Here is a 115,503-nt window from a genome sequence, read left to right as displayed (position 1 = left end):
ATTTTTTATTTATACTTGTAGTAGGTCCGTGGTGTACATTTATTCTAAGTAGTGTATTATAATAATATCGTATTGCCTTTATATTGCATGTTTTTACTATAAATACATTTCCTGATGTTTCAGAGTTTGGAGGCTTTGGCTCTGTGCGGCAAGATCGAGATAGAAATCAAGATCAACCATGAGGGAGAGGTGAACCGTGCCCGCTACATGCCCCAGAACCCCTGCATCATCGCCACGAAGACCCCCACCTCAGACGTGCTGGTGTTTGACTACACCAAGCATCCCTCCCAGCCAGGTACATAGATCAAACACGGGACAAGGCACTGCTGAAGGTCACGTGTGGTTGACGACCTTATGGAGGGGGGTGGAGTAATTGTACCTTTTTTTATTTTTATTTTTTACAACTAGTGAAAAGTATTGAAAAATACTTAATGCATTATATTCTCCTCAAAAGCTTCTGGAGAGTGTCGTCCTGATCTGCGTCTCAGAGGCCATCAGAAAGAAGGCTATGGTCTGTCCTGGAATCCAAATCTGTCCGGCTCGCTCCTTAGTGCCTCAGATGACCATGTAAGCAAAAGTTATTGCTTCCCATATTTTGGGAGTTTTATTTCATCTGTAAAAAAAAAAAATTGTGCAAATACTTATAACTATAAACCCATGATGCATATAAGAAATGTGCAAATGTGTTATTTTTTTAATCTCTCATCATTCCTTAATCTTCAGACAATCTGTCTGTGGGACATAAGTGCTGTGCCAAAGGAGGGCAAGATAGTGGATGCAAAGACGATCTTCACGGGTCATACCGCCGTGGTGGAGGACGTATCTTGGCACCTGCTTCACGAGTCCCTCTTTGGATCTGTAGCCGATGACCAGAGACTTATGATGTAAGAATCTCAATGAAAAGTCAAATCTAACTGTCGATTCACCTGAAAAGTTTTGTGATTTTTGCACCGTTGTCTGTTATATTATAAATACTGCAAAAGGATGACCATCATTCTGCCTCTTTTCACTTCAGTTGGGACACTCGTTCAAACAATACCTCCAAACCCAGTCACGCTGTTGATGCCCACACAGCCGAGGTCAACTGTTTGTCATTTAACCCTTACAGCGAGTTCATCCTTGCCTCCGGCTCAGCAGACAAGGTAACGCAACATTTCACCACATCTCATTTGTCACCATTCGGTTTAATTAACAGCGTGTCTTTTAACTGTGATATCATGTGCGATATACAGTGAACCCTCGTTTTCGCGGGGGTTACGTTCCAAATAGAAACCGTGATAGGTGAAATCCGTGAAGTAGTAACCTTTATTTTTTTTTTACAATTATTATACAATGAAATACTCCATAATACATTGAAACCAAAGAACAAAACCTTTTTACAGGCCCAAGCATTTGTTTAACAAATAAAAGTACTGTATAAATGTTTTTTTTACAAATAACTACTGTACTGTAAAATAATAATTTTAATCATCAATACGAACTGAAGGCTTCAAATTGCTGAGATCGGCACCGCCCCACTGCGACCCGAGTCATTGGATTAGAACGGGAGGAAATGAAAAATGATTATGAAAACAAATACAAAGTACAGTCGGACAAATAGTGACTCGTGTATTTCACTGCTCTTCTGACTGAGCCGCTGCATCCTGACTCCGCTCTGCAGCGGTTCTTTCTTCTAAAGCCGGCGGTGCAGGTGTGGTTTTGAAATTTGAAATTTGAAACTTGAAACTTGAAATTGCAAGAGAATTTGCAAACTTAAATTTGGCAAGCTGTTTTACGTACGTGTACATATTAAACCGCAACGTTATTGACAAACAGGTAGAGAAGAAGCGGAGAGACTGTTTAGCCAATCAGAATGCAGAACACGATGCACGATGCAAATCCGTGAAGCAGCGAGACCGTGGAAGGTGAACCGCGTTATAGCGAGGGGTCACTGTACATGAATACTGATGATATTGTTGCTGTTCTGTAACTACAGTGTTAAAGTGAAGAAACCAGCAGGTATATGTAATATCTCTCCTCTGCTCACAGACTGTGGCTCTTTGGGATTTGAGAAACCTGAAACTGAAGCTGCATTCCTTTGAGTCACACAAGGATGAGATCTTTCAGGTAAGATATTTATCATGAATGAAATAAGAATAGAAGGATATCTTGTCAAAACATGTTTGGTCATTTAAAAGACGGCAGAATAAACTGGATCACAGCGATGTAATAATACGTTGTAATCTGTTGAGTTTGAGATTTGTGTCTGGTTGTTTCAGGTTCAGTGGTCCCCTCATAATGAAACAATACTGGCATCCAGTGGAACAGACCGTCGCCTCAACGTCTGGGACCTCAGGTATACAATTGAACATTTTACCTCCCGTGTTATCTTGTTTATCGGCCCGTGAACGGAGCATTTCGCCCACAACTCTCAGCTTTGCTCACTTTATTCTCCTGGTCTTTTTTTTTTTTTTTTTTTAATTTAGGGGTTTTCCTCATACTAATTAAACCTGTTTAGAGAGTACAGACAAAATTTGAAGATGAGATAATGTGTTGTAGTGCTGTCATTTCTTTTATTGGAAATATGGCTTCTGAAAAACACTATTGAAGACACTTCACTTCTGAAACGCTCTCATTGGACGTTTGAAACGCGACACAATCGTGACCTAGTTGCAGCTGCCTCCAGTGGACATGTGGAGTTAGTCGAACTGTAACAATGTTCATCACCAAGTCAAACTTTGATGTCCTTTTGTAGTAAAATTGGAGAGGAGCAGTCACCAGAGGATGCTGAGGATGGCCCGCCTGAGCTACTGGTGAGTCTCATTGAAGTCTGCAGAAGTGTCTCTTATATTTCCATCACTGTCTTGTGGCGATATACAACAAAAACAGTGGCTTTTCTTCTTGTTTCTATAGTTCATCCATGGAGGCCACACAGCCAAGATCTCTGACTTTTCTTGGAACCCCAACGAGCCGTGGGTCATCTGCTCCGTGTCTGAAGACAACATCATGCAAGTCTGGCAAATGGTAAGAGATCTGTGACCACATTTGACTAAAGTATGTTAGCTATTAACAGTCAGAGATCCTCTGCCTGATATAATACAGTGGGAATTAGTTTCCCCATGTTAGAGTTACAGACAGCAGGCAAATCTGCAGTCAAGATCCCATGTTTTTTTACCTCAAAAAGAATGTGTGACTGGGGCAAGCTTTATCTGTGATGATGATATGACAAAATTCTGCAAAATATTTGATTCATTTTAAGAAATAACACATCATTTCAACAAAACGTGTGTTATAGTTTTATACGTCACTGTTTGCTTTCAAATATTCAGTAAAAAAAAACAAATATTTTTGTGGTTTGTTGTACCTCTGATGTTTTGAAATCACTTCCACACTGCTGAAGTTGTTTTCCTTTATGAAACTAATTCCTCCACCGTGGAGCCGCTTTCAGCCGTGCTTGTGGTTGCTGTGCGTAAATTGCGCATCTAACATAGGTCATACCGTTGCGCCGTGTGGAACATTATCACGTTTAAATTTGATTTAACAATCGGATATGGTACGCCCTTTTGTCAGCGCAAGCAACAATAAATTTGCGGGAAAAAGCCGTGTGATGAGAGTTTCTGACCCTCCGGCTAACCACTAAGGAGAAACTCTCAGTCAAGAACATTTTTTTCTTGAACATTTGGAGTGATTCAGTCAGGGCAGAGCGAGACAGAAGACACTAAATGGTGAGAATGGTAAGTGTACTAACCCATTTGTGTGTTTGTATTCTTCTACAATTTGTAATAGTTTTTAATATGACTAAAACGTATCTCTTTCCTGTTGAATTGAACTGTCATAAATGTGAGAAAAGCAGCTAGACCTGACGGAGTGGGTTAAATATGCCTCTTTAAGAGCTTAGTCTTTTTTCTGCTTCTGAATTTTAAAACATGTCACTCATGAAGATGTCAACAATGTGACAGTATGTGGATGAGTGACTGACACTGACTCTTCTTTTAGGCTGAGAACATCTACAATGATGAAGATCCTGAGGGTTCAACAGACCCTGAAGCCACAGCGTAACATTTACCTCATCACAAGCCGTCACCTCAGTGCTTCCACGCAGCTGCTTCTTCCATCTGCTCTACTTTACCATCGGGACACTGTACGCCGCAAGTAACTGTAAATAGCAGAAAGAGGGTAACCATGTGGAGCGCTGAAATATTCAAAGTGAGGAACGCTCCTTTCAGTAATTTACTACATGAACAATCTCATCCATGTTTTTTGCAGTGCACCTAAAATATATATTTTTGTAATCGAATTGGCTCTCCATTACACTGACACAGTTTATCACAATTCTTTTTCAATAAAAATAAAATGGTTTTCCAGAACTTGTGGTTGTGATCATACTGACAGCCCACACTAATTCACATTAATCTGCTGTTATAGTATAAATGACTCCTTCTGCACATGTTGGAAATATTTCTGGAAAAAAAATAAATGTAATCCAGCATTTGACACGCAGTCCTCAGCAGACTGACGGCTCCTGTGACTTTGCTGGAGACGTTTCTTTGAAGGCTGTGTTCCTTTTATTGCTTCAGTCTGGTCACCACCAAGCTGTTCTGGACACCGATTTCCTCACCAGCTGTTTTTTTGTGTGTTTTTTTTTTTTCAATGAAATTAGACTGAATCTGTGTTTGATATTTGTGGTGTCACTTTCCCTCACGTCAGTCATACATAAATCATCGAAATGTCGTGTAGATTAGTGGTTGAATTTGTTTCCGTGTTCAATATTTTGCATTTGTAAAGTGAGTGCATTCTTAATAAAAATGTCTTTACTCAGTCTTTTGAACTACCTCGTGTATCGTCAACATTTCCATGTAAAAGCTGTTAGCATATTATTAATAGAATCAGCATCTTGTTAATCTTGGAAGTATTTTTAAACAATCTTTAATAATCCTCGGTGAAATAGTTTGTGATACCTCATCACACATGGCCGAGACCTTTGTAAGTGTCTGCTGTGACGTCTTGGCTCTCCGTTCTCCCGAGCTTACTCTCACTCTATTACTCTGCGTCCAACTGTTTAGATCTTCAGACATGTTGCCCATATAAGTACATAAAGCCCTCTCTGCTCTTTAGAGACAGATATTAACATCACTCACACCGAATACAAGGAACACCAGGTCTTTATTCATAGCGAAAACCTTTCTACAAGCTGCAGTCTATTAAATCATTACGGACTCTTCTAAAAAAAAAAAAAAAATCTCACTCTTTATGTCGTTTTTTTTAACAACAACGTGTCTATATGTATAAAGTGCATTCATCGACCCTTTGGAGATCACTATGCTGCAGATAAGAAATAATGAATTATGTTTTCTCCTCATGGTCACACTTGTTATGGTCCTCAATGGCGGCCCTGTAAGAAAAAACAGTTCAGTTATAGTTCTTGCCTCAAAGGTTTTCAGGTGTGGTGAACACTAGATGATTAAATTACCTGTAAAGCATGAGCTGCTTGGTAAGGCTGTCTCTCATCTCTTCTATCTCTTTGGTTTTTCTCTTCTGAATCTTTAGCTCCATCTTCAGCTCTTTGCTGCTTTCCTCCAGAAAATACACCGTCTCCTGAAGGACAGTGTTTCATGCATCTAGGTGACTTATCTGGAAGCACAGTTTAGAAACAGTCTGTCATTTCTTAAGCTTCCCCGACTAACCTTGTACTGTCCAATGTCCTCTCTTCTATGTATGTAAATTAGTTTGAGTTTCTCCTCCAAGCAAGCCATCTCCAGCTTCAGCTTTTGCATCTCCTCTTTAAGAGGTCCCAGCTGGGCCTTCAGCTCTTGGGCCTGCTCTTTGGCTTTCACCTGGGCACCGACTGCTGCCTCTCTCCTCTTCAGCAACGCCAGCAAAATGGGTTCGTACCTGGAAGTGCAAACCGTTGAAGGTTAAACGGCGAAAATATTGTATCATTGGTTCTTTAGGCCTGAAAATCAGATACCAACAAATGCTCTTATGTTAAGTGTGAAAAGGTCAAAGTTACTCTCATGAATAAGTCTTCTAAAAACAGGAATTTCATGCAAAAACAGTACTAGATGTTGCGGGTACCTGTCCTCCAGTGCTTTCAGCCCACCCTGCAGATACTGCTGGATGTCCCCACACGAGTGCCTCCTGCACTCGGTCAGCTCCTCCTGAGTGTTGGAGGTCAGACTGGAGCGCTGCGCATGAAGCGCTGCTCGCAGGTCTAAGAGCTGTTGCTGCTGGGCTGACCTGAGCTGACAGCCCTCTTCTGTCAGCTGGAGCACCAGGGAGTTCAGCTTCTCCTGGAGGATGGGAGGAAAGACATTCGTATGTGGAGGTTTTCTTCGCAGTGTGACGCACAGATGAAGATTTTTCTTCTCGAGGGTCTTACCTCTTCTCTCTTGTGCAGCTCCACCTCCTGGCGCTGGTTGTTCAGAGCGGCCTGACTGTAGGCACAGTCCCTCAACATTGCAAACAGCCTCCTCTTCAGCTTCCTGAGCTCTTCTTGCAGCCCCTGTCTCTCCAGGTTCACCTTCCACATCTTCCTCTCCTCCTCTGCCCTCTCCTCCATGAGGCTCTGGATCTCCCTCTTCCTCTCCTCCCTTCTTGCCTCCTTCTCCCTCTTCAGTACGTTCATCAGCTCTGCCACTTTGCTGTCAATCTGCTCCTCACTCTTCTCTTCCTCCTCACTCATCTCCTCTCCTTCCTCTCTGCCTTTTTGCCCTCTCAGCTGCAGCACCTCCACCAGCAGCTCCTTCCTTTTCTTCTCTAACTGCTGCACCTCCTCTATGCAGTCCTCCATGTGAGACCCCAATGCCCCTAATTCATTCTCGCCAGATCCCAGATCATTTGTGTCCATCTGAAGGTCATGTCCCTCTTCAGATTCAGTGTCATCTACTTCAATCCCAGTTACATCTCCCTTTGTTTCTGTGTCTTTATTAAACATTTGTCCTGTCACTGTCCCCTCACAGTACATTTGATCCTTTTCTCTACCATCTAATTGCATTGGTGACCCTGGAAACCTGAACTGCAGATCGAGGACCTCATGATCTGTGTTGAAATTACCTTCCTGTCTTGCCACTGAGAACCTTCCCATGTTGTCACAGCCGGGCGAAGGGTTTTGTTGGCTCCCATTAGTTGATAAACCCACTGTCATTGTGTTCCCGCTGTCCTTAGAAACTTCATCTCCTTCCACATGTTGACCAGCCCATGATTCTACTTGCATTGTCTGAGGCTCCAACTTCAATGGCCTCTCTTGCTGGATTGGCACCAGTGTTGTGCCCCTGTAATGATGAGGACTCTTACTGATGTGCACATATTCTTGGCTGTCATCGGTCGCCCAGTCTTGGGGCTCAAAGTCCATGCCAGCCTCTTCCATACAGCTCTCCAGCATGGCCAACATCCCCACCAGCTGGCCTTCGTACTCCACCATGGTTTCACTCAGTTTGCTACCTGCCGAGGTGAGAGGCATATCTGTCTGTCGGGACACTTCTGCGGTCGCTCCACACCTGCTGATGCTTTGCGACTGGTCTTGTGCCGGCCGGTCCTCTATTCCAGCCCTGTCCATATGTGTGTCAATGTAGCTGGTGGAAAGATATGCTTGGTGAGGTAAACTTGTTCCTACGTAGCTTTCCATTTCAACTTCCTCTTTGGCCTGACTCGATTCGCTCAGACTGGTTTCGCTGTAACCTGGTGTGTAGTCGGAGCCAAAGGGAATACCAGTGAGGTCCTCGCAGCTCTTCAGTAACTCATCCATCTCCTGCAGGTGTGGCTTTATTGAAGCTGATTGTTTTAGTTGTTGTCCTGTGAAGGTGAGTCCAGATAGGTTTGTGCGGCGCTCTCTTTGTCCCATAAGCATTCTGTCTGGATCCCCTTCCTCTTCTTTGATGAAGAGCGGCTCGCACCCAGTTGAGGGAACGCTACCAGCCAGGTTTTCCATTGCTTTAGCCTGATTCTTCTCGCCTGTTTCGATGTAGAAGTCTTCTTTATACCCGCCTCATTCCTTGACAGAAGCACAGGAATATATTAGACCGCCTTGCTGATGCACATGCAGGCTGGTAGCTGTCGAAGTTGGCATCATGTGGCATGTCACAAATACTAAGCCTGGCCTGCATTGACAACATGTCTGCGTAAGTGTTGAGTTCATATTTTGGCCGGGCTTGTAAGTTATGCCGATGTCATTGGCACATGTGGACATGTAGAGCAGAGCAGGCACAGTTTAGCAGAGGGTATGCTACTGACAGCTGTCCCTTCAGGCTCGATGCCCGGTCACTAAAGTCACTGCCCGGCAACGGTCAGACAGACACACACCTCAGACAAGCCTACTTATGTATTCACATGGATTGCACAACACTGCTAATATCGACACATACCAACAAGTGCCAATGCACAGATTACATTAGCAAGCAGATAATCATAACATGTCATTGTGCCTGCCGACGGATGGCCATTTGCACCCTTTTCCCAGCGGGTTTATAATGCAGCTGTAATATTACCCTTTGTTGTGTTTGCCAAGACTGGCCAGAGACTCCCCGACAGTAGATTGATCAAATTGACCCAAAAGTATCATCAGACTGAGATTTGTAATGGCGAAAGTTCACGGAAGACAAGTGTGACATTCATGTGATATTCTAGCTGCTGTTCACTGACCAGAAACTCCTCCAAAAAAAAATCTAAGATACAGCTCTTGTGTTTATATGAATCTAGGTCAGTCAGTAGACAAACTGTTGAGTGACTGTACATTTTAGAAGCCAGCCAGTCCTCTCTCACTTTGACTTTGCATGGCTGACTAAAGCTCTTGGGAAGAACATGACAGTGACCAGCTGTCTGGCTGCAGGACAGGCGTTGGCACAAGGCACATTCCTTTAGAGCTCCGCCACCCAGAGAAAGCACTGGCCTACATTTTATGACCATCCTAAACATAAACGTTTCTTCTTCAGTTAAGAAATAACAACATTTAAAAAGCCCTTTCTTGATAATGGATCTATGGACGTAGTTACTTAAACCTAGGAGGTACATGGAGGATTTTTGTGAATAATTTGTGCAGATTTGAAAAGTATCAAGTACATTTATACACCAAACTATCAAACATCAACGCCAAATGTACCTGAACTTACCTGTCAGCATCTGTCCCTGTTTTCTCTGTCCTTGTGCTTTATCCTGAGGATGAATAGCTTGACCAAAGTTGTGGTTCAGACGTACAAAGCAAAGTGAGTGGCAAAGAATGAGCGGGAGCAGCGGGTGCAGATGAACTGAGATGAGGGGAGCAGGGCAGGGGGGGGGTGTAACGACAGTTGACCCAGCCTCCTCTCGCTCTAAGTCACTGTGCTGCTATGTGTGACCATGACTACCTCAGATCTGTTTAGGTTTATTAATAAACACTGGACTGTGAGAAAGAAGAGCCACAGCGGGCTGTTTAAGCCCAAGAGAGATAAAGGATTTGATCAAAATGGATCCCTAAGAAGAAGAACTGGTAGAAATATGTAGTTTATAACCAGTGAAAAAGGCATGAAAATACCTCACAATAATCTTTCTAAAGGGTCAATATGTTTCTTTGTCAGAAAACATGCATTTTCTTGAATTAGTTGACTTGATCTTCAAATATTCTGCCTTTTTTTTTTTTTTTAAGGTATCACAGTGTTTCATTTGTTGTTTCAAAAATGAGACCACCAAACTGAATGGCTTTGCAAGAAAATCAGTATTCAAACACGCACATACTGTAGCCAGCTCTTGTTCTTTACATCTGTGATACCAGTGGGATCAGAGGAGCTATAGCCAAAAGCATCTATTATGGTTGTTGAGATATGTGTGTGTGTGTGTGTGTGTGTGTGTGTGTGTGTGTGTGTGTGTGTGTGTGTGTGTGTGTGTGTGTGTGTGTGTGTGTGTGTGTGTGTGTGTGTGTGTGTGTGTGTGTGTGTGTGTGTGTGTGTGTGTGTGTGTGTGTGTGTGCGTGTGTGTTTGTGCTGAAAGAACATGGCTGCAGGATTCCACCTGTGCCGCCTCATTATCGAGTGCTCTTTAAATAGCTGCCTGTACTTTTCTGGCTACTTCCCAGCGGCAGGATTGGTTTTCACCTAAACTTCTGACCCCATCAAATTGACTGGTGGACAGGTGTTCCTGCTCTCTAGTCTGAGACAAGACAACATAGAGGGCTGCGAATGACATAAAAAAGATGAGGCAGATTTAAAGGAAAGGGAAAAAAATTCCTCGGAGATGATGAAGCGATGATGAAATGACAGAAATGGTGTTGAGAGAGACAGTTAAAAGTATATTTTCCTGGGATTTTGAGCTGCAAAGACGATGTCTTTATATTATTTTTACCCCCAAACTATGATTAAAAAAATCATTTAATCGACTCAACTCTCTTCTTTGTAATTACACTTTATCATGTATTTAAGATACATTTTATGGTGTGTATTTAATTTTGTTTTGCCTTACTTGAAATATTCCAAACCGTTCTTTAGACAGTACTGTACTAAAGGAACACCTATAACAGTTTGGCACCACTAGATGGCCTCGCAGTTTAATTTGACCTCTTAGACTAAAGGTAACATAAAAGAAAATGCAGAGTATTATATAACATTAAGAAACAGTTCCAACCTGTCAACCAATCTTTTCTGTTTGCTTTTCATGAAAACAACAATTAAATGATAGTCATGACTTGGCTCTAAATACAAAATTATCTTACTAGTAGATCTAGTTTACTTCTGTTTGTTTCATTTCATGTCAAAGTTCCTTTTAATAAACAAATTCCTGCTTTACAAAGACTAGAAAACCAGAAAGAAAATGATGGACCTAAACTGTTTAAAATGAATTTACTACAAATCCCACTTTTGTGTGTGGGATTACCCTGTTTTACTGAATTATACAGTCTTTACAGTTAACACCCTGTAAAACAGTGACAGTCATTCCTGTGAGATTCTGATTCAGTGTTTCCACGGCACGGTAATGTCCCTAGTGCTCGAGACAAGATGTCATGTTTATCTAGTTCACCCTTCTTGACCACTTCATCTCTGTGTTTTGGCAAGTCCAGGCTTTGAGGGGAGAGATGGCAATTTATATGACGTTATGTCAACGGTTTGTCTGTTTCAACACATTGTTTAGCAGTGTTGTGATGATGCACACCCACGCAGCCTCTGGGAGACTGTGAGACGCTCCCTCACTTGCTTGCAATAAAAAAAATCATCATCTTTGTCGTTCTTTTTTTTTACTCTTTTCTATCCATTTCCTTTGTAGCGGATGGAGAGATCATCAGTGTGTGTGCGTGGGTGTGGATTAGGACAAGGGGGTGCACCAAATATTTAAGGGGGTGTTGTGGTTGAGGACCCAGTGTCCCACTGAGATAGGCCATATGCTGGATTTTGATTTGGACAGGTCTGTTACTGTCTGCTCCAATCAGCAGAACATCCTGTCAGTATGTCCTCCTCCTCCTCCGTCTGTTTCTCTCCTCTAAGGTATCAGCATTCACAGAAAACTGAAATCATGAATGTTTTTTTTTTCTTCATTCTTCTGTAGTTTACTTTATTGCAGACATGTGAAACGTACATGGTTTTTGACTTTTATATTGTTCAAATTTCTTCCCTTTTCTGTCATTTGGAGCATGCAGTGCCGTATTTCTGGGCTCATAATCTGACTTTGTTAGTGGGCCACCTATGCTGATCATTATGTTGTGTATTAGTCACTCAAATCTGTTCTGGGATCAGTTAAGATAACTGGAGATCATCTTTTTTGGTATTTTTCAACACTTTTGCTGACTGGTGGACGATACACATAACAAACCTAAATTCAAAACAAAACATATGGTCCATTGTCCTGACTAAATACAAGCAGTGATAGATAGTAATTCTTTAAAGTAGCGAACATCTGAACCCGCACAAACCACCAAACAACAAAGCTCAACAAATTCTTCATTTTGAAATTTTTCTTATTTAGAAGACAATTCAGTTGTCGAGGCCATCCATCCATCCATCCATCCATCCATCCATCCATCCACCCATTCATCCATCTATCCCTTCATCTATCCAACCATCCATTCATCCACCCATCCATCCATCCATCCATCCATCCATCCATCCATCCATCCATCCATCCATCTATCCATCCATCCATCCATCCATCCATCCATCCCTTCATCCATCCATCCATCCATCCATCCATCCATCCATCCATCCCTTCATCTATCCAACCATCCATTCATCCATCCATCCCTTCATTCATTAATTCATTCATCCATCCATCCATCCATCCATCCATCCATCCATCCATCCCTTCATCCATCCATCCATCCATCCCTTCATCTATCCAACCATCCATTCATCCATCCATTCATCCATCCATCCCTTCATTCATTAATTCATTCATCCATCCATCCATCCATCCATCCCTTCATCCATCCATCCATCCATCCCTTCATTCATTAATTCATTCATCCATCCATCCATCCATCCCTTCATTCATTAATTCATCCATCCATCCATCCATCCATCCCTTCATCCATCCAACCATCCATTCATCCATCCATTCATCCATCCATCCATCCCTTCATTCATTAATTCATTCATCCATCCATCCATCCCTTCATCTATCCAACCATCCATTCATCCATCCATCCATCTATCCAACCATCCATCCATCCATCCAGCCATCCATCCAGCCATCCCTTCATCTATCCAACCATCCATTCATTCATCCATCCATCCATCCATCCATCCATCCATCCATCCATCCATTCATCCATCCATCCATCCATCCATCCATCCATCCATCCATCCATCCATCCATCCATCCATCCATCCATCCATCCCTTCATCTATCCAACCATCCATCCATCCATCCATCCATCCATCCATCCATCCATCCATCCATTCATCCATCCATCCATCCATCCATCCATCCATCCATCCCTTCATCCATCCCTTCATCCCTTCATCCATCCATCCATCATCCCTTCATCTATCCAACCATCCATCCATTCATCCATCCATCCATCCATCCATCCATCCATCCATCCATCCATCCATCCATCCATCCCTTCATTCATCCATCCATCCATCCATCCATCCATCCATCCATCCATCCATCCATCCATCCATCCATCCATTTTCTTCTGCTTACTTGGGGTCGTGTTGCGGTGACAGTTAGCCCAGACCTTCTCCCCAGCAACATTTTCCAGCTCCTCCTGCGGGATCTCAAGGTGTTCTTTGGCCAGATGAGATATATAATCCCTCCTTTGAATTCTGGGTCTGCCTCCGGGTCTCCTACCAGTTGGATGTGCCCAGGAAACCTCTCATGAAAGGTGTCTGGGAAGCATCCTAATCATATGCTTGAACCAACTTTTAACACAAAGGAGCAGTGGCTCAAACTCATTTCAGATGCTTGTATCTGGGATGTCATTCTTTCGGTCACTACCCAAAGCTCGTGACTATAGGTGAGGGTGGAAACGTAGAAGGACTAAATCAAAAGCTTCGACTTCCGGCTCAGCTCCCTCTTCACCTCTCCGATCTTCATGTACAGCCAAAATAGTAACAGTTGTTTTTTTCTGCATCCTACATGCATTGTTTCTTATAGATGCATCAGATGTGCATATGGTAATCCACACTCATGGAAACAAACATTGAATTGAATAATCCATAGACGAGCTGGGCATCAGTGGGAACACCTTTAAATGGTGACAGGCCCCAAAACTTTGGAAAAAGTTATCAGCATTTATTTATGAAATGACGTATGCTTTCAAAAATGTATAAGGCTAACACTGCTCTTATGTGGTTTATGGGGAACTGCCTGTAATGATACGGTCTCATGCCAACAAAAGGGATTTTAGCAGGTGTCAAAAATGGCATTGTGGCATTTCCCAAATTAGCCCTGTAGTGTCAATGTGATTTCTGCTTTGTCTGACCTGTAAAGAGATTGTAGATAATTACTGCGATGTGTTTCGATATGGTTACATAAGTTGCCATAGGGTAAATCTGTTTATTTTATTTACTGTGTGGCAAGGAAAAGTCAATTGAGCATGAGCGGATGTCATTTTAATCACAATCATACTTTATTATCTCACTTTCACGCCTGGAAGTTTCCCAGAACATCCACATACTGTTACGTCGGTAGTAAGCTGCCTTGCTCAAAGGCACCGTGACAAGCGTTTAATGAGCCAGAGTAGAACATTTTGTCGGCTGGTGTGTAGATTGTACCGGCTGCCATCTCATCACAAGCTTCTGACTTCTGTTCTCTCACTTCGGTCTTTGTTGTTCCCGGCCGTCTGTCATGTCGTGCATCATACATTATTGTCTCACGACTGCTAAGTGTGTTTTAATGACAGTGACCTCATCTTTTGTTTACTTTGAGGAGAGTGCTTCTACTACACGATTGTCAGCAGCCATCTTCTTACTGTCATCAGCCACCCAGTGTTTGCACCAGTTGGCTTTTCATGGTCTTAAGGGATCACTGAAGTAGGTGGTCTTGTGTCCTTCTTCAGTGTGTTTTTCCACTATTCTGGATTAAGCATGTTTCCTCTATTTAAAGATGACAGACATGCTTACCTTTAAAAAGACACAGAGGATATCCAGCTTGTTCCCACATTCCTTTGATTAACTTAAAAATCTTTTCAAAGTCACCTACTACTCTTTAAAATACAAACTGTAAGTTTCCAGCAGTTTTAGTCTGTTTTGAAAATAACCAGCATTTAAAAGCATTGGAGCAGTGCCCAGATTTTCACTATTGCATCAACCTTTCATCATTTTGTTCAGTGTATCTTCTTGATGCTGTTGCACAAGCGCAACTAGTTCCCATGAAGGAACACTGCAGATGAAGACAGCTGATATGGAGAGATGAGACGAGCTGACAGAGATGAGATCACCCATGTTCAGTTAGTGAGGATCATACGGTGGTTTCAGTCATTGGTGATAGGCTTTATGAACAGAATCAGCAGTCAACAATTAGATTACTACACAAAGTTTGATGTTGATCTGATCTTTTAGTATTTAGATTTAAATAGAGAATTTGAGTAGTTAGTAGAGTGTTGAGGCTGTTTGTGTTCATGCAAAACTGTGCGTACCAGCTTGCATGTAAGGTTTGTTGTTGGTCGGTAGAATTTCTCCCAGCAAGGTAATTCATTTGAAGTAGTTTTGGAAAAAACAATTCTTACCAAAAATGAAATAAAATCATCATCTGCCAACTGGGGTAGATATTTCTTCTAACTTAATGAAACAGCTTTGAATTGATTTGTATCAGCAATGACTGCAGAGTCAGTGTTGCAAGAGCCAGATGTGTTGTTCACTTGTTTTAGAGAATGTTTCTGCAGTTTGTCACCACACTGACAGTGTAGGCGCAGACAAAGAAGTGTCAGTCTGTTGATCAATCGGGGGATCCACCGTCTTGGTCCATACTACCCTGGCTCTGCCCTCATGTTGCTCACATGTTCAGTTTTTTCACTGATAATCTGGGAACCCTGTTCACAAGAATGTCCGTTCAGCGACTTGGCAAGGGGTGGACCGATCAGTGACCGTTGGGGGATAAGTGTGATGATACTGAAGTCAAGTGTTTCTTTCAAAATGTAGTTCCAATAATGGTGGCGGTGGTTGTAGAGCAAGATGAAGCAATGCTAACAGTTGTAGCAATGCTTGCCTGGACAATGCTTAAAATTCAATTTAAAAACATCTATAATGTTCATTTACCAACATGGTTTTGCAGTCACATTTGGGAAGGGTATTTGTTGTTTACAGCTTGGTGAGTTTTCACGCACAACTAACAACATATTGTGGTCAGTGGTTAAAGGTTGCTTAAATAGTTTCGAACTTAACTCGAGAGTGGTTAGGATGCAACAACTGTAGACAGTCCCTAATGGAGCTGGCCAGACTGTGTGAAATATCTCAACATCTACTGGATGGCTTGTTAAAAAATTTTGTATGGAAATTCATGACAATGTACCGTCTGACTTTGATGATCCCCTGACTCGAATTTGTGGTTTTGGTGAAAAAAAAATCGAATTAAGTCTGGAAAATATTTGATCAAATACCTGCATAACTAAAGACATTCCCATTGGCTTCAGTCGTACTTTGATTTTAGTGCCAATTGCTATTACTGTACCGAACTACATACTAGTCATGTCACCACAGTAGAGGCACACTTAGCTCTTACTGGTGCTACTTTTAGCACAACTATATATCATAAATTCTCCAAGAGGACTCTGTTCAGCTGAAGCTCGCCTCTAAATCCAAACATAAACTGCTTAGATGTAAAGTCAGTGTTGTTAGTGCTATGACTTGCATGAGTATATTTGCATTCCTTAAAGAAATTGCAGTTTGATATTTTAAGTCATTTGATGGAGTAAATGATAGTTTGAAGTACTGCAGTAAATACTGAGATGTCCTCTTATAACGAAGTAAGTTGTTTGACATTTAACGTTTATGACAGTTAACAAATATATTTATTACACTCCCAAAGTCCATAGACTTGGACTTCACAAATATGCTCTTAATCCCTGTTGTTTTGTGTAATGTTTACACTCGATAGAATCACCGTTGTGTTTTTGAATCTTAATTTGAGGCTGTGCGAGTGCCAGTTTTGTTATTTTAATAAAGAATTGACAGAGGTCACCTCAGGTTTCCTGGTGGTGACGTCAGTGCCCCGTTTGAACGACCCCCTCGTGAGAGTGAAAACAGACAGATAGTTCAAATGGAAGGAGGGAGAGACAAAGAAAGATAGAATGAGGGATAGTTGGATGGGATGGATGGAAAGTTGTAGCCTGTTTTTGTCCGGCCCCAAACAACCCAGCAGCGACCACACCCTCAGGAATTCTTGCTTCAAAAATATTTCGTGTCATGTTTTTAAAGGAGCAGTTCTCCCTTATACTAAGTTTTCTTTCTCCATTTCACTTAATGGCTACATACTGTGGGCAATACAGTATGTATATGGATGTGTAATGATGTTAATGCAACCAGAGATTGAATAAAATGTTCTTTTTAGTTGTTTTTTTTAAATGATATTTTGGTGAAGAAGTACACACAATGCTGATTAAACTTATCACAGCCAAACAAATCTCTCTGTATTTCACAGTATATGGAGTTTTCAAATCTGGTGTCTGGTGAGACATTTGCGTGCTGGTTGGATGAACACTCGCATGGCTCCACCAGGCTTTTGCTCACAGCTTCAGTTTTCTTAAATCTCATTACAGTCTGGAAACGCGGCTCCATTAACATTCGCTCAGCCACTCTGAAGGGCGGATAAGTCAGCGACCACTGTCGGTGGGTAAAAACAATAACTTACACATTTTTCAAATGTAGTTGCAGCAGTGGTAGGGTCTTGTATACCAATTAGTTAAAGCTGCTCCAACAGTGTTCAAATGAACCCAATGGTGACGCCCAGTAGGATGCAACAACAGTAAACGATTCTCTATGGAGCGTACTCAGACCCATATCTTTACAATGTGAATTTTGGTCTGATAACACCAAGCTCGATGAATACATACCGACCTACATACTAGTCACTGGCAGAGCATGCCCACCAGAGACATACGCTGGCGAAGCTGGCTAACTACTGGTTTAGCAAAATGCTAACTTAAATGGGCATAAAATAAATGTTATCAAAAGTGAAATGTATTATTTTGTGTGGGTGTGACATTTCATCCTCCGTTTTCCAGCTGCAGCAGATGTGAAGGATTAAGTTACAGCAGAGTCTATAATATAACCCCATGTTGACTGTTTTTGTAATTACTCTCACTGGCAGAACAAAAGTTCTCCACTGCTGGTTAAAAATAGCAAAACATGCCATCAGCTGACTTCTTTACCTCCGTAGCTAAAAGGAAAATGAAAGAATTACAGACTGTGGTCTGGAACAGCTATAAAAAGGTATCTCATATTTAGCCCTAATTTTAGTGTCATTTTTACTTGAGGAAACATGTAACTCTGTGTTTGTATCTTTGTGTGTATGAATTGCCGTCCAGATGGCTACACAGCCAGCGTGCTTTGGCTCTGACTGCTCCCAGATTCTTAGAAATACTTGATTGTCCACCAAGAAAACAGTTTGACTCTGAACGTCACACACACAGGGATTTGTATGCTTGTTCTGACTGTTTTACTATTTCACATTTTAGTAAAAACACAACATTAACTGTAGCTGGTCATGTACCATTTATAACATTTATAGTTCTTTTTATCTAATTTATGTTTGTGTATGTGGGTCCAAGAAAGGTTAAGTCAACCTGAACGAGCCATCTTCAACTCGTACAGGACAAACGCACTCACTGATGGGCCAGTAAAGTTTGATGAACGGCTTACGGGTCACAAAGCTGATGTATGACAGGGTTACACACACTTATGGAATTTCTACCCACCTCCTCCTCTTCTGTAGATAACATCAGACACCAGAAAAATCTTTCGAACACTGATCAAACCTAAAAGTTCAGTTTCTCTAGTTTCATAAAAATGTGTGCTACAAAGCAACAGCTGTCATCTCACTAACAAGGAAATGGTTAAGAAGAGGTATAGTGACAGCAGTTAACATAGTTTACAATACAGCAATCCATACTGCACTATTTATGGGTAGTTTGTGTCATTTGTCTGCCTGACATGTGAACTTCCTAAAAATATATTACACACTTGTTCTTCAAAATGAGAGTGTAGTAAATTTAGAACTTGCTGTTTCACAGATATTGCCTTGTTTTAGTATATAACTTACAACTTGTAAGAAAATGACCCTCCTTCAGCCTGACTGTCTCTGTCAGCTGGCTCTCGGACAAAGTTGTTCCCTGGAGACACAGTAAAGCAGATAACAACCAACTCTTACAGCTTCATTTTCAGTAGGTTCAACCCTTTTTTCTTCATTTTCCTCTCCTCATCATATCGCTTGATGCATGACTCAACAATATTTAATCTACTTTCTCCTTTTTTCTTATGAAGGCAATGAAATGGACACCGCCCTCGCCCTCGCCCTCCTACAAAATAAAATGTGTTCTTTTTGTGTTTGCATAAGAGAGAGGTCAGAGGAATGTGGTAGGGACAGTGAGGGACTACGTCCAGGAGGAAGAGCAGCAACATGCCTGGAAAACTCTACTGCAAAGGGGTCGGAGAATTTTTTTATTTTTATTTATTTATTTTTTTTTACCTCCTCCTTTGTCTTTTTCTTTACAGTTATTCATTTTTGAACTACCTTGGTTCATACTTTAGTTCATTCCTATCTCGGTCCCCCCTTTTTTTTTACTGCCACCAGAGACTCCAGCCTCTATTCTCGTCCTAGGCCAGTGAGACAAAGCTGTCTCTGTTGCACAGAGGAATCCCCTCTGTGTGTTTCACAGCTGAGTATCAACCTGGAACCTCTCTCCGTTCTCTGAAACTATTATTACATGCCATAATTTTCTCTCTGGCCTCGTTTCTTTTTCCCTCTTACCTCCCTTTCCACCCCTCCCATCCTCTCAGCCAGTTTATGTTATAAATAACAGACTGCAGAATGTATTTTTGCTCTTTTGTTGGAGCTTTTGACGATTCGTCAGTTCTTAGAAATGCATTGCTAGACGATAAGCGTGCATTCATGCGTTAGATTAGTGCAGTTTAGACATATTTTGGTGTGTTTTTTATTGTAGTTACAGTGCTGTGAGCTTTTGTTTGAGAAGGGGACAGACAGAAGCAGTCGGCGCAGAAAGAATGCGTCTGTCGCCGGACAATAGCAGGTTGGGAATGATAATGCTGGTCTGAGAGAGCTGGGCTTATCCCCACCGGCAGTATGGATTTCCTGCCTGCAGCCTCCTTTCAGTCACATCTAACTCACACACATGCACACAGGTCACTGACAGAAAGTTCTTGTTGCTGTCATTACTCTGTTAGTACTGTCTGATCATGTCAGTTTATGGTACTGTGTGGCTGGACAGTCTCAAATGTCCTTGAACAAGGTGTTGGGACGTTGTTCCTTAACTTGACTGTATCCTTGCACTCCATTATAGTGACACAAATATTATAATTGTACAATAAAAAACAATCTGAATGTAGCTTTTAGGGCTGGCATTACCTTATGATGTATAAATTCAAGCTACCCAAGTCATTTTAGAGCTATAATTTAATAGCCTATTTAGGGCTGGGTCCTATGATGGTATTTACTGCCAGACCTACAAACTCAAACTGTTTACACTGAGTTTTCTATCCTTTTACCTGAGATTGTTTGAGTTTTTCTTGAAAGTGATTTTATTTGTTGGTTCTTAGCCACGCTAGCAGTTTTACTGATATGGAGGTAGTGTTCATTAGTCTGTCTATCACGGTCCAGTCTGAAATATCTCAACAGTTATTGGTAAAAGATGGTGAACACTAACCCGGCGACTATTGCCCTCAGCTTCAGATGGTAGAGCTAGTTTCCCACTAATTATAAGTGGTTAAATCCATGGTTGCTCCTGTCAACATGGTGAAGTGTCCTTGACCGACACTTGGCACTGAACCCCAAGTTGCATCCAATGGCAGGCGAGCACCCTGCTGCCATTTGGTGTGTGAACAGGTTGTGAATGTGTTTGTGAATTGTTGAGTGGAAGCCAAAGCCCTTTGAGATAGCTAAGGTAAAAAAGGCGCTGTATAAACGCAGATCATTTCCCATTATAGTCTGGAAACCCTGTTCACATTCAGGTTTGTTCAGCTCCTATGAAGGGTGGACCAGTCAGTGACCAGTGAGGGTTGAAGTAGTTCCAGTAATGGCAGCGATGGTAATGTTGGTGTGGTCAGTACTGATTGGTTAATGGCTGCTCCAGTAGTTTCAAAATTTACATGAGGTCTGCACCCATTAAGATGCAACTACTGGAAACAATCCCCAATGGCCAGACTCATATATTTACACAGGGAATTTGTATGGTGTAATACCAGGAATAGGTGATAATGGTGTGTCTGCATGTTAGCATTATCATTGTGAAGAAGCTAACCTGCAGACATTAGCTCAAAGCATTGCAACATCTAAGTAATATGTATATACTTGTCAATTTTGTCCACTGTGTATCACCATCGCTGAGGCAATAGGCTTATTGTAGACTTTTGACAGTTTGGACTTGTTTTGGGCAGGGGTTGTGTTTTATTTGCATATAGTATTCAATATAACTCATGTATTCATATTGTTTTATCATTTCGATTTATAAAAAGGTTTGACAAAACAAAATTCTTGGCATCTACTTCAAAATCGTATTCCAAAACTTGCTCAATTGTCATATTGCCTATATACTGTACTAATATTGTACATTTCCCATACAAAAGTATTAAGATGTAATTTTTCTTTTGCAGGATTAAGGATATTGTTGAATAGAAATAACCAGCAAATGTCACTACAACAGTTACAAGGAGAGACACAAAGGGAAACAGACGAAGGGAGGATTGGTGATACATTCCCCAGTAGGCTCATAGTGTTCTGGTGGTTAATGATTTTGTACACACACACACACACACACACACACACACACACACACACACACACACACACACACACACACACACACACACACACACACACACACACACACACACACACACACACACACATTCACACAGGATCTCTACAGCTCCCTTGCAGACATACTGAGGGTGGCTGTTTTCTCTCATATTGCCATGGAAACGTTGAAACATTTCAATCTGTTGGGCATGAGTGAACTAGACTATGACTCAGACGAACCCCTCCCAACACAAGTGTACACACATACTGTACATTATGGATCCCCTCACCTCTCTCAGTCTCACACACACACAACTTGACAAAAACATCATCGCACATAGACATCATGAATTATCTCACATTAATAACACACACACACACACACACATTCCGATTTTGGAAAAGCTAATTAACTTTTAATTATTTTAGATGGGAGACAAAGGGGATCTTTCACCCGATGTAAATGTGACACAATGGACACAGTGTATTTAACAAATTCACTCCATATGTATTAATTCCCTCAAGGCTGTAGACGATCCTTACGATTTTCCATTCTGCTTTCTCATGAGATATATGTTAAGAGGCTGCTGACTCGTGCTGACAGTGTATGATCGACTTGAGGGATGATGGCTATTAAAGTCGGAACATATGGGAACCATATGTTCTATGAAATTTTTTTGTGTCTTTTTTTTTTTTAAAACCTGACTGACAGTGATACGCTTCGGTGCTGTGGCAGAAATAGCCCAAGGATCCCAACAGACAGGTAATTTGGCTGCCTCATCTCAGGAGCTAAATGAAGTCAAGGACCCACAATTCACTGCTAGACTATACATGAGGTAGACCTTATGAAAAAGACATTGAATTTAAATCACATGTGCCGTATATAAGGAATTTATTCTTACATATGCTGAATGTGTATGTGTGTGAAATTCATTTTTACCTACCAATAATAAGTAGTCTTGTTTTAGAGGATGAAGAGGCATTGTGACTGTCTTTGTTCGCTGGAAAACTGACTATAAAAAAAAATTCTGTGGTGTTGTTAAACCAGGTGCATTATATTGTTTTCTATGCTATTCTATGCTTTGCTAAAACTCCAGCAGCACTATTGTACCTGTATTTTTCATGGGGATATCCAGTCTTACCTATTCTCTTATATTTCTGTTGGATCTTTTCTTTAACTAACAAGTTGTTGGTTGTTTGTGTTACAATCTTCTGTTAAAGGGTTTACCAGAGGGAAGAGTTTGGGGGTTTTCACAGATATTAATTTCTTAATAATAGCATACATTTTCAGTCTACATTCTTTTGGTTTAGAAATTGGAATTGGAGCCCGAACAACAAATCTGCCATCCAAATTTTATCAGCTGATATTTGCCTAGCACAGATATATTGGTATCGGCGTATATGTCTGTGACACGTGGCAATATGAAAACTTTTTTTTTTTTTTTAAAGAACATAATGCAGCAAAAGAAGCTTGAGGTAAATTATAACTTGTTCTGTTTGTGTTTTTTAAGGATAATTATTCATGATTACTAAATTCCCAGTGAAGTTTACTGTTTTCATGAAGTTCAGATATCTCCATCACAAGTGTCAAAAGTTTGATATTTTAGGGCTAATTGCAAAAAAAATATTTTAATATACTATATTTGCAGTATTTTATTAAAAGAAAATTATCCAATATAGATCTTTGTTTTTTTTATCCCTAATATCAATATCAGTATCGGCCTCAAAGAGCCAGCATCAGTCAGGCTCTAATTTCAATGATCATAAAATATTGGGCTGTTCATTTAACATTGATTACACTATAAGTATAATGGAGCCCTGTGTTGCTAATGGAAAAATTGTATTGTATAGTCACACTTGTGTCTCAGTCTGTTCCCCCAAGGCTGCGACACCGTCCCCTCCTCCACCTCCAACCCCTGTCCTCCAACTTCCCCACACTCCTCCACCACATTTAAACCAGATGAGCCAGTCTCACAACACACATGCACAATTATATGTACTCCACCCACTTCTGACAAATGTCTCCCCCTATCACCCTCACCCAGCCACCCACCCAGCTACCCAGCCAGATGCAGTGATGTCAGCCTGTCTCGTTCCCCACATCAGTGCAATTTGAACCTCCGGTCAGATTTCAGTGGCAGAGGTTTCATGTTCAGGGGGAGCACAACTGAACATGACTTAAAGGTAACTGCCCCCTTGTGACTTGCCCTACCGGTCTGCCTAATTATTTGTGTGTTGCATTTAACAAGGGGTGTTGGGCTTCCACCTGGCCACACAGCGACAGGGAAGAGCCACCTCCTCTTATCTGCAAAAAACAGCTGAATTTCTTCATCTTTGCCAAGCAACCTTCCAACACCGGACGGATCAGTTGTTTCACAGGAAGCTATGTCATCAGATTTCGTTATTCAAAAAAATTAATTCCGTCTGTGTGAGAAAGCTGCACCAGAGTTATGCCAGATTTCCCGTCGGTTATAGAGTGATTTATCTGTGACTACACTGGTCTAAGGAGTGTTTTTTCTTTACTATATCTGCCACAGTGGATCATTGCCCAGGGGTTCCCCTCCTGAGGGAGTCTGGGATGTCTACACCTGATCCCCATGAAGAAGGCGGGGAGAAAAGACAAAAGGAAATCCAACTGCGGGACAAGAAACTACCCATGCAGCTCAAGTAAAAGTCTCAACACTGACACTAAAATGCTAAAGCCCCAGCTGGATGGAAGGGGAAGAGAAGCAGCCAGCGCTGGAACCGGCTAACTCCTAACAGCACTGTAAGAGGGTGGAGGAGAGGCTGGCTCTCATACAGAGGGAGGGACGTGCTGTTCAGAGAGCATGGAGCTTCATTCACCCTGCTAAACACACACAGACACACACACACACACACACACACACACACACACACACACACACACACACACACACACACACACACACACACACACACACACACACACACACACACTCACTCTGCGAGGCTGTTCTCAGGCTGAGAGAAGAGAGGGGAGCGGAGGGGAGAGGACAGCGCGCTCGCTGAGTAAGTTGTATAGTCATGTCAGGTCTGACTATTTTACAGCAGGAACTTTGTATTATTTAAGGTGACAACATGTGAAGGGAGCATATGTGTGTAGTTAACTGTTGTTTGTGTGAACGTCTTTGTGAAGTAAGAAGTATTCTTTTAAAGTTTTTTCATTTTTGGTTTTATTGAATTGAGCTTCTTTCTCTTCTCTCACTCACCTATACACTCTTTTCTGCTGATGTGAACCACATGGTACGCATGCATGCACACACACACACACACACACACACACACACACACACAGACGCTGCAGAGGTCTAGCTCTCCTCCCTGGGGCCACGGCATGCACAAAAATGAGGGAATAGAAAAGGGAGATCGGGGGCGGACAAATGACGGGAAAACTTTAGTAGGACAATGTGGGAATGCTCTTAATATTCTGTTAAAAGTCAGGCTGGTATAGTTTCTTCTTTTATTCTCTTTCTGCTTATATTTTCAATAACTTAAATTTGTAATAACTCTGCATGAGTTTGACTGATTCCAGTTAATCTAAATATTATTTTTAATCTAGCCTTTTCTTTGTGTTGTTCCTGATTTCTCACGCCTCTCTGTCCTTCCTCTGGCTTTGTTTTTCCGACTATTTTTTTATGTCTTTCCCTTTTCGCCCTCTTTCTCTCATCCTGCTGATCTCATTGTTGTCCCAGGTGGTGACAGGCAGGAAAAACAGAGATACTAAGAGAGGCCAAAGAGGGACGGCGTGGTTCATCAAACCCTGGAGAGCACGGAGGTTTCAGATCCTGTGGCGTACCTCCAACAGAGGACATACTGATCCAGGCAGAAGTACCGGGCCTTAGTGTCCAGGACCGACCTCCAGGATGTCCCGGAGGAGGTCTACAGGTGACCTGGTGCCCAGGGACATCACTGAGATCTTAGCCCGCGAGGCGAGGGCTCAGCGTGGGCAGAGGAAGCCAGGAAGCTCCTTTGGACAGGCCTTCAGCTGGTTAAAGGGGAGCCGGAGGAAGAAGAGCATTGGCAATGGGCTGAACCGCACTGGTACTGGAGGGACAGATGCCAAGCTGGGACTTCAGAACCATGACCCTACAAAAGGTGAGTAGGCCATGATGTTACACTTAACCTTCTTTAGTTGAGGTGTTCAGCTGATGCATCAATGCAGTGATAAGGCGATCAAAGAATCTTTAGTGACAAGATAATTAAACTTTTACAAATTTTAAAGCCTTAAAATTTCAATTATTTTTCACATTTACAGTATTTTTTGACCATGAAGCTTTGTTAAGATTTGAGTGTTCAATAACAAATAATGAGAGAATGTTTAAGGGTAATATTTAAGTATAAGAGACTCAGTGTCCTCTCATAAAATTCAGCAAAAATAGAATTTCTCATTTGTCAGTATTTATGAAAGTGAAAAAGGCCAATTTAAAGATCCCCTCTTGTATCTAAAATACTCTACTTTGAATGATAATTTGTGCTTGATATGGTTTTTCCTCAAAAAAGTGATACTTTTATAAAAATTATTAAAATGACATCTACTCCTTCTCCCTCATCACAAATTCCTGAAAACATTTAACATATGCAAACACACTTCATTTCTAATGTTTAACTGCTCAACACAAGATGTCTTATAATTCTCTGTTAAGTCCATTGTCAGTGTGTGAGCACTGGAGTCTTGAAGTTTCCTCATAATACTTGTACAAGTTAAATATTGGACCAGGATCAGCTTCCCAACAATTTGTAATGTCACAAATCCTGCTTATAGTCACGCCCCATAAAATCAGATTTTCAATGGGCACAGAGAAACTTTGCACTCAAATATATGTAAAAAAAACAACAGCCTTCTAGTTTTAAACTGTGCACATATATCATTCTACAGTGGAGCTCAAACATACAACTTTTGGAGCAAAAAGAACAAAGGGAGGGAAGCTTTAAGGTTAAATCTGAACCTTGTGATATCATTAATACTGCACAGATCAATATATTTGCAGTAACAATGGATCAAATGATGCTTGTCATGTTAAATTTGTTGCTTTTCGTGATGAACCCACAAAGAATTACCTCTCCATGATGCAGTTCCCTTCAACTCTATCGAGCGTTTTATGTTTTTTTCAGCTCATTGTTTTGGTTTAATGGCCTGCAACTTTTACTGTTTTCTTTCACTCTCCCCGCTCTAATGAACCCCATTTTTTAAGCAGCTAGTTGTTTTCAGAAGAAACCTCACACCTCACTGTTCGCAATTTCTACAGCACCAAATAGGAGAGCTATACATAGTAGTTTGCAATTAGGTGAACATATTGGAGCATTTACAGAACAAGAACCAGTTAAGAGCCAAATATTTCCCTCATGAGTTGGTGGAGACATAAATAGAGATAAAAGGAGCTCAAATTTACCAATTTCAGAAACACAACTTCAAAAGGATGCTAATGTTGCTCCGTGTCTGCTGAATGTTTAACTGTGCAAGTGTTACCTAAGATGTTCTCCATAACAACCTTAAAATATTGATGTTTGTGTTGTTTTTGCAGTTTGTTACACTTCCCCCAATTGGCAAAAAAAACAACCAAAAAACCACTCAAGATGTAAAAGAAACTTAAGAAAACATACAATGAATTGCTCAACATTTTGTAGGCAGGGACAGCAGCAGTTCCTGAATGAATGAAAACTTGTGTTTCCTCGTCAAGGTTAAGGTTGGTTGAGGACCAGCGTTATTTTAGCCACACTGGTTTGGTGTAATTTCATCTGTCATGACCACAGCCTGTGGGTCGTGACATGCTTCTGAGGAATGTGTTGACTTTTGGATTAAGATGGAAAGTTAAGAAAGATTTTGTTATCATCAGGACATCAGTCTGTACTTTTATAACTTGGCAAAAGTGACACACACAAAAACAGGAGTTTAATCCCCTTTTCTGTTTATTGATGCGTTTGCTTGGTCGGCAGCACAGAGATTACCCACAGTCCCCACTTCCTGTTTTTGTTCCACCTCTAAACCCATCCCTTTCTCTTCTGTCATTGTGCATGTGATACTGTAGTATCCCTTGGAAATCCAGATTCACAGTCTTTCAAACTTTTCTGGTCTGTTTCCTTTGTGGTTTTTTGTACTTGTTCTGCCTAAAAGGGACATCCATGATCCCTTATTATGCCTTACGATGTGGTCCTGTTAAGGTCTATAGAGAGCTGGGAATACTGGATGGGTAACAGACAGTGACTCCATTTGAAACCAAAGATTAACCAGTGGTAGTGCTAATAATTCCCCTGCAGAGGATGTGGTCAAAGGCTGATGTGAAGAATGTGTGGGAACCATATTCTTTTGGCATTTTGTGTCTGTGATTTTTCCATTTTAAGACTAAAGAGAACTTGTGTGAAGTACAACAAGAAGCACATAGTCATGAACACCCAACTAGGCCAGCAGTTCTGTCATTGTTTCACAGCATAATAGGTGCTGTTAATGACCAGTTACTGCTTTTGCCTTTATTTGGTGTTTTTGTCACTGTTGTTTTAGTTGGTCTGTTGACTTGAGAGGATGGAGACTGACTACAGGTGAATCCTTATACAACTGCGGATGTGTTTACTGTCAGATGAAAGTTTGATTTTGAAAGTAAAACATCTGTGACATCTAGAAGAGCAGAAATTGGAAAGTAGACAACATGACGTTTCCTGTTTTGTGTTCATGCTCAGAATATTCCAAAGCAGCTGTTTATATGAACTGCATGATGTCATCCACAGAAGATGGTTCGGCTCTTATTCTAACAAAAGGAACAATCATACCGTTTCACAAACATGAACTGCCAGTGCTTTCTGTCTCACCTGTGTTTGTGTGTGTATGAGCACATTGTTAGTTTTGGACCGTCTTGTTTTGTTTGGAACCACAGAGAAAGTGAGGAGGGCCTTTTTTTCTCCCGCCAGTAAATAATTGGCGCATTGCACCTTTATTATGTCGCCACAGCAGTTCATTCTTTCTGAACCTGCTGGGCGACTTCATCAACCTGAGGAGACAAACAATGAGTCTCTACCAAGAAAAGTTTCACACAAACACACACGCAAACACACTGTAGTTTCTGCACACGCAAGTACACACATTTCCATCCTCATTTGACATAAGACCCCCCCCCCCCCCCCCTCCATCTTACATAGCTTTAGTATGTATGATAGAGGATGTTGCACAAGTTACTTTGACCTTTTCTCCATTTACAAAATAAAAAAAGTTAATTGTCTAGAAGTTAGACGAAGCATTAGCACTTCACGATCTCTCTGCGACTAAAATTAAAATAAATAAAATTAAAATAAAAGTCTTGCAGTATGTGGACAAGATTTAATTAATTTTCCTTTTTCTTTGATGATCCACGGCACCTTCCTGTTTCCTCATGATAAACCTGCTGTCAGCATCTTTTATTATGTCCCCTACTGGTTTACTTCCATGTAGCTGTTGACTGTAATGTGCCTTTGTCGGTGGGTTTACATTGGCCGTGTCATCCCTGCATAACTGGCTCAGATCTGCTCCTCTGTGATCCAGAGCTCTGCCGTCCACCACTGACTGCCGGCTATATTTTATAGAGATTCTCCTTCTATAAAAAAGAGAAATAACAGTCTTTGATGTGCTGAATTCCTGGGAGCCGTGTATCAGAGCAGTGTGTGTGTGTGTGTGTGTGTGTGTGTGTGTGTGTGTGTGTGTGTGTGTGTGTGTGTGTGTGTGTGTGTGTGTGTGTGTCAGTGCCTGTGAGCATGCATGTGAGCGTGCGTGGCAGCCTGGATGCCAGATTGGGCCTAGAGTTATGCGATGTAGAGGAGAGATTACAACGAATCACAAAGCCCTATTCAGCCTTGAGAGGACTCTTAGGGAACACTCTCTCAATGCTTTTTTAATTAGAGCGACTTCTCAGCGCACGCACACACACACACACACACACACACACACACACACACACACACACACACACACACACACACACACACACACACACACACACACACACACACACACACACACACACCTCTCACTCCCTCTCACAGGTTCTTGCAGTTTCTCAGTGTATTCATTACTGCATATTACTGTTTTTGATTTTTCTCTCAGATTGCATAACACCCTCTATTCAGCACCACTGTGGGTGTGTTGGTCACCACTGCTTATTATTGTGTAATCAGCGTGTGTTTACAGTCGTGAGTGGACGTCTGCAGCGCTGCATGCGAGGGTGTGCGACCGAGTGCTACCCTGTATCAGAGGGTATCTTCTGTTTGCGTGTGTGTGTGTCAGCAGCATATTGCCGGGCTTAGGGCGGCGCCAAGCCAGCGCCAACATTCATTACATCACCTCCACACACACAAACACACACACAAGGGTGTACAGAGCCCCCCGCAACTACCTGCTTTGTCCAGCGCAGCCCATCTTTGGCTTTGAGCAGTGAGGTCATTCTGCACAATCCCTAGGATTCCACATGTGTATGTGTAGTCATTGTTTTCTGCATCAGTAAAGCCGTGTGTGTGTGTGTGTGTGTGTGTGTGTGTGTGTGTGTGTGTGTGTGTGTGTGTGTGTGTGTGTGTGTGTGTGTGTGTGTGTGTGTGTGTGTGTGTGTGTGTATGAGAACGCTTTTTACTGTCACAAGTGAAGGCCTTGTAAATCTGTTTGTAATGGATCCCATTCTTTGCTTGGTTTTCTCTATCTGCATGGGTTTGTGTAGGTCTGAGAGTGTGTGTGCGGCTGCCACATCACAAAACACAGTCTGGGTGTGTAGATTCACAAACTACAACGTAGATTACAGACCAAAGCAGAGTAATTGAAGAGCAAACATCTCATTACATAGAGAACATTGTATACAGCCTCTGCTTTATTACAGGCCACAACTCAGGGCCACTTTAATCCAGCGTGACAGGATGGAGGCGGTGAGTGGAGGGCGAAGGGAGGAGTGTGAAAGTTTAATGCAACCCCGCCACGTCCCCTGCGAACATCAGCTCGCAGGTAATTTCACCTGGGTAAGCAGATACCTGCAGCCCTCATCCATCACCGCGGACCTACAGCCACGTCTGTGAGGTAAACGTCTCCCGGGCAACGGCATTGTGAGGAGCATGTCGCCGTGGCAGCAATACCGCGAGGCAACAATAGGGTCTTGACTGTGATGTCGGAATGAAACATTAATCGTCTTTCAGGTCACGTTTAATGTGAGGATATATGGAGGAGTAGCGCGCAGAGGTGAACTGCAGCAGAGCGGCAGAGTAAACAGACAACATATAAATAAGAGTCTCAACATCCCACTGTTTATGTTTATCAGGTTTACTGTCAACTACATGATGATACATCCCAGCTCAACCCATGAGATGACCTGTGTTTGTTTGTCCCCATTACCATTTATGATAGTGTTTTATCATATTTATTGTAGCTAATAGGGCATTATATCTTATTTTAGTCATTTTTAATGCATTTCCATAAGAAATATGGTTAAAGGACACATCATTCTTTAAAAACGTCTTTATCATAGACACTTACATGTACTGTATGTAGGAAGAGGTTACTAAAATTACTCCCGCTTTTTTCCAGAGGTTCTGTTTATGGAATAAAAGATTGTTTTGTCGGACATGAAGTGTGTTTGATGTGGCAGGGAAGCATCTGGAAGACATCAACAGGGGACTGAGGGAGTGGGAGTCTATATACACAGGGATATACAACTGATTTACCCTCAAGACTCTGTGTGTGTGTGTGTGTGTGTGTGTGTGTTCCTGTTACGTAATGTGTTGTAATAGATACACCTGTTGAACGCTGTTTACCTGATCCAGCTGCGCGCTTTCTCTGTCTGACTTTTTCAGACTTTTTTTTTTCCTCTGTGAAGAGAAGAATAAATGAGATGATGAGAAAGCGACTCAGGAATCCAGTCAGTCTTCAGTAAAGTTTGCTTCCCGGCTACATCTCTTGTGGCCTCACAGACTCTGAAGCTCGGGCACTTATATTTAGCCGGCTGCAGGTTGTCCTCAGGACCTGTGTTGTCTGCATGCTTTTGCCCAACAGCAAAAGAAAAGTCACTGCAGCAGCAGCACTTTAGACTTGTAAATGTACATATGGAAATGTCACCACCGACCAGCAAAGAAACTAATTAGGGGTGCTATTAAGTAAAGAAATGCCCATCCCAGTTTCCCAGAGTCTATAAATGTAAATGTTTAAAGGCTTGATATAATTTATGTATTAGAAATGTCATATCTGAGAGGCCGTTATTGGTACATTTCCATACTCAAAAAATGATGTATGATTAAAACAATAGTAATTATCAAAATAGGTCCAGATTAATTTTCTTTTGATCGGGTTCAAAGACTAATCATCGCAAGTCTAAAATTGTTAGCTGCAGCAGTTTTAACACTTGCAGGCTGTGATCTTCAGAACTGCAGTATTTTCTTCTTATAGCTGCTGCGTGTATGTGTGTACGTTTTGAAGTAAACATCTGTCTTAACTGCTAACTTTCACAATTATGAATAACAAAGGAACAAAATCACTTCATTCAAACATTGGGTTTAAAGGCTTAAGAGATGAACCTTTTCAGGCGTTTAATCATCAGACAAGAGAGACAAGCGACATTTAGAACAGCAGAAAATATGCTAAGTTAAGCAAAGTCTTTTCATTTTGCTGGACAACAACTCAAACACACTCACGATAACAGCAGCTCTACCAAAGAGAAAAACTGCAGTTGCACCCAAGCGCTACCAACTGAGACATCATCCACTGGTTCATGAACTGTTCTGAAACCTTGAGTTTGGCATTTCATCAGTCGCCATTTTGGTATTCTGGAGCCAGAAGTGAGCATATTTGGACAAGCTGGAGAGGAGCGAGCGGTGAATCTGAGTCAATCTGACTGATAGCCGCTCTTTGAGGCCTACAATGACTTTGTGTTTCATGAGAGAAGTTGAATAGGAGTCTATGGAGCCAGAGGTTTTTGGAGCCAGCCTGTAGTGGCACTTTCTGCTTTGGCTTCACTTTGTAGACCCTGAAGCGACGTCCACTTTTATATACAGTCTATGATTGTACCACTCTTTTCTTTTCTTGCCTATAGATGGCACACATTTACATGTCTATCAACGCATCTGCTTTAGCCTGGTCCATATCTGAGACTGTTGCTCTTGTAGGTATGCGTTTCTAAAGGGAATTTTATTGGTGGGTTGAGTGCTTTGCATCACTGGTACTGTTTGTCCTGAGGGTTTTTATAGTGATAGCAGATCCTTGCCACAAGATGGGAGCACTAGGCTGATGTTAGCAGATTTAATGAATGTGAGGATTTGATTGTAAAAGGCTCAGACCAAGGTGAATAGACACGATCAAGGTCATACAGTACAGGAGAATATGTAGGGACTGCCAGTCTTTCAGTTCGCAACTTTTTTTTTAACAAATGTTCTTATTCAGGTCGTGGTCGGTGAGCTCCCTCTTCTCAGATACACACACACACACACACACACACACACACACACACACACACACACACACACACACACACACACACACACACACACACACACACACACACACAAATTTGAAAAGTGACATTCAGAAAGGTAGATTCCCTACTCCTGTTTCGAGACCCTGGTGATGGTCACCCTGACAACTGCTTTCCCTGGCAACGACATTCCTCTATACAAACATCCTTTAATGTACACACTTGCACATGCAGACAAACACACACCCACAAACTGATTCTCTCTGCTCTCCGTTGAGCTCGCTCTATCTGTCAAAACCTACAATCTCTCCCGACAATGACGCGCACTTTGATCACGCTCATATTTAAATGTATCTGGGGCATGTTTCCCCACAATGTTTTCCAGTTCGTAGGTGAAGGCAGGGTACAGAGCACACACACACACACACACACACACACACACACACACACACACACACACACACACACACACACACACTAAGTCCACTCTCACATAGCTCTATGATAGACGAGATCGTGTGCTCGTGGTACTCTACCAGTACAGATGTGCTGGGTGTGGTTCTGTTGGGACTGCATTAGGAGGCAGCATGTCTTTCTGAGCGTTTTATTGCAGATCACTTTACACTGCGCTGGGGAGCGTGAGTGATATCATACACACAGCATCTTTTCTTTTTCTCTTCCTCTCATGCAGATACGTTTTAACAGACATGCTGCAAGCGTTCATAGTTAATCCTCCTGCTCTTCAGATTCAAATCGATTCCTCCTCTTGTGAAAAAAACAGAAAAAGAGAGGGATTGTAAATTCTTTTTACAGCTCTCACTTCAACACTACTCCCCCCACCGCTCCACCAGTCAGTAAATCTGCTTTTTATTGGAGGCTTTTTATCTTCCTGCAGTTCCCTACACATCAGACGAGGGGTGGGAGAAAACGTGAGCATGGCGACGATGATGAGGAGTGTGTGGTTTCATTCTATTGCTCTTCATCGTCACTCACCCTTCCTCCTCCTCTTCCATTTTGTTCCGAACGAGGAATCTCAGTTACATGTATCTCCGTCTCTCTGACCTCGTTCGGGATGACTGCTATCGATCCATGAGCTCGTGACGTGTTGTCACTGCCTTTTAGTGACGGCAAAGGTCATGACATCATCACTCTGGGACATACCCTGACAAATCCTCATAGTATTGAGAGATTCTTCAGCACTGTCACATGCAGTATGTTCATTAATAGAGATAGAGGGACAAGGCGGAGGGAAATAGAAAGAAGGAATAAGGAAGGGGGGCTTGTACGAGGTTGTACTCATGTTGTTCCTCGTGAACTCCACATCCTCATCTCTCTTTCTCTATCTCACCCATCTGGTTCTGCATCTGTATTTCCTTTAACACATAGCTGGAATGTTCTCATCTCACAACCAGCTTTGATCTGCCTGACCGGTCAGCGGCCACAAATCCTGCCCTTTCTAGTTTTTATCTTTACCGGTGACGGCATGTGTAAATTCACAAGTGTGTTTGCGCTTTAAGGAATTTCAAAAGGTGCCAGATAGGAGAGCTGCACCTTGTCAAGACCAGTTGAATTATTAAGCATGCCATTGCTGTTTATAGTCTTCTCTATTGCTTTTATCGCGGTATATATTACCTATTTTTGTTACTCATTCCTGAGTATAAGCACCACTGATATACTGCTGTCTTCCTGTCAGCAGCTGCCTGTGTATGTATGTGTGTGTGTGTGTGTGTGTGTGTGTGTGTGTGTGTGTGTGTGTGTGTGTGTGTGTGTGTGTGTGTGTGTGTGTGTGTGTGTGTGTGTGTGTGTGTGTGTGTGTGTGTGTGTGTGTGTGTGTGTGACTGTGACAGGATTAGTCAGCTGTGCTTACAATGGTTTGCAATAGTAGCAACTGATCACTGCTCAATATAAGAGAGAATTAGGGGAGGTGCCATTATCCATGAGATAAAATCTGATGCTCTATATGATGGAGAGAAGTGTGTGTGTGTGTGTGTGTGTGTGTGTGTGTGTGTGTGTGTGTGTGTGTGTGTGTGTGTGTGTGTGTGTGTGTGTGTGTGTGTGTGTGTGTGTGTGTGTGTGTGTGTGTGTGTGTGTGTGTGTTTTCTCCCCTCTCTTACACTGACAATCCTCAGCTGTGCGAACGCTCAGCCTGGAAGCACAGCGATGTCAGAGGCAGAGAGTGGGAGGGGCACATGTGCACACAGTCACACTCACACACTTGAGCTTGTCAGTTTCGGATGTTGCCGTTCCTTCAGTGGCTGGATGTACATAACTGTCAGCTCGGAAAACAGGACCGATTTGTGTGTGATTTATTTATTTTTGCTCGCTGGATCTTCATTTATGATAGCATCATCAGAGCTGGAGCTTGTTTGCCTTGTAAGGATGGTGTCAGTGGGTCTTTAGCACAGCTCTTCCGTACTGTGGTGTGTGTGTGTGTGTGTGTGTGTGTGTGTGTGTGTGTGTGTGTGTGTGTGTGTGTGTGTGTGTGTGTGTGTGTGTGTGTGTGTGTGTGTGTGTGTGTGTGTGTGTGTGTGTGTGTGTGTGTGTGTGTGTGTGTGTGTGTGTGTCAGCAGGGCTGAATCAGCAGGAATGATTTGACCACAGAGACTCAAGAGAGCATTATTGATTTAGATCCTCATGGTGGAGAGCGAGGGACTGAAGAGGAGGAACACAGATGTAATGTCACAGGACGAGGAGATGGTAGACCCTCTTTAGGGGGCGTCAGGACTGCCCCAAAATGGGGAACAGCGTCCAGAAGAAGAAGGTCCAGACACACAGAAAGTTTTCTTCACCCCGGTCCCTGAGCCCGAGTCCCAGCCGGGAGAAACCAAAAGGCTTGTGGCTGTTTGGACGTCCAGAAAAACTGAAAACAGGTAAGAGGAGAGCAGAAAGTGTTTATGTCCAATCCTGAGCTTTGAAAAATATCTGTTCAGAAAGATAATGTTGTACAGAGTTTAAAACTGAAGTTAAGTTACGTAGTTGTCTGTGAATGCCTGTGTGTGTGTGTACATGTGAATTAGTTCCTACGGTAAGCTCTTTAGGTGCACAGTGACAATATTCCCATGCTGAGTTTACCTGAGTCAGCTTCAAGGCTTCCTGCTTATTGCACGAGTGTGCAGAAGAGGGTTGTGTGTTGGGAAAGGTCTTGTTTTTGTTGCTGTGATTTGTTTTTTCCTGCTGACAGACAACAAACAGAGGACTTCAATTTAGGACTAACACTGAATTTACCTTTTTCGCTGCTGTTTCTTAACACACACACACACACTTCCTTCCACCTTACAGCCACAGTGTGTGTGTGTGTGTGTGTGTGTGTGTGTGTGTGTGTGTGTGTGTGTGTGTGTGTGTGTGTGTGTGTGTGTGTGTGTGTGTGTGTGTGTGTGTGTGTGTGTGTGTGTGTGTGTGTGTGTGTGTGTGTGTGTGTGTGACCCTGTGGCTAACAGTGGGCATGATTTTTGGACTCAGTTGACTTGTCAGACCACTATACTTGTAGTGGAGAACTGTCCCACGCTGATCGTTGTCTGTGGTAACTGAAGTCACAAAAAACACCCGACAAACAGGTTTAATGTGAGCTCACACTGACACAGACAGATTGTCAGATAATGCTCCGCCACTGACATCATTTCTTTTCACAAGGGTGCCGTCTGCATTATCTTTTTTCTTTCATTCTAACTGTAATCAGTTTACATGTTTGGTTTCTTACTCAGCAAAAATAATATACCAAAATCAAAAGGCAGAGTCAGTGTTGAGAAGTTTATTATCCTTTACAGAAAAACATGAATTTCATATTTGCAAAAACTTGTGATCACATACACGTGATTGTGCACATGTGAAACATGTATTGTGCACATAGGAAACACGTGGTTTTGAAACATTTCCATGGTGTAATGTATGAAGCTCATGTGAAAACGTTTCCACATGTTTTCCCAATGTTATCATATGTAGCAACATGTGGTAAACATGAGTCATACATGTGGTCACGTGGAAAACATGGAAACTCAGGTGTGTTTTCTGTAAGGGATTTCAATTGTTACATTTGCTTTCCATTTAAAAAAAAAAAAATGTTGACATGTGGTATAGGAAATGATGCAAAGACTTTTTATAAGCAGATGACATCATTGTAGATATAAAATACAACCCGTCAGCTGGACCCAAACATCAGTATCAACCAGAATAGATGAATCAGATCTTAACAGACTTTTCCTGTGGTTGTGTTTTCTATTGCAGTTTGACTCTCATATGAAAGAAATGCAATTTCCTGTATTTTTCGACCGAAGGTTTGTTCATAGTTATCTTCATAGTTCAATTCAGCTTTTGAAACTGAAATTAGTCCTTGACGCCGCTGCTTTCTGTGGGAATATTTGCCCCTGCTGAGCCCTGTTTGTTAACAGAGTTATGCATCAGCTGTCAGTAAAATAACTTCTCTAATCAAAACATCACGATGGCATTTGTGTGTCTGCGTCAAACAGATGATGACTCCGTTCGCATACAAACACATGCTCGTTTTCTCCGAGGGTGGTCGATGTCTCTGTGGGCGTGTGTGATTGTCGGCTTCTCTTCTCCACCTCATTCACGGGGAGTTTATTCAGAAACTTCGGGGGGTGAATGCATTCCCGCATTCCAGACGATTTGCTCACGCATGGGCACCCAACCAGCACACAAACGCACAATTTCTCCAAGCAAAAGGAGCCCAACATGAGGCTCATGCTCCTCCTGTTTGAGGTGACTGCAGCTGCTTTTTGCTTCACAGTCGCGTAAAAATAAAACCCGACATCGGTGCATTGTAGCACATATTGTTGCACACATGTCCACGTAGGTTGGTGGGTTAAAGCCACTGTAACGGAGGCACCCACGCAGACGGTGGATGTACTCCGTGATGGAAGATGAACTCAGTGACCAGATCCTCATTATAGGCTCCTGAAATATGTGTCACCGTTGTGGTTCTGGGCTCGATCCAAACGCAGCCCTGCAACACCTGAGAGGTTGTTTATGCTCGCGACTCTGTAGCACCTCTCAGGCTGAGAGTCGACTGGATGTCACACGTAGACCAGCTGGCTTTCTCTGTATTTTTAGTCAAGGTCACACACGGGAGTGTTTCATTCTTCGTGCCATGCTTCCTACCGGCTACTGCTTGAGTATTATTGGTCACATTTTGGTAAATATTTCTGATTTTATAGTAAAAAATGTTTTCAAAAATATGACCGGACATACGTTAGAAAGTAGTTGTGTCTGCTTACGAACCAGATTTATTTTTATCTGTGCCAGTAGAAAACTCTAAATGAGCGCTTTGATGCCTTTTCACAAGGATGTCATCAGGACAGCTGCTTCAGTAGGCGAGGCTGGCGCACTATGAACTCTCTTTCCTACATTCACAGGTGGTCAGTGATACAGTAAGCGCCGTGCACACACATGTGCTGATTCATCCTTTCACTCTAAGGCCTCTTTTGAGGTTTCATAAAAAAATCATGCAATGCAGCCAATGGATCTCCAGATGTTTCATATTACTTTCTCATAACTGCAGGGAGATCCTCAGCTGGCTTTTATCACAGGGTCGCCTGTCTTCACAAAGATGAAATGTCTAACGACCCGTCTCATACACTGGTATTACTGTAAAACCTGAGATATCAGGGCACATCCTTGAGATCAAACCACTCCTCTGGCTTCTCTGCTCGCTACCCTCCTCTCTGCTTCCTCCGCTTTAATGCAGCTATCTTGACCTTGGATTGTTGGCTGGCTTGGTATTTATCTTCCAGCATGCGAACGCAGAGATATGTTTGCATGTGAGCACTGTGAGATTTGCATGGACTGCACTTTGAAAAAATGGAAAAAGAAATCTGCCTTTGTGGGCAGTAAAGGATGGAGAGGGGAAGGAAGGTGAAAAGTGATGACAGAATTAGGGAGGGAGAATAGTAAGAAGGTGACTCCAGTGAGAATATAACAGGGAGAGAGAAGAAGAGAGGGCTGTATAGCCCTACGTATAATTAGAGAACAAGGCTGCCAGCAGATTTCCCTGCCATTTTCATTACGACTGTCTGGTGCCGGGTGTGATATCCCATATTCCATTATCCTGCTGGGTTAAAGCTCGCCTAAGCCTTTTGATTTCTGTAAGCGGGGCTAAGACGCTCTCTTCGTGGTCCTCCCTTTGAAGATCCCATTTACTGTGTGCCACTGTCAAAGTCGTGGACTCCCTGCAGAGAGCTTAGACAGCCTCTCTGCTCTGTATCCCTCCCGTGCCTCGCCCCATCTCCCTCCCGTGCCTCGCCCCATCCCATCTTCCAGCACTGATCTGGTGATGTTTCACTCGGTGCATCTCGCTGGTTTCCTCTGTTTTACACGCAGAAAGGCCGATACGTGCACACACGGGCACATCTCAATGTAAGACGTATACCATGTTACCTATATTCCCTGTCTGTTCTGCTCTACTAGAAGCTGTATTTCCCAGTATGAGACATAACAATGGGAAGAAATTGAAAGACAAAGTTATTCTTCAACCAACTTCTTTTCTCTTTCTTCTCCGACAACTTGTTGTCTATGGTTTCGACTAAGGCTGAAGCCCTCCGTCTAAAAGGGAGTGAAAAGCCCTGTCTGTCATTGCTCGTCTCCTTCCTGAGATATTAGATTTTCCTCAAGGGCAGCACTACCTGCCTGTTTATATAGTTGCCATCAGTTTCTCACCTGTAACATCGTACTGTGGCCTGTTTGTAAGCTGCAAGTGTCGTCAAAATGTTTCTTTAAAAGACAACCGTCACCTTCTTCCTCTCTCTTTTCCTCGCATGCCCTTTTGCAGGAGGAACTTAAGGAGAGGACCATTTTGGCAACATACAATTGTGGTTTGTCTGGCTGTTCTGCTTCTAAATGTAGCGTGGGAAGTTTAAGCCATTGGATGTTTTCTTTTTCTTTCTTTTTTTTCAGATTGCCTTCAAGCAAAGATAATTCTTTCAGCCAGTTAGAAAAGTCTCATGCATATAAAAAAAGAAAGTGAGTGTGAAGTATTCGTTAGTTTGTGGTGTGTTGACTTGACCTAAATTGTAACTTAAGCTGCTACTAGGACAGAAATTCGGTCATTTCCAACCATTGCTGAGAGCTGTGTGGGACTCATTACACCATTGATTACAATCATGTTCTTTTAAAACGCTTTGCTCGAAGCTGGAGGCCACAGTCCTGGAAAAGACATTAAAAACAACTCCGTAATTCAATAAATATATATAGCTCTCCAGTCTCCCGTCCTTGTCCCATAAGCCCCTCCCACCAAACCACTGGCATATCCACGAGATTCAAATGCGAAGTTCAGTTTATCGCAGAAACGCTTTCACAATATTGACACATTTTATTGCTCCCTTTTTCAATCGTTTTTAGATGATTCCTTTGACCTTTTTTGAATTGCTTTGCAGTGTGGGCAGATGTAACCAGTGCCACTTTTTCTCCAGAATTTTCCACCACCAAATCAGGTTTGATTTCTGAAGGGGCGTGCATTTGTAGAACAGCCACTGGGAATATAGAGTCGAGCAAAGGTGCAGAGGTTTAGTTTTCTCTCAGATCACTTGAATCACAAAATGCTGTAAGGTTATTGTGGAAGTTTTGCCAATGATATTACAAAAATGCCTATACCAGCTTCAATTAAAGCTGAACTAGTCAAAAATTTGACATAAACAATGCATTCAATGACTTGTGTAGTTTCAGAGGAAGACTTTGTAAAGTTTTCACCCGACTGCAGTTCTCCTCAGCTTCAGAAGGCCTTTCAGCATCTTTCATAATTTTCAAACCTTCAAAATCCACTTTTGATAATGTAGCTTCAAGCGTCAGCAGTCACCAAACATCACAGACACTCACTCAAGGAGTGGCTTATGATCAAGCTAAACCAGAGCAAATTATTGGAGTTGTTTTTCATGTGGTCAGAAGCACAACATCAAAGAAATGTTGATGCTGCACTGTGTCTACTGAATGTGTAAGTCGACAGCTGGTTGTTTAAACAACAACTTTATTAGATGACATTATGTTACCTGTGCTGTCCCCACGTATCAAACAGTTTAATTAATGCAGCTTTAATTTGAAGAAATGGGATTTTAATGTAGGAGGTGTCAAGAAAAGTTGCATTATTGGACTTTTGTTTGAGTAACATTTATTTTATGTGACATGCCACCAGCCAACACTGATTATGACCATGCTGATGCTCAAATCTCCCGTAACCTGAGTGGTCTCTCGGTCTCCAGTATAAAAGGACAAAGTGTTTGTATAGCTCTGTAATGACGCTTCCTGCATTGCCACCTAAATTCGATTAAAGCATCACACTATAACGTTAAACAGCACACACACACACAAATATACATGCCGACCTCCGTGTGCGACCCTCCCATTAAAAGGTCAGTATATCAAATTGGGACATGCGTGGGATTTGATGATAATCATTTCAAAAACAAATTTATCTTTTATGCTTACGTTAGGCTTCATTTTCCAGCATCACCGTGTCCAATCTGTAATTGAAAGCTGGTGACAGTCTCAGCTGAGCATGTCCTGCAAGCTTATTGGTAAGAAAATCATATCAAACCAAAGATTAAACCTCAGTGAAATCAAGTCAGTCATTCATCAAAGGGGCCTTTATTTTTACGGCTCGTCTCAAAGTGCTTATTTAGAGTTTTCTTCTGGTGCAGATTAAATAAATCTGACAAGTGGATTTTGAAGGTTTGACTGTGGGTCAAACATAAATGCTGTGGGTCAAAAAACTAAAACAACATTTTTGGATTCATTTTACCATAAAATCAGGAAGGTTGACCAAAGTTTCACCAGTACCACAACCAAGTTATTGCTGTAATTAAAGCTGATAAAGTATTCCAAAAAAAATCTCAGATTTAAATTTCACAGATTCTGTTTTTACATTTGAATTAATAGATATTCGCTGTTGTGATGTTCAGAAATATTTATCACTGTTATCATTCTTTATAGATTTGTGACAAAACCCTGTCACTGTAAGTGTGTAGAAAATATTCATCGTGGTTAAATATAATTGAAAATGTCGATGGCTGCATCGTTCGAAATGAATCAGAAAGGACAAACAATTTATCGTGCTTTAAGAAAGCAGGGCCGAAACTCAGAATTATACAACTGTATTCAATGTCACACACTGTGTTGAAACTTTTAGTACAAAGATTCACACACAGTTTTCTACTTTAAATCTGTATTCACATGCTCACAAATGCACTTCTCTTTTGTCAAAGTCTTTGTGCAGCCTCACTATGGCTACAAATTCACAAACTGGAATCTTGTATGCAGTATTTTTTTTAAAGCTGGATGCTGTATAAATCCACAGGCTATGAAATAGTTTCTGAACTTCAATTTACGAACTCAAAATGTTTACCGACCTTCAGTTTAACCCACACAGAATCTCTTCTACACAACTACTTTGGTTTCATCTGAAGTCTTGTAATAAATGAAAAGCATCAAAATTATTTTTGTTTTGTTTTTTGCGAACGGACACTTGAAAATTGATCTACTTAAGCATACTGTATATAAAGGAAAACATAATAGCCTGTGTCTTACACTGTGGGGATTTTGCCAGCAAAACAGCCATCATTAACCTCCACCAAACGAGTTATAAAATTGAACTGTTGTCAGGAGACCTCGGACTCCTGCAGGTATCTGTGCCAAGCAGGTGGTTTTCTGTCAGCCGCAGCCTCGGCTTCTTTTTGTACTTCACCTGTTTACTCAAACATGCTGTCATTTTTTCACACCGATTTACAAGTCTCTTCAGACTGATTGAGTCAAAATGCTTTTGACTTGTTTACGAAAAGGGAGGCTTAGTTCGTTCGCCGTGCATAATGGGATTGCACTGAGGAAGAGTGAGGAGGAAGAGAGTGTTTCTGGGACGTTAATGACGGCTCACTGTTGGCAGAATGAGTTGTTGTTCTCTGTGGGCAGAAGTCGCTTGCACAAGTTAACACACGCACACGCTATACTCATTCTCTGCATATCTTTCTCACACATGCACACATTGTCACACTCATACTGCTGATGGACACTGAGGCTTTCACTCCGGGTACATTCATGTGTGTGTTTGTTACATGTGTGTTGTAGTGTGTATTGAAAACAAGCTGCATCTGTTCAAGCCTAATGTGTCTGGTGTGATTCAGATGACACACAGTCTAATGAACTTGTCAGTCTCCTCACTCACACCTCACAGCTCAGTACAACGTCAGCAGATGTTTGTTTATTTCATCTAAACTCTGCTCGTCACTTCTCAGTGGCACACTTAGCGACAGTGACAGTATAGATGATAAATATATCCACTCTGTAGCTCAGCGGCCTCAAAACTCCCACAATGGAACAATAAACGTATTTATACTTTCTGATAAGACATAGCAATGTGCTGCATTTTACTTACTTATTTATTACAATGAGTGACTCAACAGCTAACAGTGTAAGATGTCCAAAATCTCAGTTAACTACCCCCCCCAATGCACAAACCGTTAGCTGTCCAATTATATAAAAGTCGTGAATAAGTAAACGAGGTGATTTCAGACTAAGTGGCAGCCCACCATGACATCACCCATTGGTTTGTGAACTGCCATTTTGAATCATTTTGACTGTCTGCGTCTTCTTTTTTGGAGCCAGAAGTGACCTTATTTGGACACAATGCCCCGCCCACCCGCACTGGAAATCTTGTTGCACCTCAGCCATGTCAACCAAACCAGGCCCGCCGCCAAACATACCTGTCTTCGAGGCCTAATGTCTAATTAATTAAGGAATTATTTTCAGAGGGACCACCTGAACACGAGTAAGAAGGAGTGAATATTTTAATGACAGTATAATAAAACTGACTTTGTATTTCTACGGGAGAAGTTGATGCATTAAATGGGAGTCCATCAGTGCCACGCAACAACCAACAGTGACATCACCCATTGGTTTGTTAACAGCTGTGCTGAAGCCTTGAGTTCAGATTTTGGCCGTCACCATCTTGTGTTTTTTTAGAGCCAGAAGTGATCATATTTAGACGAGCTGGGGAGAAGCGAGCGGTGAATCTGACTCGATCTGATTGGGAACCGGAGGACACTAAGCCCCACCCACTGATAGCAGAAACCTGATTTCAACACAGGCCTGTCAGTCAAACAGGTCCCCAAGCATACCTCTTTTTTAAGCCTAATGTGTAATTAATAATGTGAAAACTAAGAAGGATTGACTTTTGCTAATGGCATTATAATAACTTCTGTAAAAAAAAATGATTGACCTCCGATTCCATGAGAGAAGTTGAATAGGAGTCTATGGAGTCAGAGGTTTTTTTTTAGCCAACCCCTTGCGGACCTCGATGGCATTGCACATTATGGCAGTTCCCCATTGGCCTTGGATACAGTTATAGTTTTGCTCTACATCCATTCTTCTGTCAGAGCAGTCACTGGCTGACTCTCCAGTTATAATAGAATGAGGGTCTATGTACAGCGAAGAACAAGGGACGGTTGTCTCGCGCAAAAGTCGACGTCTGGAAAAATGTACTATCTCTTTAACTTCCAGAGGCAGAGGAGCGCATGCAAATATATGAATGACATTTTGGTTAAAAGAAAAGCGAAATGCAGGTCATAGATTTTGATTCGCTAATGAGACAAAAAAGACAGTGACATTTAGATTTTGTGTCATTGCAATTGAGTAAAGGTCAAGAAGTTTGGGAATTTGAACAGCTGCCAGATGTGAAACAATTTTTTCTTTTGGAACTGACGTCTTTTTCTCAATTAGAAGTTTGATGGTGAGATGGGTCTTTATATGTGACACGATCTTGTGGTTTGTCATCCAGCAAGCAAGTTAAAGTCTCCTTCCTATCCAAGAAAAACGATTGGCATAGTTCAGTACATCCATGAAACTATTGAATTTGTACAGTAAATAAATGTTCTTTTTAATATGGACAAACTCACATAAAGCACATTTGTATGAGGTGCAGCATACATTTGGGTTGACTGGCATTTTTTGGAAAAGCTATAGAAACCTCAGGATTGCATCTGTTTTTTTTGCAGATGATGTGGTCCTGCTGGCTGCATTGAGTTGTGGCCTTCACTATAAAGTCTCATAGTCCAGCAACGAGTCAACAACAAATGCTCTGCTTAAGTCAGCAAAGGTCGAGTAAATCCAATCCAAATGCTAATGCCATTCTGAACATGAGTATATCCGGCTTTAGTGGGCGGTGTTTATACCAGAAAAAAAAGTATCTTCTTGTTATGAAGACTTGTTCTTGTTAAATAAAAGGTGCATTAATGTATGGGGTTTATTAAACATTCATATTTTCGATAATGCACTATGTTAGAGGGTTCCTTGTACAACTTACAGAACCAGTTCTCTTAAATTCTGTTTCATATCCAAGACATTTTTTTATTCAAACTGAAATATCCCTAACAGAATCAATATTGAATTGAATCGAATTGAATCGAATCAAATTGGGACCTTGTGAGTCAGGAATTGAATCGATTTGGGAAATCATTGGCAATACCCACCCCGACACCCGGGCAGGTGGATCTGCCTTCATATCTGTGGACAGACATGATAGTAATATCAATCTTCTCATTTAACCTTAAGTAAAAAATAACGTGTTGCACCTTTGTCTGATAGTAGCTCACATTACATAAGCCTGTGGCTACAGTATCCTCAGTCAGTATTTTAAATATGCATTTTTTTGCTGAGACTGTTCTGTGTTTTGTTTCATTTAAACGAGTTGATTGAACTCCCAGACTTTACTGAAAACTATATTTTTGGTCTGAAAGAGGAATCAGACTTGAGTCCGTCCGGCCCGGTCCCGTCCCGTCCTGTCCCGTCCTTTCCCATCCTGTCCTGTCCTGTGCTGTCCTGCTTGGAGATGAGTCTTTGCGGAAGCTGTAGGTCCTTCATTGCCTCATCAATCACACAGAAGGAGAGTATTCACCATTAGGGATACGTGACCTCGAATAACCTGCGGCACCTGTTCTTTGTTCAATATTTTGCCCGTGTTTCGTAGGTATATCAGGGTACGTCATCGGATTATGCGACAAAAGTAATTCAGTTTTCCAAAACATAAAACTCTTACATGTATTTTTTTTTCTGAAGTACATGTGTACATTATTATTGACTAATGCAATTTAACTCAGTGGAGGAATTTTTCTATACAGTTGAGGTTGTTTCATCAGTTTATTAGCATCTGATATTTACATAATCTTTTACACCTGTACTTGGATGTCTTGTCTCCGAGTGGTTGTGTCAGGCTGGAGGCCTTCATGTCCCTCTGAAGCCTGTATAATTTCCCAGGGTCATCCAAAGGACTCCTGTGCTAACTCCCACGTACCAATTGGCAACAAATAGATTAATTATCTTGTTTTGAGTCTTTAGATGAATGCAGTGCACATTGGGTCAACTGCGTCGCTGCTCTGAGGAACTTGTGTATCTGTGTTTACAAAGCTTTCAGTTTGCCTCACAAAAAGCTTTTAAGTGGGAACAACAAGCTGCAAAAACAGCTTGTGGTTCTTTAGGAGAAATACCCACAATCCCTTTATCAGGCCGAGAAGGAAAAAACAGGATGGAGGGAGCGAGAATGGGATAATTACAAAAACAGTGACAGTTACTATTTTTAAGCACAGCGGGTGCTGCAGCAGCTAAGTTTAGTTGTGTGTCTGTGCGCCCTCGGACAGGGTCCCCAGGTGCAATCAGTCACGTCAGCTCACGTTTACAGTCTGCTTCAGGTCAGGATTAAGAACTGCAGCAAATACAAGATCTGCCTCTGCTGATTAATGATCTGAGACACCACGGATAGGTTAGGAAGACACACAGCTCTGTCTGAACCAGCAAGGGGCCATGCTTTTCATTGGCCTTTGTAGTAGTGATGTTTTGATTAATAATTAGATGTCATTTCCAAGCCTGTATTCAGATCAGCTGTTTGACCTCTCATTTCACTTTTCACACTTGTTTTTATGTACTTCTGGTAGCTGACCAGTAGTTGCTCAAGTGTCTTGGACAATGGCTGCTTGTTGCTTGCATTCACTGATCAGTGTTCAGCAAATACTCAGTAATATCCTTCCACATTATGTCCCTACAACCACGACGTTTAGTGAAAGATTGTTTCTACTGTGAGTGAAATTTAAATTCTTAGTAAAGACTTATTTACCAACTAAAGTGACCTGGCTGAAGTGTTTTATCCTAACTAGTAGAACCAGTTTAAAGTTGCAGCTACTTGATATTTATCAAAGCTCTTTGTCTTGGCTAACTAATTAACTGTAATCCTCCATTTTTTTTTTACATAAAAGTGGACATTTGGAGTCTCCTGGCCAAAGTGCCTTAAAGTGCAGTATTACAGAGGGCCACTGGGGGCTGGCTCCAAGAAAAAACTCTGCCTCCATTACACTCCCATTCAAAAAGCACCAAATTCTCTCATAAAATACAAAGTCAGTAAATTGATGGTGTCATTTGCTAAATTCTCTCCTTCTGTTTAGTCTTTTGGTGGTCCGTCTGAAAATATTCCCATTATTAATTAGATATTAAGTGTCAAAGAGAGGCATACCTGGTTTGATTGACATGCCTGGGTTGCAGTTGGTAGTGGTATAGGTGGGCGGGGCATAGTGACCTCGGGTTCCACCCCCAGCTCGTCCAAATATGGTCACTTTTGGCTCTAGAGAACCAAGATGATAATGGCTGAAATTGCCAAACTCAAGACTTCAAAACGTCAGTTCACAAACCAATAGATGATGTCACGGTTGCCGCTTGCCATTAAGCAAGTGAAATGACAGCTCCCCTTTCTGGTTTGGCCAATTAATGGTGGAGAAATATAATATATACACATGTACTCACAAAATAATCCGGTGTTTAGAATTTGTTTTTTGTATCATACACTTTTAATGAAACAGTTTTGTTCACAATTCTACCGGGACTCATTTGTCTCTTCTTTTTTTTTTTTATCTCTTCATCTTCAGTATCAACCAGCTCTCCTCCTTTCTCGTTCCCTCCTTATCTCTCTCAGCGTCCCACCCAGAGGTAATCAGAAATTCAGGTGGTTCGTGTGTAGTGACAGTTACTGTACGCAGTGATTTATGTCCTCTCCACGCCCTGTATTCTCCCACCATCCTCTCATTTCCTCCGCACTTCTTCACCTTCCTTTGGTCTACTTCTTGGTCCCGCTGTCATCTCCTCATCATCTCCAGGCTTCCCGTTGTACAAGTTTTACATCTTGTATGTTTTACTGTTTGTGCTCCGTCTACGACTGTTAGCTCTCATCAGATAAACACAGTGACGAATGAGCCTAATCTTCAACGCGGCCAGATTATCGTCATAAAATACATGAAATATTCTACTGGATATGTGGCTGGAGGATGGAGGTTAGCCTCCATCTCTCTCTCAGGTTAATACCACACCACTCAGTGAGAGGGCGCTCATAACTCAAGTCCACCACAGCAGCCACTGAATACAAATCAGTAACAGCAACGAGCTGAATAATGACACCTATGTGTGTGTGTGTGTGTGTGTGTGTGTGTGTGTGTGTGTGTGTGTGTGTGTGTGTGTGTGTGTGTGTGTGTGTGTGTGTGTGTGTGTGTGTGTGTGTGTGTGTGTGTGTGTATTTTATTTCTCACAAATCCCATGAAAAGACCAAAACAAACAATGAATTGATCACACCAACAAAACACATCTGTGCCATAGAGTTCCTTTGTTGTCCATGAACTATATCAGCGAGCCACACTGCTACATGTTTCTTCATTAACATGAACATGGACACTTATGTATTTTGAGTCAGTTCAACACACATCGTTCAGTTGCTGTAAATATCCACTAGTTCACCAAATATGTATTCATTTGCAGCCCCCTATAAATGCATTATTGAATCCTGATTGAGTCTTTCTTAAATACCAAAGTGCAAAACTTTAAAGAAAATTAACCTTTTAAAAAAAAAAGAGTTTATGTTTGATACATTTTTTAAGGTTTTATGCTACAATGCCTTCAGGCAGTGTTCAGGACAGTTGGAAAGTGTTGAGAGACAAACTAATACATTTGATTTTGTCATTGAATTTGTTCAAATGTATCGACGTGGCTAAAAGTAAGGACAAAATGTGGAGACCACACATGACTCTTTAAAGTAAAATGTATTTATTTAAGAAAACTTCATCAATCATATGTGCAGTGTGTGATTGTGTGAACATGTACAGGTGTCAGAAAACTAAACGAAATCGACCAAAGTCAAACCAACCCAGAGGAAAGAGAGACTGACTGCTCAGGCACCTCCTCATAATCCACTCACAGCATCAGGTCATTAGGCCTATAAGGACCGTCACAAAAAACATCCTCACACACTTACAATCAGAATTGCATTGTATTATTGACGACGTTCTCATGCAGTTGAATTTCAGGTGGTAATTTTAAGAACAAAGAGAGTAATCGCCTTAAAACACTGGAAAACGAACAAAGGACAAGTCCCAAGCCTCCGTCTCAATGATCCACATCTGTGACGTTGTGTGCGTCCTGACACTGCCTCTACTTTACAACCGTAGTGATCAATATGCTTCTTTTATCTTTATTTTCTCATTTACATTTTTGACTTTACAGCCCATGTCCCTGTCACCCGGTGTCCTCCCACTTTTTTTTCCCTCATGAACCCGGCATGTGAGCACTGAACCACACACCCTGTAATACACATAAACACGGGCAGTTTTCAAGGCCAGCCGGGCATGAAGTGGAAACCCTGCAGCTCGTCACAGTCCAGTGGCCGTTACGTTCACCTGATACTGACGTGGAGGTTATGACAAAGCCGGTGCAGCCATCACTTGTTCTTCTCTCTCTTCACCCACTTCCTCCCATGTGAGGGTTGAGCTGAGGACATGAGATGAGCTCATACACGGCAATAAGTGTGCATGTGTGTGTGTGTGTGTGCATGTGTGCGTGTGCGTGCGTGTGTGCATGTGTGTGTGTGTGTGTGTTAGCGTCAGGGCCTGGGCTTGGTCAGTCCACCGGGAGTCATATTTTACACTTAGCTGCTTTTTGTCTGGCATCAATACAAACTGAGCCTGTGTATCTCAGTAAACATCCTCATCGAACGACCTGCTGTTTTTGCAGCATCATACTCGCAGTCGAAGATGATACAGCACTCTCTAGTGGAGCAAGTTCAATAGGTGTGTACAGTCCAGGGAATGATGTATGTACAGTATGTGGTATATCGGCGTCTGCTCTGGTAACACTGATATATTCTGCTTTGGTTGAATAGGTCAGTCAGTGTTGATGGGTTATTTTGTGAATGATGTGAAGTGAATTTTATATATTATATCCCAGAGTCATTTAATTCATTGAACAAGTGTGGTGGCTTTGACGAGTTGCTAACTGCAAAATGAATCTCATTAGTTTGGATTTAAAGGGGAGGTCCACTGATTTTTTACACATGAATTTCACTTTGTCATGATGATTAATATTCAGCCTGTAAAATTACATTTGTGGCTTTACTGGGAGCTTTCCAAGATTAAAGAGAAATGAACCCTGATGATGCTATCAGGGTTGTTTCGGCTTCAGACTTTGTTTAATTAAAGCGGGACCTGCGTAATGAACTGCAGGTGTGGGGTTTGAAAGAAGTGAGCTCTAATTAAAGATAGAAGGGGGAATTGTGGTTGTCAGTATTTTTTGTTTGATCTGAACTAGAGACAAAAAGTCTTGGGGTAAGAACCCAAACATTATCGTGTTTTATGTGTTTATAAGTGCAACAGTTGCTTTTTGTATGCTCCTTCTTATGAACATAATGAAAATAACTGAATCTATAGGTACAAAATGTTGCCCTCATAACATCACAGCTGCAACTAATAATTATTTTAGTTTTTTATTAATCTGCAGTGAGATTTTATTGTACTTTTTAAAGCACTTTGAGCTGCATTTCTTGTATGAAAAGTGCTATACAAATGAAGTTTATAATTATTTTTAGTAAGTTTATTATTATTGTTGATGATCTCATTCATTGTTTGACTCAAAAAATATTGAAGGATTTCCATCACTTTTCCATGGAGACGTCCTCAAATGTGTCGTTTTATCCAACTAACAACCAAAATCTATATCAAAGAATGAGAAGACAATCAAATGTATAGAGGAAGGCAGTTTAAACCACAAAAAGTTTTTGTAAGGATTTAACGATGAATCGAAATAGTTGCACTATGATTAATTGATGTTGAATTGTTTCATCTGTATGTGACACATACAGTTCAAATGTAGGTTCTTACTCATTAGTCATTCCTGGCTGGAATTCACAACATAAGATGTAAATCAGTGGAGGAGAACCGCGTGTTAGATGATTATCGTTATTTTAAATGTGGCTCCAACTAATGAAGTGTTTATGCTTTTTGGCCTTTGACATTTTAACAAGCAACTTTTGTGTCCTGCCTGAAGTCTGCTGGTTCTTCTTCAGGCTGTTTGACCCGCTAACAAGTCCAACAGTCTGCCTCTGGTGATTTATGATATTATCTTTAGAAGGCTGTAAAACAAGCTCTGGTCATCTCTTAAAAAGACACGCCAGCTGATTTAAAGCTGAAGTATTCAGACTCTCTGGAGTTGAATATTTGTGGCTGTACTTTCTTTCTTGACTTGACAAATAAAACTAGGACTGTGCTTTAGGCCGAAGTTAGCATATGTTTCTTTCCTCCTTTGTGTTGCGCTGTGTTTTTCTGCTAATGCGGTGGAATGGCATGTGCTGTCCCTCTCGCTTTCCCCTCTGCCCTCTCCCCCAGGACCAGATGGTGTCTCTTTAGGCCCTCTCATGAATATTGATATAAGGGGTCTTGGTTAACAACAGGGGGGTACGCAGGCCGAGCCAGAGACCCCCAAAAAACTGGCACAGAGTAAAGGTCTGTGTTAAAGGAGGACTGGGTGTTTGGATCTTTAGGAGCCACGTCAGTGTGAAGCAAATCTCTTTTCTCATGCACATAAGATCCTGGATGTCCCATATTGGTAAAGTGTCTTGCAGAATTTAATATGGATTAGGAGTTAATGGGTATGAATTGGTTGCCGGGGCGATGTTATCATGGATGTGAAGCACAGACATGGCATGAAATGTGGTATAAAAGAGATGGTGGCAGTAGTGGGGGGACAAATGTCAGGTTTGATGGACGGTGAAGAGATGCACAGGTTAAGCTAGAGTTAATCCTCTGGCTCAGCTCCCATGTCTAAAGCTGCCCTCCTGAAGGCCTCATCTTATTCTCACCCCGCAGCGTATCCAGCAACCCAAGCTGGTCAATCTCACCCGGGACACTGGGAGGCAGATTTCTTCACAGGACAGAAGCTTAGTGTCCCCCCTCCTGTATTTTTCCAGAGCCAGGAGTCTTGTGGTAGTCCAGTTTGAGAATGAGGGACGGCGGGCGAACGGGTGAAAGCAATTGTGTTACCACCCTCCAGCTGGTCCGGACCAGCTGTAGCCCCCCTGCCGAGCCACTTTAATAGAAATAAACATCCATTCGGAGGGCAAGTGGATCAAAGTGCTGCTTCTTCACCAGGAAAATAATTGGGGCACGCAGCGCTGGTTGTTTGTTTGGCACAGAATCAGCATTTTTAGAGGTTTTTTTTTCTTACCAGCGTTGTATTTCCTACATTCTGCACTTTGTCTGGAAACATTAGTAGGCGCACAGAAACTCATCTTCAGGCAGCCCCATTACAGATGATGAACTAAGGCCATGTCAGCTATTTATAACTCAAAATAGACCTTTGTTGGCTGTATGGCTGAGGGGCCGACAGGAAGAGAGAGGCAGAGACCGAGAGAGATGTGAAGGAGGACAGATCGGCGGAGACAAGAGGAGAGGAAGAGGGCACTGGGGAAAGTGATGCCGGGATACACAAAGAGGAGGAAACATACAGTGCATTGAAATGGTTGTTTACTGTAGCTTTCCACTGCGAGGACGCAACCTTCGCTGTCAACTGTAGCCCCTGTAGCCCTCAATTAATGAGACACAGCATCAGACAGATGCAAAATGCTAAAGGCTTCCATTAAGGGAGGAGACCATGACCAACAGAACTTAACGTACTTAAAATATATCAATGATTATCAGGTAATTTGAGCTATTATTAGAGCCAGAATTGGATTTATAAGCACATAAATAGGGAAGAAGGAATCCAGTGCAGATTTATTATAGTAGAACCTGAAGAAAGCGATTATTAATTCAATCATTTTTACCTTATTACAGTCAGTTTTCTCCTAAAAGGTAGAAATCAAAATCCGTCAGCACCGTTTTACTGTTATTCTAATGATGATTAAGTTAATATTTTACATCACAATAACTGAAACCAGTGTAAATCCAATAGCAGTTGGCTAAGTGCCCCTGTTAATAAAATTACGTTTATCTTTTACCCATTTCTCTACTAGTCACAGTTTTGTGTGTCTAGGCTCTGAAATGTATTCAAACTAATAAATTTAAGGAGGGTCTAACTGGAGGGCGTCTGTGTGCATACGACCTCACACGTGTCTGTCTATATTGGGTGAAGTGGGGGTGGTTGAGTCCTGAAAGCCAAACTTTGACAGACGTTTTGCTGGTGGGTGGGGGTTCATCATTTCACAATGGAGAGAGCCAGTGTGAGCAAAATATATGAGCGAGAGAGGAAGGGAGAGAGGAGAGCAGAGAGGGGGGAGGGGGAGGAGGGTATCAGACTCAGGGATAAGGCAGCTGGGACAGGCTGCTCTGGCTGGAAGCAGATCTTATTGTGCACTTGTCTCTCTCAAGTCACTCTGACACTCTGCAGCAGCATCTGAGGACTCTAACAAACTGCTGTCAAGCTTTTTATTCCTCTTTAGCCAAACCTCAGAGAGCCAGAGCATCCTGATCTTTGGGTTTTTCTCAGCACTGACAGGAAGAGGACTTGTTGGACTCTGCTTTGCTACATTATTTTGATCCTGTGTGTCTGCTATGGCGCTGGTGTAGGCATGGTTGTCTACTTGAGGAAGAGCATCCACTCTCTGCTGTCTGTCTTCAAGAAGAAGGGTGAGTGCTGACTCAGCGTGGAGGAATGTGACAAGCTGCAGCTTTGAATTGTGAGAAATGAACGCCGGTTTACACGACAGTAATACTCTTTAACTTTACTTTGATTTTTTTCTCTGGAGTTTACCTGTTATGTTTTTCAACCCTTCACATATCCTAAAGGTTTGTTTGATGTCATGAGGGTATGGACTTTCAACTTGTTATTGCTTTAATGAAATGATGTGAAGATAATTGCAACAACAAAAAAATGTGCACTGGTATCCTTTCTGTCTGTCTGTCTCACAAACTCAGACACACTGGCACGCCAGAATTAGTGTTGGGGGTCCTCTCTAATGAGATAAAGGGCTTTACTGACTTTTTTGACGATCGTCTTAATCAACCAAAATCCCTGAACCTTCTGCGGGGGTCCAGCTGAATCTCAGGGAGGGCTACTTCTCCAATTAATCGCAACTGGTGCTTACAGCTCCGTGTATGTGAGTAATACGTGTGATAAAATGCTGTGTAGTGGAGCTCCTTGGTCTTTCCCCCGGCAGGCCCAGGTTGAAAATGAAGAGAGATTTCCCACAGTCACACACAGGGTAGGACATTGTGTCTGGGCTGTCTCACCTGTGTGAATGTGGGAGGATGGGGGTGGGAGTGTCTGTCCCTTACACACACACACACACACACACACACACACACACACACACACACACACACACACACACACACACACACACACACACACACACACATACAGTATATTCATCCACACTTGCCCAGTCTTACCTGAGCAGGTGAGACTAGGAGCGCAGTGTTGAAAGTGACAAAGGATGGAAAGCGGACACCTCACGCTGACCCTTGCCTCGCTGAGCTTTTAGCCTCTTTGCATGGCTGAGTTCCCAAACAGTAGGTCATGCTCTCCGCATCGGACCCCTTATGCTTTACGTACTTTATGTAAAGATGTGGCTTCCTGTCTGATTCACAATTACATAGATTTGAAGAAAATCATGGTTCAATATCTGCTGTTGTAGCCATATTTGAAATATTTCTCATGTTTTTGTGGATAAAAATAATGACAGACAATATGATGATATGGTACATAGCTTGTACATCGACAACAAACACTCAAAATTTATAAGAAAAGAACACAAAACATACAAAAAAACTCACTGACAAAAATAAAAACATGAACAATTTTATAATTTTTCTAGACACTGTAACTATAGTTGCAATTATACCCCCTTAAAATAGTGTTTACATGCACATCAAAGCCACAAAAGTACATCTTTCTTAAGTCTTCACACCAAAAAAAAAAATTTTTTTAGCTAATAGTACAACATTATTCAAGAGAAGAGAGTTTCCACTTTATAAATGACCAAATATTATCGTTTGTGTAAACTTAAAGCAACAAAATGCAAAACTAGTCATCGCCTGATATCCTCCCACAAAGCAACAACCAAAATGAAAGCATTATTGGGTTGGTCCCTGCAAGTCTGCCAAGTCAGCACTGTAGTTTAGTGTCACTGTTAAGGTCATGGCAACACCTAACATTGCCAAAACTGACGTCAGTCCAAACAGTAATTATATTTTAAGTGCTTATTTTTCTATTCAGTCTCAACTTTCTTTCTTTGGCTGACCTTTGATATGGAATAAAGCCAACCTGAAGGGAGACCTCGATCCTAGTTCCCACACGGGAGGTCCAACAGCAGGTGGTCCAGTAGCATCTTTCCATGCGGGCAGTCCAGATTACCTAATCCCACCGGGGGACTAGCGAGGGAGCAAAATACTGCAGGAGATTAACCAGGCAATAGTTTAGTGCAGACGGCACGGCACGGCCAGGCTGGGCCGTCTACCCACGGGCAAACTTGTCTGACGAGATTTGGTGAGAGTGCTGCGTGAAATGTTCACCGATAAACACGCAGGCAGGTGGAGGTGCAGAGGATTCTCTCTAAAGCTGATAAAAGTTTTGGACACTGGACACCTGTTGAGTGTGTGTTGATGTCTGCAGGGAAGCACCAATGGAAAAGCGTCACAGTACAATAAAATATATGCTTCGAATGCCTTGAACAAATTGCCAAATGGGTCAATACAGAGTACAATTAATAGAAGTGTAATAAGATGCTGTTAAATGTCTACAATCCTGTTTGGAAGACTGCAGTCTTCAGGTTATAATATATTTAAAAAAATTTAAACTGCAAGCAGTGATATGCGGGCCCTCACACGCTGCACGTCGGGGATCCAGCGGGTCGGGGCCGCCGGCTCCCTGACGTGCAGCATGCGAGGGTCCGCATATTCTCGCTTGCAGTTTAATTGTTTTTCTCGATTTCGTTCCTTATTCTTAAAAAAAAATTGCTAAGTTTCTTGAGGTTTGGAGCATCGTTTGCCCTTAAACATCAACTTCCTGTGTCACCGCGAAACATCAAACTTAACTGCATCACCCTGACTATATTATATACTATATACTCTATACAAACATGAATTTTGGGTCACTTTTTGGATGACATACGATAGTATGACTTTTCTTTGAATATTTTGGACAACATACTTTGGATATTTTGGATCACTTTTTGATCACTTTTTGCAGTATGACCTTTTTCTGAACTTTTCTGAACCGACAGTCCGGTTAACTCAACAGGTAAAATATTCTGCTTCACCAAGGTTGTTATTAATGGTTCAGATTCCACCTTGGCCTGTTGATGGTGATTCAACTTTTAGTGAAGTTGAAATGTTTGGAGAAATTGAAAAAGTTTTGCATACAGGAAGATATTTAATATCACCGCAGACCCCCTTGAAAACACGTATATCTACTATTTTGTTTAATTTTGGTCGCATTTGAATGAATATTTATGAACGGTGGCGTTTTAGGTTGCAGTGAGACAAAGATTTGTCACAATGCTGTTTGACTCCTGGGAAGATAAATGGTGCAGTGGTTAGTACTGCTGCCTCAGCTAGAATGTTTGGGGTTCAATCCCCCCCATTTGTCATGACTTAAAAAAAAAAACATCAGTAATATTTTGAACAACATGCATGACTTTTGGGTCACTTTTTGGCCTCCACACCACGGGCACACCGATCGACGAAAAATGTATTATTTTGATAACTTTTAATTCCAAACATATTAAGAGTGCACGGACTCAATTTCAAGTCGGTCCAACAAAATCCCTGAGAGGAGTTCGTTAAAGTACAACGTGTGTGAATCGCCAAAAATGGCAACTAAATTAAAAATGGCGGACTTCCTGTTGAGTTGACGTAATAGTGTGTTGGAACCTTTTTGTACATCTCCACCGAATTTCGTGCATGTAGGTAAATGTAGCTGCCGGGGCATCTGTTTAGGGGGCGCTAGTGAGCCATTTGGCCACGCCCACTCGCGACTCCACGAGAATACAAAACTTATCGCCGGGAGAGACGGCTGTACCAACTTTCATGAGTTTTTGAATATGATACAGCCTCCAAAAATGCAGTTCTTTGCGGAGAAAAATAAGGAACGAAAAGAATAATAATTCCCTCGACCTTCAGTGCTCGGGCCCTAATTACATTTGTCTTCTTTGTTTTTCTCTGACTAACAGCTGGCCCGAAGGGGATTGAAGACCAGAAGAAGTTGACGGTCCACTACACGGCCTCACGGCACTACCAGGAGAATGTTTTCATTGAGGGCAGCAGGCCACAGTACCTGGAAGACCTGCACACCGAGGCTCAGGAGGGACTCAAGATACTACAGCAGGAAGGTCAGACACGTTCACTGCATCGCTGCTATGCACATGAACAACCTGGAGACCCTATCTTTTTATCTATCACTACATAGCTGGTGATTCTGTATGTACATGACTGTAGATGGAGTTTCTTACTTTGTTCATTTGGTTCCCACAGAACACAAGAACGGAGTGAACTTTCCTGACGATGAAAGCATTGCTGTAAGTGGCCCCAAAAGCTCTGTGGATAATTTTCCTCCACTTCAGACACACAAAGATTGCCATCTAACTAAACACTGTTTTGTGTGTGTGTGTGTGTGTGTGTGTGTGTGTGTGTGTGTGTGTGTGTGTGTGTGTGTGTGTGTGTGTGTGTGTGTGTGTGTGTGTGTGTGTGTGTGTGTGTGTGTGTGTGTGTGCGCGCCCCAGCAGTCCACAGAAACTCTCCGTCCAGAACAGGATGTCAGCTCCAAGGACGGAGGAGGCTCTCCGGAGTCAAGATCCACCACCGGGAATACTGATACCACAGTAACCTCTGCTGTGCTGACTAGGCCTGTGCTTACCCGCCAAGGTAATGACAGTGTGTGTGTGTGTGTGTGTGTGTGTAGAAGTGTTCGGAAAGAAAGCATCTGTATCATGTTCATCTTAGAGAAACAGGAGCCGATCATAGCGGCTGTGAAAGCAGTCTGAGTTTTGTTCCTGAGTGTACCGCCTATGACGAGTCATGACGGGTTCTTACTTAGCATGCATGTCTCATTCCCAGCTGCTCTGTGCCTCTGCAGTTATGGTGTGAAATCAAAGGAAGAGAAACTTGACACACACGCGCACACACTAATACACACACACACTCTTAAGCACAGCTGAAGCTTTTTTTTCCAGTTACTCAGAAGTTTGATGCATTTGAGGACAGTACTGCGGAAGGCAAGGCATGTTATTCTGTGTGTGTGTGCGTGTGTGCGCGCGTGTGTGTGCGTGTGTGTGTGTGTGTGTGTGTGTGTGTGTGTGTGTGTGTGTGTGTGTGTGTGTGTGTGTGTGCGTGCATGTGTGCGTGTGTGTGCGTGCACGCAGGCACTGTGATTGGTATTCTGATTGTGTTTCAAACATCCTTTTTAAAATCCTTAAGAAGTACTCTAATATACTTCCCTGCATTTCAATTCATTTCCATGCATTGCTCCAATCATTTCACCAGTTGGCTCTTCTGTGCCAAACTAAATTTTTTAGCCATGCTAGCAAGGAGGCTTCAGAGTCGATCCACACTGAAGTATCTCGACACCTATTGGACGGATTGTCATGTAATTCTGTAGAAATAATGATGAATCCCTCTGACTTTGGTAAAACAACTGACATTGTGTTTTGGACTGAAGTATCGCTGCAACTTTTCGATGGTTTTCCCTCCAATTTTGTGCACATGATATTGTCCAAAAGATAAATGGTAATAAAGTTGATCTCCTGACTTGTCATCTAGCCCCATCATCTACAGTTTTTCCTTTGTCCTACAGGTTCTACATTCAAGCCTCTGAATCCAGTAAAAAGATTAGAGAGGAGCAAGAAGAGGAGCAGGAGGACCACCATCATGGGTATTCCCAACCAGGTCCAGAAAGAGCTCGGTACGTCCACAGCATCACCATCACCATCCCGTACTGAAACAAAAACACATGTATCCTTGATAGTCATTGATAGTGATCCGCCTTCTTTACAGCTCTGCACAGAAGCTCCACCTTTCAGCCACTTGTTTCTACCCAGCACCATAATCACAGCAGGCATGTCAATGACAGCCAATCAGGTGTTGTTATAATTCCTACGGTTGATGGAGGGACTCCAGTGGCGAATAAGGAGGGAGCAAGGGTGCACCTTTCAGAGTTGGAGGTAAAAGTTTTCTCCAGATAGAATTAACTAAGTCTGAATAGTTTGAACCTACATTACAGGTTTGATATGGTTTTATCATTCAAAAATGGTCCTGTGTTCACTCCAAAGCAGACATTTAAAGATGAACAGCTGGTGAAGAAGCACCTCCAGGCAGTTTACCAAGACGAGCAGTCCTTCAACCACCAAAGCTTTGGTTCCAATCTCTGCCCCACCTCCATGCTGAGACCCAAGTCCCTGGCAGTACCCGGCATGACCACTTCCTTCTCGTTCTCTCCTTCGATGTTTAACTTCCTCCAGGAACCCCCAGTAAGAAAGGCATGGGGCTGTCAGTGAAGGATATGGCCTTAAAATTCCTTGAATCTTTGCTGTATGGCTGTCCATTCGTGACACGTCGATGTGAAATACCTATTCTTCTTCATTTCCAGGGTCCAGTGATGTCCATCTCTCCCCAGGCCACCTACTTGTCTACGATCATCCCTAATGCTGTCTTACCAGCCTCTGTTGAAGTCATTGAGATTGACCGCAGCAGCAGCCGGACTCGTGGCTTCAGTGTCAACCATGGCAGCAGTGTTCGCACTGTAAGCAAAAGCAGCCTGACATCAGGGGACTTATCTGTCAGCCCTATGTTGTCCAGAAGATCAGATGGTGACGGCTCCCAGACTCACAGTTCCCACAATGACTCTGCACCGATGCCCACATCAGCTTCGGGGTCAAACTGGAGCGAGTCGCAGTCTTCAAAGACCGCCATTTTAAACTCCTCCCCTGCATCCTCCAAGGGTAGCACACGCAGCGGTGACTCGCACAGAGGGGGTCGTAATCTGCAGGATAGTCTGGCACAGCAGTCTGGTGGGGACCGAGACCTTGTCAGTCTCCGCAGCTCAGTTAGTATGATTAGCAGCCCCAGCAGTAAAGGGGAAAAGCTTGTTACAGGACCAGGGTCTGAGGCCGGTGCTGGGGAAGATGCAAAGAACAAGCGCAACTCCGCTCGTAGTCTTTCGGTTATGAAGACCAAGCAACCCCCGGCACCTCCACAAAGAACAAACTCACTGCATGGTAATAAGATCAGGGCAAACTACAGGGTTCTCGTTGATAGCAAAGAACTCAGCGACTCTGTTTCTGGGGAAGTGACATCTACCACAGAAAATATTGCAGCAGAGGATGACACAAAGTTGCTTACTCCAAATACCAATAATATCCTCACACCTGCATCGAACTCCACTGGGTCCAGCTCTCCGGATTGTTCCTCATCTCCTTCGGGCCCCAAACAGGCTTCTTTTGGTGAGTCTGGAGGAGCAACAGATCCACCGCAAGAGTCCAGCACCTCCTACCCACAGAAAAGTCCCTCAGAGGGGGGGAAATTTGAACGGACCATGTCCCCTTCGAGCGGCTACTCAAGTCAGAGTGGCACCCCAACGCTTTCCCCAAAAGGGATCTCCCCAACCTCCCCAGACAAACACAAGAAGAAACCTGTCAAACCAGAGAGATCCGTGTCTCGTGCATCATCTTCAGCAGCTTCTCCTTCGTCCTCGCTTACCTCTTTATCATCGGGAACATCTGAGCTCGTCAATCCAGATGTTTCCACAGGTAGCCTAAGTCTGCCTCCACAGGTGTCACCACTCATTGTTGCAACACCAAATAGCAATCCGGAAAATTTGAGAGTGGAAGTCAGAGATCTGTTGAACATCCCACCACCTCCTAAAGTCAAAGCACCATGTCCTCCTCCTCCAGAAACATGGGTGCACAACAGTCACACCTTTGAGCTACTTTGTGGGCCTAATGTCAGCGATGTCGCCCACAACCCAGCACAGGTACAGGGCAGCACAAATAACCAGGCAGGAACCCAGACTGAAACCAGAAAGGAGTTACGAGTTTTAGTTGAAGACCAGACAGTGACGAGTGAACGTGTCTCAGAACTGTCAGGGAACAAAGCGAAGCCTGAGACAGTGTCAGAAACACATCCAGAAGGTGTCCACATGGAGCGGGAGGAGAGGGAATGTCCAGGTAGAGAACAAGAGAGGCCTTTGATCCAGGCCAAAGGAAAGGCAAGTGTTGACATCCAGAGACAAGAACAGAGTAATATCTCTGCAGAGAAGGACCCAGAGGGTCAAGAGACAACTCCAAGGAAAGATCCCCCTCCTGTCATGAAGAAACCCATGACAGTGCTGCACAGAGAGGAAACGATGTTAACAGAGAAGTCATTGGAGGGACAGCTGAAGGAAATGAGTCGCAGTGCCACAACGGAGGTTCATCTATCTGTTGAGGACCAAACGTCTTCAGGGAACGATGTAACAGCCTTGGCTGATAAGCGCGAGGAGGAGATGGACAGAAGCGAAGTCCCATCCATGCAGACGCTTTCAATAGAGGTGCCCAAAATGAATAAGGTCTCACCACCGCCTACCCCTCCCCCACCATACCACCCTACACCTCCTCTGTCAAGGAAACCGCCTCCCTCGTCAGTATCCATGCCACCAAACGAATTACAGCGGGTACAGGAGGAGATCCACGTTGTGGAGTCTTGCTGGCCACCTCCTCCGCCTCCTCTGGAAGGAGACCCTGTCTTCGATGGTGGGGATGAGGTCGACTTTCCTCCACCTCCCCCACCATTAATAACAGACAGCGTGCCAGATGCGGTGGACAGTTGCATCACAGAGCTGCGTACAGTACAAAGTCCAGATTTGCCCCCGGCTATTTCACAACCAGCCGTAGATGACAACAAACCAGTGGTTGTTATGCAAGTTTCAAACTCTAACACTGATGAGGAGATTTCTTGCCAACTAGTGCAGAATGTTTCATCTGTTTCAGACAGTGTCTCACCTCCACCTGTGGAATCCCCTCCCATCCCACCTACTACAAGAGCAGAGAGCCCTGTTACAGTCACGGCTGTAATGGCTCCCAGCAGTTTCCTGAAGAGAAACTCACTGAAAATTGAAGATCAGTCTGCCTGTGTGCTTCCCGTCACTCCTCAACCTTCTGCTTCAACTACTGTGCCAGTCGCACCGCCTCTACCAGCAGAGAGTTTAACCCACGGGGTTAATTTCAGAAGACAACCCAGTGTGGCATCTCGAGACGCAAGGAGCAAGGAGCTCCTCTCCCGGCACAAAAGTGCACCCATTCCCAAAGAGGATGCCAACATACCTCTCGTCACCCCCTCCCTGCTTCAGATGGTTCGCCTCAGGTCAGTCAACATGACTGAAGATCAGGTGAAAGCTCCCTCCGAGGACAAGTCCACAAACGAGGGAGCTCCAGTTCAGGACAATCTCCCGGTCTCAATCCAAGGAACTCAAAACATTCCTCAAAAGCCCATCCGCAAGTCTTTGTCACTGAAATCTCCCCCTCACACCGTAAGACCATCCTCTGTGGCAATGAGCACTCCTTCGATGCGCTTACAGGAAGCCATACGTATGAAAACGGCAGCCATGTCTTCAAGAGACGGTCTGCCCTCCAGACTGGCTGTGAGATCACCCACTTTCAGCTGCGTCAGTGAACCAGGCGCTCTGCCTCTGAAATCACCTGAAGGATGTGACATGCACAAGTCCCCGGCCTCGACCGCCAGCTTTATCTTCTCTCGGAGCACAAAAAAGGTCGTCATAGAGACTGCGTCTGCCTCGTCCCCGGAGGCGCAGGCGAGTCTGAAGCAGAGCTTGGCGGCCGAGCTCATGCAGGTGTCTGACCTCTCGAAGGCCGCTGCTTTCTCAAATGGCGGAGTGAAGTGCGACAAAGTTCCTCCGCCAGTTGCTAAGAAGCCGGCGCACGGCAGCATCGGCCCTTCGCCGAATCCTCCCAGTTGTTCGACAAAGACGGAGCTCAGCGTGGAAGGAAACGGAGCAAACGGAGGAGTACACCATATGAGTGGAGTAACAGCTAGTACAAGTAAGTGCAGTAAGCGTGATCCTGTATCATTAAATACGTGAAAATGATAGCTTTCGTGCACGAGTTCCAGTGTACTGTTGCTGAGTTTGTAAACTCTCGAAGGCTGATTGAGCATAAATCAATAACTCACGTACCGGTGTCTTGCCATGACAAAGCAGACTGTAAATCCTTGCATTACCCTGAATTTGAACAGCAGAGCAGTTTCATGTTGCGCTAATGTTTTGTGCTCCGTGTACCAGCAAAAAGAAAGTGCACACACGAGCAGCATCCTGCACCAGCACAATATAAATGCTGCTGGCTTTCCTGCAGCTTTTCTTTCCAGTCAAATGTGCAAGCATGTGCTGTAATCAACTTTAATGTGAAGCTCGTGATCATGGCGCAGTAATTCAATAACACGAGGACAGAATAGTCATTACGCGTGTTCCTGTAACTGTATTATGGCAATGCCGTAATGGCTAACCTCCTCTTGTCTTCGCCCACCAGCTACACGAGTGACAGCGGACACAATTGAAACACTGTTTTGAAAGAGCTCCCCCGGTGATTAACCGAGACCCAGACTCACGCCGGAGGAAAAAAGCGACGACTACAAGTCAAGGACTGACTGACATTACCGAGAGTCATGAAGCTCAACCATCTGAGTGTTGTTGTTTGTTAAGTCCTCTCCAAAAGCCTTAGCCTGTAATGGCCTTCCTACATATTTATGCAAAAACAAAAAAACGTGTCACTCCCAATTTCTTAAAATAGCTTTATTCTGGAGTATTTTTCTAAGGTATAGTCTGTCTCCTCTTTCAGGCCCCTCAGGGTGAAATGGTGTACATTGGCTGAACTGCTAATATTTGGCTTGTGTGAGATCGCCTCCCAGAGGTTGAATTTGGTAGTTGGTAATTGCAGCTCGGAAAAAAAAAAAAAAAAAGCATTTCTGTACAGAGGTTTATTGTCTGTTTTTTTTTTTTTGTTTTCCTGTTGTAATATATAATTCATAATTGTCATGGGGATTCACACAGAAAGGCTGACGAGAGCATCTATTACAGGACGGGACACGTCGCTAACTTGCTTAAACATCTGAGTGAAAAACTAAAATTGCCATGCTTTAGTTTCAGTCCCGCTTGTGTGGAAAAGTATTAAGAGAAAAAGGGATGCCGTAAACAAACAAGAAAGAGATGTTTCGTCAGATGCGACAGAGGCATTTTTGTAACGCTACAGATGATAAATCATAAAACAGGAAAAAAAAAAAAAAAAAAGCATCTGAATACAGCAACTGCTAAAATGTCAACTAGATGCTTTCAGGTGGTGTAGTAAACAGCAGACCAACATTTTCTGAAAAATCATTAAGGAAAACAGTAACACAAGTATCCTATTTATTTATGTGTGGTTGTTTCCACTAGTAGCACTGTCAGTCACCTTTTTTTTCCTACCAAATATGAACTATTTAAGAATCTCTTTCATCTGAAAACCACTTTCAGGGCCGTGGACGTGGTGGTCGGCCCTGGATGATTGATACACTGGAGCAGACTTTTAGTGTGAGGTCAGTGTTTTTATGAAACGTTCTGTATCTTACAACTTTGGCCCGAAGCCTTTTAATGGTGGCAGATCCAGCTCGTCACTATTTGCACAAATAAAAAATAAAAATAAAAACACTTTCCCCCCCAGCAGAATCAGTGGTAAGTGAATTATACTGACTCTTCCTAATGGGTCGAGAAAAATCTATGTTTTGGTTGATTATAAAGAATTCTGTACAGTTATTACTTCTATAAATAAAAAAAATGAAGTGTATTAAATGCTGTTTCCTGCATTCCGTTTTACAGGTTCTGTCATTCAACACACATTTTATTCCTGCAAACCACCGAATTCAGCCAGCGTTTATTTCATATTAGAGATGATGCATTATTTGATTATGACATTTAATGTCCAGACGTGGATTTTTCGGCAACATTGCTCCATATACAACCTTCTTATAGTACAAGGCATATTGATTTTTATATGCATCTGATATCATAAAACCATCCTTATTATCTAGGTTTGGCAGATGGGACCCTGCCCTGACATTTACCATGAAGGCAAACAAGAATAGTGTTCAGGAAAGTACCGAAGCATTAAGTTCCGGTTTAGAAACCCGAGATATTCTTCCAGGAATGAGCCCTAGATACCGAAATCCATTAACTGAAGAGGTCCAGTTATCTCCGATTTGCTGCACATTTGTTGTGTGAATATTCAAATGCGTTCGTCACACCGTACGGCTCCAAATAACAGAGGCAAAGTGATCAATTATTGTTTGATTAGTTACATATTTGTTGTGATTGTAGGAATTACATACAAGTAAAAGCATGAGACAGAATTCGTCCGACACATCTGAGACTTCCGGCGTCAGCGTCCCATCATTCTCCGAGAAACGTCCAGATGAAGTTTGATATTGTTGCCATGGCGATTTCTTCATGAAAGTGTTCTTGTTGTCGTGTGGCCGGCAGGAGCAGCTTCAGTGGTGTGTGTGTGTGTGTGTGTGTGTGTGTGTGTGTGTGTGTGTGTGTGTGTGTGTGTGTGTGTGTGTGTGTGTGCGTGTGTGTGCGTTTAACTGATGTTTCCGCCTTTGAGTGTTTTACATGTGATCTGTCCCAGTTTGGTCATCAGCTGCTTGTCTTTCCACTGAGCAACACACTCGTCTGAGATCTTCAGGTCGACCTGAAATTTAAAAAAAAAAAAACAGGTCCTGTATTTTAAAAGTTCTGATATTTAAGTAAAGTCATTATTACTGTGATGATTGGCTATTCAGACTAGAGATCGTACCTGTAGTTTCTCCCACACCTTCTTCTTTGGGTTGAGTTTATCGTCTGGCTTGCCCGTCTCGTATCCTTCCACAAAGACCTGTTCCCCTGGCGACGAATCCTGCGGAGGGTCCAGAGGCTCCACCCTCCTGGTCTCTCCTTCGCTGGAGATCAACCAGACACGTCAGAGGAGTCAAACGACACGGCTGACGGATACATTTGTCTTTGTGTAGAACAGAAATGACACTCACACGGAGGCACACAGCAGCATGGCCTGAGACTCGATCCCTCGCATCTTCTGGGGTTTCAGATTGCACAGCACCAACACCATCCTGTCTTGAAGGTCCTCCTGCGAAACGTAGGCGACCAGCCCGCTGACGACCGTCCTCGGCTCCGGCTCGCCAACGTCGATCTTCTCCAGGAACAGCGAGTCGGCGTCTGGATGCTGGAAAGAGAAGGAACCCGTGTAGACAAAAAAAACCCAGCTGCAGCGATAAAACGGCATCATCTCCACGCAGACGATCCAAAACAAAGATCCGATTACTTATCATTTAGATAATCAGGCCTCAGCTTATTATCACATACCTTCTCCACGCTGACGATCTTTCCCACCCTGATGTCCAGTCTGGAGGGGGCCAGCTCATCGTCCTCCCCCTCCTCCTCCAGCCTTAGCACCCTTCCCTCCTGCCTCTGATACCACACACACACACACACACACACACACACACACACACACACACACACACACACACACACACACACACACACACACACACACACACACACAGCAGTGTTAAGTCTCAGCATGAAGACGGTTCCCACTTTGTGTCAGATTAGTCATGAAGTTAAACACTGACTCTTTGAGGGGTCGGGGTAGGCCGTGTTGGTAAGTTTGCGGAGCTCAGGAGACTGAAACTTCTTTCTGATCGGCTCCAGCAGCTGATTTAGAGCAGCTTCCACTGAAGCCTTCAGGTCTCCTGGGTGGATCGTCTAAAAAAAAAAAAAAAGCGAGAGATTACCAACGGTTAGACCACAGCATGAGGAGAAAATGTTATATTTTAGCAGAGATGTACCTTAAGAGGAGCTTCTATTCTCCTTATCAACAGTTAAACTGCACTTTACCTCCTCAGAAAATTCCTTTTCCACTTCTTCAAACACAGTGTAAACTTTGTCTCCCCCCCACTTGGGGTCTCTCTTGATGCAGAACTCTGAAACACAATGATCCCAATTATCAACCCATTTTATATTCTTCTAACAAGTCGAGGAAAAGTCTGAAGCCAAAGCTACAATAGCAGATTCAAGTTTTCTACCTCCTCGTAGAGGGAAGACCACATATTTGACAAAAGAGAGGACTCCATTGTTCTGGATGTTGCCTGGCTCACAGAAAGCCTTCTTCAGCTTTTTCTTCACATCTTCTTTGGAGTCCAGGAGGTCGATCTTCGACTCCTGCAGCCACAAACCGGGAACAAAGTTATGACTGGCCATGTGTCTCCACACAAATCTGAACTTTTAATCGTTTTCTTTCCTTGACAAACAACAGTTCTGCAGCCTTACTTCTTCTGACGAGCTCATCTTAGCCCCCGTCAGTCCAGGTACCATCGGGTTCATCAGGTGGGCGCGCTTAGTGTAGCCGAGAGAGGGCAGGTACTGCAGACAAGAGTTTAACTTGAGGTTTTACGGATCCGTATTAAAACAGCTGCTGGGATGTCTGCACTTCAACACCTGAATCTTATCGCTTCTATACGGTTTAGTTGTCCATCAGCCCAAGCAAACCAACTCAAACAAATCAACTGATGTCAGAAATAAGCCAAGTGTTAGAGCCACTGCTTCACTAATCATCGAGTTGCTGAAATGATAAAGTCTACGGTGAAAATGATGTGTCAGAAAGGTGCAGTAGTTCTCCTGAACTGCCGATGAAGCTCTGTAACACATGTATTGCATTCCCTTTACGTTCGTCACAGTAAAAGCATTGTGCCAGTTCACCAGTGGAAAGCTTTTACTGGTGAAGCAGCAACTTCACACAGCTTGAAAACAAACAGTAAACCAAGGCTCATATCTTACTGTACAAACAATAAGGTATTCGAAACTGAATCTCCTGTGATGTTAACAGATTTCTCTCTCGTCTGTAGCACAGTTTAGCTGCAGCAGCGCGAGTACCCCCGGCTGGGAGGCTGCATTAGACGCACACGTCATCACAGTTCAGAGCAGCTGAGCGGCCCGTTCTGGGTTCGGGGGGGAAAAAAAACCCTGTAAAAGTGCAAAGGTGCCGGATACCTTCTCCGCCAGGGTGAAAATCTTCCTCTGGTCAACTCCTCCAAACTGGGCGTCCACTTTCAGGTACTCCTCATCCAGAGCCTGAGGACAAACACGAAAGGACATTGAAAGAGGAGCCATTTGAGATATTTTACTCCACTGCGTTGTAGCAGCGCGACGTCTCCAGCAGCTCCTCCTCCACCTGTCACAGTGTTGTTACCTGCAGTCCAGGGTACAGCAGGCCACTCAGCAGAGGATGCTCCACCTGTTTGACCACCTCAGCTCCAGCCTTCTTTGCATCGTGCTCCGTCACCATGGAGGACAGGCGGTAGACGTCCAGAGTGTACTCTCTGACCAACATGGAGACACAGAGCTGCAGTCTCAGTGTCTCCTTTCAGTGAATGTAAAGTTTAAACGGCGCATGTTAAGTAAGTGTCGGAGTGCCGTCAGCAGCACTGACCTGCTGAGCTGGTAGTCGGTTCCTTTGACAAACTTGAGTTTCTCCAGAGGCACGCCGATGCTCTCCAGCATGGCCTTGATCACCTGTTCGTAGTACTTCACTCTGAGCTCCAGCAGCTCCCACGGAGCTTTCATGTTGTCCAGGAAGGCATGCAAGTCTGCAAACAGAATTGTGACCTGAAGACAGGACGAAACAAACAAATACATATAAGCCGCTGGTAAGTAAGACAAATAAAACAAACCCACTCGGCGAGCTCTGACCCACCTCACATCCAGCCTTGAGGAAGTCTGCTATCTTGGACATGGGGACGAAGTAAGCTACATGGGGTCTGCCCGTAGTCGCCGTACCCCAGTACACCTTCAGCTCCCGCTCCTGAAGTACCTGCTTCAGCTTCTCCTCACCGAGGACCTCCTGCAATACACACAACCAGAGTCTGATGAGACGGAGCTACAACAGAGAGCTTTAGTCACTGTGAAGAAATGTTTGCATGTCCCACCTGGAGGTTCCTGCTGATGAGGTGGAACTTCTCATCTGGACTTAGCTGATCCTCCATGGCAACGGGCCCCTCTGACTAAAAAAAAAAAAAAAAAAAAAAAAAGATAAGCGCTCAGGCATCTCTTTCATTTTCCTTTTGTCTTTCGAAAAATTCACAGGAACTCGCTTCGGGTTTAACGCCGTCCTTAATGACAATAATAAGTCACCTTACAAAATGAAGGGGGCACCAAGAAATGTCAGAATGACCCCAAAAACTTTCTTTGAGGCACAGAAATGACCTCCAATATTGTAGTTTTAGCCAAAATCTTAATTCTGCAATCCTGCAGTGATGAAGCCTTTAATCTATCGATAGGCATCATACATACAAGAAGGCTATTACTAACTAAATAAAAGTGTAAAAAGATATAATGGTCTCCTGCTTCCTCTCTCACATACAGATGGAGGGCTACGCATGCACTCATAGAACCGGGGTTACATCCAATAACACACACATAAGGGTGATTGCAAACTTTTTCTTAGGAACAATATTGATATGCCTTTTTATTTACTCCTGTTGTCACAAGTTGGTGATGACTATCCTTTTTTTTTCTTTTTTAATCTCAACTCAGTTGACATAAAAACAGCAGCTTTATGCGCTGATTAGGCTTTTATTTTTGTAAGTAATAAAAACATTTTGTAAAACGCCCCCAATCTTTTCCTTCACTGACAACAGGAACATTTCTTTTTAAAAAGCTAATTTGGCTGCTTCCCAACAATTTCTTCTTCTCACCGAAACCTTCGTAACTTGTGACGTTTTTTTTTTTTTTTATTATTAAGACGAAAACATTATAATAAATTGTAAATGTCTCTTATTGTCTGAAGGCCGATTCCCCTTCAGACCGTGAGTCAGCCTGAGGAAGATGACGCGGAGCGGAGTAGGAAATTACAAAATAGAAAACAAGACCGCGAATATGTTCCTCCGTATGTCAAGAATATTACGATTTATTCGACTTCAAAATGAAGAGCGAGCTACTTTACTTCGATTCACGCCATGAATGAACACGCCAGCGTGGGCTGCGTGGCTAGTTAGCAGCGAAACCATGTGGCGGCTAACAGCTGACGGGACTGTTTAGCCGCGTCAGCTCGAGGATAATATATATATATATTTTTTTTTTTTCGTTTAATCTCACCCATCGGTGCACCTAAAAGCCTCGGTGCACATCCCGCTGACCCACCTTTCAAACCCGTCCTCTTCTTACGCAGAGAAGCGGCTGAGAGACCGGCCAGCAGCGACGGACCCGTCGGCGTGTTGCGTCAGCGGCACGGCACCTCCAGGGAAAGCAATCGAGTGCCGAGCGAAGTAAACTGGAGGTGCAACTTCAGATTTTCTTTTCCAGGGAAGTAAAATGTTTACTGAGATCAACACGTTTTCTACATGCAGCCGGTAATTATGATCTGCTTGATTTGAGTGTGTCCCAAAAAGTTGGGACGCTGTGTGAGAATGTAAATAGAAACGGACTGCAGTGATTTGCACATCCCATAAACCCATATTTAATTGCAAACAGACCGAAGACAACATATCAAATGTTGAAACGGAGAAATTGTATTGTTTTATGACTGTTTTATGTAAAACAGATCCCCAAAAAAGTTGGGACGGGCAACAAAAGACTGGAAAAGTTGTGTAAAGATTAATAAAAAAAAAAATAATAATAATTTAAAACACCTGGTCGAACATTTCGCAACTAATTAGGATAATTGGCAACAGGTCGGTAACATGATTGAGTATAAAAAAAAAAAAGAAAGAAGAGTCTCAAAATCAGTTTTCAGTTTTTTTGAATTTTTCTTCAATCTTTTGATTTTGCTGAGATAGTGGATCATGTAGACGTTTACTGACATGTGAGAAGTAGAGTTGGGCAAGATGGACACAATCAAATATCACAATATTATGGACCAAATAGCTCAATATTAATATTGTACCAATATTGTGGGGATGACTGTTGGTGCTTTCACAAAACATTTACATAATGAGATTTGTGATAAGTCATAATCAGTAATGCGGGTATAATGACTTTGCGGTTAAAGGGAAATATTAGGTCAGATGATAAGTTCAGAAAAGGAGATCACTTGACTGTAATGCAGCCTTCAAAAACCAGAAATATACACGCTATGATGTTACGATATCCAAAATAGGACAATATCTGGTCTCGTATCACAATACAATAAAAAAAAATAAAGAGAAGTTTAGTGTTTCAAATCCTTCCCACAAATCAACCCAAACACTCTTCGATGAAGCTGTCAACAACTCGTGTAGTGGAGTAGAAAGCACAATATAACTCGTGTAGTGGAGTAGAAAGTACAATATAACTCAATGTAGTGGAGTAGAAAGTACAATATAACTCCTGTAGTGGAGTAGAAAGTACAATATAACTCAATGTAGTGGAGTAGAAAGCACAATATAACTCGTGTAGTGGAGTAGAAAGTACAATATAACTCGTGTAGTGGAGTAGAAAGTACAATATAACTCAATGTAGTGGAGTAGAAAGTACAATATAACTCAATGTAGTGGAGTAGAAAGTACAATATAACTCGTGTAGTGGAGTAGAAAGTACAATATAACTCAATGTAGTGGAGTAGAAAGTACAATATAACTCGTGTAGTGGAGTAGAAAGTACAATATAACTCAATGTAGTGGAGTAGAAAGTACAATATAACTCGTGTAGTGGAGTAGAAAGTACAATATAACTCAATGTAGTGGAGTAGAAAGTACAATATAACTCGTGTAGTGGAGTAGAAAGTACAATATAACTCGTGTAGTGGAGTAGAAAGTACAATATAACTCAATGTAGTGGAGTAGAAAGTACAATATAACTCGTGTAGTGGAGTAGAAAGCACAATATAACTCGTGTAGTGGAGTAGAAAGTACAATATAACTCCTGTAGTGGAGTAGAAAGCACAATATAACTCGTGTAGTGGAGTAGAAAGTACAATATAACTCAATGTAGTGGAGTAGAAAGTACAATATAACTCGTGGAGTAAAAAGTACAATATAACTCAATGTAGTGGAGTAGAAAGTACAATATAACTCGTGGAGTAAAAAGTACAATATAACTCAATGTAGTGGAGTAGAAAGTACAATATAACTCAATGTAGTGGAGTAGAAAGTACAATATAACTCAATGTAGTGGAGTAGAAAGTACAATATAACTCGTGTAGTGGAGTAGAAAGTACAATATAACTCGTGTAGTGGAGTAGAAAGTACAATATGTCCCTTTAAAAGTAGTGAGATCAATAAATACAAGAGAAAACACAGATGTAGAGCAGAAGTAACTTAAAATCGGACTGAACTGCAGTACTTGTGTAAAGGTATAAAGTATTTATTTACAGATTGAACACGTGCTGACAGAGTTCATGACGTTCAAACATCGTCTCGGTCATCACAGGCTCGAGACCGCGGGACACCGAGAAAGAGAACAGCTGGTTCCGGTTTTACGAGTCGCTGTCAGGGTGTGTGTGTGTGTGTGTGTGGGTGGAGGTGGGGGGGGTCCCGTATCAGAGTCACAAGTCGGCCTCCAGCCGGGGCAGCACCGGGAGGATGAGGTTCCCAAACGAGGAGTCCTGAGTGATGAAGAAGCCGCACGAGTGCACGTGCGCGTGCTGCAGCGCGGCCTTCTGCTGCGCGGCGATGTGCTGCTGCTCCGCGCTGTCCCTCGTCTCCTTGACGCTGGCCCTGGACGACAGCGGGATGGTTGCCCCGGGGCTCTGCATCAGCCGCCTCTTCTCCTTGTCCAGCTCCGCCAGGATGGCCACCCGGGTCTTGTTCTGAAAGCCTGGTTGTCCCGGCGGGGTAGCAGCCATGTTAGCTCAGGCAGCCGGCGAGCGCGGCTTTCCGCAAGTCCATGAGGAAGACGCACGTTTAGCCGTCAGCGGTGCTTGTTTACGGGATGTATTTGTTCAGGTATCGTCAACGTTGAGGACACCTGACGGACACCGAAGATGTCCCGCCACCAGGATTGAGTCAAACAATCTGGGTCCCTTTAGCTCGCTGTTATTAGCAAACAGAAATAAAGCACTTCCGGCTGGAGAGTTGGTCCTTCAAAATAAAAGTGCACCGAATCATATAACCATTACAAAATGTTTCATCAACCCCAAACAATCAAAGTTCAGTTGTATTTATTTATTTAAACTTTTGGTTAATGTTTAAAAAGCATCCATCGGACGATGACGTAAGAGACTACAATATAAATGTAATATCAGGATCAATTAAGTTGGTATTATAACTGTTGTGGCCGTTATAACTTTAATGCAATGTAAAACTAGAAATGCATATTTACAGCAACTTTAAGCTTTTTTTCCTGCTTGTAAATATTCTTTGAAGACCCCAACACTAGATGGCATCAGTTCACTGTGGAGCCTTTACAAACTGGATCTAATCAGAATAATCTGACAGCTGGATTGGTAAATGGTGTATCATAGATGAGTTTTGCTCATTATTTTTGCTAATATTGAAGTGTTAAGTTACAGTACATATTGGTCATTTTAATTTGATATTGTTTCTTCATGAGCTAATTTAATGTTACTGTTGTTTTGGTAGTTTGCAGGTCCTGCTTCGGCTAGTTTAGCATGTTTCAAAGGCAGGGTTTACAAGAAGCTACTCAAATATTACAATATATATCAATAACTGTCCTCTTGGCATTTGATTCTGGCTAAATGACGATGGTGTATCGAGCAAAGACAATTGAATCTCTTCACTTTTATCCAGGTTTAAATTGACAAGTTTACGCGATAAAGTTGTTTAAAGCAAAGAGAAGTGTTGACAAGGCGTTCACAGTACACATCAATTAGTATTTATTAATGTCTTCATCCATCGCAGAATTTCTTTTCTTAAATAACCACAGTACAGTGTACATAGATTTATCTCACTTGCAGCCACAAATATCAAAGATATTTACAGGTTTACATATACACTATATACATATGCACAGGAGGCATGTACACAAGGCTTCTGTGTGTCCCTGTGGGATTAAAGCTCACACATTTGGCTACAGCCTCAGAGTCGTGAGGGAAGTTCACCAACAAGTCCGTGCAACACGGACAGCATAAAATAAGAGGAGATTTACAGGATGTACAATTATTACAATAATATTACAACAACAATTATTGTGTGGGTTTGTGAGTGAAAATGACACCGTGTTGGCACGTCCTCTACTTGGGATATGAAGGAGGGGAAAGAAACAAACAACAAAATAAAATGAATCAAACAATTTCACGTTGGCAACTCAGTTGTGAGAAACAACATGTCAAAGATGTAACGGTATGTATAACATATGACACTACATATATATTTCCATATCAACAGATATGAAATATGTCAATCCTCATTTTTATGCAGGGATTAAGATGATCACAAAGCATCCTGGTTTCTTCAGTGAACAGGCATATATACAAAGAAAAAAAAATAAACGGCCCAAAAACACACTACAAGTTCACTTCTCCATCTTTTTTGCCCCACAAAATGATGTGCTTCCCTTTTATTTTTTAAATGCATATAGAGCAAAGACGGTAGCGATGGCGACATGCATTAAAAGGCGCGTAAATGTTTTAAAATCTGACTCCCACCCCTTTTCCCTCATGTCGAAACTCCCCGTTCAGTTGGAACAACCTTTACAGGCCTGAACTAGTCTTGAATACTGCAAGACGTGGGGGAAAAAAAACCCTGTAAAATCAAAACTAATATCTAAATAATGATATTGCTAAATTAGAACAGGCGAAGGAAATTTAAAGCATTTAGAGAAAAGAAACGCTTTTCCAGTTTTCAGTAGCTGTCCTATAAATAAAATGATGCAATTTCTGGATAAACGCTGTAGTGGTTTCTGTTTTATGGTGGGAACTAAAACAAGCTCTTCTGAGCACAGCTGTTACTGATCGGTCACTAGTTCCTACATCACATTTTTAACGAGTTTCTCCAACATGAACAAAAACAAAAAGCCCGTTGGGATGGGATTGAGATGGAAACAGATTGGCTGACTGGTTTCTATAAACTCTGAGGAGAAATGATCAAAACATGTTCAGAATAAACAACGTGTCAACGACTGGAGCAAGATATTTTAACCCCGAAATCGCGCTGAAATTAAGACGGTATCGCTGTTGAAGTTTCTCACAATGTTCACGTCTCTGAACTACAGAGTTGTTTTCGGCGCAGTGCTCGGGGTCATTAAATGTCTAGCGTGCTATGTACAAGGAGGGACGCTGCTCAGCTGCAGTGAGTAGCACCAGTAATGCAAACAGAAACATTCTCCCCGACACATTTCATGGTTTTTGTGCAATTTCAGCTTACAGCCACACCAACCTTTATAGAAAAAAAAAGGAAAAAACAAAGATTTTCCCACAGTAATCAAAAGTAGTATTGTTGTAAAAAGAAGTAAGGCTTTTGAGATGTGACTGAACGAAAGAAGAGTGAGGAGGAGAAAGTCACCAACGCAGAGAGAAGGACATTTGTCTCCAGCTTGGCCGAAGCACTGACACGTTTGAGTGAATCAAGTTTTGTACGTGAAGCAGCAGCAGCAGCAGCAGCAGCAGCAGGACCTGACCGAGGCCGGGGGAGGGGGGAGGGGGGCAGGGGCAGGTCCATTGGTCCCGCCCAGTGCAAAATGCCAGTTCATAGGCCGATTGGTCCGTTGATCTTCTAAAAAAAAAAATGTGCTCAGATCATGTTGGCCAGTTCTGTGGAGTCTGTTTCCGAATCGACCTCGTTGTCCCTGCAGGAGAAACGAGAAGACTTCAGTTCTGCTTCACGGATGCACACAAGACAAGCGCAGCGTCTCCGGCTGGCACAGCCTTACCTCTGTTCCTGCAGAAGTTTGCGGTTGCCTTGCCTCCTCTCCTCGTCGATCGGATACGAATACAATATGACCAGGCCGATTATGATGAGAGTGATGGGGGCGGCTGAAACCAGCAGCTTCAAGGTTAAGTCCACTGCCCGTGGCTGAGAGCAGCCTCGACTGATGTAGCCCGCAAAACTAAAATAGGAAAACAAAAACAAATATGAAACAGAAAACAGACTTGGAGGGAAAAATCCATGAAGCACTTTACAAATGTATAAATTGCAAAATTCTGGCGTTCAGATAGTCGTTCATTTTTTAGTGCAAAAAGTGAAAATGTTGATGGGAGAGGTGCTAAATTTTTTTAAAAAAGAATCGCTGATCAAAAGGCGACTGCTGTAGTCAGTCATGTGATGCACGCACAGACACACTACAGCCTTACTGTACTTAATCCAATGAAAGTGAAAGGAATTCCTTGCTTTGATGTGGGATTAAATAATTCATTCCAGTTGCATTGGGGGAAAAAAAAAAAACGTAATAATGGACCCACAAAATCGTTTAAAATAAATGTACAATGCGTTTGTGCTTACTCTAAACTGAGAGTAGAGATGCCCAGGGAGACTCCGGAGGCAAACTTGGTGAAGAAGACGTAGAAGGAATAGAAGAGAGCTTCGTGGCCCTGGGATTCAGGGTTTTGCACTTGGAAGTTATCGACAACATCAGGCAGCATGGACCTGTGGAGCACAAAACGTTGGTCAGATTTGGTCGTACATGCGCATCACTGAAGAAGAAAAACTCAAAAATTCATCCAAACGCACAGAGAGCAGGGATCTTACCAGGGCAACAGGAAGGCCGCAGCCACTCCGACGCCGGCAGCGAAGGAGACGACGTAGGTGACAATCAGGTTGCTCTTTATAGACACCACCAGGATCATGAAAGGAACCACCGACTGGAAAGAAAGGAAACGACGCATTGAAAGATTTACCCCCGAAGCAAATCTCTTCGTGGCACTTCAGGGGTTTTCGTGAAGTCTTCGGCCTTACCAAGGAGCCAGCGTAAACCGACGTCTTCTTCCCGAAGCGAGTCAGGAACCACTGCCAGAAGGGGATGGCCAGAGTGGCTGAGAGCTGAGAGGAGAAGAGAAGAAAATATTCAAAGTCTGGTTTTGACAAATCTCTACCAAGTCCCCATCAATACCCACAAAAGGCCCTTTATTACAGTTTAATGTGACGGTGCAGAGGAGGAGGCAGGATGTGTCGGTTGTCTGTTACATCACAGGAAAGAAGACGATTTTGGACGCATTCTCTAAATGCTTCACTTTCATCCTTAGTTTGAGGAACATTCGACCTCGTATCTGCCAAACACAACACGGCGTCCACGGCTCTTCCCAAAATAAATCTTGAGTTTCCACGGGAGGAAACTGTCGGACTCTACAGGAAGGGGCCAGTGGGCGCACTCAGATCAGTTTGACCTCTGACCTCTACATGTTCGAGTAAGAAATTGTGTACAGTAACTCAGTAATGAACTTCCACTTCAGGCGCGCTCGGACCACGGTGCTTCCTCAATAAGCTTTTATGCTCTAAATACACAACTGACGTTAATATTTTACATCAAAATGAAACTGAGGAGCTTCTAACGTAAACGCCGCCCTTGAAAATGATTTTCTGGAGAACAATGACGTGCACAGCATGCGTTCTGCAACGTGCCTCACGATTGCCAAAAGGACACACAAGGGTCTTTTTGTTTGCGTCTGTTTAATGAACTTCTCGCTGCTTTCTCACACAATGTTTCCGTACGTTTGATCTTTACGGTTTTCGATCTGGTAACACAACCGGTTTGAGTCTTTACGTAACGCCCGTTAGCTCGATTTGTTTAACTTGGTTCTAACATGTACTGAACGTCTCGAGATTAGCCTGACATCTCATCTAATTACCAAAAGTGAGGATTAGGATCTTTTAGGGCCGATTATGGGAGACTTCAGAAGAATAAAAAAAAAAAAATGTAATCCTTTCCATAAAGTAAAGGCTCAAAGCATGTAATCTTTTCAGCCTCACTAACCTGTACTTTCTCACCCTACAGTGTGTGTGAGTCCAGCACATCTGTGGATTAATCGGATTTAATACCTGTCGGGATCTGGGGGCCGACTTTTTTTTTTGATATGATTTTCAGCATCAGGGAGGTCGTGACATGAAAGGAGGAGCAACTGTGGCTCCTTTAGCGTCTGTGGGAATGGGATGGCATTCAGGCACACCAGTCAGAGTGGACACACATCATGGAAAGAGTCAGAGGAGACTCTGCTTTATTACCGGGAACAGAGGGGCTTGTAATTGAAGACAATTTATGTGTTCGTCTTGGGAGGGAAGCCTTTTTGTCTGCTCTCCCGACTTATTCCACACAGACGGGCGGCTCGAGGTTTCATGTGCCGAAGGGAGATGCAGCCATCGCTATGGGAACAGTGCACCTATCTGTTTGTCTGGAAACACCACTATGTGCGTGTGTGTGTGTGTGTGTGTGTGTGTGTGTGTGTGTGTGTGTGTGTGTGTGTGTGTGTGTGTGTGTGTGTGTGTGTGTGTGTGTGTGTGTGTGTGTGTGTGTGTGTGTGTGAGCGCTCACCATGATAACCAGCAGAATATTCTGGAAGTCGTTCCTGAACCCCAGCGTGGAGCTGCAGAACAGGGCAAAGTTTCCCTCCAGGAGCTGCAGGGATGAAACACAGAGACTCGCTCAGTCACATTTTACTGCCTGAACCCGCAAACACACCTTGTGGCCAACTTCACAGGTGCCAAGTAGACTCAATCAGCGAGAGACTCCAAACATTAAACAGAAGAAGAAACTTAGCAACCGAAAAGCAAACACTGTCAGGTGTCTGCGACTTCACATGAACTTATCAGGACTACAGGATCAATCAATGTGTGGGCCTGGAAACGCACCATGAAACCCAGCGAGGTAAAGAGGAAGACCATGACCAGCTTGGCGTACGGTCCGTGTCCCATCACCAGCTTGATCCCTTGGAAGAAGGAGATGGGCTCTAACCTGAGACGACAAGAATCTGGGACGAGGAGGGGGAAAGAAAATGAATAAAGACGCAAAATTACATCCCACTTGAACACATTTCTGACGTCTTCTGATGCCCCTTCCCTGGTTTTTAACTTCATTTATCATGAGCAGCTGCCTTTCAGGCCCGTCCTCCTCATGTCTTACTAGTCCCATCGCCGGTCACAAGGCTTGGAGTTTAACCAGAGCCTTGTATGCGCTCACACTGCCCGTCATACAATAGCATACAAATATCCTTATTGGACTGGAGTAGAAACGTCAATGAGGCTTTGTTACATAAAAGACATGCGATTATCTGCGGCCGATCAGGGAGCTGAACTTTTGGGACTTATTTTTGGGGGTTGTTCTTAACTGATTTTGTCTTCAAAGCGTAAATGAGGCAATTAAAGCCACTGAAGGACGAGAGCTGAAGTCTCACCTTTTTGTTCCCTCACGCCAAAGAATAAAACGACGGCACAGAGCACGTAGATCAAGCAGATGATGCCAGATGCAATCAGGTAGGCCACTTTCTGTGAAGGAGGGGTGACAGGTGAAAGAGAAAAAGTTAGCAAACAACATTTGCATTCAAAACTTGACTTAATCCTTTCTCATGCGGTGAAGTTGTTGGAATAGTGACTCATGTAATTAGAAACGTCATCGGCCGTTACCGTCAAACACGGGACTAATAAATATATTCGTTTACCGTGTGCTCCAGGGAAATCACATGCTCCGACTCGTTGAGCCCGACGGGGTCGGAGGAGTTGCTCAGGTTTGCCGCGAGGTCGGCGGGTCCCGGGAGGCAGGGGGCGTTCGCCATGCCGACGATCTGCCCCTGGATGGCGGTACCGACCACAGTGCCCAACACCTCCACCGTCATCCCTGACGACCAGACGCATCGCAAGATCAGAGGACTTCAGTTGAAGAGGTATCACGCAAGATGTCTTTGCCGTCGGGTGATTTCATTTCGAAGATGTTTTTTGTTTGTTTGTTTTTTTTCTTCTGGTGATACTCACGGTACGCAGTGGCGGAGTCTCTTTCTTTCTGCTCTGAGCTGATGAACATGGTGAGGGCCGAGTACGGCACGTGGAAGCACTGACGGGGATGAAAAAAGATGAGAAAGTCTTTCACTGTTTTGGTCACGCAGACAACTTAAAGCAAATGGTTCACATTTGGGGAAATTTGTTAAATTTACATTCTTGCCTCTGTTGAATAAGAAGACAGATATCAGAGATATAAAAAAAAAATTTACAATAAAAATGAGGCTAGCAGGTTAGCGTAAATTAGCACAAAGGCAGGAAACATTAGGAAACAGCTATCTCGGCTCTGTTCAGGAGTAACAGTCCAGTTAACTGTCCCCAACCAGGAAGTAATCATTCCTTAATAATAAGAAAAACACAAATCAGTTTTTTTTGTATGGATTACAAAGATGCAGCTCACAATTAATTTATTAGTGAGCTTTTACGGTGCGGACAGGTGGAGGCAGGCTGGTTGTTCCCCCTGTTTTCAGTGTTTATAGTAAACTAGGCTCACCTTCTCCTCACTGGAAGCTGATGCTTATTTTAGTGTCAAACTACAGGATATGATGACTTGGAAAGATTGCTACCCTACGCGAGTCACAATTAAGCAAACCTTATGATGACTTTCGCTGATGTGACTCCTATAAACCCAGTGAGGAGGTGAAAAGGGCGTAAACAGTTGTAATAGTTTGAACCTGTATTGCGTGTGTGCAACGAGAGGGTTTTTGTGTGGCACTCACAGTTTGAAGGCTCTGGAAGATGCAGTAGAATAAAAGGTACCAGATGACTTTGCCGTTCTCAAAGGGAGGAACGTACCATATGAGGAAATAGGAGAGCACAGCCAAAGGGGTCGAGAGCAGGATCCTGAAGGGGGAAGAGACAACGACGACAACAACATGAGCGGATGAAAACGGGAGTAGATTGAAGCGTGAAAACGCTCTCGCTCCGTAAACAATCACCCGTCTTTTGAGAGCTGGGGGCCTCTATGTAAAACCAATTGACTGTCATTCAACTTGTGCCAACGTTTCCTCCGCCGTGTTTCACTGGAGTTTCACAATGATCATCATTAATAGGGACACTGTGTTCCTTCTGTTCGTGTGAATGAAACGAGTTGAGCTTCAAGTCTGGCCTGATCTGAGAGTTTGGGTGAGGACACACCACTGGGAAATCTCACTAAACAGAAACAAACTTGCTGTTACGTAGAGATGGCTGCTTGAACGCCTCCTTGTTACATAAATGAGGTGATTACATTTCAATGAGAACAAAACAAAACAATGTAGAAATCCTGTGGGGAATGAGACTCTTTAGGTCACTTCCCCATCTTCCTGTGGTCAGATCAACGCTCTCCAATCAGATGTGAGCTTGTGCGTGCGGCCGCACCTCTGCTGTGGAAAAGGAAGCAGCTCACAGCATCCTGCTCGTCTGTTATCTCTCTGCAGGAATTGTTCGCACCTCATTGGATAGGATATGAAGTCATGCGTGAAGCACGCTGATCAGAAAGAAAGAGTATGCAATTGTTGCATACAGTATAACTACAGCGATGCAGCTTCCCTCCAAGCTGGTTAATATCTGATCCGAGTGCTCAGCAGCCGAACAGCTTCACTTCAGACTCACTGCTGATTAATTTAAGCCTATTTATCACCAAGCCTTGATGCGCAGTATGTGCTTTGACTGCTCTCGTGTCATTTAGGGTGCTCTCTCACACATGTGATGTGATTAACTGTACACTTGTGCGAAGCCATCGCGTGTGGGAGCGGTGGGCAAGTTAAAGCGAATGTTTTATCTCGAGGTGACAGCACACTTTAGGAATGCGCTGCTTTTAATGCCAATTTCCTGTCTGTGCTGCATGAGAGGAGCACATCAAACTAGCCATGCCACATAATTTGGCTTCAGTGAAAGTGCTTTTGATTCTATTTTCATGCAGTCATCTTACAATGCAGACGAAACGATCTCGAGTAGAAAAGCATACGTGTTATTCTGGCTGTATTTTAAATACACTTCCAAAGAAGTCCCATCTTTTTCAGTGTTTGCGGGGTTAAACCAAGACCTGCACTGTCCATGCAGGACTGCAGTGACATAACGACTGACATGATAACCCTCCTGGTATCATATTTAAATCTCTGCTGAAATAGCTGTGCTGAGGAAGAAGGAGAGGGGGGAGATGGGGGGTTTATCTAAGGACAGGAACTTATTAGATAGCAGCTGAGTCTGCTGTTGATCAAGTGGGAGAACTTGTCTTAAAGAGCTGGGGGTGATTCGTTGAGATTGGAGGGAGAAACTGTAATCAAGTTGTTCTTTACAGCTTCTCTCGCACCCAGCTCATTTCCCAAACATTTTTTGCTCGGGGCGAAGACGTCATGATTTCATGCTTAAAAAAAAAAAAAAAAAAAATCTGGAATATTACAAATGAAAATCAAGTTTTAGATAAAGTTCTTTGAAATCACTGAACCACTTGTGAGGAAATCTTCATATCTTAAATGTTATATTCTTATTAGATAAGACAGATGTCCAGCATTTGTTATTAATTTTTAAGAAACAGCCGTAAAATACACAGCTGTCACTTGTGGCTCCGCAGCAACAGTGACGCTCATTCAACTTGAACTGCAGTAACCTCCCTGGATTCCTCAGCCACTCTTTAAAAATACTGCAGGGACCTTTACAAGTCAGAGCCGACACGCCATTGGCCAAGACTGGTGGTGTGTTGTGGGCTCGACCAATGAGAGGCAAGCTCAACTCCCGTCCCCCTCCGCCCCCCTACCTAAACACAGAGCTTTTAAGATGGAGCGGCTGCGACCGCCTTTGTCGAGTTTCCTCACTGCTCCCATGCGCTCATATCTTAACGACTGAACTGAGCCTAATGGAACCGAACATTCCTCCATCCTTCCCTCCATCCTTCCCTCCATCCTTCCCTCCATCCTTCCCTCTTCCCTAGAACATCCACACCCATCTCTGACGACAAAAGGACGATACACATCTCTCCTCGGCCGAGCAGCATCCTGCCTGACCGACTTTTGCAGATTCAATCGTCAGCATCTGGATGTCGGCTGAAAAATTACACTAACGACATGCAAACCACGACCCTCAAGCACATCCGTTCAGTTGACCTTAATAATAATAATACATTTTATGAATAAGTTCATGGAAGCTTTTTTTTTTTTTTTTCTTGCTAAAAGCAAGCATAAAATGATAGATTCTTAGATTACAAAGTCATTTCAAATGTACATCTATGACACTGATGTCTGCAGTGGATGCATTTGCTCCTCCGTTGGAAAAACTATTGTCAATTTTCCTCTAAGTGACATATTTCGTTACCAGCCAGGTGCATTTTTGGCATTTTCAGGGCCTGCTGGCCACCGTCTGAACAGGATGGTAATTCCTTTGTGTCCTAAATTAATTAGCAGGTGCTCTTGTCGTATGCGCTGCACACCCGAAGGAACATTAACGTGGGAAACTAAGGAGTGGGACCACACGGCACCTTGGTGCCTGGGTCCGTCTCCCACTGGTGCATAAGCAACCTGGGAGATTATATTTTTAAAGAAGCAGGTAAATATGCGCCCAGCCCTGTGGCGCTCATTGTAAAGAGGCCTCGGAGACATTTACCTCGTCTTTCTCTCTCTCTCTCTCTCCCTCGTTCACCTGACTTTTACGCCGCTGGTCCATTTCTGTCCTAACCCTGCGATGAGGAACTGCATGTACTGAAGGGACAGTGGCTCCAAGACATCCTCTGTGCTGACAGGACACTGGCGATCACGCCTATAACTAGCACCTCGGCTGACACCCAACACCTCGTATCTGTCACGTAACAGGGTGATTTATAGCCCCTCAGATGTGGGCCAAGAGGGTCTGCAGATACTGACAATGCAAGAACCATTTTCAAAGTCATACAATATTCAAGATCGGACTCGTAAATGCGAGATAAAGCGGAGTGGGATGCTCAGGGATGGAGCGACGTGGAGGGGCGGGGAGGGGAGGGGGTGGAGAGTAGAATCTGAAAAAAGAAAAAGGGTCGATAACCTTTCCATGAAAAAGGCCTGAAGCCTCACAGGCTTCCCACTCGCTCAGCCCGGCCACCTCACACACAAAGATACTGAAAGCAAATCAAAGCACTAAGTGTAATTCTTGAATGGTGTGTTTTTATGCTTCATTTCCAAGTATCTGAGGGATTCGTTTGAACAAATAAGAGTATTATTCAGTATCCGAGAAGAAATTCCCGGAAAAACCAGACTTGGTAGCGGGCGGGGGTGATATTTGTCAATGCCATGCCAAAAGCCACGCTGTGGGAAATGTGCAAGTCTAGTGCCTGCTGGACCCCATTGTATTTGTTTAGTAAAGCAAATAAACAACAACAACAACGAAAAACAAACAGGCTTAGTGTGTTCTGGCTGCAGCGGTCCAGTTTGAACTATTGCAACTAGAAAGCATTTTTTCAGTGGGTTATTTTATGGCCTGTATGCACAGCAGCAGCTGAGGGTGGGTGAGGGAGCTTGAAAAGGACACATGCGCATGTGTGGGCAATGAGAAAGTGGTACGAGTGTAATTGCATCAGTTCGGCCAGTAGTAACCCTTCCTGGGAGATCACAGTGACAGATGCAGTCAGGGCAGTAAGCCCCGCCCCCAAACACTGACGCCTGCACAGCTGCAGTTGGAGAACATCCACCGTGACTCTTCAAGGCTGATGGGGAGCCCCCCATTAAGCATTTCTAGCAGCAAATGTGTGACAAGTGCTTGAATTATGCGAGTGGGCTTTATAAACAAGGTAACACAAACGGTTTGGCAGAGACTCCGATATTACAGCTAGAAGAGGAGACAATGACCCAGATCTACTAAAAAGCTGTAAAGGGGAGATGTAGCTGTCATACAAATCAAGCCAAACAGAGTGTAGCTCACAGATTCAGAGCTGGGAGTCAGACATACCAGGGCAGCATGCGTCCGAAGCGTGTCCACGGGCTTCGAGACACCAGGAAGCCCACTGTGGGGTCAGTTACGGCGTCCCAAGCTCGGCCGACAAACAGGATGATGGAGGCATAGAAGGGATCCAACTGTGAAAGCAGAGGACATAAAAGATAAGATCAACTGTGAATGTGAAAATACACAAGTATCAGTGCAGGGACCCAGACTGGAGGTCACAGGTCACCTGATCAAACAGCCCATGGTTATATAAACAGCAGCAGTGACGCTGTAAAACTCAACATGAAACTTACATCCAGCAATGTTTACTTTTTAAAGTGCTTTTATTGGGATGAGTCAAAGGGAAACCATTGACAAGACTTAGTAGTGAAGGTGGCTGCTGGCAGCTCAGCCGGTCGGCTGTAGGGAGAGGACACGCCGGACTGGATGCCAAACCCTGATGAATACTTGACGTCTGACTGTACAATCTGCAGCACGCTGTCACCCAATAGACTCTTAACCAACAACCTTGGAGGGCGAACAAAGCCGAACCCTGGGAAGCCTTTGACTCGCATGCTATCGCGGCTTTAACCATCAGATTAGTGTCAGAGCCCATTAAAGCGAGCCCCTCCTCGTCGGGCCACCCCCCACCCCCCACCCCTCCCCCAAACATTTTTTCTGAACAAGCCCCTGTAAATCTCGTGATACGCTGCAACCCGATCACCGAGTTAATAATGGAAACGAGAGAGAAACTTGTTTCCGGGAGCTTTGACACACACAATGTTGTGCATGTGGCTTTATGACCGAGGTGCTTCGAGGACACTGCACAGATCACATCCAGCTTCTTGTCACCAAGCCTATAAATACAACCTCGCATATATTGTGGCAGGGCAGGACAGCAAGGTGTGAGAAGGGCAGTCGTGGATGCCCACTGTGTTCCCATTCCCGAGTGGTCGTTTAAAGACAGCAGGGTTGGCTATATTTGGTTCTTGTGATATGAAAGTGACTCTAAAGGTCCGGACAGGTGCGATCGTGGAGCTCTGTGGAGATCTCGGATGACTCACCTGAGCTACGTCTAGTAGGTAGATCTGCAGGAAGAAGCCCAGCGCGCATCCCGTGATCTGGTAGGGCGCGCCGCCGATGGCGTAGCAAATCTTGTTGCACACCGACAACCTGTTCCTGTCCTCCTGGGAGATTAAACAAATACACAAGGAAAAGAACAGAGAACCACATGAATCCTGTGAAACCAGGGTTAGAGCATTTCACACAGACACCTCACATTTGTTTATATACTGTAAAGATAACACGTCACAACTAAACACTGACTTGAGACACATCAACATATTTAAAGTTAAGCTTTTGGAGAAAGTGTCCTGAATTGACTTGCAGCTGTTTGCAAACTTTTTTTAGGCTCTTGGCAGGACCAAGCCTTAGTAATTATAGGCGGGGTGAATTACAGCAGCTCGATACTGACGGGGTGAACTGCAACACAGCAGCATACAGTTTACATCCACCCCTCCTCCCCCCCAAAAAAAATTCTGTTTGAAGGATTTCATCTCGAGGCTCGCCTCTTTCTCACACGTGACGATAGCACGTTTTTCAGCGCCTCATAAAGGCATGCGGCGTATTATTAAATCGCCAAAGTCTTACGAGCCCCGAGAGTTCAGCAGGCAGAAAGCTATACCATCGTCAGGGTTTGGACAGAAGTCAGAGGCAGCGAGTGGAAAACAAGAAACCCTCGGTTCTCTAACAAGCGCTGTATTCTTCTCCATTTTCTCCACTGTGGATGTAATAATCTCCTCGACAGATAGAATCTAAACAGCTCTAATAATAGACTATGTGTGTTGATTACTGGCGCTAGGTCATGACAACGTGTGCAAAAGGCAGGGTGACAGCACCTTGGTAGCAGCCAAGGATGGGCTTAATGCCCCAAAGGCAGGACTGCCAGTTTGACGGCCCAAAAGAGAGGTTAAAACACACCCTCCTCCTGACCAATCAAAACGTTGTGTTCACTGCTGCCAACATTTTCAAGAATTTTGTTATCCCGGGTGCTGAATGAGAAAAGGTCCGCTGTCGATACCCTCAAACAAAGCTGTGTCGAGATATCATCTTATAAATTTTTTTTTTTTAAAAAGGACCTTGAAACGCAAGCAACATTTCAGGATTACTGGTGCATGCGCGTGTCACTGATACGCATGGGAAGAAAACACCCGATCTCACGTCGGACCACAACACAAAACATCCTTGTGTCTGCGAATGAATAAACCCAGCCTTGTTGATACACCCAACTAGGCCTTTGTTGAAGTGACAGCACACTGTGTGGCTGCAGTGAGAAGTCAGCACCACCAGAACTGAGAAACAATTATGAACACTATGGCCGGCATTTCTGAAGTTGGAGTACCTGTTCTTTTAGATCATGTCTCCGTGCGCTGCGATGCAAATCTACCCCTCGAGTCTCAACTCTTTTTTTTCTCTCTCTCTACTTTATTTTATTCACCTGCACCCGTTCTACCTGTATACAGGAGGTTACAAATATGTCTGCCACTCCTAGTTTCAAAAATACACCGCAGACACCGTGCAGGCTTCGCTATACAACTTCCACATGAATGTGTCAGTGTGACGGCATATTACCGTCACCGTCTTCACGGCTTTATGCCGCGTTATGTGTCTTTACTGGTAGAAGTGGAGGAGGATTATTTAGATTAGTCTGCGTATCTTACTACTGGATTAAATAAATAGGCCCAGCTGTGCTTTACATTACTTCAAAGGCTACAACTTCTGCTATCAGTGCCACTAGTAACGATACGTTGCTATCTGTAAACAGATGATGTGGGCAGGCCAGAGGATTGTCCTGAGACAGGTGGGTTTTTACACATACCTCAAAGTAGCAGAAACCTTTTTGGTTCATGCCTCATTTAAAGGATTTTAATCACTTTTAATAATTTGAAAAACTAAGAGCCAGGACAGAAATATTAAAAACTGATTTTGGATGGGTTTAAAATGATCCTGTTCCTGCTCCTTCTGTATCTGACACGTCGCCTTGGTGGGTGCTTTATGTTGCATTCAAGGCGATCGGAAATGTGGGTATTTTCTCGAGAAATACGCTCGAAACATCAAATTAAATTTGTTTTAGTAAACGAGGTGACGTTTGGCATCATATGAAAAGCTAAACACAGAAAAGTGATAGTGTCTTTTCATTACAACACACTCCTGGGTCAATGAACTTTCCTGCAGAGGCAAATCTCCTGCTAATTTAGCTACTACAATGCAAATCATTGTGTCGTTTTATTTCAGAAGTAGAAACACACCCACGTCTAATTCTACATTTGTTTCCATGGGTTTTTTTTTAACAAGTTTGTTTCAGAAATACCCTATATGTATACCGACAAGGGATGGGGAAATTCCTTTATTTCAGGGGTGGGGACTTCAGGAGACCATGAACGCATCGCTAACACACCTACACACTGATTGGAAGGATGTATCCGAGGATATCTCATGATAATAGTCGACAACACCCTGCAGTGTATTTTTTTTTTTTGAGGAGACACTCACATTTTAGTGTGAGTGCAACATTTGTATCCAATTAATTTCACCACTTTCATGAGGGATATCCAAATATGAGAAATTCCAGTGTGTGTGGCTAATGAGAGTTTCTACGCCGAAAAAAAAGATTAACTAATGAATAACCATATTTAAAAAGGCAATTATGAGACAAAACTGGCATTTTTTTTTCAGGATTTATAGTCAGTTTCATGAGGCTGGGGAATGGATGCACCGAAAAATGTCAGTATTAAACCGAAATTATGACTTAAAGCTGCTTATTGAGCCTCCCAAAGCGCCGGTTTGTATGATTTAAACTATCTGAAGGATGTCTCGTGCGGAGCAGACGAAGAAGAGAGGGAGACGCCTGGAAACAGAAATGAATGAAATGCATTATATTTATGAGAATTTAAGATTTCTATCGATTCATTTTTTTTTAAATTATTATTATTTATTTATTTTTTAGTTAGTTGGTCGGCGGCTGTCTACAAATATCACAATGAGCGTCGCGCGCGCCCGCCCGCGCGCCCTGTCTTGACTAACGTCCATGACTCACTTCCTTTAACATGTCAGTTTCTCGGCGGTGTGCTCCATTCATTAAAATGTTCTACCAACAGTCCAGTCAAAACCCGCGTCTTCCTCTTTCTTCAGTCAAGTGAAAGAATTGAAAGAAGAAGTTGAAATCATTAAATAACTCACCTTCCTCGCGAGCTTGATGCCATCCGAGCTGATCGGTTTGTTCAATAAACTGGCGTTGCAGTATTGTTCACCTCCTTCTCCCTTTGCCATCGCAGAAAAAAAATAAAATAAAAGAAGCTGGTTCCTCGGTTGAAATTGGTCCAAATAGTAATGATAATAACTGATAAAAAAAAATAAAAAAAATAACAAAAACAATCTCAAACAAGTCTTCCCGATTTAATGTATGAGAAAACACGTCTTGTAATATCGTCGTGGTTCGCAGGCTGTTTGAAAACTGAGAAGATGCGGTGGCAGCGGGGGGAGAATATAGTAATTTTAGAGCTCCCGCCCCTTTCAACGTGCCATTCACCCCATCTCTTCACCCCGCCCTCCAGCCGGCTCACAGCCAGTTGTGACGAGCGCTCACGCTGTATCCTTGTAAGATATCGCCCACATCCTCGTGGAAAATTTCGTCAGAACTATATCAAAGTCTGGCTACGTTTTTTGGTTTTAATCATCGTAGTCTGTAATAAATTAGCTGCTCCTGTATTGTCATTATATCACTGAGGACACTGGATTCATCATGTGCTTTTTTTTTCCTGGGATTTCCGGAGCAATCCTAAACAGATCACCATTTATAATAATAATAATTTTTTTAAAAAGTAAACTGGGTCTAATCTGGTTCCAGTTTTTATTCAAGTTGAATGATTTTTGGACCCCCAAAAAGAAAAGAAAGCTGTAGCCCAATATATGTAAACAGAAATACAGAAATGACCATTGAACAGTTTACAGATTAATTAAATATAAATATGCAAATTAAACATCTTGTTATGTGATAGGGGTGTAGAAAATCCTGTTCTCCTCAATATCGTAACATTTCTGGCCCAGTTGAGAATTTTTAATTAAAGAACAAATGTTATTTGATATTTTTTTCAAAGCAGTAATTTTTTTCCCCACTTTGCATACACGTATTTAAACACACTGAAACGTCCCAGTTCTTTACAAATAGCCTCAATAAAAAAAAAAACATTCAGGGTTCAAAGATGTTCTAGTAACCTATAAATTGTGATTTTATTTTTTACATTAATAAATGGAAATCTCTTACACATACAGTATCCTATCTGTACTTCTGTGCTTACTCATGTGAAGTCAAACGTTTTCACCAAAATTATATATTTTAAAAACAAAATATCAAGTATCCTGAAAAGCGTGATATAAATAAATGTATTATTTTTTAGAATATATAAGATACTCTCATATGCATATGCAAATACTTCTTTGGAAACAGATGTGTATTTTGGCAAATGTGTGTGTGTGTGTGTGTGTGTGTGTGTGTGTGTGTGTGTGTGTGTGTGTGTGTGTGTGTGTGTGTGTGTGTGTGTGTGTGTGTGTGTGTGTGTGTGTGTGTGTGTGTGTGTGTGTACTTGGTGTCTTTGTAAGGACCAGTTTTCTATTTAAAGTATCAGAGGGAGGATATTTTGACAAAGTAACAACATTTTGAAACCCCTTAAAGGGTTAGGTTAGAGGAAGGGTTGGGGTTATCCATCTAGTTGTGATGTACACGTGTGTGTGTATTTGTATTTGTTTGTTTGTTTGTGTGTGTAACTCTGGTCATATTGCAACCTTCACATGTCCTGGATACTGGTCAACTCCAACTGACCACCTTCCTCTGTATTGACCATCAGACGACCGTTTAAACGCCTCCTAATGTGGACACACATGTAGCCCGACTGCTAAATAGAAGCATCCACAAGATTCCTCATGTGTGGTAGAACAAAAAATTACTTTTCTTTTTGAGATTGCCTGCTCACATGCTCAGGGGTTTCTCAAATGTATTTATTTGCAAAATGTTTTTCTCTTCGGTCAATATGTTCCCAGTTTAACTGAGCACACATTTCATGACACCTACAGTATATATACCGTATACACACACACACACACACACACACACACGCACGCACGCACACACACTCACACACACACACACACCACCACAGGGATGAATACGCATCTGCGTGTCTGGTAGGAACCTCTGGATTACAGGAGACGTATAGACATTTGCAGTGTTTTCTTCTGGCTTTGCACATATACAGTCTTTCCACACACGTTAACGCATCGCACAGGTACGAGCGCACAAACCCGCCGTCTCCTCCATCTCCAGCACATTTGCAATACAGTTTTATCTCTTCACCTTCACCTGTTTGTTTATTCTGATACCTCTGAGAGGGACACTGCCGGCAACATTGTTAAACGTCAGATTGTTGAACCCTGACCGTACCAGCTGTAGAGTCAAGTTCAGACCATTTGCACACGTGGTATGAATGTGTACTAGGACAGATGAATTACACTGTGTCAACACACTGCAGATTAGATAAAAACGTCCTGGCCATGTTTGAAGTTGTGTTGGTAAACTCAGTCGCTTCCAAGAAAAGAAACAAACTGCACAAAAACTGTTATTCAAAGCAGAGACAATGTAAACGTTCATGATGTTGGAGGGTGTTTTCCTCTGTACTCTGCGAGAATTACACAAGTGTCACACATTACACCACAATTTCTCTACATTCTTCCAGTTGACTTCACCTCTTTGAGCTCATTTCGATATAATTAAGGGATTTGTTACAATCCCCCGGGGCAAAGATTGCAAAGTGGGGTTTGCATGCTGAAATGTGACTATTTGCTAGTAATATCTGCAAAAATATCACTTGTCTGTAAGGCTAAGAAGGAGTGAAGTTTTGAGAAATGCAAATGGTAATGTGAAAAAGAAAAAAAAAAAGAAGAGGATGTAGCTTACAGGTCTAAAAAAAAAAGGCCAATGTGAAAGTGCTATAAACTACAATACCACTGAGGGCCACTAGGGGCTCTGGCTCTATAGACTCCCATTCAACTTCTCATGAAATACAAAGTCAACTTTTTTTTTTTCCACAAATTATAATGGTATTGTTAGCTAAAGCAACTCTTTCTCTTTAGTTTTTTTGTTGTTGTTGGTCCATCTGATTATAATTCCATCATTAATTATATATTGGGCATTTTTTTTTTTGGGGTGCAGTCAGGTTTCTGTTAAAGGTGGGCGGGGCGTAGTGTCCTCAAAGATCGAGTCAGATTCGCCATTCGCTCGTGCAAATATGACCACTTCTGGCTCCAAAATAGTAAGATGATGACGACCGAAATGCCGAACTCCAGGCTTCAGAACAGCAGTTCGCAAACCAACGGGTGACGTCAGTGTCGGTTGCCGCTTGGGCAAGACTGACGAACAAAATATGCAGGAGAAAAAAATGTAAGGCATCACTGACTTCTTATTTTTAAAAGTGAAACTGTGCAACTCCTTAAAATGGCAATACCACTTCTGCATACAAATCAACATTTTTATTTTTTAGTATCTGTTTACAATCAGAATCATCTTTGTTGTTTCTGGTTCTGTTCTGGTTCATTCTATACAAGCTGGCATTTAGCAGCTGCGGCCTTACCAGGTCCACTATGACCAGCACATCATGGTGGCTAATGTTTGCTTTGAGATAACTTTAGATAAATATTACTGTGGAACAATTATCCGTTCATTGACTTTTTTCAACTTATCCAACTCATGCTGTATTTTATCATTACCATTACGCCATAATTATCTCCCTGTTTTCACACAGCTCCTGTGTTTGAAGCACTTGTATCATCGTGTTCAAAGGTTTATGTAAAAGTCAAGCATTCTGTCTTAGCACTAATGAATGCACCACTTTTTCCAGTATGGAAATCAAACTCCCTCGCACTTTATTGCAACAGGACTGTACTCTGCACCGTGCATCCTGAGAGACCTAACCCTAATCCAGCAAGGCACTTTCCCATGGATCGCCTTACCTGTCCCATTTCTTTTAGCACGGCTACTGAAAAGGCACCCAAAGTGGTTTGCGTCTCCCCCCCCACCTGAGGAACCGCCAGTGACCAATGGGTGGAACCTGGAAGAAGCATTTAAAGTGATGCCCATTTGTCTTGATGTTGTGAAAATGAGTGCAAACAGAGATGCAGGTACACTGGAACAGCTTGACCGCGGCATGGCAGCAAATCTTTTGGCAGGACTTTGTGTGTGCATGTGTGTGTTTGAGGGCAGGTGCACATGTGAGTGGTACTGTTAAAGTCACGCTGCTTGTTAATGCATCCCATTGGCACTTGTAATGACTTCATGGTGTGTATCTGTTTTGTGTGTGTGGTAGCAGGGCCTCATGACTGTGTGTGTTTGTTGCCAAACACAGTGTGTGTGAAAGCCTGAGAGTGCAAAGCAATGCAGTGAATGTAGAGGTAGTCCAGTAGGGTGAACTTTGTGTGCGTCAAGCAAGCAGCAGGGTCATTCATAGCTGCTGGTGGGATGGAAACTCAGGAGGGAGGGGAATACACACGTGTTCAAACACAAAGACATCAAACCATGCGAGGGGAGTAGCAGGGGAAAGGGGAGTCGTCATGTGCTCTGGTTTTCCCATGAAGTGGATTTCAAAGAGGACTGATTAAATGGAAAGCAGTTGTTCACTTTGTCAATATTTGTGATCTCAGTGAGACACAATTGTGTTGTTGGTTTTTCCAACATATGTGTTTAAAGTTCTGAGTTTGTGTCAGATTCCAATTTCCATTCATTTAGGTTTTCCTAACAGGACCCACATTATTTAGTAATAGAGGTAATGCACCTCTGAGCTATGAAATGTGACCTGATTTCGACAGAGCCAAGTCAGGTCAATGTGGCAGCTCTGACTTAACCCTTGTGTTGTCCTTGGGTCAAAATGACCCGTAGCTGTGTTCAACCAAGTTCTATTTTATTTTCATATTTTTTGGGATCATTGGTGACAAGGAGGCTGTGAGGGTTTCTTTAAAGAATGATGACCAATGATCCCAAAAAATACAAAAAATATAGAAATAAAATAGAACTTGGTTGAACACAGCTGCGGGTCATTTTGACCCGAGGACAACAGAAGGGTTAACATATCTTTGTGGCTGTGATCACAGTTAATCCACTGGGATATGAAGGAGATCTTACCGATGAAAATGGACAAAACCCTTCCTTGATTGTGTTTGTCTCAGCCAGTTGTGACTTGTATCAAGAAGCTCCTTTCTTTCTCCTGTCTACACCCATGCATTCCTGCTTGTAGTTTAAGTTGGCCCAATGTGCTAAAGTACACTGGTGCTGATTCTGTTGAGATATTGAAACGTAGACAGGTGTCTAATCCCTTCTTCGTGTACACTGAAGGAAACACAGGTGTACATAACATTTATGGAAAAACATGGAGTTCCTTACCATTATGTTTTATCTACAAAGTACAAAAGCATCTCTGTATTGATCAAAGCGGAAGTATAATTTAGAGCTAGTCAGATATGTAATTTGTACTAAGCGCAGTCATTTTCCGTTTCTAGGTCATATCTCGCAGTCTGAAAAAGCTCTGATACCTGGTTATCATTAAGACTAGCAGTCACATCTTGTCTCACTGCAGAGCTCACTTAGCCTGTTTAATTTCCTGCTACGAATACCACCGCAGTCACGTGAAAGGCATGAGAGGTCGTGATTGGTTCAAACATAAACGCCACATCCTGAACACACATCAGAATGTGAGGCCTTGTTGACCAAGGATTTAAAGGGACGGTTTGCTAACTTCATGCCAGGTGGCTCTATCATGTGTGTGCCTGCAGAGAGTTGAAACAAAAGGGCTGGATGGAGTCTGTTTTAACTGTATGTATCCTCAAGAGGTGATGTGATAGAAGTTTATTGACTGCAGAGACTGTGTTCAGGTGGTGATTCTTATGTACGATGTATGATGAAGTCTCAGTTTGATAGTGCTCCTGGCAGAGCATTCTGCTCTGTGTAATTGGTTCATGTTAATAAAGCTGAGGTTAAATGCTGTTATTTTAAGGGACAACAGATAAGATGAAACCTTTCATTCTTTATACAGTAACATGCACAGTTAGAGATCATCTAAATATTCTTGGATGCTGAATAAAACTCAAATATTATTTGCCTAAATGAAGACTCCCTCAATGGGGGTAGTGGTTGTGGTGGCTTTAGTTGCAAAGGATAGCTTTATATCAAGTATAATAAGAAATACAGGACCAAAGTTGTCTTCACACTCACATAGTGTGGTTTGCTCTGAGAAATTCAGGGTAAGCATAAAGTCATGGATCTAAAAGGAGTCATGGGACGTTCTTGGTGTATGTTGTTAAGTGTTTTGCATATCTGTGTTGGCTTTTCCTGCTTGCCTTTCCCCCCCATGTCAGAGTGTTATTGTAAATATAAATTTCAACAAATTATAGTGTTTAATTTTCCATGAATATATGAAAATGATATGCAGAAAAGAACTGTCAAACTATCTGTGGGTGCTAATAGTGTGCCTGCCTTTACAGCTGGAGAGAAGTTTACACTTTAACTTGTGTCGCATATTTAGTCCAATATTGTTTATTATTTTTGCAAACAGATGATGTCACATCAAGTTATTTTTAATAAACTGCAGTACATCACAGTGCTCAGCAGGTACAGTGAATATCATTTTCTTTAACTCACTGTCATGATATGGTTCTCACACTAATGAAAGTTATGGATAGGAAGGAGAAAGAAATGCACCTTCCTCTCTCTGTGAAAACATTGGTTTTATAAATGTAATATGTGCAAAGCAGCTGAAGGGAAAGTGGGTTAAAAGAATGATATTTAACAGTTTATGATTTCACTGTCATCCGTCTCTGTCATGACCCCTCTCTGGCTGCAGACACAACAACCTCCACTGATACAACACAGACGGACACACTGTTGACAGTACTGAGGTGACTGTTTCAAAGTCCACATTTATTGAAAGTGTGGCTCCTGGTGACAGAACATTGACCTCATTGTTATCAGGTTTGGACTGACCCTGATGACATCATGACTAAGTCATAGTGTTTATGTTAGCTGTCTGTCTTGGCTGTAGCTTATACAAAGACTACTGTGCGGTTGTGTCATAGATGATCACATGAAATGGGCCAGGTACATTCGCACCCCGATCAACCTCAGAACTCCTTGGATATCGGTTGGATGAGGTTTTTGACTTTGTGGGCATCGGCCATTATGATGGGTGGTCGATCGGATGAGCCGGAGGGACACGTGCTCTGAGCACTATGCTGCTGTGATTGGTTGTTTAAATGTCGATCAGCTGGGCCTTACCCCGCTCATGAAATCCTAACTTAACCCTCCCACAGTGTAACAATCAATCACAGGCAGAGCATCTCACCTGCTGATAGACAGCAAATGACAAATAGGTCCATCTGCAGATGCATAGTACTACCCAACAAGCCTAACACGACACATTCACCTCAGTTGGGGTTACTTATCTCAGGGGGTGTGTCCTGCAGCGAAGTGGATGTGTTTTGTAGTAAAGTGGGTTATCTATAAGACTGCAGATAAGGGATATCTTGTTGTTTCCACATTAGGGTTAATAACCGTTAACTGTTAACTGAGCATGCAGTTTACGCTCAGTTAACAGTTTAAAACATTTTTAAAAAAGTAAATAAGAAGTTACATCATTGCCGGACAACAGCTGATGGGTTCAGAGATTACATTTCAGCCAGCCTATTCTGCCTCTTTTTCTCTCCATGCTAACTGCAACCAAATCCACCTCACACACGAGTGATGAATACTATTCGGACTACAAACGGAAACCAGAACACTTCCAGTACCAAAAATGTCCAAATTCCTACAGATTCTACATTCAAATACAGATATCTGTTGATAGACTGCTTCGTTGTTCACGTCCCAGAAATCATATGATGCCATGCTTATCGATCTAATGTTTACTTCTTAGAACTGTTTAGTAGTGATGAAGAAGGAGAATATAAAGTATGTTAAATACTGGTAAGAGTCTTTTCACTATTTGAGTCTCACATAATTCGTATGCAAAATGTTGCAGCTTAAAAGGTAAACTGTCTAAGCCTCATAAATGTTCACAGGAAAGTTCAAAGGTCAAGAAAGGTGAGAAGTTTGAGTCTCATCCCACTCCAGCAGTGGGCAGTGAATGGAGAGTTTGTTTCTTTTCATCTTTCCTTTCTTCATAGCAAGATACACAGAGCGCTCAAGAAATCAAAACAGGATCAGGATGTTATGAAAGAACATAGGGTAATAATAAAAAGCTCACACAGGGATAATTGTGTTTTCAATGTCAACAGTGCTGTGTGTCCGCAGACAATATCTTGGTGAAATGATGCAGATATCGGAGAAGCTCCAGGGATTTCCAACACACCTCTGAGCAGAAAGAATGTGAAGAGGAGATTGGTGAGAAAGAAAAGAAGGCCATGTTGACATGCACAGACAAAATAATCCCTTACCTGCAAACACAAATGTGCTGCAGTTGACTTAGTAATAATAACAGGGAGACAACAACGGCAACACAAACATGCAGGTGAACAGATGTAGATGTGCCAGTCCCAGGTTTGTTAATTACTTGGAAAAAATTCCTCCTGCTGTACCCCACCCTATTTAATTGATCTTGAGAGCTCAGCATGAAACAACCTCAGGTATGTCGTGTTAGAGGCCTCATTAAAGTAAAGGTTTCAACATTATAATAACATCTACAAATGTGGAGAATAGAGTCTTATTTTATTTTGTTTTAACGGGTAACTTTCACTTGTTTTTCTTGTATCAACCACCTCAATCCAGTTCAGCCTGATACCACAATCAAAATTTGTTATCCTGCAATTAGATCTTAGTTCATAATATTAACTAGATCCTTTGTGGGTCTGCCTTTTTCTTTTTTTTTTTTCTTTTTTTACCAGTTTTTCTAAACCTTTGCATTAGGACATAACTGTGTTCCTAAGCTGGACATATGTTTCATCTGTGCTCATTACACTTCAATAGAAATTTATGAAGTGAGCATCACATTTTTTGTAAATCCAAATTACACTGATGTTTGATTAGAAAAAGCATATGCTAACAATTCAGAAATGGCTGTAGAAAAAGTAAACATTTTTACAGATAGTTTAATTCTCGAGTGATGACTCAGCATGTCAGAAAAACAATGATCTGAAGAGCAGTCTGGAGTTCATAAATTTGAAAAGTCAGATACTAAATGTCACTGAGCAAAGTTGAGGCGTGAACACAGGAGATTTGGGGAAATTTGTTGATTGAGAATATTAGCTTACTTGCCTATGGTTGGTTTATAATTTTGATATCACCCTGAAGTTTATTTGCTGTATGTGAAGTCACAGCTAGAGGCAAGTTAACTTAGCTTAGCATAAAGAATGGGGCAACGTGGGGAAACAGCTGGCCTGGCTCCAAAGGTAACACAATCTAACAACGGGCAGTGAAAGCTGAAGGAAATAAGAACCTCCAAAAACATCATTTGGTTTTTGTGCAGGTTAAACGAGCAAGCAAAGAGGACTGATTAAATGGGATGCAGCGAACAAGCCATGCAAGCTGTCCCCGCTGTTTTCAGTATATTTGCTAAACTAAGCTGACCTGCTGCTGGCTGCAGCTTCAGACATGAGAACCAGTGGTATCAATCTTCGAGCCCAATCTCACTCCAAAGATGACGATATTGGTCGATTCCTAAAGGGAGTTAAAACAACATATTACATTTATATGTACGAGTGGTCGTAGTAATTAGGACTAGACAAGGGGTAACAAAGTTTGTGAAGGCAGGTAGGCTGGGGATGGTCGGACAGATCAAACAGGACTTCCACCAAGGACACTGCTGTCTGCTTCCCATTTAAAACCAAAAAGTAAAATTTGACTTATTTTAACTCACGCAATGTATTTAACGTACGAACACGTAGCTAACATAACTTGTGTTGCGTCGTAACTTACATAATGAACACAAATCATGATCTTTTTCTGAAGCTAACCAGGTAGTGTTGGTGCCTAAACCTAATCATCCAGCGACCGTTTCACAGCGTTAACCATGTGTTTATTATTTTTATCATGACGAAGAAGGCCCAGTGTCACAAAAAGTCACATACTGCATGTTGTTTTGGCAGTAGACCTTTTGCTTTGTTTTGGTATGAGGACGTGTCGCAATTCTATCATTCAACTTTCAGTGAGAAAGAAAATACGTGTATTTTCTAAAATGTACAACCTGACTTCAAATCAACAGTCAAATGATCAGAAATGTGTTTCGGTCTCTCTGTTTAGCACAGAGACAGTAATCAGGGGTGGAAACAAGTGGTCTTTTATTTTTATTTTTTATTATTTCTGGTTCACAAACAAGTACACATCACAAATTCCTATGCACACGGACAGACTGCTGCAGCACACTCTGATATGAAAATGACTTCCAAACACCCACAGACTCAAACAGTCAAAGTCCAGGTGGGAGGTGGAGAATTACACTGGGGCTACTTTCTGAAATCCACTAACAATAAAATTGTTATTACTTTACCACTGATTACAGCCATCACAGGCAGTAAAATTAAGACATTACATTTATAAATAACAATTTAGTGATAACACACATCACATCAGCAACACTTGCTCTCTGTGAGGTTTCAGGCCGTCTTGTATTCATAACGGGTCCTGTGTCCGGTGCCATGTCAGAGGTCACCATGGTGTGACTGGATAATGATTTAGTCAGAGGTTGTCTCATGCTGCTGAAGGTCATTTTGACTGCTGAATACTTTCCTGTTTTAAGTCAGAATACGGACATCAGAGTGATGTCGGTCATTATCGCCACACACATTGGAGGTGAGCGAGCAGCTGAGGTTGTGTCCGGTGAGCCATCAGACACTGTGTTGGTGTCAATCCGCTGAAAAGCAGGACATTAAAACATTTAGCAACTCAGATCATGTGACACTGTACAACATGCATGGGGTGTCACGATAGGCTTCATACAGCTGACTGTGTATGGCTACGTTCTCACGAGGCGGACGGGTTTATATTTGTTTAGAATGGAAATTGTGACGTGTGCATGTCTCCCTCTGAGTGTGTGTGTGTGTGTGTGTGTGTGTGTGTGTGTGTGTGTGTGTGTGTGTGTGTGTGTGTGTGTGTGTGTGTGTGTGTGTGTGTGTGTGTGTGTGTGCGCGCACGCTCATCTACCCACTGGCATGTCTGCCTCTGTCCCTTGGGAGAAAATAGACAAGGACAGTCAAAGGAAATTGGAGTTCACAGGTTCTCTGCCAGCCGGTTGACTTATTAGCTCTGTCATCAGGTTTTAAGGTTAGGTTAGGTTAGGTAGTTACTTTATTAATCCCCGAGGGGACATTTTTTAACTGGCATCATCTCTGCTGCCTCTTCTGCATTTCTGTTATTTATGTGGCTAAGCACCTGTCGCTTAATACTGTACTTCTCAGTACTTACAGCAACATAAACAGTTCAAGCAGATCATGTACCTTTGTGGCAGTAGGCCCGGTTTGTTTCCAAATTCCCAAACACACATTTAAATCATCTCCAAAAAGGTCACGAACACAGCTTTAGATTTCTTATCTCGAGGAGTAAACCATTATCTAAAATCATTAGCTGTTATGTTAATTACGTCTCAAGAGATATTTCAGTCATTACCTTCTAATTCCTGCCCTTTATTACCTCTAAATTTCACTTCTCTAATAGTGTCTCTGAAGAGAGCCTCTGTGAAGCATGTCAGAGTGAGAGAAAGTGAAAGGTAGTATTGTTTGATCAGAAGGGCAGTTGTGGGAAGTTGTAAAATAATCTACACCTCTTTAAAATCATAAACTGTCAGCAGTGGATAGATTCTCCAGAGCTGTTTGACACCACATAAACATTTACTTTTTTATTTCCTGGAAGCCTCAAGCTGCTCCATAAATGTGGAGTCGTCCAAGAACACTGGTGACAGCAAGATGAATTTTATGACTATGTGAATTTAATAGCTCCTTACACTTCAATAGAAGTTTAACCACTGTTAAAAATCAGCCAAATATTACAGACGAATATATACACTGTTAGTGTGAACATGTAGGAACTTTTTGTCCCACTTTGCATTTTTGCCACTTTGCTGCCACCCATTGGATTGAATGTGGTATTACAGTTTTTGTAAAGCTGAGATTGACCATAGGACACCACAGGCACACAAGGGCTCAATAAATCTCTTCAGCGGTGAACTTCTCACTGTTTTGATATAAAATGTATTCAGTGGCCACATTTCATGATCTGTTTTTGTCATGGTTTTGGTCTGATTGTCTTTTGTTTTTGTTCCTTGTGTTACTCTCTCGACCCACCAGAGGTTCCCTGTGTGTCTCTCTCTGGCCCAGTCCCAGTCTGCACACTCACGGACTCATTTGAGGGGCTTTCCTGGTAAATCTGCGAGGGTGTAGGGTTTATATCATTGGGAAATTAGTGATGTATAAATGCAGTTGTCCTGACCCAACAAAATGTAAACAAACCAAGCATGGGTGGTGTAGAGAAGACACAGGTCGACTGGCGAGCTTCGTGTTTGATCAGAACACATCATTAGGACTGATGTTGGGATTGGGTGTGCCACTCCTCTTGTCTAGCCCCTGTGTCACTCTCTCTACTAATCGGTAATCCTTTGTATTTCTCTCCATGTCATTCCCTGTGTCCACCCACCAAAACTCCCCAGTTTGTTTTTCCCTAACATCAGTCTCTGGCCTACCACTCCCACCTCACCTGTTTCCTGTTTCCTAATCTGCCCCACTTGCACTCACCCATCAATCAACAATTTAGTATGTATTTCATAGAGGGTCACCACTCTTTGTATGTAACCCTGCTGGTCAGTTAGATTTGAAAAGCTTTGTTCTGATTTTTTGTGTCTCCTTTAGTTTTGTTTGAGTATAGACTCTGTTTTACTTCTGTGTTTTGTTTCACTTCCTGGACTCACAGCACTTTGTAAGAGTAGCTCTTATGTTTTCTTCCTCATTTCTCAGTGTCATGGGTTTGGGTCCTTTCTCCTGTTAAAACTGTGAGTTTTCTCACTCAAGCTCAAGCACGGCCAAAAGTCAGTCAATTTGGTTTATCTTCTCAAAATATTTTAAATATTATGCTATTTCTAAAGTTAGGTTTACAGTCAAACCTACAGTATATGCTCAACTCCAGGACTTCTGATGATTTTTTTAAAAATATATACAGTGTGTTTTAAAGTAGGACAAGCCATGCAGTCAAAGAGCTAGCTTTCATTTTATTGTAATGGAACCATGCAAGAGTTGCTTTTGAAATATGTATGAATCCTCCCCCCTTTTTAAAAAATTTTTTTTACTATGCAGATCTTTATGTCGCTAAAGAAAACTGTAAAGACTTTTCAAAAAGTAATCTTACGATAAAGAAATGTGTTGAAACAATTGTATAATGTGTATAATAATAATAATAATGATAATAATAATGGTAATAATAATAGTTATTATTGAAAGACTAAAAATCAACAACAACGCACACATGTATCAGTCACAAAACAATGTGATGGTTTTTAACTAATTGATCTTGTGTGCAGGAAAACATTTTATCCAGTAGGGTGCAGTAAAAATCTGTGTGTGTGTGTGTGTGTGTGTGTGTGTGTGTGTGTGTGTGTGTGTGTGTGTGTGTGTGTGTGTGTGTGTGTGTGTGTGTGTGTGTGTGTGTGTGTGTGTGTGTGTGTGTGTGTTATGGTGAATATTGTTTCTGTTGTTCATGTGCTGTGCAGTTATTCCAGGAACTAACTCAGGATATTTTATTTTACATGAACGGTATTGAGCAGCGAACGGACAGCCCAGAACGTCTGATCTGAAAGCAGCAGGTGAAAGGTTGGCGAGGCCCCTGGGACACTGACTTTACTGACCTATATGCCACAGACAAAGCAATTACACAACAGAACTTAGAAAGGATTCACTTTCTCTTTGTTTTTATCTCGGTGGCTCGGGGTTTGGTGGAACACCACGTGGAGTTCTCATGTACGGTGTCGATATCAACACACCTCCTCTTTTCAGAGGACCTTGAAGTTTGCACGCAGAATTCAGGGTCTCAGAGGCGTCTTTCTCCTGGTCCTTGAGTTGAAACATTGCATTTAGAGAGTAAGGGACATACCAAGGTTGCAGCACGACTCTGGTTCTTGTTATCACGATTTCAACATCATTTTTTTATACAATGACATTGCACCATTAGAACGAGCTGTTCTGATAAGTAAAAATAATTATAGCCAGTGACAAATTATGGTATTAAGATATTTTATAGATAATGTGGTGTTGCCATCAGCAACACCGTCAGTCGGCATGATGCTTTATGCAAAAGGAGGTATTTGTAATTACTAAAAAAAAAAGTTACCAGACTCATTTAATATAGTGGAATTGTAATATTTGCATGAGCAGAGAGACACTTTCCTTTCACTGTATACTGTTTACCTGGAAGAGGATGCAGGGTATCTCTGCCATCACAAATAACACATAATGTGTCCAAATTACTTTGTCAGTTGATATTTGAATCTATTAGACAGCTGCATACCAACAAACTAGAGGTAGCACAATATATAGGATGTTCATGCTTGATGCTGTTTTTGCTTCCTCTGGTGTATGGAGTACTTTCAGGTTATGATGTGCATATCAATGTAGCAGATTACTTACAGACTGTTTTAAACTAACATCAATTCACTATTCGGCCAATTTTCCTGTAAAAATACAGTGGGCCTGACTTCTTTGTGCCCCCTTCAACCCTGTTTACTGACTGTTGATTATACTTAAAAATATTACTGCACACCTGAGGGATGCTGCAGAATTGGACACTTCATGAACTGTGACTGGTCTGCTTTGTTCACTTAGTTTTTTCTTGGTATTTTGGACATTCTAGGGAATGCATGCTGAATGCCAGACAAATAAGCTCTTGTTCATTGAGCAGTAGTCCAGTTGTCTTTGCAGCCTTTGTTACACTCCTTTCGATCACAAAGTGTGAGAGAATGTTGACACGTTTACTTCAGGGACTTCTGCGGATGATTTTGTCTGTTTCCATCACTTTGCTGACCATCGACTCTTTGTGTGTCTCTTAAAACGGGCCAGGGGGAAGTATCAGATGATGTCACTGCTACCTGTCAGACCGGCTGAGTGATTGATCACCTGGGGGGCTTGGAGTGGGTGGAGAAGGAGAGGGGGATCGGATTGGAATGAGCAAGGGAGGGGCACAAGGCTGATCAATCTCCATGATTGACAGGCTCGATCTGAGGATCAGCTTCCCCGGAGGATGCTACATCACCACGGTCGGACACGAGGCATAAAAATGCAAACGGGACACACATGTACATCTACGTATTGCATTTGAAGTATAATTACAAGCACAAAAACATGCAAAAGTGCACACAGACAGGCACATGAGTGTTGCTTCTCTTCTCACATCCTCTCTTGAATAATGTGTCAGGACTGAAGAAATACACCCAGGTACAGATTGGATAATAACAGCCTGCATGCAGATGGATTAACTGACACACACACACACACACACACACACACACACACACACACACACACACACACACACACACACACACACACACACACACACACACACACACACACACACACACACACACAGACAGTCTGTGATCGTCACCATCTATTCGTGTCAGCAGCACATTCTTATCATGGTTGCTGCTTGTTGAGAGGAGAGCTCTGGGCTAAAGATATACAGCGCAATGTTAGATTTAACGCCGCCACGTGGAGCCATGCACAGAGGAGCAGTTCACAGAAAAAAATAGCTGCAACACACTTTTTCTTGGAAAGCAAATACCCCCCCCTCCCCCCTCCCGCGCCCCCACCCCCATCCACGCTCCGTTACAGTATCATCTGCTGATTAGAGCCTTTTCTTTCCTGCTGTTTTGAGAGAGCAACATCTGTCACTGGCCAGGACTGACACAAGGAAGCCCACCCAGAGCCCCACCCCCCACCCTCCCCCCGCCCACCCCCCGCCCACACCCCCAGAGGCAAGAGGCTGCCACCTCAGAGACCACAACCCACCATCAGAGGTGGTCTGTCCCCCTGGGTCTTAGGACTTCTCCCCCCTCAAACCCGCATCTCTCTAAAGAGAAAACCTCCACTTATATTCCACGCGTCTGCTTTTTTAATTCTCTCTTCTTCTGATGCTCTCCCTCTTGCACCGCTGCTTCTTTTTTTTGTGTGTAGCCATGCAGTGGACCAAGATTATAGAGACATTTTCTTTTGTCTATCTTCATCCCATCTCCACCTTCACCACTCCCCTACCCCCCCAGAGATAATAGCATCACAATGTGGTAGTGTGTATTATTCAGAGAATCCCTCCCTCCACAGTTAAACTGCAACAAGATACTTTCCGTTGATTACATCTGGCTGGTTTTATTCTGTGTGTGTGTGTGTGTGTGTGTGTGTGTGTGTGTGTGTGTGTGTGTGTGTGTGTGTGTGTGTGTGTGTGTGTGTGTGTGTGTGTGTGTGTGTGTGTGTGTGTGTGTGTGTGTGTGTGTGTGTGTGTGTGTGTGTGTGTGTGTGTGTGTGTGATTGTATTAATAAGGTAGTAATGGTATGCAAAATTCAGTTCAAGACATACAATACGATGGGGTCATGCTTTGGCACTTCAAGTTAAGATTAGATTGGACTTCATTAATCTTGAAGGAAATTCCTGATGAAGTGCAGACTAGAAAAAAAAAAAAATTCTTTCAACACGTGAAGGATGTTTTCATGTTATCTCGTACTGGGAAATCATTAAACTCCTCATTATGAGATCTGAATTTGATGGGATTGTTATCAAACACTTCTCATTGGCCATATTTACAATGACTGGAAGAAGCTTTTATCTCCTTTAAGTAAAAGTGATGGTCAAATAGTAATAGATTACATGCAAATAGAAAAGTGCTGCATTCAATCTTTTCTTAAATAAAAATGTATTTATATTAGTGGATCATTTTCTCTAATTCACTCCGTTTTGAGCAGCATTGTAATGTACCTGGTCCACAATTTGGTCAATGGATCATACTCATATAAACTGACCAAAAGTAAATGATCAGAAAATGGAAATATTCCAGGGCAAATATGCTGCATAGATCAATTACAGGGGATGAAGTTAATATGTGTAATGTGAAAGGTGTTATCGCTCACATAGTTCTGCAGTTCCTCTCAGCTCTATGAAACATTTGACTTTTTTTCCACTCTTTGTTTTGATTTTTAGGCCCACATTCATTCTTACCGCTCTCATCAGACTTGTTTCAGGACGGCTGTATTCAAATAACATTACATTGTTGTAGTAGCTCCGTTTCAGATAACAAAACTTTATTTCCAACACACCTCAGACACAGAGAAGACATGCTGGTTACGTCTTCTCATCTATCACTTCATCTGTAGTTTTTTTTTTCTCTTTTCTGTTTTGTTTTTTCGTGAAAAATAGCAGAACAAACGTACAAACAGATGACAAGGACCATCTGCCTCCATGTTTGATCTGAAGTTTAATTTGATCTCACGTGTTTCTGAGATCTCAAGTTGCTGGAATCACCACTTTAAAACCGTTTAGTAAAAACGCGAAGTGTGAGGTCCTGCCTCTTTACTGAATTGTCGAGTGTGTGAGATATTCAGATATCTGTGTGCGTGTCCGTGTGCACTTTCTCGCATGAGTGCTTCATAACTAAATGTGTTAAAGGGAAAGGGAGAAGATTCCCAGACCGACCTGAATTCCTTCAGCCGCTGACCTTCTGCCTGAGGTGTCAGAAGGCCAAATGCTCCACACCAACAATAAGAGAAAGATACACTTTCTCACACACAGCGGCCGCCTCGCTACATTTAGGATTAGCTGGCGGAGGCATTGTTCACGTGAACCATTGTGTCTTTCCTTGGAAGGGATGGTCAGAGACAATCGCTGAGTGCTTCTGCGGTTGTGGAGGTGGAGCTGAGGAGTATGTCGGGGGTGGAGGGGTGAGCACCGACTCTTTGTAGTGAGGTGAGGAGGACCCAAACAGCCCCAATGAATATAAACAGCAGATTGTGTGTGGGCGCTCAGTGTCATTTGGAAGACAACTTAAGTCAAAAGCTGGACACTGAACAGAAACTCCCACAATTCTTCCGGGTCAACCCCGAAAGTTCAGTTTTGTTATCGAGCTTGACAGATTTCAGGCAACTGTTTAAATATCACAATGTTTTCTAGCTCTGCTCATCTCCTCTTACCGACCAGAGGAACATCATCACACCACTATTATTCTGTCTGTGGAAAATAGAAGATAAGTATCCTCCACTTAATGATCACCTGCCATTACGCAAAAAGAAAATTGGATTTGCCTCCATACAAGACATTTTTATTTTTTTATTTGGGGTGGCGTCTCCTCCCCCGCTCTATGAAAACCTGAACACACATCTTCACTTCAGTAATTCATCACTCACACTTGAAATGTGTCGGCACAAGAGCTATCATCAGAGAGAGTATAATCATGCTCAAAAAAAGAGACTTAACATGGGACCAATTTTGACTCCTTCTCTGGATTGTTTCATCTCCAGAAAAATAAACCAGAAATGTCGATCGTCAGTTTGAAACCAGCTTTGTGACACTATAGGAACATTGAGGTTTTTAATAGAGTTTACCAGCAGGCGCCTTACTTTTTTTTTTACACTTGTCACATAGAGTACAACTCAGTCTGTCATAAGATTTCTACAGTCTTATGCTCTCGAAGAGACTTTCATGTTAAGAACCCTTTTGATGATGTAAGGATGCCATCAGGGTTCAAGCTGAGTCATCAATTCTTAAATCTGTGACTGTGGCAAACACATTTGGCAGATACAGAGCAAAGTTAGCATCCATTTAGGGCAAGCAGCAGCCCACCCATTGGTTTGTTAACTTTGGAGCCATGAGTCAGGTATTTTTGTGGTCGCCATCTTTCTTTTCTTTTCTTAAGCTAGAAGTGGACGAGCTGGGGAGGAGTAATTTGAACTCTGGTTTGGGTCTCTGCTGGCTGCTCAGGGAGGTATCTGGCTGTTTAGCTGCTAAATGTCGATTGTGTTTACCAAGCGTTGCAGCCCATTCTCATTCCTCGAGCGTCACACGCTGCCGTTTTGTCACAGCCATTGACGTCAGAGAGATACACACAACGTACCTTACGTGTTATTAACCATGACGAGGGTTGTAAAAAGTCACGTGACGAGGATGAAGTTTAGAGAGGGAGAAAGTCAGTGGTGGTTGAACAGAACTAACCCAGGACTGACACCTGGGAGAACTGTGTTTGACTCTAAGGCAAAAGTCAACTTGGATTTTTTTAAAAAAAATTTTAAGTAACCCAAAGCATGATGTTTTCCCAACCATAACCACGTGGTTTCTGGTGCCTAAACGTAAAGCGTATTGTCTGTCTATGAGACACAAAAGGCATAGATTAAAAGTCAGTATTTAACACACAGAAAACGACAATACAGTATTTGAAACACTATGAATGAGAACGCGCTGAGCTAGTTTCCAATTTAGGAGTGTCATTAGGAGCTGGGGAAGGTTGTGTAAATTATCACTACAAACAGACACTATTAAGGCATCTGGGGTGTGAATCAAAACAGTAAAGTTGAGGCTGGTTAAATGCCCTGCGCAGCTGAAGGGAACTGAGAAGTGAAGCTACCATACACAAGTAGTCATGTGACCCACTGCTAATATAGAAATATTGATCAGGGCAGCTTTAAATAAATGATTTCTGCCACTTGGTGGATGCTTACCTTACAAACGCTCTGCAAACATGCCTCCAGTAGCTAAGGAAACGGTCTTGTAGAGCTCTAAAGTAGTTCTGACATTAATGTACCACATCGCTAAAACATACTAGGCACTGTGCAAACTACAGAGGAGATCAGTGTCTTGTTTTGTTTTGAATCATCCTCGTGTGGGAAATCACATCCACAGGGCTAGTAGAAATTACCATCTCTCTCGAAAAGGCAATTAATCTTAATTAGGAATAATTATGAGGTGAGGTGTTTTCTCCTGAATCCTTTCCTCTCCACTCTTCTTCCTCCTCTGTTGTGACGGCAGCTCTGTTAACAGTTTGAACATTTCTGACAACAGCCCATGGAATAAGAAAACAGATTTCCCATCTCATCTCACTGTAGAGCACTTTGTTCAAATAAAGTGTTGTACAAATATAGTTTATTATAATTATAAAATATATTTAGCAGCATGGATATATCATCATCATGTAAAAAGCATCATGTCTCAGCTGGTTGCAACTGTTACGAGAAATAACACTTGATGAGACTATGAATTTTACTAATGCTAAATTATTCAGTCCTCCCGAACATTCTAGGGAACCCAGACATATTGTTTTGTATGTAGTGAATGTGACGATCATTTAAAAAGACCACACGACCACACACACACAGACACACACACACACAGACACACACACACACACACACACACACACACACACACACACACACACACACACACACACACACACACACACACACACACACACACACACACACACACACACACACACACACATCCACCCTCAACTTCCCCCATTCTCCAACCCTACACAGATGTCTCTGTCTTTACTGTTGACAAGCTGGAGTCACACTTCCTCTGTGTGTGTGTGTGTGTGTGTGTGTGTGTGTGTGTGTGTGTGTGTGTGTGTGTGTGTGTGTGTGTGTGTGTGTGTGTGTGTGTGTGTGTGTGTGTGTGTGTGTGTGTGTGTGTGTGTGTGTGTGTGTATACGTGTACCCATCTGTGTCTGGGCGCCCATCTGTAGGTTACCACACATCTCTGCCTCTCCTGCCTCCAGGCTACAAGACCAGCTCAGATCCAGTGTTCAGCAGCCACCAAGCCACATGTAGCACCCCCACCCTTCATATAAAGCTGCGAGAAGTGAGCTTTTTATATTTAAAGAAAAAAAAAAAACACCTCAATTTTGTTATCTTAAATCCAGAGTTTGGCCTTGAGATTCCACAGATTTGTCCTAATTGGCTTTCGTATCATTTTCTATTGCTAATTATGTTGACATGCTGGATATTCTGCATCTTATCTCACCAACAAAGGCTAAATCAGTTTACCTTCTGCTGCTTTGATGAATAGTTGAGTTATTTAGATCCAGATTTAGAGGTGCCTCAAAACATTTTCATTGGAATAACACAGGAAAAAGTAAATACATTTTTGAGTTCCAGAAAAAGGCTGTAAACGTAGATCTATTATTACAATACACAGTTAATATGGTGCATGTGTTAATAGTTGCCTGTACACACCTAGCAATGTCGGAGCCTCCATTTGTCGTGGTGTTTCGAGCTGCCTGGCAAATGTAGGTCCAACATTAACACTTCTTTTAGCTCTTGTTTGGTCAACACCGACCTCTGAGGGAAGTATCTGGCTTTTCCTGCTAATTGCATCACTGTGTTCACCAGCTGGTTGCTAAATTTATACACGTTTCAGTGCTGAGTGTGTGAACAATGGGTCTACTGGAGCTTTTTTTTGCTGAAAAAAGATGCTTGCTTCAGTAACACACTTAAACAATGAGCTAAAAAAAAATGCCAAATGCTACACAGAGCTGATGAACTGCTGCCCCCGTTTCACATTACATGTCAACATTTGCTCTGTTTTATTCATCATTTGTCACTTAACAGCAGGACATGAATGGATTTTCTTCAGCAGTCCAAACACACGCAGGTTAGTGGAGACACAGAGTTGTCCAAAAATGTGGAAATGAGTGACAGGGCATGGGTTTGGACTCTGATGGATTCAAGCAGGGGTTTCTAACCTTTTTTCCTCTAAGAGCTGTTTTGATGATATGAAAGTGTCTGACTCGTGTTTAGTAGTATTTACTCAATTAGCTGAGCTCCACCCAAACCAGCTGAATAAGCTTCTTTTATGTGAACAATAACAAATTGATACTCAACATAAAAATTTTGTATGACAACAGCTTAAATTCAGCAGCATGTGCATGATTTTTTCTGTATACATTTCCTAAAATTTTCAATTGGGGAGGGTTCTGCATTTGCAATTACACAGATGTCCACTAAATCCTACTGCAGTGCACGCAACTAATGTGGCCAAACATGAACTAAAGGGACCTGATCTACACCCTGTTACCATAAAAGAGGTTACAAATCTCAGAGGAAATGTTCACAGGACCTTAACGGACCTCTTTGGGTTGAATAAGTCACTAACCGGTAAAACCTTTAAATTTCAAAGCATCTTTGTGTCTTAGAGATATTTAAGTTCCACACTTTCAAAATATATTTGAAAAAGCATTATATTTGATAGATTTTCTTAGTGCAGGCTGTTGCTTTGACATCTGCTTTGCATCAAAGTGCCAAGATGTTGTCTGTACAAAAGCCAGCAACATAGACTGTTCTTATCAGCTTGTCAAGGCTGAATCCTCACTGTGTTCACAAGTCAAGCGAGGTCTTCATTCCTGTCAGCAGGCAGAGAGCACATTCAGGGCTGCAGTCTGTACTTCTTTGTCAATAAATTCTTGGTTGAATTAGTACGGCGCTCTTGCTGCAATGAACATTGAGAAATATTTAATTTTATGTTTTACTGCCTTGACAACTATCTGCCCTCCTGTGGTTAGTGCTATTCACATTTTGCACATGATGTACAAAACACAGTGTTAGAATATGATCACGTGGTTAAATGCATGGGGGGGGAAAAAGTACAGTCAAAACAGAATTGTTGACTCTGCTTTTTCAGCTTGAAGGCCAGTGTACCAGTCAAGAAATCGGGAGTCAGAGTGTTAGTTCTCACCACTAGATGTCTTATTACTGAACTGTACGTTTTAATCTGTTGCAGAGAGGACAATCAGCGCTTCATGCAATGCACCAAAAGTTGTAAACGGGCACAGAGATGCTGTTTTTTGGTTTATTTAACATTAACTCTCTACACCCACCTTTTAATCCGTGGGTTGAAAATATTACTACAATTTAAAGCTACTCTAATCAATATTTCTTTATTAACAGAGGACTGAAAAACTATGTGTATCACAGTAGTGGTAGTTTGAGGAACCCACAGATAATTATAACCCGATTCCATGGTTCCCATCACTTCAATGGAGCGATTTAGTGTCTTTCAGCTCATCGTTTTCCTTTCTTTTTTTTCTGGTCCACAAGTTTACTCTTGTGATTCACGCTCTCTCTCTTGTTTCCTGTAGCGTCAGGCAGCTGTTTTCACTCAGAAAAACTATTATTGACACGCCAGTGAACATAGCGCAGCATTTAGCAGCTAAGGTGCCTGATATTTCCCTCAGAAGCTGATGGGGACAAAAATCGGAGCGAAATGTGACCGAATATTGGTGTTACATTCATAGGGTGGACAGACACACAACTTATTATGAACAACCCGGTATCAAGCCAAAGCGTGTAATAAACCTGACAGTGTCAGTGTCACATTTTGCCTGAGCATGAAATGTACATGCATGTGACAGAGGTAATGTAGCGAAGTACAAAGAGTGATAAAGTCAGCGTCGGGAGGACTTCAGGGGTGTTTGGACGCAACAAACGCAGGACTTTACACGGGAGACCAACATTGGAGTCCTTGAAAAAGCAAAAGTTTAAAATGCATAACATTGATTACACATAAATGACGTACGTGACGTTACTCGCGTAAAATTACACATTTTAACAAATGTCTTTAACCCAGCCTTTATATTTAGAATTGCATCATCAATAATTACTTAAGTTACAAGAAGCCTGAAGTCCTGATGACCACAAGGAGACCCATCCTCCTCTAAATGAACACAACATTTGAGAATATAAGGTTGTTATGACAGGAGCAGACAAAATAGTGATAGCCACCAGAGCAGAAGGACACCCACCTTCAAAACAATCAGCTCTGTTGTGTAAAACACAGAGGCACTCACACACTCACACACACACACCAATAATATCCCAGACAACAGTTATGTAACGTAAAGGCGAAACAGGAGGCGATTTGTCAGAAGGAACGTTTGCAGACTACTATTTGCTAGCATTTGTTTACTCTGCTTTGTATGCATATATGTGGGTTTATCTTGACTCCCTGTTGACTGAGTGTGTGTGAGAGTTTGCGTATACATCTGTCAGTGTGTGTGTGTGTGTGTGTGTGTGTGTGTGTGTGTGTGTGTGTGTGTGTGTGTGTGTGTGTGTGTGTGTGTGTGTGTGTGTGTGTGTGTGTGTGTGTGTGTGTGTATATGTGTCAGTGTGAGCTATGCTTGAAGAATGCTCAGAAACACTGCCCCTGCCAAATATCAGTTATGTAATTGCGTCGACTCCTTCAAGTCTGTTCCTGTGAACTGCCATCACTTCACCGCCCGAAATCTCAATTCTTCTCTCCCCTCTTTTGTCTCTCCCTCTTTCTCCCCCTCACTCCCTAGATGGATAATACTTCTCCACCCATCTCTTCCCCAGTTGTGTCTTCTCACCCTTCTTTAATTCATTATTTTGCACGGCATCCCTCTCCTCTGTCTCCACCTCTTCCACTTGCTTTCTGACACACACACACACACACACACACACACACACACACACACACACACACACACACACACACACACACACATATACCCCTCTCTTTCTCACACTCACACCCTCTCTCTTTACCTCTCTCTCTCTCTCTTTCTCTGTCTCCAGGGTACCGTCTGTGCTGACAGCCTGTTCCTCCAGAATTGATTTCTACCAAGAATGCAATAAAAGTCACTGAAGAAAGAGGAGGAGCAGCTGAGTAACAACTGCGCGTCAATCAGCCCTGATAGGTGTGTAAATTTGGGATGAGCCGTGATGTGCTCATGCAGACACATACAGGCTACGCAGGGTAGAAAGTTGATTTACCTGTCTATACATCGCATGTTTGTTACGTGTGAAAGCACTTTCGGTATTTGGTCGTATCCTCATAAGGCCGAATGGATTTCCTGCCATCTTGGCGCTTTTTTCGGTAACTGCTGATCATTAGCTGCGCTGCCATTTGATTAAAATCAATTTCTCATTTGATCGCACACAGCTGTTGTTTTTGCACAGATGTAGATATATATGGATTTTTGCGGACACATGACAGACACCTGGAGATGCAAATAAAAAAAAGATTATAAAGATATACTGCAGTTTTGTGTGAGAGGCAGTTAAAATGTTAAAATACTGAATATCCTGCTTTGATTTTCTAATTAATTGAAAACATTCTCCCATCCATCACTGGAAAGCCTTTTAAAGTCCTATTTAAACTTTTACAATTAAATAAGCAGCAATTAAAGTTAGGAGTTGAAGAAAAAAAAATCACCTTTAGGTATTATTTCTTTGGAGTTTAACACTGAAAAACATGCGACCCCTGGCTGCGCCGGCTGTTTTTCTAACAGCTTCAGTTTTTCTTGGCTGTGATTACAGTCTGGGAGCTGTCATTCATATTAGCGTTTGCACAGCCACTCCGCAGGGCTGACCAATCAGCGACAAGTGTCGGTGGTTAACAACGTTTGTCCCGCCTCTCCTTCAAAGTGATTGGACGGCTGTTGACAGTGACAAGCGAAACATTAAACATTTTCAGCTCTCTCTGACCGGAAAAAAACTCGTGGTGCACATGGCCGTAGGTATAGTTGCAGCAGTGGCAGAGTGTTGGCTGGTTCGAGTGCATGCTGATTGTTTTAACCCGAGGTCTACGCCCAGTAGGATGGAACGATATTATCACAAAATGAAATTGGGTCTGTTTGGCACCAGGCTAGGCGACGCCAGTCACAGATTTTGATATTTTATAGTTTAATGTACAAAGTGACATCAGTGCATTAAAACAGTGGACTTCTTTCAGAATGTTATAACTTTAAATTAAAATAAATAAAACACAAATAGATGATTTCTAAATCCCCTCTTGCATATTTTTCTGCAGTATGTTCTGTAAAAGAAAAGTTTTATACCGGACAACATATACGCTGATACGGATTTATCTGTGATAGGCCAATATCATGTTTTCCCATCTGAACCCCGCCTGCATCAAACCAGTTAGAAAAGCAAAGACAAAAACACAAATGCAGTAACGTCTCCTGTGGAAAATTAAAAGCAACTCCCACTTTAGCAGATGTATGTGTCCATATAGGAACTCCATTGTTCAAAGTAAGAAGCAAATTGAGAAAATAGGTGTTTAAGGACCTTTAAATACTCACTTAGTCAAATCACAAACACTTTTTTTAATATTGTAAGAAACAAAAACAAATTTTCATTTGGCTCCAACACTACATACAGTAGACAGTGTTAACAAGGAGAAACATGTTTTATTTTATTTTGTGTGAACAGCTGCTTTAAAACAGAGGTAGAAAGTGTTGTGTGTATGTTTATACATGGGGGGGAGAGGGCAGCTCAGTGTGCAATAGCTCAATGTAATGAGCATCTGGACTGAAATGCAATCCTCTCACTTATCGTGTGTGTGTTTGTGTGTGTGTGTGTGTGTTGTGTGTGTGTGTGTGTGTGTGTGTGTGTGTGTGTGTGTGTGTGTGTGTGTGTGTGTGTGTGTGTGTGTGTGTGTGTGTGTGTGTGTGTGTGTGTGTGTGTGTGTGTGTGTGTGTGTGTGTGTGTCAGCAGGAGGTCAACACCATCCAGTGGGTAGCAGATGTCACTTTTCCTCTCCGGTCTCCCAGATTACATGAAGCCGACCGCCGACCGCCCGGACGCCACAGACACGCTGATGGGTGGGTCCCAGACTCACTGTTCAATTGATCAGTCTGGAGAGTCAGAGGTGAGTG

The 115,503-nt window shown here is 42.5% G+C and overlaps 5 protein-coding genes, 1 long non-coding RNA gene and 1 pseudogene across 11 annotated transcripts; 3 read left to right on the top strand and 4 right to left on the bottom strand.

The window, feature by feature from the left end:
* Positions 1-123: 123 nt before the first annotated feature.
* Positions 124-4,800, top strand: rbbp4 (retinoblastoma binding protein 4; the record flags this gene model as incomplete). The annotated part of the gene is given in 10 exon segments (XM_069721488.1): positions 124-145; positions 147-295; positions 455-567; positions 724-884; positions 1,016-1,142; positions 2,029-2,106; positions 2,259-2,335; positions 2,735-2,792; positions 2,893-3,003; positions 3,976-4,800. Coding segments are annotated over 10 exon segments (959 nt in total), but the record flags the coding sequence as incomplete, so codon positions are not given.
* A 323-nt stretch (positions 4,801-5,123) lies between these two features.
* sync (syncoilin, intermediate filament protein) lies at positions 5,124-9,193 on the bottom strand. 2 transcript variants are annotated; one of them, XM_069721498.1, is made up of 6 exons: positions 9,074-9,193; positions 6,359-7,969; positions 6,055-6,269; positions 5,664-5,871; positions 5,450-5,574; positions 5,124-5,371 (listed from the first exon to the last, which is right to left on the bottom strand). In XM_069721498.1, the coding sequence occupies exons 2-6, from the start codon at positions 7,904-7,906 to the stop codon at positions 5,323-5,325; spliced, it is 2,145 nt and encodes a 714-aa protein (XP_069577599.1). In that variant the 5' UTR covers positions 7,907-7,969; positions 9,074-9,193; the 3' UTR covers positions 5,124-5,322. The 2 variants fall into 2 exon arrangements, with proteins under 2 accessions (XP_069577599.1, XP_069577598.1); XM_069721497.1 differs by having other exon boundaries at positions 9,084-9,193.
* A 14,786-nt stretch (positions 9,194-23,979) lies between these two features.
* On the top strand, positions 23,980-64,879 carry nhsl3 (NHS like 3). Of its 5 annotated transcripts, none has more exons than XM_069721501.1 (10): positions 23,980-24,378; positions 25,062-25,464; positions 57,226-57,384; positions 57,527-57,570; positions 57,778-57,916; positions 58,845-58,952; positions 59,045-59,211; positions 59,320-59,517; positions 59,637-63,081; positions 63,565-64,879. In XM_069721501.1, the coding sequence occupies exons 2-10, from the start codon at positions 25,233-25,235 to the stop codon at positions 63,603-63,605; spliced, it is 4,533 nt and encodes a 1,510-aa protein (XP_069577602.1). In that variant the 5' UTR covers positions 23,980-24,378; positions 25,062-25,232; the 3' UTR covers positions 63,606-64,879. The 5 variants fall into 5 exon arrangements, with proteins under 5 accessions (XP_069577602.1, XP_069577603.1, XP_069577600.1 ...); XM_069721502.1 differs by having other exon boundaries at positions 57,775-57,916; positions 59,323-59,517; XM_069721499.1 differs by having other exon boundaries at positions 57,775-57,916.
* Positions 64,880-64,916: 37 nt separating this feature from the next.
* On the top strand, positions 64,917-65,646 carry LOC138634524 (uncharacterized). Its single transcript, XR_011311987.1, has 2 exons — positions 64,917-65,098; positions 65,334-65,646. It is a non-coding gene; the product is annotated as an uncharacterized lncRNA (long non-coding RNA).
* yars1 (tyrosyl-tRNA synthetase 1) lies at positions 65,647-70,364 on the bottom strand. The gene is given in 15 exon segments (XM_069721504.1): positions 65,647-65,757; positions 65,863-66,004; positions 66,092-66,285; positions 66,426-66,494; positions 66,496-66,530; positions 66,698-66,830; positions 66,963-67,048; positions 67,151-67,286; positions 67,395-67,487; positions 68,115-68,195; positions 68,314-68,443; positions 68,554-68,729; positions 68,818-68,964; positions 69,050-69,124; positions 70,259-70,364. Coding segments are annotated over 14 exon segments (1,590 nt in total). The 5' UTR covers positions 69,107-69,124; positions 70,259-70,364.
* Positions 70,365-72,557: 2,193 nt separating this feature from the next.
* On the bottom strand, positions 72,558-73,075 carry LOC138634522 (SOSS complex subunit C pseudogene; annotated as a pseudogene).
* Positions 73,076-74,521: 1,446 nt separating this feature from the next.
* On the bottom strand, positions 74,522-89,293 carry mfsd2ab (MFSD2 lysolipid transporter A, lysophospholipid b). Its single transcript, XM_069721493.1, has 14 exons — positions 89,021-89,293; positions 85,846-85,968; positions 84,809-84,933; positions 80,635-80,758; positions 79,892-79,970; positions 79,582-79,757; positions 79,318-79,408; positions 78,776-78,894; positions 78,459-78,542; positions 76,889-76,972; positions 76,682-76,794; positions 76,436-76,579; positions 75,867-76,043; positions 74,522-75,782 (listed from the first exon to the last, which is right to left on the bottom strand). Exons 1-14 carry the CDS (start codon positions 89,108-89,110, stop codon positions 75,728-75,730), a joined length of 1,584 nt encoding a protein of 527 aa, XP_069577594.1. The 5' UTR covers positions 89,111-89,293; the 3' UTR covers positions 74,522-75,727.
* Between the last annotated feature and the right edge of the window lie 26,210 nt (positions 89,294-115,503).

The sequence above is a fragment of the Brachyistius frenatus genome, unplaced genomic scaffold (assembly GCF_029030835.1).
Source record: "Brachyistius frenatus isolate BFR_SWC_R1_liver_20210118 unplaced genomic scaffold, ASM2903083v1 Contig_266, whole genome shotgun sequence".
NCBI classification, from domain to species: Eukaryota; Metazoa; Chordata; class Actinopteri; family Embiotocidae; genus Brachyistius; species Brachyistius frenatus.
Note: the sequence above shows the minus strand (reverse complement) of the source record. Positions and strands in the feature narration are given on the sequence as shown.

Excerpts from the sequence above, each read along its gene's own strand:
- sync (XM_069721498.1), bottom strand. The coding sequence starts at position 7,906 with ATGGAAAACCTGGCTGGTAGCGTTCCCTCAACTGGGTGCGAGCCGCTC. Across the intron at positions 6,270-6,358 it reads AGCTGCACAAGAGAGAAGAG|GAGAAGCTGAACTCCCTGGT; the intron begins GTAAGACCCTCG and ends CCCATCCTCCAG. Across the intron at positions 5,575-5,663 it reads AGGACATTGGACAGTACAAG|GAGACGGTGTATTTTCTGGA; the intron begins GTTAGTCGGGGA and ends ACTGTCCTTCAG.
- nhsl3 (XM_069721499.1), top strand. The coding sequence starts at position 25,233 with ATGTCCCGGAGGAGGTCTACAGGTGACCTGGTGCCCAGGGACATCACT. Across the intron at positions 57,385-57,526 it reads CAAGATACTACAGCAGGAAG|AACACAAGAACGGAGTGAAC; the intron begins GTCAGACACGTT and ends TGGTTCCCACAG. Across the intron at positions 59,212-59,319 it reads TGCACCTTTCAGAGTTGGAG|CAGACATTTAAAGATGAACA; the intron begins GTAAAAGTTTTC and ends TTCACTCCAAAG.
- mfsd2ab (XM_069721493.1), bottom strand. The coding sequence starts at position 89,110 with ATGGCAAAGGGAGAAGGAGGTGAACAATACTGCAACGCCAGTTTATTG. Across the intron at positions 76,973-78,458 it reads ATATTCTGCTGGTTATCATG|CTCTCAGCCACTCTGGCCAT; the intron begins GTGAGCGCTCAC and ends TTCTCCTCTCAG. Across the intron at positions 76,795-76,888 it reads CGGTTTACGCTGGCTCCTTG|TCGGTGGTTCCTTTCATGAT; the intron begins GTAAGGCCGAAG and ends CTTTCTTTCCAG.